This window comes from Zootoca vivipara, chromosome 13, assembly GCF_963506605.1.
Source record: "Zootoca vivipara chromosome 13, rZooViv1.1, whole genome shotgun sequence".
NCBI classification, from domain to species: Eukaryota; Metazoa; Chordata; class Lepidosauria; order Squamata; family Lacertidae; genus Zootoca; species Zootoca vivipara.
Genome location: NC_083288.1, coordinates 30,469,374 through 30,611,955, shown reverse-complemented (window position 1 = coordinate 30,611,955; position 142,582 = coordinate 30,469,374). Strand labels below are relative to the sequence as shown.

The window sequence follows — 142,582 nt, the reverse complement described above, 5'->3', positions numbered from 1 at the left end:
AATCATTCTTTTCCCTTCATCCAGGGAGTGATTATTTTCAACACCATTGTGGTTGCTTCAGGAAAAGGTATTTTTAAAAAGTAGTTTCTTGTAAACATTTCATAATTCTGAATCATATTGCCAGTTCAATAGACAATCTTTAATACAACCTGCATATCTTTCACTTTTATTTTTGTGATTTGACCTTTGTTATTATTTTAATTTGTTGATTTTTATGGTTTGGGTTGTGAGACACCTTTTGTGGGCTTTGCCTAAAATGTAACAAAAATGGTGTAAATAAATAAATAAATGCATTGAGAGTAAAATTCACTATTACTGGTGATTTTTTTTTTTCATATTATTGGTCAAATTGCACATCTCTCTGTAGTTTCTCTAAATCCCTGGGACATGCCATTGGTATTATATACATAGAGTAGCTGCCTATATAAAGTATATTAGGGTGGCCTGCCAAGGATTCTACTTCACAAAATCCACTCAATATTTTTCTTGGTGTGCATTTTCGAACCATGTAAAGGCAGACCTCAGCCAAAATTAACTACTGTACATTGTTTACAATAGAAGTGTTGAGTAAATGCTTAAAACTCTCCCTTTGAAATTAATTGTAGTTAAAATGCTTGAAATAACACCTTGAAGTGTTAATTACCTAAATTCAAATTGGTTAACAACCTTTCAGGGTTTTTAAAATTTTAAATGTGAAAACAATTTACGTCAAGTTGGTGTACCCATTTAAAAGAGCAAATTGTGTTGCAGAAAAACCAAACAAAAACCATGGAGAGTTAGCTGAGACCTATCTCATTCTTTTTAATTTCTGTCTTTCAGGCATGAATTTGTCATCTGTTTCTTCCTGGATTCCTGATATTGTGAAGCTGAATGTTGGGAAATGGCTACCCCTTGCAAGTGTGGTGCAGTATTTAAAATCTAAAGGTAACTTAGATTAGAACCAAGTCAAACTTTCTTAGAAAATGTTTTTGGGTGGGTGGGGATATCTTTATTTCTCACATCTCTACAAGAAAAACACAACCTTGGACAGTTTTCTACAAATGCAGTAAAACAAATGCTGCAGTAATGAAGTTGTCTCTGAGAATCAGTGGTGGAAAATGCCATTTTCTGGTCCTCTATATCTGGCATAGCTGTCAAGTTTTCCTTTTTCTCGTGAGGAAGCCTATTCAGCATAAGGGAATTTCCCTTTCAAAAAGGGAAAACTTGACAGCTATGATATCTGGTATTCAATGTAATGCCCTCCAGATCTTGTTGGAATTAGCTCTCGACACTCCCAGCCAGCAGTCCTCACTTATAGCCATAATAACATTAACTTTAAAGCCAATTTTATCCATAAGCAATTTTTGAGTAGCTATATCCTCACAGAAAAGCAGAGGGAAAAAATGTTTCTGGGCGAGTTAACTCTTTGTTTAATTTCCAAGCAAAGGGTGTGCTGGTTTCTCTTTAAGGTTTCCAGACTCAAAAGAGAGCAGGGCAATTAAAGGCACAGAAGTCCTATCCTCTATTGAGTCTGGCAACCCTAGGGGTGGATCAGGCACCCCCAAACTTCAGCCTTTATACCCCGCACATCTTTCTGGGTTGCCCCAGTCACTCTCAGCAGCTTCCAACATATATAAAAACATAATAAAACATTAAAAAATAATACTTTCCTATACAGAATTGCCTTCCGATGGCTCAGGGGCTGGATAACTACTCCACACCCTCCAGCATTTCTCCAATGAAAACAGGGACATCCTAAGGACATTCTTGGATCAAATCGGAAACCGTGACGGCTTCTCTAAATCAGGGACACACCTGGAAAAATGGAGGCACTTGGAGGGTCTGTGATTCTAGACAGAGGGTGTTGTCTTCAAAGCTACACCAACTCCTCCCATAGCTTCAGGACAACTGCATGGGGGTTGGAAGAGATTGTCTGAGATGTGAAAGCCTCCTAAAAAGCAAGCTTGAGAAAAATCGGGGTTGGGGGGGGGGGAATTGTGGAAGTTTTGCTCAGGCCTTTCTCATCCCCCACCCCTTTCTGTTTTTCAGGCATTTTTTCGTGCATTCGTGACTCTGTGGAAAGTCTCGTGGGTAATTTAAATATATGATTGTGTAGCATTTTCATCTAACGCTCCTTGGGTGTTTTTGTCTGGCTGCAATGTATGCTTGAATGCAACAAAGGCTCTTACCTGCCTGGGCAAAGAGATATGGGTGTTGGGCATACTCAGGGGCTTAGCTGCCAAGTCTCCCGTATTCCCCGGGAAACCCCCGCTTTTTCAGCCGTTTCCCGCTGGCAGCCCAGATTTTAAAAAAACCCCGTAAATCCCCCGGATTCTTACTGGCCTGGGGAGGCTCCTTCTGCACATATCTGGAGTCTCTGGACATGCACAGAAGCAATTTCTGGTGCGGCGGCCATTTTGGAAATGGGCAGAGCATGCGTCAAAGCGACTTCCAGTGCTGCTCTGCTCAGTTCCAAAATGGCCGCAGTGTGACGTCCGGCGCGGCGGCCATTTTGGAAATGGGCAGAGTATGCATAGAAGCAACTTCCGGTGTCGCTCTGCCAAGTTCCAAAATGGCCGCTGTTGTGTATTGAGTCAAAGGATTTTATATCTGTATTATTATTGTCTGTATTTGCATTAGGATAAAGTAACTGCCTTTTGGTTCCAGAGGGTACAGCTACTATTGGTTCATTTAAGCTGCTGTATTTGGATCCTCTGTCTTATTGGTTCCCTCCAAAAGGCAGCACTGTGATTGCCTGATATTGTTCCCTCCAAAATGTATCCCTTCCTAGCCAGTCCCCTGTCCCTATAAATGTAGCCTTCCTGCCCTCACAGTCAGTCTTGTTCACTTTAATAAAGAGCTGTTACTAGAGAACTGTCTCCAGCATGTTTTGTCAAGAGAGCTGAAATCACAAACCCCACGTCACAACAGCCGCAGCGCGACTTCCGGTTCCGCGCAGCTGCCGATCCCGGATTTTTCAGTCTGGAAGTTGGCACCTATGCTCAGGGGTGCCAACTTGAATAAAATATTGGGGGGGGGCACAAGTAAGCCCTGACCCACATAATCGATCACATGGCATGCCACACACACACTATTTGAATGGCAATGCCCATCAACCAGGATGTGGGGTTTGGCCCTCTCAAATATTTTATTGAGGACCTCAGCCTCTAGGAGTTGGCTCCTGTGGGTGTACTAGAAACCTCTGGTTTTTGTGTAGATGAGATGTAGCTTGCTGCACATATGTAAGATTAAAATCTCTTGCTGTGCCTGTTATAACCTCTGGCCCTGGATACCACTGGCCAAGGATTCAGTTGCCAAGAATTGCAGCTCTTGGGTTCAAAAAGGTTCCCCAAACCTGATCTGTTAAGTAGAAAAACTGGCAATATATGCACACCATCCATTCTTAGTGTTGCCATATCTTGAAGAACAGATAAGAGGACAGCCCAAGCCACCTGAGCCCAAATACCCCAAACATTTCCTTTAAAATGCAAAAATTTGCCCAGACGGGCATGTTGACCCCCCCCCCCCAAAAAGGGAAGATGGCCAGGTTTTCCTGGACGTATGGGAACTCTGCCCTCTCTTATGATGTTATTGGGATGGAATTCCTCACATTAAAGGGCCTACTGAAGTGAGTAGTGAAATAGGGCAAGTTAGTACACAATATTTATTCCATAAAATGGGATTGCTGGTTTCCCTCAAGCTGTATTTTAGAAGAAGCTGCAGCGATCTTCTCTGATGCTATATTGCACACAAATAGACTCATGTCAGCAGACTATTTGTGAGCAGAATGATTTGTGTGACTTGTAATCGGGGCCTGGTGAGATTCACAATAGGAACCATCCTTTGTTTCATTTTCATGCTGTTTACAGTTTTAATCTTTTCATTTGCAGGTATAATCTATTTTTCATTTTTTCCTGATAAAAAGTCAGAAATTGGTAAGTGTTGGGAAAGACTCTGAATCAAAAGCAGAGGCACTGTATGTACTTTTTTTGTTTCTTTGTTTGTTACACAAGAAAATCTTTAATAAAAACTAATTTTTAAAAAGCTGAAAGATTTAAAACAATACATCCAATAAAAATATTAATTCACTTATTCTAAGTTGGTACTGTAGTAAAATACTTCACAGCTACTTGATCCCAACTTTCTGTTAGAAAATATATCACAAACTTTTAGTTTTCTTGTGGTTAATTTATTATATTTTTACATTTACACTGGGAAGTGTTCTTGAGCGTATGTTCATTTCCTTGAATAAAAAGTTAACTTCACTGACAATTGGCCCTGCTTCTTCATGCTGACCGGCATCTGTTCCCATATGCATGTTGGGGTTAAAAGCAGGTCCTGGGTCTTTTACTGGTTACTTTTTTATTGCTTTAGATAGTCCAAAACTGGAATGACCTATGGAACTCGCTGAATCACCTGGGAGACCCTGAATCCAGGGGAAGGGGGGCTGATTTAGTTTTAAGTGTTTAAATGTTATTATGTTAGAAAAATTAATATTTAAATTCATGGAAAGTTTTTGGTAATAGATTTTAGGCTAAGGGGAGAAATAAAAGACAGAGGATGGGAAAATAATTTTTGATTTGGATTAATTGATTCATTATTGGTGGAGGATAGTGGACGTTTTTCAGAATAGAATAGTTGAGAGATAATGATAAAATGTGTTAGAATGATTTAAGATACAAAATGAAAATTACTTTTAAAATGGACCCAGTGTGGGGTGGAATTGAGGAAGTCAACAATGTTAAGTAAAAAAAATGTAAGAATTGTTATGTTTTTCTTTTTCATGTTTTCTTTTTGTTTCTTTTTGTGATTTTATTTTTGTGAATATTGGAAAATGAATAAAATGAATAAAAATTATTGGGGGGGGGGGAGCAGGTCCTGGGTCTATAAAGGTTGATGATACCCCAGTTGAGAATACTAAGTTCAGCTGATGTATGTTGCACATGTATGGGTGGGTATTTGCTAATAAAATACCTGCTTAAAATTACAACACTGAATCTAGAACTTCATGTTGAAAACATCACATAGAACCAGGAATGAAATACATTGTGTGGCAGTACTAAATTATATTTGAGGGCCCGGCATCCTTCATGTCTCTCACAAAAGGCAGCTAAGAAAAGGGAGAGGGGAGGAGTTTGAGTACAGCAAGAATGGAAGAACAGTGGATGGCAGAATTTTGAGTAGAGGAAGCAGGGATGGAGGGACGCTGACAGAAAAATGGTTATTCTTAACAACAGCACAGGTCTGAGTAGAGCAAGCAGGCTGAAACAGTGAGAGGGCAGTGGTGATTTTAAATAATGGCAGAGTAGGAATTTGAGCCACACACTGATTCTAGTTTTATTTTGAAATGTTTACTACATGTATAATCCATATCTTTTTTCCTTTGCAGATGAATTAAAGAGAAAAATAGGTCAGTATTCTAACACCCTTTAACTATCAGTTGATTCTATATTGCAACATATTCTAGTAGGTTTTTGTGCTAACAGAAAGCACTTCCTTTACACAAAGAAGTTTTTCAGTGTTCCACCACCAAATTTCTGATTTTGGAAGGGGTGGTGAATAATACTTCATTTTAATGTGTCATCTTTATATTATATCTTTTCTTTTTCAGAACAACTAAAGGCAGAACAAGGTAATTCTTATGTAACATTTTACACTAACAGGGAGGAAATGCATGTTCTTGAAAAAATAGTATATTATCAAACAGAATATGGAAGAGAAGAGGATAGAGAGGTAGCTATAGCAGAGCACAAACTTCCTTAGGTGAGGGAGTGATTCTTTATCAAGATCTACTAGGATGAGTAGGGTTAGGATCCAATGGATCTCTGGCTGACCTGATAGGTTCCTGGCACAACTGGGCTATACTGGCATAACTCCCCATTCTTGGCTCAGCTGGCATTCCCCCACCCCACCCCATCCCAACTCAGCCAGGACCCAGCAATGAGCAAAATGTAATATACTAGGGTAAAGTGTGCATAGAATATGCATATTTGTGTGGAAATAACATATGAGATTGCTTGTGGAAATGTGTACATCGGGAAAAATTGCATTGTGTGTGTCAAGAGAAATGCACGAACAATGCTCATGAATTTTCATGAGGACTTTTCATTTGGGAATGTGGAGAACTGAGCCTTAAGATTGGAAAAAGAAGAAACCAAAGTGGACAGATTAACCAATCCCTGTTTGTTGCTATCTTTCCTTCTGATAGCTGCCCTTAGGTGTTGATATTCAAAATATGATCATAGCTTGGCAATTAGCAATTTTCCCTTACTGCCAGGAAATCCAACATATTCCTTGTTGAAAACAAAATCATGCCTGGAACATAGGTGTAATGTTATTCATGCCTTTGGGTCTTTTGTTAATATATTGCAGGTAAAGGGGGGAGAATGGGATGCAGGTGGCACTGTGGGTACCGCTACAGTGGGAAGGTAAACGGCATTTCCGTGCGCTGCTCTGGTTCACCAGAAGTGGCTTAGTCATGCTGGCCACATGACCTGGAAGCTGTATGCCGGCTCCCTCGGGCAATAACACGAGAAGAGCGCCGCAACCCCAGAGTCGGTCACGACTGGACCTAATGGTCAGGGATCCCTTTACCTTTACTTAAAGGGGGGGGAGAACCCATTTGAGAGCAGGGTATAGGGATCCTTTCTCATGAAGAATTCTGGATACATGTGACTTTGGTGGCGGGGATTGAATGTAAGGACTGCTTCTATTGAATTTTACCTTGCTTTGATCCCTTATGATACTGGTGCCAGAATGAGAATGGATCCATTCATGTTTCCACAATTGAAGAAGCAGCATCTCATTAGAGACCTCCTAACTCATTCTGCATTGCCCGTGTGCAGAGAACTGACATGACTTGAATATTTGTGTGGACTTCTTGTGCCAGCATTCCCAATGGTTGTGTGACTAGGGCTGCCTGTATCATTATTGCCCATGAAACTTCTTTGTCCATTCCTTTGTTCACAGAATTTGCAGATGTCTATTCCTACAGAGGTGAGAATAACAAATGGTTGGAAATACTAATTAGCAAAATGATAAGCGATTAAAATCAATACTGGGGTTTGCAGTGGGAGTGGAGCAACCACTTCCACAGGGCCGGCGCCTCCACTTAACAAACTAGGTCATTGCCTAGGGTGCCGAAATGGAGGGGGCGCTGTCGAGCCTGCCTGCCGCCTGCCGCCTGCCGCCTGCCGCCTGCCCGCACTGCCGCCAGCGCCGCCCTCACAGCGCACTTCCCTGGGCAAAGAGACCCGCGTCCAGGGTGGCGGATCTCTTTGCCCGGGGAAGTGCACTGAGCCTCTGGTTGCCGTCGCAGCGGCGCTGTGAGGGGGCAAAGCGACGGCCAGAGGCGGCCGGAGGCTCAGCGCACCTCCCTGGGCAAAGAGACCGGTGGCGGCAGCGCTGTGACATTGCTGACGCCATGGGTCTCTTTGCCCGGGGAAGTGCGCTGAGCTCTGGCGGCAGCCAGAGGCTCAGCGCACTTCCCCGGGCACAGAGATCCGCGTCCATGGCGGCGGGTCTCTTTGCGTGGGGAAGTGCGCTGAGCGTCCGGTCTTCGCCGCCACCTCGCCCCCTCACAGCGCTGCTGCCGCCGCCACAGCCAAGCTCAGGGAGGAGGATGAGGCGACGTTGGGTACGAGCGGCGGCGGCAGCGGCAGATGCTGCGAGGGAGCATCCCGCCTTCGCCTCTCCATGGCTTCCTCGCTTGGGCAGCTCGTCCCGCAGCAGCTGTGAGGAAGCAGGCAGGAGGAGGAGGGGGAGGGGGAGGAGAAGGAGAGGATCAATTGTTTTTTATTTTATTTTTGTTTTTTCTACTTTTTTATTTTTTCCTATTTTTATTTTTTCTATTTTCTATTTTTCTTCTTCGATTTTTTCCATTTTCTATTTTTTCTATTTTATTTTTTATTAATTGGGGGGAGGGGCAGAAGGTGATCTCGCCTAGGGAGAACAAAAAGAATAAATGAGTATGCAAAAGCTAGTTTTAATGCTTTTTGTTTTGTTATAAAAGATGTGACCAATGTAACACTTTTGCAACCTGAAGAATGTGTTTGTAACTTAGATAAGTGTTTTCTCTAAAAAATACCTTTTTAAGGCCATCTGAGGCAATATACATTTTTTTTAAAAAAAATTACAGGCAAACCAGGCAGACACTGAAGGTAATCTATAATTTACATTATCTGCTCTCTAAAGCAAAATGTGACTCTAACTCTGTTTTACAAAAAAACAAAACAAAAACCCTGTTCCAGTATTGAACAGAAGTTATGTTGCAAAGGACAAAAAGACTGGTTTTCTGCTGAATAATAAGTTCATAAATAAAATCACTAAGAAATGATAGTTTGTAGTATGTTTGCCATGCAGAGAATGAGAGGTATGTATCAAGAAAATTTTGCTGAGGGTTGTAACAGAATCCCATTGGCACAGGAATTGGATGAATTACTCTTTTGAAAATATATTTAACAAAAAGTACATACCTCTTGACTGTATTTTAAAAAACCCTCTAATGGGTTTACAAAAATATTTGCAGCAGTTTTTGAAACAAGCTTACTTTAATCCCTTTAGATAGAAATTTGTATGGTTCATCATACACTACACTAGCATGTAACTACAAATGTGTGGGTGACCCACAAGGGGGCAATGGTGTCCTAAAAAGTAACACAAAGCTACCCTCAAGTGTGTGCGTTTTGAATTAAGCCCTTTTTGTTGCATTGCAGCGGATGTGATCTTGGATCTCAAGACAGCTCACCCCAATCTGAAAGTGACTAAAGATAGGCAAAAGTGTTCCAAATACAGGATATTTTTTTCTAAGGTTGCTGACTGGAAGAAGAGGTTCCAGTCAAAACACGGATTTTCATAAGGGAAACATTACTGGGAGGTAGAGATGGGTCAGAAGAAAACTTGGGACTTGGGAGTTTCCTTTGCAAACATTTTGGGAAAAGGGAGGATCACCCTGTCTCCTGAGAATGGCTACTGGGTCATAGGATGTGATGATGGGGGAAATTACTGGGCTCAGACAAAGCCATGGACCCGCCTGAAAGTGAATGGAAAGCTTACAAAATTAGGAATATTCCTAGATATGCATGATCAATTCTTGTCCTTTTATGATGTTTCCAGTAAAAGGAGATTGCACGTTTACCAAAAGACCTGGTGATGGGAAGCTTTATCCCTCCTCTACAGGCTCTACAACTACAAAACAAGATGAACAGGCACTGAAAATTGCAGTATTTGAAACGAAAGATGATGGTGGGGAAATGAAAAACAAAAAAAACAACCCTTGGCTGTCTTAGAATCAATGAAGGGCATGTCTTTAATTTAACCAGGTTGGTTTTTCTGCTCTTTAGATATTAATACCTTTTAGGCTACTTAGATATTTGACTCTATCCCAGGGGTTGCCAGTGTGGTGCCTATGGACACATATATGCCTGCAGAGTCATTCCCTGGAATATGCAGAGTTTGCTTCTCTGTTCCTCTGCTCCCCATTGAAATTAGGCTTGGGGAAAACTATTCTATTGGTGGGCAATAGAAGAAGATACAGAGTGTGCTTGGTGGGGTGCCCAACACTTTCTCAAGTTTGCAAATGTGCCCCAAAATGATTTGAGCATGCCTGCAATCTATTCCATTGTGTATTTTAATGTTGAGCCACCCTGATACCCTCTCTTATAGAAATATTGATGATAAAGAAATATACTAAATAAGGGTTTTAGTATTGTCCGTAACTAACCATTTGTGATAAACAAATATCCTTGATTTTAACCCAGACGAACCAATTAAAACAGGGATATTCCTACATCTAATTTCCAGAACTATGTATTTGTAAGAGTTTGTTGATTATTCATAGTTGCTATTCCATTCCATTTTATTTATTTCTTCAAATGTTCTAGGAAAGAATAATGCAAACATTGTTCTTAAAGATTCATTTTGATTTGATTTGCTCTCAGCATGCTCTTTCCCCATAATATTTTATGCAGTGAAGCCTCCAATATGTTCCCAGCCTCAGCTGAGCCAGGTTGACCAAGTTACACCACCTGAGCCCATGTTGGGGGGCTGATTGTTGGTTGAGTAAGGATTTAGCTGGGCATCCTGGAAGATCTTGTCATAGGATTGTCCCCTTAGTTGAATGCAAGAATCTTTTTTTTAATGCTTGTTTACACTTTCATTACAAATGCAAACAATATTGCAAAGAAGTATTACAGTTTGAGCTGCTAGAATGAAGTAGGAACTCTATTTAAAAAAGAGGAAAAATATATAATAAGAACTCCTGGGCAGGGGCATCATGGAGAGGGGGGCAGGGAGCCAGAGTGCAGACGCACAATTTTGAAGGGCTGCAAACTAGGTCTCTGTGAATCCTCTGTAGCCTGCTCCTTCCTGGGTGCACATCTTTAGAAGCCTTGCATTCAAGAGCAGAAGAAGGGGGGAAACAGAGGTTGTCAGGTTGTTCCAGAAGCAGTTCTGGAACCCTGTGGAACTAGAATAATCTAGGTCAGCTAATATAAAAAGCAGGTGCATTCATCATCTCCTACTGCAAATATATAAAAGCCTGAGAGTGGAAGTTGTGTGTTGGAAGGCTATTCTGCAACTTTGGTCCACTCTAAGTGTTGCAGAATGCCCACAAGCATCAGTGAACATTTTTCTTTACTAAGTGATCTCTTTTGTTCAGTTCTGGTCCCAGGGCAATAACGACTAACTGGTCTTGAAAAGAAAAAGAAAATGGCTTCAAGGGCAGAAGAAGTAAAAACAGAGGTCATCAAATTGTCCCAGAAGCAATTCGGGAACCCTGTGGATCTAGATTAATCTATGTCAGCTAATTTAAAAAGCAGGTGCATTCATCATCTTCTACTGCAAATGTGCAGAAGCCTGAGAGTGGAAGTCATGTTGGAAGGTTACTCTGCAGATTTGGTCCACTCTAAGGGTTGCAGAATGCCCACAAGCATCAGTGAACATTTCTCTTTACTAAGTGATCTCTTTTGTTCAGTTCTGGTCTCAGCACAATAATGTAACATTTAGGGAAGAAGATGCAACCCAGCAGTCCAGCACTGGAGGCTAAGATGGAGAAGATCTCCACAGCTACCATGTATTTCCCTTTGGTGCTCAGATAGGTAGGAAAAAAGGATAACCAAACACTGCAAAACACAAGCATGCTAAAAGTGATTAGCTTGGCTTCGTTGAAACTGTCAGGTAATTTTCTAGCCTGGAAAGCTACAGTGAAGCTCACAATAGCCAGGAAGCCCATGTAACCCAGGACACAATAGAACATAGTCACAGACCCCTCATTACATTCAAGTACAATTTCTTCAGTCACTGAGTTCATGTCAATATCTGGAAATGGAGGGTTAATTGCCAGCCATACGGTACAAATAATTCCTTGAACAAGAGAGCAGAGAAGAACAATGGAATTGGCCACCTTTTTCCCTACCCATTTCCTCATGCTACTTCCTGGCTTGGTGGCCATGAAAGCCAGAACCACCATAATGGTTTTTGCTAGCACAGAAGAGACAGCTGCTGAGAAGACCATGCCAAATGCAACTTGACGGAGGAGGCACAACACCTTCACAGGATGGCCAATAAACAGCAAAGCACAAGGGAAGCAGAGCAGGAGGGAGATAAGGAGGGTGTAGGTGAGGCTCCGGTTGTTGGCTTTGACAATAGGAGTGTCGCGGTGCATTATAAAGGCTCCTAGCACTAGAGCAGTGATCAAGGAAAATAAAAGTGCAAAGATGGCTAAACTCATCCCCAGAGGGTCCTTATAAGACAAGAAGGTTATCAGCTTTGGAATGCACTGATTCTTTTCCTTGTTTGGATAATGATCTTTTGGGCAAATTGTGCAAGAATCTGCATCTGAAAAAAAGATGAAAAGCTTTTTCAGAAGTTGCTTTTTGCAGTTGAAGCCATTCCTTCTATTTCTACAAACAATCAGGTTTAGGAATAGCATCCCCCCATTTTAAAATCAAATCGTGCTGTTGCCTTCCCTTTAAGAAGACAAAAGTGTGTGTATGTTGATGCATAACTTTCAAGATGAGTGAATAAAAGTACTAACATATCACTTGGCACCAATGGTATTCTAAGGCAAGCTTTCCCTTAATACTTACTAATGTTCTAGCTAGGCTGAATTTAACAGGTAACAGGGAGAAACTGAAACATTTGCACTAGCTTCCAGGATGAGATATCTCTGCCACATGATTCAATGGAAGTAATAGTACCACTCTATCCTGCCTCAGTCAGATGTGGAGTGCTGTGTCCAGTTCTGGGCACCACAATTTAAGAAGCATATTGACAAGCTGAGATGTGTGCAGATGAGGGCAACAAAGGTGATCAATGGGCTGGAAACCAAGCCTTATGAGGAATGGTTGAGGAAGTTGGGTATGTTTAGCCTGGAGAAGGGGAGACTGAGAGCAGATACGGCAGCCATCTTCAAGTATCTAAAGGGCTGTCACATGGAAGATGAGGCAAGCTTGTTTTCTCCTGCTCTGTAGGGTGGGACCCAAACCACAGGGTTTCAAGTTACAAGAAAGGATTTTCTGACTCAACATCTGGAAGAACTTTCTGGTGGTAAGAGCTGTTTGATAGTGGAACAGACTCCCTCAGAAGATGATGGGCTCTCTTCCCTTGGAGGTTGCTAGGCAGAGACTGGATGGCCGTCTGTCATGGGTGCTTTACTTGAGATTCCCCCACTGTAGGTGGCAGGGGTACCAGCTCCTGGGGACTGTGCCCTTTTTGGTCCCAGGCTGGGCTCCCCCCAAAGTCCAATAAGTGTGGAGGTGAAATACGGAATCAAGCATAGCATGGCTCCAATGACCAGCCCCTTCCCCACTTCCTCCTGATGTGGAGTGGAAGGAGGGCCAGTGGTGGTGCCAGGAGGAAGCGGAGGCAGCAATGACTGCTATCACCAACTACAAAGTGCTTTAACTAAGAGGCCCTTTGTGCCATTATTGCCATACTCTTGACACAATGATGCAGAACGCTAGATTACTGTAGGTGCTGCGTATTCTACCTTTTTTGTGAGAAATCTTCCCATTTGGACATTGAATACAATCATAGCAGCAAAATGGCTCCCCCTCCTTTTTCTTCTTCTGGTAACCAGGTTGACAGTTGTCGTTACAGAGCGAAAGGGGCAACACCTATTCAGGAAATGTGAATAATTCACATTGAGAATATATATTTATCAAATAGCACTATCCTCATAGTATTATCCTTGGATTCTGTCAAATTAGTGCAGGTGCTCATGAGGTGTTGAGCAGTGGCAGTCAGGATGGTCGGTTGGTCTCTGTACCTTCTGTGCTGGTAGCATTCTTGGTTTCATTAACATATAATAAACAAAAAAAAAATACTGGGATAAAGACTGTAGAAACATCCTATTAAGAATGCTACAAACAGTTGTTTCTTCTATCCCTCCCTCCTTTTATTTTATGGCAGCTAAAGGCTATAGTGTTGTCTCACCTGGTTAAAACGTCTAGGCCACACAATGGTGTCTTCATCAATGCTCAACTGTTTGCCAGGAGGAGCCCAAGGATCCATTCTTCCAATTTTCATTCTAACAAATGATTTATTGGGGAAAGTTATCAGATTTGTAATATCAAACCCCATTGTCAATTCTCCATTCTCATTCAAGTGCACGATTTCTCCTGCACTGTTGTTAAATGAGATGCTCCTCAGAATAGGGTGGAGCTAGGTGGAATGGAAAAATAAATCCGTGTTAGAATTGTATTACTATCCAAGATATTTCCTCTACACTTGCATCCCATCCCATTCACTTAGATTTGTAGATGAATATTTGTTGATAGGGTCAAATACACCCCATGTTGTTAAAGCATGCTGTGAATCACACATCCCCTGCTCAACCCTTCTCCTTTCTTCGGATTTTCCTCCCTGCAGCATCTTCACTGCCTGCCCTTAATGCAAAAATAATAGCTGAAGCTATTTCCATGTTGTCCCTTGTTAAACTGCATTCAAAGTGTTTAACTTATTATATATACTTGCAGTGTCTGTATGTTAAAGTGTATATTCTTGGGAAAGTATTAACTTGAAATTAACTTTTAATTATGTTTCAAATTGCATATTAATTGTGTTCTGCTTTTAAATTATAGTTTTAACTGTTTCATTTTGGTTTGGGAGACAGCCAGAGAATGCCTGCTTCAGGAGGTGATTTTACTGCGGTTAATAAATTAACCCACTTATCCAGCTGTAAGCTCCACTGAATTTAATAGGCATGATTAGAAATGCAGCCTAGGGTAGCCACCACACCCAATAGAACTGGCTTGTTTATGTTGCTACCTTCCCATGACCAGCTATTCTGTGCTGAGTCAAGTAATACAACTGAGTCTTGTTTCCTTTAATGACTTCCAGGAGTCTCCTCTTCCACATCTGATATTCACAACCCTGGGACATACGGTGTCCATGAATAGTCAAAGATCACCCAGAGAGGTTTGGATAAGTGGTGATTTTAGACTCCTAAACCCTAGTCCATTTCATATTCCTCTACATTCTGGAAAGAAGCCGTAGAAGTGAATAAATTGGGGGGGGATCTATTTCCATAGGGCTGAAAGTTTTGGAGTGAACTTGTTAACAGTTTTGTATGTCACGCTTGACACTAAACAGTTCACAGGAGCCAGTCCTATCTGGATGAGATCTCCATGAAATTTAGTGATGCTTACTTCTGTGTAAATTTATGTTTATTGTGATATCAATCCACACTAGAAAATGTGACAGTAGGGATCCCTTCTAAAACAAGATTAGACACTTTTCAGTTTAGTTGGCACTAAGTACTTATACACAGGATGCGGGTGGTGCTGTGGTCTAAGCCACAGAGCCTACGCATTGCCGATCAGAAGGTTGGCGGTTTGAATCCCCGTGACGGGGTGAGCTCCCATTGCTTGCTCCCAGCTCCTGCCAACCTAGCAGTTTGAAAGCACGTCAAAGTGCAAGTAGATAAATAGGGACCGCCACAGCGGGAAGGTAGTGCTCTGGCAGGAAGGTAAATGGTGTTTCCGTGTGCTGCTCTGGTTCGCCAGAAGCGGCTTTGTCATGCTGGCCACATGACCCGGAAGCTCCCTTGGCCAGTAAAGCGAGATGAGCGCCACAACCCCAGAGTCGTTCGCGACTGGACCTAACAGTCAGGGGTCCCTTTACCTTTACCTTTAAGTACTTATACAACAGCAAAGCTTTGATGTCCACACCTTTGTAGTGGAGGATGTGACAAAAACAGAACAACTTGGCCTTGCCCATGTGACCTATGTGTTCCCACTCATTTGACCTTATTGACTCCATCTACATGACCTCACACCAGGTCCAGGTACAAACAGCTGCCACTCATTATATATAAATATTATTATATTTATACCTATAAAGGCCAATTAATACAGGATGGTACTTTTAGTTATATTTGCAATCAGGTGCTCTGGACGGACCAATATTTCTGTGACCAAGAGCTACCATGTAAATTTCAGAGCAAACAATTTATGGAAATGTTATACATATCTCTTTCAGTTCCACAGAGAGAATGAGGGGAGAAAATTGTAAAACCATAAAATGTTGTATTGCAATATTCAGGAAAGGGTCATAGATGTCCAAATGTCAAATTATACAATTAAATTAAATATATTTGAGGTGTGATATGAAAGTACTTCAGAGCACATGATTTTGACACATACAGGCTTCACCAACTGATGACCTCCAATTGTTTTAGAATACAATTCCCATAATTTCTGACCATCAGCCTTCCAGACTGAAAGTGATGGGAGTCATGGTATACACATCTGGAATACATCAGATTGGTGAAGGCTGCATTAAGATATTGTGCTCTCATGGTGAAGGCAGAATGCTGTGAAAACTACCTTCCATGGCTGCATATTTTTATGCTGTAACTTGCTTCTTCCCACCGTGACTTTGGATTTGGATGAGTACATGGCGTGTACCGAATTTGCCAGAGCCTGTACAGCATTGTAGATACTGTAGCTATGGCCAGTCATGCTCATTTCAAAGAAAGGTCCAGGAAGATTCTGCAGCCTCTCTTCTCCAGTACAAGTGTCCACATCATCTCCATTTAAATTGGAATTTAGAAATGAACAGCCGAATGCTTGCTCCCAGAATGGTCGGATGAAGCCATCTCCCTTCATCAAATGAGGGTTTAATTTACGAAGAAAATTTTGGAATCCTGGCACCTCATGTGAGTGGGCTGTGAAGGCTAAAGCACCATGGAAGGCTTCTATATCCCAGTCCTTGTGCATGGACATGGCTACAAGGTCCATTTGGGCTACCATAATCCACACTTTACCAAACGATTTCCCATTCTCAGATTCTCCTTCATGTAGCAGTCCTCTCAATGTTATCATGGTCAAAGCTTCTCCATAGACAACAATAATGTTGGCTTTACTTTTTATAACTTCTGAAAATATTTTGTTCCACTTTTCTTGCAAATTTAAGAAGTCACCCAAAAAGGTTTTTATGGGAATTTTTTCAGCGAATGCAGCACAGATTCTGTTCTGAGAAAGTATTGGTAGTAGGTTGCTCAAAAATGTTTCTCCAGTTTCCTCAATCATCATCATTAGACCCACCCAAATCCATTTGAAATGCAGAAGTAGCTGGACAATTGCCTTGTACTGGTGTATTTCATTTGGAGCCATCAGATACAAAGACAGTGAATGAGATTGATCCTTCAGAATGGGGACAAGATTACCGTAGGTGAACTAAAAGGGGGAAAATTCAGGAAGTTGTTTTACAAATTGATTTGGAATCCTGTAGGGCTGGGTTGGTGGTGTGTGTGCATGTGTGTATTTATAGATACTGAACATTCTGTTTAAAATGATGTGAGTTGCTTGTGAAGAGTACTCAGAAACTTCACCCGATGTAAAATTCTCCTTTGCACCTTAAGTTGCAGATAGAGAGACATGAATATTTAATTAAAATTTGCAATATTTTATACTTCTCAAAAGAAATATTATAATAATTTACAAAAGGAAGAATAAAATACACACCGAGAACATTTAAAAGCCAAAAACCTCTTAACTGATAAAAGCTAGCAAGGAAAGAACAGTTGGAGCTGACTGGGCCAAAAAGGTGATTAATGTCTCCTTCTAAGAGGAGTTGGATCCTTCCTCCTCAAGAAAGACAAATAGTTTTGAGAACTCAGTGTACCAAGAGTTTGTTATACCTGTGGAAACTTATAGATGTCCAAGATGGCAGCCAAATGGTAAGAGGTGTCAGAACCCAGTCCTATGACTCCTATGAGGTTGTTCTCGACGTCACAGTTATAATTAGGGACAAATCTGTACTGTGTGGAGAAAAATTCCATTGCAATGTGGTAGCTCCGCTTCTGGCTGAAGTAGCTCTCAGGGATGTGGAATCCAAAGGAAGCATTAGGTAAAATCTTGGGATTTCCATTAATCTCATTTACAGCAAATATAAAGGCCAGGACATGCTGGTAATTCTTTGTCACAACGCTGGAAAAAAACTTAGATAATAAGTCACCAGGAAATGTAACAGAAATAAAGTTGTTTAGTAGCTGTCCTGCTTCATTAATAGCATGTAAATTAGTTGATAGACTGCTGAGAGCGTTGCAAACTTGCAGAACCACACAAAGCCTCAATATGTAGAAAGTGATAGTCCATACAGTCATACCTCAGGTTGCGAACGGTGTGGGTTGCGCGTTTTCGGGTTGTGGATCGCGCCGAACCCAGAAATACCAGAACGAGTTACTTCCAGGTTTCAGCACTCGCGCATGTGCAGAAACACAAAATGACGTCATGCGCCTGCGCAGAAGTGCCGAATCGCATCACGTCCGTGCGCAGATGTCGCGCTGCAGGTTGCGAACGTGCCTCCCACATGGATCATGTTCGCAACCCGAGGTTCCACTGTATATATTATTACACCCTGATCCTGAGGCAATGTATCTGGCATTGTGGAATTAGAGGATTTCAAATGATTTAAAAGTCATTGTAGAATGATCAAACTATACGTGAGATTGAACGAATCATGTGTAGTTGCATGGATTTAAAAAAAAAACGATTAATAGCACCTTCTGAATACCCTATAAGCCCCTCCAGTGTTTATTGATAAACATTCACATGTGTGCTAACAATTCCTTTAAGGCTGCAGTTGAAAACCTTTGTCATAATACAGAAAAACAAAAGATCCTTACATGGGAAAGCTAGTATCAGGAGTAGGGTATTCAGTGAAGGAATGAGATTCCAAAAATATTAGCATCAGAGAGGCGGCCCCACCAATTATGAGATCGCCTGACTTATAATACTTATGAGGTGTATAGATGGGGTCATGAACAATGCATCTATCAGCATGCTCCTGGAACTCACTGTGGGGTATCTGCAACAGCATTAGAAACATCTCCAGCAACACTGTCCCAATTATGGTCATCCGCCTCTCAGTGCAGATGCCAGATTTTTCGCCTTCTTTCATAACAACAGGTATGTATAGCAGTCTGTCTTGAAAAGAAGCAGCCTCTGCTGATGCAATATTTGGAGTCTGAATCCTCTGTCTACATACATATACCAGAAAGTTATGTAGAACTGGAGTATGCTGGAGCCTGGGTCCTTAGCTCCAGTTCTGGACACCAAGCAGGGTTTTTAAAAACATAGCTTGGCCTTTGTTAGTGTTTTGTTAGGATTCACATTCTGGGAACCAGGAGGTGGCTTGGTCAAAAGGAGAAAAATATGGCACATCTCAGAGACTTTAATGACAATCACAACGTATGCAATTGAGAATGTCAAAACCTGTAATTAGCCTCCCCCAAGGAACCAGGCACTTGGTGACATTATGTCTAACATACTTGCTGGAGAAAGAAAACAGGTTGGCCAAAACAAGCAGAACTTTTCCTGTGTTCCTAAGGATAGCTGAATTTCTGCTACTTTCTTGTCATGGTTGGGCAAGGAGATTCCACAATATGTTCAGGGGAGGCTTGTGACTTACCTTAATGTAATGGTGGGAAACTGGATCTGTCCAGTGAAATAGACCCTCACCCCTGAAAGCCAACTTTTGTACTGGGCCATCCATATGTCCCTCCCCTGACATCATAACAATAGGTAACATGTTATGTTAATAACTTCAAAGGGTCCGCTGAAAACAGCTTCATAGGCACTCAAAAATGAGTGCTGACAAGCCACCTTGACTGCACTGATTTCCCCCAACTAATTAATGTTCAGGGGGGATATTTAAATGCTTTTATTGGCAAAGCTCTACTTATTTTAAGAACATCTGTGTATAGTTGTCAGACTGCTTAGGCAGCAATCGTAACCCCGTTTACCTGAGAGTAAGAAGTCAGTAAAACTTCTTAATTCAATAAGACTTACTTCTAAGTGGACATTGTTTGGATTTCACTCTGATTCTTTTAAGTGATTGTGCAATAAATAGAGAACCATGCAAAGAAGGGATGTTGCTCCAGTGGCTGCTATTTATTATTTTGACAATTTATATACCACTTAATTACAACTGTCTCTAAGCAGTACATAGGAGACTCTGCATAATGTACCCTTGTTGATCTGGCTGACCTTTGACCTCCATCATTGCTGCTCCTGGAAATAGTGTGTGACGGCAGGGCTGACTGCTGCCTTACTGCCCATTTCAATCTAAGCTTTGGTCATGTGACCATGTGACCTCATACATGATTGATCACATGCCGGCAGTTTGTATTAAAAGTAAGGTCTAATTAAAATCCTCCCTTAGTGCTGCTGTATGTTCCTGGGATTTCAAAGGCGGAATTGTCATCCAGAGGGAACTCCAGAAAACTGGAGCTTTGTCCTGGATCTTAGGCAAGCCAAATGAAAAATCGCAGGTTTTTTGGCTCAATAATTTTGGGCTCTTCCTACTTACGGTACTTTTAGAAATATGACAACCCTCCCCACCCTCCTTCTGACTAGGGCCACCCCCAGCCCCCCTGGCCAGTTTAGTCATGAAATTTTGCTTTATCTGAAAATGGTACAAAACCAGGCTTCTAAACACAAGTGCAATACAATACACACCACTCTGTAGCCCCCACAGAAGGAAGCACAAAAAAGTTGTAGTGTTTTTGTCACCTGTGGAAATTTCAAGAGGTTACCTGCCTTTTAGCGTTCCAATTCACATATCAAGGATCATTGTGTAAGTTCTGCATTGCCACAACCCCACCTGCCCAATGTGCAGAGTAACACATTCAAATATCAGATTCAAATCCCAGCTTTTCCTTAGAGCCCACATGGTCACCTTCAGCCAATTAGAGACTCTCAGCCCCAGTGGTGTAGTAATATGGGGGCGGGGGGCGCGCTGCCCCGGGCAGCAGGCTGGGTGGGGGGCAGCAGGCTGGACAGGGCTGACCACCTCTGACGGCCGCTGCCACGCGATGTGGCCGCCGCCATGGAGGAGAAGCCCCAACACAAACAAGACTGCCTCACTCCGTGGCTTGCTCGCATGGTTTGCTGCGGTGCCGCAACGCATGCCTCCTGTGCATGCATGTGCTGCACACTGCAACGCATGTGTCGTGACACATGATGCATGCGCACGACGACACCCCGCCCCCCCCGGCGGGGTGCCTTCGTGTTTGCCACCCCGGGCAGCCAGGCGGCTAGCTACGCCTCTGCTCGGCCCAACCTACATAGCTCACAGTATTGTTCTCACAGTGGCAAACCAAATGCCCACAAGCAGGATCTGAGCATAGGACAGAACCTTTCAGTGCTCACAGAATTGGATCTAGAGTAGTGAAAGTTGCACTCTGCTTATGTAAGACGCTTTTCTATCCCCTTCCACATTGTAGCAATCTATGCCTTGAAAGTGGCACAGTGAGATGCAGTAGTAACAGGAGTTGGTACAAATTGAATGAGGCACAGCCCATACAAGTTGGCCCCGTCCATATTTCTCTCCTTCCCTCTTTTTCCTATTGCCAGGATAGCAGTGGTCATTGCACACAGAAACAGGCAGCACATTTATGGGATAAGCAATTAGAGTTTAAGTGCTCTTCACTTTCCACCTACTTCAAATATGTGAGTTGGCCCACCTCCCTCCACCCCACTCTTGCAAGCCGTTTCCACCACCTCTGTTTTGTTGGGGGGGGGGCTTAATGTATACAGCCAGGAGTCCCCTCTAATGCATTTCTAGTTGTATCAGTCATGTCAATGGATTTAGTAGCCTGCATGAATAGAGAAGGCTCCCTGCTGCACCGAGCCACCAAAATATGTCGTAGAACAGGCATCCCCAAACTGCGGCCCTCCAGATGTTTTGGCCTACAACTCCCATGATCCCTAGCTAACAGGACCAGTGGTCGGGGAAGATGGGAATTGTAGTCAAAAACATCTGGAGGGCCGAAGTTTGGGGATGCCTGTCGTAGAAAGCCATTGAGAGCACATTGGGGGATTGGAGTCAATAGACTTCTTTCCACTACACCCACCGAATGATTCCATTCATGGGATTAAACAACAGAAAAGGGCCCAAGTGTCTTGAAAACTACCATTCTGAAAATAGTGATCTATTGAAATTGAAAGGAACTTGCGACAAACTCTACAAACCAGCAAAAACAATATTTATGTAGACAGGAAAAATATGTCTCATAACTCATCGAAGTCTTTTTCAGCCAGGGATGATCCATCCCATTCTGTTCTTTACCTATAGGATATCTTTATATGCAGAAGCAGCAGGAAAGTTACAGAATACTTTTTGACCTAAAATAGTGTCGACTGCCAACAGGATTTTTTAAAATCTGAATTATTTTGGGGGACTAAATTTGGGGGAACAAGGTGAGAGGTAGCCTGCCTTTCCAAATGTCCTATTCCTTGATTATGCACTCATTGGGAGATAATCTGTGCCAATTTGCAAAAAATTCTACCCAGTCCCTTCAGAAGATGACTGGCCAAACCTACAGTTGGGGTTGAGAGAGGGAGGCTGCCTACTGCAAATTCACATGGAGGAAGTTTTGGAGGAAGAGCAGGCTTCTAAAGCCAAGTCCCTCACCCCTACTTCCCTATTGGCTGTGGGGTGTTCACCTCATTACCCATATGCTGGGAAAAGAGCTCCTCAGTTTATTAATTTTAGCTTTGACCATGCTTTCCAACTAGTGTAGCCATTAAGTCTGTTGTTTCCAAGTGTCAACTACATGCCTTTTTAAAAATTAAAGCTGTGTTAGCTACCATACCTTGAAAGAAAAACTGTTTCTAGTAGTACAATAGTGTATGGCAATTGGAATGGTGATTTATTAGCAAAAAAACACAACGGGAGATCAAACTAGCCTTTTGCAGCTAACGAAGCTGTAAACCTTCACTTATGCTGCTCTCTTGGTTCCTCCTTTTTTTATGGCTGGATGTATGACCAAGCAGGTCTTCTCACATCCGAAGCCACTTCACTGTCTCTGTACACGATACAGCCACCAAAACGTGTGAGTCCACAACATTAGAATCCAAAACATAAGACTCAGTCCATAACCTAAGAGTTTTTTCTGCACTGGTCCAGTAAAACGCTTCTGCTGCGCAGACCAGAAACAGTTCTCTTTGCAGAGCATTGATCAAGCACAGCGGCTGGATTCTTGTTGTGGTAAAAGCCTTGTAGCTTTGCCAGTAACAACCACAGAAGCCCAATTTTCGAAGACAGTTTTATTGCAGACAGATAACAGAAACACCTTTCAGACATGGCTGCTCCACACCCCACAGGCAAACAAAACAAACACTCTATATATACTGAGCATCTTAACAACTTAACGACTTAACAACTTAAATCACGTGACCTTGCTACTTTGCCATCGTCTTAGGTTTAAAGTCTTAACAGTTTCCAAGTGTCAACTACTTGCCTTTTTAAAAATTAGAGCTGTGTTAGCTACAATATCTTGAAAGAAAAACTGTTTCTAGTAATACAGTAGTGTATGGCAATTGGAATGGTGATTTATTAAATCATCACATCTCAAAAAAGGATGTCATCTCTTATTGGGTCCAGTTGATTCGTTTCATCAAATACACTATTTCAAAGCAACACATGGGCAAAATTGTCCAAACCATGAGATACAGAGGAAAAAAGAATAGGCACTTTTTTTAATTCAGTTTCATCCCAGGTCAATAACGACTAACTAGTCTTGAAAAGAAAAAGAAATTGGCTTCAAGGGCAGAAGAGGAAAAACAGAGGTCATCAAATTGTCCCAGAAGCAATTCGGGAACCCTGTGGAACTAGATTAATCTATGTCAGCTAATTTAAAAAGCAGGTGCATTCATCATCTCCTACTGCAAATGTGCAGAAGCCTGAGAGTGGAAGTCATGTTGGAAGGTTACTCTGCAGCTTTGGTCCACTCTAAGGGTTGCAGAATGCCCACAAGCATCAGTGAACATTTCTCTTTACTAAGTGATCTCTTTTGTTTAGTTCTGGCCTCAGAAAAATAATGTAACATTTAGGGAAGAAGATGCAACCCAGCAGTCCAGCACTGGAGGCTAAGATGGAGAAGATCTCCACAGCTACCATGTATTTCCCTTTGGTGCTCAGGTAGGTGGGAAGAAAGGATAACCAAACACTGCAAAACACAAGCATGCTAAAAGTGATTAGTTTGGCTTCGTTGAAACTGTCAGGTAATTTTCTAGCCTGGAAAGCTACAGTGAAGCTCACAATAGCCAGGAAGCCCATGTAACCCAGGACACAATAGAACATAGTCACAGACCCCTCATTACATTCAAGTACAATTTCTTCAGTCACTGAGTTCATGTCAATATCTGGAAATGGAGGGTTAATTGCCAGCCATACGGTACAAATAATTCCTTGAACAAGAGAGCAGAGAAGAACAATGGAATTGGCCACCTTTTTCCCTACCCATTTCCTCATGCTACTTCCTGGCTTGGTGGCCATGAAAGCCAGAACCACCGTAATAGTTTTTGCTAACACAGAAGAGACAGCCACTGAGAAGACCATGCCAAATGCAACTTGACGGAGGAGGCACAACACCTTCACAGGACGGCCAATAAAGAGCAAAGCACAAGGGAAGCAGAGCAGGAGGGAGATGAGGAGGGTGTAGGTGAGGCTCCGGTTGTTGGCTTTGACAATAGGAGTGTCGCGGTGCATTATAAAGGCTCCTAGCACTAGAGCAGTGATCAAGGAAAATAAAAGTGCAAAGATGGCTAAACTCATCCCCAAAGGGTCCTTATACGACAAGACGGTTATCAACTTTGGAATGCACTGATTCCTTTCTTTGTTTGGATAATGATCTTTTGGGCACAATGAGCAAAATTCTGCATCTGAAAAAAGGTCAATAACTTTTTCAGAAGTTGTTTTTTGCAGCTTCAGCATAGCACCCCCCTTTCTAAAATCAGTTCATGATGTTGTCTTCCTTTAAGACGTGTGTGTGTGTGTGTGTTAATGCACAACTTTCAAGGTAAGCTCTGCACCCAGCTCCCCCCCCAAAAAAAATTCTGACATGACACATGCAACATTGGCCCCCACAGTCACCCTCGCAACCTGGTGGCTCTGGCAGGTGGTGGGACTAAATGACCCCTGGGGTCCTTTCCAGCTCTACAATTCTATTATTATATGACTGGTTACTGGTTCACAGTGTCGGAGAAGCGCTACAGAACTTACTCTAAAATATTCCCTCAGCTTGAATTGTGTGGAAAAGACATGGGTTGCAGAAAAAGATACCACTCATTTATATCGTCAAATGCAGGGTGTGTGGCTTCGATCCTGTTTATCTGGTCTAAACTATAAAAAACTTTCCAATTTATTTAAGACATGGGTGAGGCAACTTGCATTCTCTGCCTGTATTGCAGCAACAGTAACCATTTTCCTGAGCCAGTACCATGGTCCTTCTGCATGCCCTGACATTGCCTTCCCTTTCTCAAGTTTACTGGTCTCCACCTTAATTCAGTCATTTCCTTCCTATGGTGGGGAACATCTCCATGGATTCAAAGAACTACTTTGCTTTAAGAAAGGCGCCTATTATTCATTTCTTTGGTTCCAAGGTGAAAAGTGCCCATAACTACTGTTTTGAGTTGGTTCATATCAGGATTGTTTCCAGGAATACTAGGTAAAGAATTTGGAAATATGGCCCAGTAATGACTATTATTGTAGGAAACGGGTGGCGCTGTGGGTTAAACCACAGAGCCTAGGGCTTGCCGATCAGAAGGTCAGCGGTTCGAATCCCTGCAATGGGGTGAGCTCCCGTTGTTTGGTCCCTACTCCTGCCAACCTAGCAGTTCAAAAGCACGTCAAGTGCAAGTACCCATACCTCAGTTTAAGTATGCCTCAGTTTGAATATTTTCAGTTTAAGTACTTCACGGACCTGTCTGGAACGGATTAATCCACTTTCCATTACTTTCAATGGGAAAGTTCGCTTCAGGTTAAGTACGCTTCAGGTTAAGTACAGACTTCCAGAACCAATTGTTTGTAAACTGAGGTAGCACTGTAGATAAATAGGTACCGCTCCAGTGGGAAGGTAAACGGTGTTTCCATGCGCTGCTCTGGTTCGCTAGAAGCGGCTTTGTCATGCTGGCCACATGACCCAGAAGCTGTACGCCGGCTCCCTCAGCCAATAAAGCGAGATGAGCGCCACAACCCCAGAGTCGGTCATGACTGGACATAATGGTCAGGGGTCCCTTTACCTTTACCTTTTACCTAATGACTATTATCACCACCTACAAATGACTTGAACTAAGAAGACCTTTGTGCCATTGTTACCATACTCTTAATTTGATGTGCCCAATGGTGCAGAATGCTAGACTACTCCAGGTACTAAATATGCTACCTTTCTCATGAGACATCTTCCCTTTTGGACATGGAGCACAATCATAGCAGCAAAATGGCTCCCCCTCCTTTTTCTTCTTCTGGTAACCAGGTTGGCAGATGTCGTTACAGAGTGAAAGGGGCATCACCTACTCAGGAAAGGTGAATAATTAGCATTGAGAATATATATTGATAAAACCACATGATAACATCACTATCCCCACAGTATCCTTGGATTTTGTCATATTAGTGCAGGTGCTCATGAGGTGTTGAGCATGTCTTGAGCTGGGATGGCCAGTTGTTGTCTCTCTCAATATCTGGACAATATCTGGACACTATATACACAACATTCACAATGCTCATTCTTCTGCAGGTGAACAAGCTATCTGAAAGGCTTGCTCTTCAGATTCTATTCATCTTAAAGATACAGTCATATGGGGTGTGCGCACAAAGTGGGCTGCAGAATAGAAGAGAGGAGGAGTCATGGAAATATGTGATGGGGGAGTTGATAAAAGAAAGGAGGAGGGTGGAGAAAAAGGAAAGAAGGTGAAAATGGGGGGTTAAAGTGAGTTGCAAAAAAGGAGAAAGGAGTTGAATGGGGATGAATATGAATGCTGGTGCATGAAGGGGTCTGAAAAATAACATAGTGGCTGCACAATTGGGCAGAAGGTGAAATAGGTAGTTAGTGGTCACAACGTGTGGGGTGGAGTTGCAGCAGGTTACCATGGGTGTGCCATGCTTGCACAAAGGAGGGGAGATGAGGCATGGGGTGCAAAGCAGAACGGCAGAACAGAAGAGAGAAGTGCCATTAGAAAGGGAGATGAAAGGTGGAAAGTGAGCTTTGTAGTTGCATGGGGTGGGAAAAGGTCTCTTGAATATTTCATATGATAACACAGAGAACTGAACAGCCATGCTAAGTCCACAAAGTATAATATGATTACTTAAAAAGTAATAGATTTCATCGATATAATCTTGCGTATGATTTATAACAAGTAAAATATTCTTTCATTCTTTTGAGAAGGATCTGCCAGGTGGTCTCACTCTTTTTCTTGGTCATTGTCAAAATACTGTAGGAACAAAGGCAGTATCAGGATCTGAATAAAGGCTCCCAATAAGAACACTCTACTGGACGAATGGAAACAAAAATGAAGTGTCTTTGCTTTTTGTGCGTGTCTCAAAATTACTGATAAAATATGTGGAATATTCAAACACAGCATTAGTTAAAACACATTATCATTGTTATAATTTTCTATATCTTTTTAAAAAAACTGTACAGAGAAATATTTATATTTTCAGCAGGAAAAGTGGAATGTCCTATACACACTCCATTCATCACAGTGGGACTTCTTTGCAAGGAAATATGTCCCTTTACCTTTTTACTGTATGCTGTAAATATACCAATATATACATACTGGGATAAAGCCTATAGAAACATTCGATTAAGGATGCTACAAATGATTGTTTCTCCTCTCCTTCCCTCCTTTTATTATATGGAAGCTAAAGACAATAGTGATGTCCCACCTGGTTAAAACTTCTAGGCCACACAATAGCGTCTTCATCAATGCTCAAATGTTTGCCAGGAGGAGCCCAAGGATTTGTCCTTCCAACCTTCATTCTAACAAATGACTTATTGGAAAAAGTAATCAGATTTGTAATATCAACCCCCATTGTCAATTCTCCATTCTCACTGAAGTGCACGGTTTCTCCTGCACTGTTGTTAAATGAGATGCTCCTCAGATTAGGGTGGAGCTAGGTGGAAAGGAAAAATAATTCAATGTTGGGATTGCATTAACATCCCAAAAAATTCCTTTACCCTTGTATCCCATCCCATTCACTTAGATTTGTGGGTGGATATTTGTTGATATGGTCAAATTCACCCTGTGTAAATCACACGTGCATTTTTAAATTTGTGACTAAAGTTCCCCAGAATTCTCTTCCCTTAGAAGGAAAGCAAGCGCTTCTAACACCTTTGATATTTGTTGGAAAAAATTCTCTTCTACCATGCCTTCCCAAGATTTCTGCGCTTTTTAATTTTTAAATGTTTTCATGATATTTTCTTATCTTTATTATGTGGGGAAATGATGCTCCACTCATAATATTATTTTGTTGTTGATATTTTGATATTTTGCAATATTCTGGAAAGGGTAATAGATTTTGAAGTTTAAATGAGAGAAATTCCATTGGTTTCTGGTGTCCAAATGTCAATTTCAAATTACACAATTAAATTCAATAGCATTGAGACTTCGTGCGGAATGGCTACAGAGCACATGCTTTTGACACATACAGCCTTCTTCAACTGATGACCTCCAAATTTTTTAGACGGCAATTCCCATTATTTCTGACCATAAGCCCTGCAGACTGAAAGTGATGAGAGTCGTGGTATACACATCTGAAAGACATCAGATTTGGGGAGGCTGCATTAAGATATTGTGCTCTCATGGTGAAGGCAGAATGCTGTGAAAACTACCTTCCATGGCTGCATATTTTTATGCTGTAACTTGCTTCTTCCCACCGTGACTTTGGATTTGGATGAGTACATTGCATGTACCGAATTTGCCAGAGCCTGTACAGCATTGTAGATACTGTAGCTATGGCCAGTCATGCTCATTTCAAAGAAGGGTCCAGGAAGATTCTGCAGCCTCTCTTCTCCAGTACAAGTGTCCACATCATCTCCATTTAAATAGGAATTTAGAAATGAACAGCCAAATGCTTGCTCCCAGAATGGTCGGACGAAGCCATCTTCCTTCAACAAATGAGGGTTTAATTTATGAAGAAAATTTTGGAATCCTGGCACCTCATGTGAGTGGGCTGTGAAGGCTAAGGCGCCATCGAAGGCTTCTATATCCCAGTCCTTGTGCATGGACAGGGCTACAAGGTCCATCTGGGCTACCATAATCCACACTTTACCAAATGATTTCCCATGCTCAGATTCTCCTTCATGTAGCAGTCCTCTCAATGTTATCATGGTCAAAGTTTCTCCATAGACAACAATAGTGTTGGCTTTACTTGTTGTAACATCTGCAAATATTTTGTTCCACTTTTCTTGCAAATTTAAGAAGTCACCGAAAAAGGCATTTATGGGAATTTTCTCAGTGAAGGCAGCACAGATGTTGTTCTGAGAAAGTATTGGTAGTAGATTGCTCAAAAATAATTCTCCAGTTTTGTCATTCATCATCATTAGACCCACCCAAATCCATTTGAAATGCAGAAGTAGCTGGACAATTGCCTTGTACTGATGGATTTCATTTGGAGCCATTCGATACAAAGACAGTGAATGAGATTGATCTTTCATGGGGACAAAATCACCGTAGGTGAACTAAAATGGGGAAACATTCAGGAAGTTGTTTTACAAATTTAATTTGTAACCCTATAGGTGTGCTTGTGTGATTTTATGAAAAACTGAACATTCTGTTTAAAATTAATATAAGATGTGAGTTGCTTGTGAAGACTGCTCAGAGACTTCACCCAATGTAAAATGCACCGCTATACTTTAAGGTGCAGATTTAAGGAGTCGTGGATATTTTATTTATTTATTTATATTTATTAATATTCTATGCTGCTCAAAATAAGTATTAAATTGATTTAAAGAAGGAAGAATGAAATACGCATCAAGAAAATTTAAAAGCAAAAGCAGATCATTTTCTCAGCCAGAACTCAGTTCCAGCTCCGCTAACACCATTGCCATTATAAGAGAGCAAGGGAAGTGTTCGTGGTGAGTTCTGGCACCTCTTTTTCTAGAAAAACAGCACTGGTTTCAGCCCTGAGAAACTTATACTTGGTATCTTACACCGCTAAAATTATCTAAGATTTATCATAAACATGACAATAAATGTTGGAAATGTAAAAAAACAAGAAGGAACCTTTTACCATATGTGGTGGACTTGCCCCCAAGTAAGAGACTTCTGAGAAAAGATTTATAATGAATTGAAAAAAAGTGTTGAAAAACACCTTTGTTAAGAAACCAGAAGCCTTCTTACTTGGGATAGTTAGAGAGGAAATACCTAAGAAAGATGTTACATTTTTTCTGTATGCCACAACAGCAGCAAGAATATTATTAGCGAAGAACTGGAAGAATGAAGAATTACCAACGATAGGTGAATGGCAGAAGAAGATGATAGAATTTATGGAACTGGCAGAGCTGACCAGGAGACTCCGAGGCCAGAGAGAGGAAGCGGTGGAAGAAGATTGGAAAAAATTCAAAGTGTTTTTAAGAAATAAACATATCATTGAAAAGAATTAATAGAAGTTTAGGAGGTACAGGGAGGTTGTAGAAATAATTTTTTTTAGTTAAATATTGATATGGAGGCATAGTTATAAATAAGCAGTATGTGTGAGATTTTGTGTTATGATACAAGATAAGTTTAGAAAAAGAATAGTTATAAGGTAAACAAGGTATAAGAATAAGATTTAGAAATTACTACAGAGGATTTACAATGTAACACAGTTGAAAGGGACATGAGGAAGTCACAGTTATTAGAACTGATACAAGTTGAAGTCTTGAAATTTTTCTTTTTCTTTTTTTGTCTTTTGTATTTTTTGTATTTTGTCTATTTTTCTGTCTTTGCTACAAAATAATAAATATATTTGGGGGGAGAGAAACTTATACTTTATCCATTCACAGTTACATTACTACTTAAAAAATGATTTATGAAACTTTTCTAACTGCCCTCCTTTACATCCAGAATTTTTTGAATACTGGCTAATATTTCAATGTTTGTGCTGCATTTGTTTTAATGGAATATACATCTGCACAAGCAACCACACGACACACTCCCAGAAAGGCAATGGGAAGACAAATAATTTGTCCCAGTTGTAAAAACCTGTGGAAATTTGTAGATGTCCAAGATGGCAGCCAAATGGTGGGATGTCTCAGCGCCTAGTCCTCCTATGACTCCGATTAGGTTGTTCTGGACATCACAGGTATAATTGGGGACAAATCTGTACTGTGTAGAAAACAACTTCAATGCAACATAGTAGTTCCGCTTCTGACTGAAGTAGCTCTCAATGATGTGGAATCCCAAAGAAACATTAGGTAATGTCTTGGGATTTTCATTAATCTCATTTACAGCAAATACCAAGGACAGGACCTGCTGGTAATTCTTTGTCACAACACTGGAAAATAAAGTTAGATGCTATGTCACCAGGAAATTTAGTAAAAAGTAAAGTGGCTTGGTAACTTCATGCTTCGTCAATAACACAGTCGTACCTTGATTCTCGGATGGCTTAATCGCAAACCCGGAAGGAAGTGTTCTGGTTTTTCCGAATGTTTTTCCAAAGCCGAACATCCGAAGCAGCTTCTGCAACCAATCAGAAGCTGCGTCTCGGTTTCTGAATGGTTTTGGGAGTCAAACGGAATCCCAGAATGGCTTAAGTTTGAGAACCAAGGTACCACTGTATATGAATTAGTTGATAGACTGCTGAGAGCATTGCAAATTTGCAGGGCCACATAGAACTGCAATATATAGAAAGTCATAGTCTGTATACATTATTACACCCTAATCCTGAGGCATTATATTGGGCATTGTGGGATTAGAAGACATCAGTTTAAAAGTCATTTTAGAATGATCAAACTATATGTGAGATTCAACAAATCATTTGTAGTTGAATGGATCTTTTAAAAATGATTAATAGTGCCCTCTGAAATACACTGTATGTGCATCAGCCCCTCCAGTGTCTATTGATAAACATTCACATGTGTGCCAACAATTCCTTTAAGGCTGCAGATAGTTTAGCCTCAGATGACAACCTTTGTCATAATACAGAAAAACAAAAGATCCTTACATGGGAAAGCTAGTATCAAGAGTAGGGTATTCAGTGAAGGAAAATGGATCAAAAAACAGGAGCATCTGAGAGACAGCCCCACCAATTATGAGATCGCCTGACTTATAATACTTTTGAGGAGTATAGAAGGGGTCATGGATGGCACATCTTGCAGCATGCTCCTGGAACTCATTGTGAGGTATATGCAACAGCATTAGAAACATCTCCAGCAACACTGTCCCAATTATGGTCATCCCCCTCTCAGTGCAGATGCCAGATTTTCCGCCTTCTTTCATAACAATAGGTATGTATAGCAGTCTGTCTTGAAAAGCAGCAGCCTCTGCTGATGCAATATTTGGAGTCTGAATCCTCTATCTACATACATATACTAGAAAGCTATATGGAATTGGAGTGTGCTGGAGCCTGGGTCCTTAGCTCCAGTTGTGAACACCAAGCAGGGTTTTTTAAACCATAGCTTGGCCTTTGTTAGTGTGTTGTTATGATTCAGATTCTGGAAACCAGGAGGTGGCTGTTCAAAAGGAGAAAAATATGGCACATCTCAGAGACCTTAATGACAATCACAATGTATGCAATTGAGAATGGCAATACATGTAATTAGCCTCCCCCAAGGAACCAGGCACTTGGTGACATTATGTCTAACATACTTGCTGGAGAAAGCAAACAGGTTGGCCAAAACAACCGCAACCTTCCCTGTGTTCCTAAAGGCAGCTAAATTTCTGCTATTTTCTTGTCATGGTTGGGCAGGGAGATTCCACAAACTGTTCAGAAGGTTTAACTTAATGTAATGGTGGAAAACTGAATCCAGCCAATGAAATAGACATTCACCCTTGTAGGGCAACTTTGACAGGGGCCACCCACATGTCCATCAGCTGACATCATAACAATAGCAGCAACAAACAGACAACACGGTAATGTTAGCAAAACTATGAAAAGGTAAACAACCGTGAAGTGCAAATATTTAAATGTATATGCACCAAGAACCTTCACATATACAAAAAAGATTCAAAAATGTGTACAAAATTTCATGCTTGAAGTCTTAAAGGTCCAGTATAAAGTACAATCAACAAGTCCAATAATAAAGTGCTACAATGTATCATGCGTTCTTATCTCTTCCGACAGGCGGCTAGCTTCTTCCCCGTTTCACAGGAATGGTTTCCTCAGGGGGCGGACTCCTTCTTAGGTAATAAATTTGTATAAAGAGAATTGTGAGCTTCGGTAATCTTGTTAAGCTTTTACACATGAACTTTAGGTGAGTAATTTTAAACATTTCTATACAATGTTTTAAAGAAATGTACAGTATAGGTATTTATGGTGCATCATATAAATTTATACAAATTTACTACCTAAGAAGGAGTCCGCCCCCTGAGGAAACCATTCTTGTGAAACGGGGAAGAAGCTAGCCATCCGTCGGAAGAGATAAGAATGCATGATACATTGTAGCACTTTATTATTGGACTTGATTGTCGGACTTGATTATTGCACTTTATACTGGACCTTTAAGACTTTGAGCATGAAATTTTGTACACATTTGTGAATCTTTTTGTATATGTGAAGGTTGTTGGTGCATATACATTTAAATATTTGCACTTCACAGTTGTTTACCTTTTCATTGTTTTGACATTATAACAATAACATGTGTCATCTTCAAAGGGTCCACTGAAAACAGAGCTTCATGGGAGCTGAAAAATGGGTACCTGACTGTACTCATTTCCCAAACTAATGAATGTTTTTATTGGGGGGGGGTCTTTAAAACAGCATACAGGGGGGAGGTTCAAAAAGTAACTACATGGTGCTTAGAGAATAACTTGCACCTAAATATTAGTAAGACAAAGGAGATGGTGTTGGACTTCTGGAGGAAGAGGGGGAACATGCCCCATTGTATATCAGGGGGAGCTGTGTGGAGAGAGTCTCCTCCTTTAAATTCCTGGGAGATATTGGTGGCGGGTGATAGGGGGAAATATAAGAAATGAGTTAAAATTGATTGTAAATGTACAGTTGTATTAATGAAATGGATTTTGTAATAATGGAAATATGTCAATAAATTTTTAATATTTTTTTTAAAAAAGAAGTCGACTTCCGGTAGCAGGAAATAACAAATCTGGCAGCCACTAGTAACATTCAAGACAAAGGTCTTAGAACACTCCCAGACTGCTAGAATTAAAAGGGAGAGGGAGTAAAGCAAAGTAAAGTGAAACAGACTTTGATCGCTGTCTACAATAGGGCTGCCAAATTAGGAAAGACACGCGAACAAAATGCCTTTGCGGCCAAACTAGACATGACATTGCACACATAATTTTCCCTTTATGGTGTTATATTTATAAGGGGGAGGGCTAGGGCCTGTGCTTCTGCTGCTTTCCAATGCCACCTAACCCTCACTAACCCCCACACCCCACTGCCAACCCCAACTCCCTTCCTTTACACTTCACACAAACCTCCATATCCTCACAGCTCCTTCAAGTTCCCTCATATTTGCACAGCACTTCTGTGTGTCTCCAGATCCTGCCTTATTCCACCCTCTGCTCTTAAAACCTCCCTTCTCATTCCCTCCCCTCCCCTCCCCAGACCTCATGCAAACCCAGGACTGTGGCTCAGTACTACAAATCCTCCAAGGCAGACTGTTTCATGACAGCTATACATTTTTATGTATATAGGAAGAAATGGCAGCTATACAGGGACGACCCAGATAAGACAGGGATCGTTGCCAGACAGAGGGTCTTTAAAAACAAAAAAAATCTAGAGGAGCAGGGCTACCTAGGAACTATGTTGGGGACCCCAGACTTAAGTACAAACCCAGATCCTCCAGAGGAAGAGGTTTTCAGGGCCACAAACAATAGTACACATGCATCTGCTTTCTAGTTTTGCGCTGCATGAGAAAGTGTCCCTTCTCCAGAAGTTATGAAAGCTGAGGCTTGCTCAATGTTTCAGAGAACCATCCATTCCGTTCAGGGGGAAACATTGCTGATAGTGCAAAGTAAATTGAGGTCTTGTGTCAAAGATGGAACTTTCATTTATGAAAAGAGAAGTAGACGTGACATTCGTCATTGAGTTTGCCTTTATTGAGATGTTACTGGGTTTGTTTGTATTTCTTTAAAAAAACAGTCAAAGGAACACAAATGCAACTAGGCAAGTAGGCAAGGATTCTTCCTGCTTTGAAATGGTATGGACCCCTTTGGGGCAGTAGGTTTTTAAGCCAGTCTTGCTTACCACTTGCTTTCCACAGTTAGGGAATTCAATATACAGAGAGATTCATAAGAAACTGAGTTTATTTTTAAACCTTTGGAATAATTAATTTGATTATTCATTACTCTAATTTGATGTCCATCCATATGTTGCTATCTCATTTAGGGAGCTGTCCTATGTTCCCCTTGAGGATAGCTGAGGGGCCCTAGGACACTGTAGACTTGCCTTGCCATGGGCGGTCAATGGGTGCAACTACTTGTTAATCACACAGGCATCTTCATGGCCCTGGTGGTACCTTTCATGATCTGTGGTGCACATTCTAGCTGAGCTTCTAATATACGTATAATTAAGAATTCCCAAGAATTTTCGAGAGACTTGGTTCTCTTGATTTGCTTTAATCCAATCACTTATTTGAGGTGAATTTCCCTTTTCTGGAGTGGATTACCCATTTGCCTATATATTGAATTAGATAGCACTTTTGTCTTCATTCCTAATTGCTTCAACAACACATCTTGCACCAGGTCCTGGGTATTACTTAAAACTAAGCCCAGCGTCACCACTGCTCAGATTAACTGTTCTAGGGCATAGTTCTTTAGGGAATTTAGAACTGGTATGTCTTTGTTGTGACTGGAACACATGGGTAGCCAGTTTATGTGAGAGTAATTGTAGTCATTCTGTCAAAGAAATAAACAACTATCGGACTTTTAGAAGACATCTGAAGGTAGCCCTGTTTAGGGAAGTTTTAATGTTTGAAGTTTTATTCTGGGTGGGGTATAAATAATAAATTTATTATTATGATTATTACTACTACTACTACTAATAATAATAATAATAATAATGCATTTGCTTTCTTGGATGCCTCATTTATTTCTTTTTTCATTTCCATTTCACACTGACCATTTTGGTCATGGAGATGATAACACATATCCGGTACTAAATTACTTTTGGGGCCCAGTGCCACTACTACCCACAACAATTCTGTGCAGGAATCTGCCCTTTGGGGATTTTTAGCTTGTTGGACTCTGTCCTCTGTGACATGCAGAACAACATCACCTGCCCTTCCTGTAGAGCTTGTGTCCAGAGATAAGCCTGTCCCAGTGGTTCTCTCCAGCTTTCCTTCAAACTTACATCAAAAGTGCCTGAATGCTGTTGCTGTCAGAGCATGTTTGTGGTGATACAGAATCGGTATCAGCTATGTTGACTGCAACCCTTGATTTAGGGTTGTATGTTAAGATGCGGACAAATTTGGATTCAGTAGGCTGAAAAACATTTAAAAACTCAAGCTAACAAATTCCACTCAGCCTCAAATCTTGGGAAATAATCTGTCTACATGTCTTTCTGCCAGGGTAAACAAAAAGCAATTATTTGTTCAGAATTAGGAAATTTCTCACTTCCTGTCCCATCCCCATACAAATCTTTTCTTTTCTTTTCCACTGAAAAAAGATACTTGTCTACATTGCATTTTTAGCTGAAATTTGCACAATACTCTGTGAACAGCTTAGGATATGTCTGTTCCTAGCTGATTTCCTGTTTTGTATAGAACTACTAAATGCCATACAGATCTTAGGTTGACCCAAACTTAAGTCATGATGAGGAAGCACTATATTCAATAATTGCAGATTCATCATAATCCACTCTTAAGGGAACAATAATTGCAAAGTCAGGAACATCTAGTGCATTAAAAAAAATACATGTCACTGGTTAGACACATTTGTCAAATATATATATCCGTGAAATATACTGCAGAAAGTAACATACTAGCAGGCATTATCTGATGTTTCTGAGTTTTGCTGTTTGGTGCCTACTGATTTTACTTTATTTGTTTTTTTCTGGAGTTTTAGCATTTCAACAGTGCAGGAGTGGAGGGCTGTTTCCTGGTCCTGTTGGTGTGAATAGGAATGTGTTTCTCTCATTCTGTAAGAGATTGAACTGGGTGTTTCCTGCAACTAAAGCATACATCTTTGATAGAGTTGCAAGTTAGGCAGATAACTGAAATGCCATGGACAATAGTATACTGTAACTTCAGCAAAGCATTTGACTATGTCTCCCATGAGTCTCCTCCTTGAGCGTCTTTGCCTGGCTGGAATGGGTCCTTAAATTCCAGTTCATACTGTGAGAGAAGAAGGGCAAACTGTTGACTAGGATTGGGCTTTGCCAAAGCATTTGCACACGTCCCTTTCATGTGATAGTTGAGAGAACCAGCTTCCTCCTGTTGGGCAATTCCCTCTGCCATGTTTGTGCATGATTTGAAAGTTAGAGTTGTTGTTTTTTGACTTGCTTCTGCAAACAAATGCCTCGATCGCCAAGAGTTCCCTGTTTGATCACACCGCTTCAAAAATGTCAACATGTTCGTGTTTAAAGCACTTTGGCTGGCACTGAGTTCTCTCATCATCCCATAAGCTATGGATACAAAGGAAGAAGAAGAAGAAGAAGAAGAAGAAGAAGAAGAAGAAGAAGAAGAAGAAGAAGAAGAAGAAGAGTAGTTTGGATTTGATATCCTGCTTTATCACTACCCTAAGGAGTCTCAAAGCGGTTAACATTCTTCTTTCCCTTCCTCCCCCACAACAAACACTCTGTGAGGTGAGTGGGGCTGAGAGACTTCAGAGAAGTGTGACTAGCCCAAGGTCACCCAGCAGCTGCATGTGGAGGAGCGGAGATGCGAACCCGGTTACCCAGATTACGAGTCTACCGCTCTTAACCACTACACCACACTTTTTCTGAGGAAGGTCTCACTGGTCAATGAATGTGTGCATGAATGAGTAAGTGAATGAATTAACAGCTGCTTGTGTTTTGGTCCCCCTCAAGCAGATGAACTAATTCACCCCTTCATTCCTTATGCATTTACTTTTCTGTAATTTTATCTTTTTTTATTAAAATATCATGATGTGGATATACAGTGGTACCTCGGTTTAAGAACAGCCCTGTTTATGAACTATTCGGTTTACGAACTCCGCAAAACCGGAAGTAGTGTCCCGGTTTGCGAACTTTACCTCAGTCTAAGAACGGAATCCGAACGGTGGAAGAGAACCGGCAGCAGGAAGCCTCATTAGGGAAAGCGCACCTTGGTTTAAGAATGGTTTCGGTTTAAGAATGGACTTCCGGAACAGATTAAGTTCATAAACCAAGGTACCACACATGCTGGTGGTGTTGATAAATGTATATTCTGCCTTTCTACAAGGACAGGAGGCAGCTTACACAACATCAACACAATCAATCTGAAGAAGTGTACATGCACACAAAAGCTCATACCAATGACAACCTTAGTTGGTCTCTAAGGTGCTACTGGAAGGAATTTTTTAAATTTTGTTTCAACATCAACGCAGTACATGCAAAAATAAAAATATACCCTAAAAAGAAAGCAAACAAGTAAAACCAAAAAGAGTTAAAAAGAAGCAATGAAAAGCAAGCGTTTTAAAAGCAGATCACACAACTGACTATTAGAAATCATAGGACTGTATTGTCCTCCCCTCCTTTGGCTCACGTTTTATCCTTCAAAATATGCAAGCAAATAGTTTGCTTCAATATCACAGCAATCTACATTCATTTTGCATTGCACTACATCCAATATTTAAAAAGTGGTGCTCACCCTCCAAAGAAGAAAAGGAAGAGAACACCCTCTATCAACCTAATTTGTGTGGGAGAAGGAGTATGCTGTTCTTTAAGATACACACTAGTGTTTTACAAGAGATATGCAAATGAAATGTAATCAGCTGGTGTGCCTGAAAGAAATGGTTCAGGCTGTAGTTTTCTCTTCCTAGCTCCCCCAGAAGCAAGTAATAAGGGATGGGGATAAATTGATTTAAGTTTTCATTCGAATCTGAATCTATCAAATTTGCACTTTCTGAAACAACATGAGAACCAAAAACACAAACGTCCTTCAAAATTCACCTATACTGTATGTGAATTTTGTGATGCATTCTCCCATCAGTTTTTACAAAAATGCAACTCTTAGGAGAAAGTGTGCAGACAAAGTGAAAATAACATTAAAAATGCATTATATGAGTTGAAATTACTTTACAAAAATATGTGCATCAATCAGAACAGCATACAAACATGTGTTTATGAGGAGAAATTCACACAAAAATGCTGAATAGTTTTCATGAGGCTTTAACAACAATAAAAATAGATTGCAGATTGCTGCAGAAATGTGGAGAGCTGAATTTAAGGCTGGAAAAACAAGAAACAGAGAGGTGAAAATAACAGATCCTTCTATCCATGGTCAGGGGGCATACTGGAGTTGGCAGTCAGCAGGACCAAGAGCCAAAAGCCAGTAGGGAGATCCCTTTTGTTGCTCTCCTTCCCTCTCTGTCTGTCTGTCTGCCACCACTTCCCCTCTTTTCCCCATCCTCTCTCTTCCTAAGCAACCAGCACAGGGAGCACTTGGCTTCTGAGCAGGTTGCCAAGAAATGGACTTCACTTTCTTAGTGCCCCACATGGAAATGTAGTTGGTTGGTGGTTCTCCACACTTTTCCTAGAAAACCCCACTGGGTCTCCTAAGTTTCAAAGACAGCACAACTTGTAGTGGAGATGACTGAAGGTTATTGAGTGAATGAATGGGTGAGTAAGGAACAGGAAGCATCTTGGTCCATTGGTCCATCCAGCTCAGTGTTATCTACACTAACTGGCAGAAGTTCTCCAGGGTTTCAGACACAGGCCTTTCCCACCCCAGCCTGAAGATGCTACAGCTTGATCCTCGGATCTTCTTACAAAGCAAATGATCTTCCACCGCTGAGCTGCAGTCTTAATATGGAGCAATACTAACTGAATAAGGACCATCACAACTCCTCATTCTCTGGATATTGCTATATATTGATTCCTCATTCCTCAAAGTATGGCACGTGTTATTTCCTAGAGAGAGAAAGGCACCCTTCAGAAGCTCAGAGGCACCTGTGACATTCCTTCACATATTCCATAAAGGATCCCTGACACTAGCAACGGGGCTGAGACTTGACTCAAACAAAGCCCCAACAATACACTCAGGGTTCAGCTATAAAGAGCCTTGAGAAAAATTAGCCATTTGAGGGAACTGAAAGTTGTTTAACAATGTCGAAATGGTAAAAACAGCAGTGTCAGCTGTCAGCCAAGTTACACTGGATTATGCTCCTCCCTCTCAGTTTTCACTAGCCCCTTCCGAGCATTTTGCCTCCCAACCTTTGCCCGTGGCATTGACCTGTGTGTGCATCTCATCAGGACAAGCTGCAGCCCAAACGTTTGGGATCTGAGTACTCCATTCAAGTGAAAAACCTCCTCTCACCTAGTTGAGTCCCTAGGACCTATGGCTGCCTGCACTCTCCCCTTTTCGGGGAACTCTCTAGGAAGATGGCTGGGACAGGTGGTGATGGTTCTTATTCTCTTGGTATCTCTTTGGGGTGAGTTGAGCCTTCTCGTCTCTTTTAAGTTGCATATTAGCAAATGGGTGCCGGCAACTCTTTCTGTCACTGCTGTTGTTCCACCATCAGTGCCTACAGAATCCCACTGCTTGGTTGTTAAAGATCCCACTAGAGCAGCAGTGGCTAGAAGATGGTTGCAAGGGGAATGATGACCCACTGGACTAATTCTGGTGGACCATATGGTGCCTGCTGGTTGCTGGAGCTCTTGGAAAGAAAGATGAAGTAGGTAGCTTTTTGTCTGATTCAGCAAACCTGATAGGGTGAGAAGAAGTTGGATTGTGGTCTACTTTTGGCTGGTCTGGTGTCTGATAGTTACAGGGGTTCTTGCAAAGAATGTTTGACTTGATAAATGAAGCTTTTTTGTACTTAAGCACAAATCAATATTCTGGATTCAGGAGCGCTTAGTTATACCCAGCTATTAAGAGATCTTGAGTATATAACCTGGCTTTTTGCAAGTCAGCCCTCTCCAGGTTTAGTCTTGATCTTATTTCAGGATAAGTGAAAAACAAACTGATGGGTATCTGATCATGTGCAGCGTGCACCACTAATTAACTTTCTCTCCTGTAGGATTCAGATAGAGCCTTCATTAAGTGCTGCTGCTAGAAATTGAAAACTAGAACATGTTCATTTTATCTCCAGTTGTTATAGAAAGGGAGACTGTAGATTAGTATGAGGAAAAGTAACTTGTGCAAGTCGTTCATAGGGTGGCTACATGTCCTTACAGATGACATTCTTTTCTTTGAAGAGCTGCCAGAAGACAGCTCTTGATCTAAAGGTGCCCTCTATCTAAACAGTCACCCAATGCAAGTTTGGTTTGAAATTAAAGAACCATAGGAAAGCAGCATTTAGTATCTGAACAGAGTGCTTTAATTGTGCAGATCAATTTTCCCAGCCTAAACCAACCGATTTCTCAATCCAAACGATTTCTCAATCCAACCAGAAACATTATCAGAGAAAACATTTCCCAAATTAGGATTTGGTTGACAGATGACAACGTTTACTAGTGAAACAAATATTCAGGTTTCCAATTTTATTTGCACATTGCTTGGAGAGTTCTAGATCAAGAGGTTTACAAATTTTCTAAATAAATCAATTTTCTAACCTGAATTTGCTAGTATGTGATTGAATCCCACTCCAAAACAGTAGCATGTCCTTATTGTGTAGGGCAGGTTTTCAAATCTTTAAGCCTGGCTTTTACAGACAATTAACAAAACAGGGTCTACTTGAGAAACAATGAAAAATTCACAGTAGCCTGCAGTCTGCAATGGATGCAATTAAAGTTAGTAATCTCCTAAACCCATATTCACCCAACTCATCACTTTTAGCTTCTTTCCTCTTCCAGTTGTCAAGTGACCAAATTCCAAACACTTTCATTTCATGCTCTTCTCAATCCCTACCCACTTAAACTAACATTTCCTGCTCCAAGCAATCTCCTCCTCACTCTACTCCAAATAACATCCTCTTCAAATATCCCCAATGTATTTGAGAAATATGCTCCTCAAATGTCTTTTTAACATACTTATTGTGTGCTTGCATTTATTTTGCCAAAGGTTTGGTTTTTTTTTGTCATTTTCTGAGATTTAGCCTCTCAATCAATCAATCAATCAATCATTTATTGTGTTTGACTAAAAGCCATTGCAAATTCAATTACAGATCCAGCAAGTCAATTGAAACCTGTTAAAAGAAATCCAGAGATATCCTGGTGAAACTCGGAAAATTAGAATATTGTCAAAAAGTGCATTTATTTGCAGTAATGCAACTTATTATTTTTCTTTTAATTTTTACAAATGCTATCTTTTGGAAATTCCACAGTAATAAAACAAATACTAGTTACAATAATACAAAAATAAACAAAAATAAACATTGCTATTACATTTCATTAATTAGTACATTCCATTTATAATTGAACCACCTAACGACAATTATAATTACAACAAATAAAGGCTTGACATATTTTGCTTTGTATGTCATGCAGCTATTTCATATATTGGTTTCACCTTTTAAGTTGCATTACTGAAATAAATGCAGTTTTCGACGATATTCTAATTTTCCGAGTTTCACAACAAGTCAAATTAATGAATCGCCTGCACATTCTACAGCATTGTCTTTTTCCCAGGCACATTATGAGAGCAGCATAATAACCAGACTGTAGAACGGTAATGGGATAAAATCAGGCCATTTCTTTATTGACAGCAGCAGGCAAGGCAAGGGTTGGCATGGCATTGGGTCCCAGGATCAGTTCACGATTCCACAAGCCCCATGTTGATGGAATGGATCCTCTGGGTTTGGGTCACTCCAAACCTGTACAATGGGAGTCATCCAGTGTTGAGTCTTGCCATGGTGCAAGTCAAGCAAGAAAGTTCTCACTGGCGGACCAGGGTGCAGATTCCAATACCAAACCCACGCTTGGGTTTGCCATGGTCAATGCTCCCCTCAGATCCCTTATGGAGGTCCCCCTATACAGTGTTGATCCTGAGCAATGCCATTTCTGCCCTCAGACAAACAATGTTCTTCTGCCTAACAAAGAAAAACCATAATTTCACTGAGGGTAAGGTGAAAAAAACAACCCCAACCAAGTGCCAATCAGAGAAAAAAAAGTTCCTTTCTGGCCCTGTCAACCAGAGACTCAGAATTGCTCAGTGAAGGCTCTAACCTGAGGGTGGGCAGATGGGAAGCTCTAAAAACAAAATGGCTGTGAGCTCCAGCAGAAGCAGCCTTATATATGCTTTTCCCTTCCCTCTTCAGCAAGGGCTCATGGGACAGCTTTTTCCCATGAGCCCATCACACAGAGAAGATACTGGTCAAAACCTTGCCCAATGGAGTATATAATGGGCAAGATTTTCTACCTCACTTACCCCACAAATGCAAAGTCTTAAATGGATTTAGCCTCTTCCCAGACCAACCATCTGTGTCTGGTCAAGCCTTCTGACAAATCAATGTTCCAGACATTGGCAAACTATGTCTCACATGGTAAAGCATCAGAAGACTTCCAGTAATGGGCTATAACAAATCTGTCAGCCGCTAGTAACATTTAGACTGGGTTTCTGGGACACTTGCTGGGATAGAAATAAGGAACACCACACCATCAGAATGGAATCAGATCAGGCCACAACTTTATTGACTACAGATAAAAAGGTCTAGCATAGGCAATGGGTAACCATTTACTTCTGGCCAGCCTGCCACAAATGACATCAAGGGGAAACCCAGCTGCAGGGATTGCTATGACTTAACATCAAATAGTAGGATCCCCACAGGAGAGCACTGTGGCCCAGGCCCCCGACTGGACATATGGACAGAAGCAACTCCTTCCCAGATCCCTTTAATGGGATAGCCTTGTTCATGTGGGGGAGGCAGAAGCTACAACCTCCTCTCCATCCAAGACTAAGGTCGCCCAATGCCTAAACCACCAAAGTTGTGACGAATGCTATGAGGTAGGCAAAACCCTTCAGACCAGTGCAAATTTGTCTGATGGGCGAATTCAAACCCGACCCTGAATACCATTGCCATAGCAAGGCCAAAGCTGTTAGGAAAGTATTGTTGGGTTGGTTGATTCAACGAGGAGAACCAGGTGTCAGGACGAGGCACCTTAAATCTCCAGGGAGCAGACCTGAGGGAAACCTAACTGCTCTGTCAGGACATGTGGAAAGGATCTAGGAGTTTTGGTAGACCACAAACTTGACATGAGTCAACAGTGTGATGCAGCTGCTAAAAAAGCCAATGCAATTCTGGGCTGCATCAATAGGAGTATAGCATCTAGATCAAGGGAAGTAATAATACTACTGTATTCTGCTCTGGTCAGACCTCACCTGGAGTACTGTGTCCAGTTCTGGGCACCACAGTTCAAGAAGAATACTGACAAGCTGGAACGTGTCCAGAAGAGGGCAACCAAAATGGTCAAAGGCCTGGAAACGATGCCTTATGAGGAACGGCTTAGGGAGCTGGGTATGTTTAGCCTGGAGAAGAGAAGGTTAAGGGGTGAAATGATAGCCATGTTCAAATATATAAAAGGATGTCATATAGAGAAGGGAGAAATGTTGTTTTCTGCTGCTCCAGAGAAGTGGACACGGAGCAATGGATTCAAACTACAAGAAAGAAGATTCCACCTAAACATTAGGAAGAACTTCCTGACAGTAAGAGCTGTTCGGCAGTGGAATTTGCTACCAAGTAGTGTGGTGGAGTCTCCTTCTTTGGAGGTCTTTAAGCAGAGGCTTGACAGGCATATGTCAAGAATGCTTTGATGGTGTTTCCTGCTTGGCAGGGGGTTGGACTGGATGGCCCTTGTGGTCTTGTCCAACTCTATGATTCTATGATTCTTTGATTCTATGACATCCCCCAAGGGCAGTCATACAGGGAGGACCCAGATAAGACCGGGGTCATTGCCAGAGGGAGGGTTTTTAAAAAAACAAAACAATCTGGAGGAAGAGGGCTACCCAGGACCTATGTTGAGGACTCCAAACTTAAAGGTACAAATCCAGATCCTCCAGAGGAAGAGGTTCTCAGGGCCAGAAACAATTATACACCTGCAGCTGCTTTCTAACAGGGAGTGGAAGGCTTCAGGGGTGTAGAGAAGAGCAATCAACTCTTGTCCCCTTATGCAAGGTGGGGAAGAGGGAGCTCACCATTGCACTAAAGCTTTCTGGGTTTGCTACTAGTTGTTAGCAGGGTTTCAGAGCAAGGTCTCTCATAGATCATATCAGCCAGTGAGATATGCTCATCTTTTTCTAGTTTCGCGCTGCATGAGAAAGTGTCCTTTGTCCAGAGGTTATGAAATCTGAGGCTTGCTCAATGTTTCAGAGAACCATCTATTTTGTTCGAAAAGGAACAATGCTGATAGTGCAAAGTTTTTTGAGATGTTGCTGGGTTTGTTTGTCATCAACATCAAAAAAACTTTGCATTTGTGTTCCTATGACTATATATATATATAGTCATAGGAACATAAATGCAAGTTGGTAAGAATTATTCCTACTTTGAAACGGTATGGGCCCATTTGGGCAGTAAACTTATAAACCAATCTTGCTTACCGCAGAAGAGGTTAGGAAATTCAATATGCAGAGAGGTTCCTAAGGAACTGAGTTTATTTTCAAACCTTTGGAATAATTAATTTGATTGCTCATTATTCTAATTTGATGTCTATCCATGTGTTGCTATCTCATTTAGGGAGCTGTCCTTTGTTCCGTTGAAGGATAGCTGGGGTCCCGTAGGACAGTATGGACTTGCCTTGCCATGGGTAGGCAGTGGCCAGAGGCCTTCTCAGGGTGGTGGAGTAAATCTCTGTTGGTGCTTTTCTATGCATGTAGAATCAGAAATGGGAGCAGGACAGAAGAGGCCATGAATCTGCCTTCCCTTTTTCCAGACTGGCCCCAGACAGGTTGTGAAAAGATGTCTGACCTAGAGCCATTGCTGTGAAATCCCTCCAATTGTCATCAGTGGCAGGAATTTTTGAGAATGGATGGAAAAGAGTAAAGGCTGCCTCCTCACACACCACCTGACCTAGCTGGTATGAGCCATTGCAACTCTGGATGTTGTGGTGGTCCTGCAGTAATTTTTCCCCCCAACCAGGAAGCTGTTTGGATTGCTCTGCCCATTGATCAACCTATTGGGGGGGGGAACCTCCCTGATTTTCCTTGCTTAAACTCTGCATTATTTTCAAGATGTCTGTCTTTTGCCAGTATTTATCCATAGCATCCTCATATTTGTCATCTTTCAATATTTTAAAGCTAGAGAGTTTGAAAGATCAAGAAGTAGGCAGACAATTGAAGGAAAGAACTCAACCAAAGAGTAAAACTTAGTTGACTACCACCCCATGCCTTTGCAGATTTTTTTGTTGCAGTTTGGACTATATACAGTATATGTGACTGGCAGAGGCACATATTGGCTAAAACCCATTAGAGTACAGTGGTACCTCGGTTTTCGAACGTCTCTGCTGACAAACATTTCAGAACTCGGACGCCGTAAACCCAGAAGTAGATGCTTCAGTTTTCGAACACTTTTCAGAAGTCCAACATGCCACATGGCTTCCATATTGAGTTTTCCATAAGAAAATTATTCTGGGAGTAAATGCTTTGGTTTTTGAACGTTTTGGAACTTGAACGGTCTTCCGGAACAGATTATGTTCAAAAACTGAGGTACCACTGCAAGCCAAGGCAGCCTGAGGGAAGCCTGTCATAACCACTGCTGGGAGGCAAGCTGAGGAGAAGACAGAAAAAATAAGAGGGAAGGTGGTTCCACCACCACCATGGAAGGGGGCTAGGCAGGCAGGAATTCACCTGTGAGGGGTGAGAGCAAGTGAGCAGGTGGGTGAGCTGAGGCAGCCTCTGGGGAACTTGCTGTAGCTGCTGCTGCATTGGGAGCTAAGATGACGGTAGGGTCAGAAAGGCATCAGGAAGGGGGCTAGGCAGGCAGCAATTCTCTTGGATAAAAATACCTCTGCTGCACAGAAAATGCTTCCCAAGATGGGCATCACCTGTTCCCCCCTCCATAGCACTTCAATTATATATCATCTTTTATATACACGTGTGTGTGTGTGTGTGTGTGTGTGTGTGTGTGTGTGCAAATTGGACTTCAGAATAGAAGCAAAAGAGAGTGAGAGAGAGAGATAAGTGGAAAGTTAAGTTGTCTCTCTCTCTTTCTGTGTGTGTGTGTGTGTGTGAGAGAGAGAGAGAGAGAGAGAGAGAGAGAGAGAGAGAGAGAGAGAGAGAGGTGTGTATTTGTGAATGAGAGAAAAGAGGGGGGGTATGTATGCATGCATGTTTGTCTGAGAAGGAGGAAGAGATGTGGTGTGTGTGTGTGTGTGTGTGTGTGTGTGTGTGTAAGAGCGCTAGAACGTCAAGGGGAAGTAGTGTACCAAGAGAGAATTCCTTGAATACAGGAAGGAAAGTTGGGTGTACCATGTTAGATTGGCACAAAGTAGTCAAATGATTCATGATAGCAGGAAGCAGGGGAGAAGTGGGGTGTACCAAGGTTACAAAATCACAGTGGGAAGGGCTAGTGGGTCTGTACCAAATAGGAATTTGGCTGGGGGAAGGGGTTCCCAAGTAGGGAAATAAGAAGAAGTGGTATACCGATTGTGAATCACCAGTAAGGGAGGGAGGGGGAGGGGAAGCTGTCTGCGGACAAACGCTGGCTCCCTCGGCCTATAGAGCGAGATGAGCGCCGCAACCCCAAAGTCGGACACGACTGGACCTGATGGTGTGGGGCCCCTTTACCTTTACCTTTTACTGGAAAAGTAGATACAGTAATGGCATAGTGTGGACAAATGCCAAATGTTTATGTTCTGTGCTTTGGAGACGAATACTGTGACCTCTGCTGATGTCAGAGTGTAACTGTCAAAGTTCGAAGCCTTGTGCTGTTAATATGTTGCAAGCTTCTTTAGCAGCAGTTGCTTGTTGACAGTTTATCATCGAAGGTGGGGGCAGAGCGAGAATCTTGGGTCAGGTAGAATTAATTTTGATTGGTCTGGGAAACAACAGACTCCGATTAGTTTTGGTCCATGAACACAGGACAGTTAACTGTCCATTGGAAGAAATGGTGTCAGTTGAGAAAGTCAGTTGATGAGGGATTTGGGAGGTGAAAATCAGAGAAAACTGAGTTGGATATCTGAGGCCTGAGTATTAAGCTATTATTCCCTGGTGCCAAAATTTCTTTTTTATTATTATTATTTATTATTATTATTATTATTGAATTTCATTTATTAAAAGACTGAGAAAAGAAGAAAGGAAAAAAGCGAGTGAATGAAAATTTTTTGTTACAGTACCATCCTTTAATATACAGATGTGCATATTCTTATTATCCTAGTACACATACGGTATAATTATCAATAACTCAGTATATTCTTCCATAGTACTAGTTACAGGTAGGTATATTCTGTGTAAACTCATTCTGAATATATATTCTGTGTAAACTTATTCTAAATGTCATTGTATTTATCCAAAGAAAGCCTGCGTCTATAAGTTGTCAATATATGAATCGTGCAGAAACTTCACTTTGTTGGTGAAAGTCAGCTAAAGTCAGCTAAGTTAAGACCATTTCATTTTCCTGATGTTTCCTTGCCTAATAATTTTCATGTAATGTGTGATCAAAGCTGCTTCTGCAAACCCAGCAGAAGTTCTATGTTCGTTGCTGCCAGGAAAAAAAAAGTCCATTTGCAACCCTCTTAACCCCAAAAAATCATGGAATGAAATTTGGGGCCGTATTCTGAGCACACAGTTCTTTCCCACCAATTTCAGGGGTGAATTGCAGAGAAACAGAAGCACACATGTGTCACACGCCACCCACTGGTGAGAATGAAATTTAGTGCAACATGGTATACCGATCAAAAAGACATCAGTCCACAATGCAACAGGAAATGCAGTGTAAAAGGAATGTTGTAGAATGGGACAGAAGCACTAGCATTATAACCAGGGAAACTAATGGAATAATCCTCAGGTCTGAATGCTGAGAGACAGACAGACAGACAAACAGACAGACAGACAGACAGACAGACAGACAGACAGACAGACAGACAGACAGACAAGCTCAGCTAGGTTAAAAGAAAGAGAGATATAAACAATAAATCAATCAATCAAATCATTGCTATTCATCTCATTGCGTAGTAACACTCCTCCTGCCAGCCAACTGCTCGCTACTGCTACAACACCTTATTTATTTTGAAACAGTGGGGAAGGTGTGACTAACTGAAGGGAAATATATTTTGGAGCACAATCTGGATCATTTGACTGGGAAATAAAAATTAAAGTAAAAGTTGAAGTGAAGTCAATTTAAAATTAATTAAAATGGCTAATCCACTTTCTGAAACTTGTGTACCTAGGTGGTAGAGCTTGGAGTTCACCTCCTGAAGAACCAGCCCAAGCTGAGATCAGGTTGGTGAATGGTTCGAGTCGCTGCAGTGGGAGAGTCGAGGTGCTCCATAATGGAGAGTGGGGCACTGTTTGTGATGACAGCTGGGGCATCGAGGAAGCCAGAGTAGTATGTCGGCAACTGGGCTGTGCAGCTGCAATATCAGCCCACCGTGAAGCATATTTTGGCAGAGGAGTTGGTCGCATCTGGCTAGATGAACTCAGATGCACAGGGACAGAATCAGGCCTCAGTCAATGCCCAGCAAGGGCTTGGGGAGACAATGACTGCCATCACGGAGAAGATGCTGGCGTTATTTGCTCAGGTAGGTTATTCAGCAAGGTAAATACATGTCCTTGATCAGATGTGCATCCCTACATGCCCATGGAAGTGTGAATTTCAAAATTTGTGTTCTAGAGTCACAGCACTCATGGGGATGCTGCAGTGAAATGCCGGATAGCAATCAAATGCAGAGTCCAATCTGGGTAAAAAAGTAGAATTGCATTTATTGTTACAAAAGCAAAATGCGGTTAATGAGTGTGATTAAAATGAAAGGTGCCTGAGACCTTTCTCATCATGCAGCTATAGGGATAGGATGCATGGTCTGTACCCCCCTGAGCACAGGCACCATCTTTGATTTAAACCATGTATTTTGTAATCTAGACGTATATTTTGCCTTGAATCAAGTCTGCAGCTTTATGTAAGTAAACAATCATTTTATATTGTTACATTACAGACTTCTGTGTTGCTATTTTATTTATAGAGGGATAAATAAAGGGGAAGATCCAGTCCCCAAAGGCATCCTGGATAAATATTAGAAAGCTGCACAGCTTTGTCCCAAGTGTCCATGTTAATGCTGCAAAGGGTGGTGTGTGTGTGTGTGTGTGTGTATGTAACACATGAAGCCATTGACTCCACCTCACCCCCTTAGTCATAAGGTGGTGAGGATGGTTACCTTTTTTGCCTTCAAAATGTAAACACTTTCCCACTTCCTCTTTCAGCTCTATGTGCTTTTCAAGGTTCAGATTAATTCTAATGAGTCTCATTTTTACCCAGACCCCTTGGGCAGTGAGGTTTGCATGCATTCTCTCTCTCTCTCTTTCTCTTTCTCTTTCTCTCTAACTCTTATGAGAGGGCTCTGATCTGGGGAGGGTGGAAATAAGTGATTGGGGTGGGGGAGTCACACCCACAGCATTTATTCAATATAACAAATTTGCCATGGACCTAGAAAGGTTGATAACCCTTGAGTTACTTCATGGAGGGGATATGTCAGTCAGGGATGGTTAAAAATGGCAGATAGAAACCAAACAACAGTGTCCACTGGTGATGCTATGTCTCTAGAACTCTGGGAACACACCAAAGAAAATGGATTCCATCAGCACTCCGTGTTCAACATGCACAAGGAATCTGATGGGCTACTGACAAAGGTGAAATACTGAAAGGATCATTGGTTTTGCTGAGAAGGTGAATTATTATGTTTGCATGTGATTTAAAATGTTGCTGTCAGTTTAAAAAAAACAAAAAAAAAACTCCAGACCTTAAAGGCCTGCTACTTTAGTGTTTTCCTTTTTCCCTTTTCTCTCTAAACAGAGGTGAGACTGGTGGGTGGTTCGTCTTCATGTACTGGCAGGGTCGAGTTGCTTCATAACCAAAGATGGGGAACAGTGTGTGACAATGGATGGGACTTAGCTGATGCCCATGTTGTGTGCCGCGAAGTGGGTTGTGGAGCTGCTCTAAAAGCAACACTTGCAGCTAAATTTGGACAGGGATCTGGCCCCATCTGGATGGATCAAGTGAATTGTACAGGGGATGAAGACAGTCTAAGGAAATGTCCGCCAAAAACGTTGACAGAACACACCTGTGCCCATAGCAAGGATGCTGGTGTGGAGTGTGAAGGTAATAATCTATGGACTTGTACAACTAAGGAACTATGAAAATTAAAAATAATAATCACATACTCTGCCCCCCAGCCTGTAGAATATATATTTCAGCTACTCATTTAACCATGGGAAAGTAGTGCCTAGTCTAGAACTAGTGGCCAAATGACATATAAGCTTAACAGCATCATTCTTCCAAAGTTTCCTATTAATTCTGTCATAGAAAAAAACAAACATGTTTTTAAAGCTATGAATTGGTTTACTTACAAACCTTCCTTAGGTCACTCTCATGTGCTTTTTCATAAAGCAGTCAGATAGCTTGCACAGGCAGTAAAATGTAGCTTGGTTACAAAATGGCAAAAGCTCCTAAACTATTGGCATAGGGAAATGCTAATTTCGGACTCCATTTTGGTCTGAAACAAAAGAGGCTGGTGAAAGCCATGTGGCTAAGCTAGAGCAATCAGCTCATATGTCCTCACACACCAAAAACACAGGTAGACTGAAGGAAACAAAGACTTAATTGTCCATTTTATCCCAAGGTGAGGGGAAGTGACATAGCTAAGTCTGGCTTTAACTTCTTTGTGCATTAATTAGACTTAAGCATTTGGTTATATGAGGCTGGTTATTCCGCACTCATTACAGGCTTGCTCCTCAAATCTAAATGGGTACCAGAATGAAGGGCAAAGGGTGGCTGGCCTATCTTAATTAGCTTTTTACACTTGCTGATTCCAGGAAATTCGTTTCTATTACACCCCTTAATTCACACAGGCCTGGCTTAACACTCCAAGCATTGATTAAATGCCAACATATACCAGATCCAGGAATTTAGGGAAATACAGTACTCACAAACTCTGGCACCCACAAACTCATAACACAGTGCATATCTGTAGGCATCCCACAGAATCAAAATAAGATTGTGGTAGTAGCAGAGGACAGGGAATTAGTTATGCATGAAACTAACTCAAAAAAGTTTGTCCATTATTTCTCAATGTTTTCCTCCTCCTCAGAACCCCCTGAGCTCAGATTAATGAATGGCCCCAATCACTGTTCTGGGAGAGTTGAGATCCTGCACGATAAACTCTGGGGGACCATATGTGATGACGAATGGGACTTTGATGACGCTGCGGTCGTGTGTAGTTATCTCGGCTGTGGAACTCCTATATCAGCCCCACGAGGTTCTCGTTTTGGAGCAGGAACTGGTCCCATCTGGCTGGATGGTGTTAACTGTACAGGGTCAGAGACTGCCATCAGCAAATGCCAAGCAAAAGACTGGGGAGTACATGATTGCACCCATACAGAAGATGCCGGTGTTGTATGCGCAGGTAAGGCACACTTCCCCCCCCCCCCAATCAGAAATGAAGCAAAAAGCATGGGAGGTTATTATTGTTCAACTATTTTGTATTAGTGGATAACCCTGGCCAATAAGAGTCCAACAAGTCTGTACTTCACAGAATGGGATCATAGAGTGGGGAGAGGGTCTCTTGTAAATCATCTAATCCAAACCTATGCTTACTTCCCCCCACCCCAAGGTATTTCAGTGATATTCTCCACCTATTCTTGTGACAGGGTGCTCAAGGAATTCTTTGCGGGATTACTCTTTTGGTGTTTTAACTCTTTTTGTCCCACCAGAGCTCCGCCTAGTAGATGGCACAAGTCGCTGCTCAGGGCGGGTCGAGGTGTATCACAACAAGCAGTGGGGAACAATTTGTGGTTCTGATTGGGATATGAATGATGCCCACGTCGTGTGCAGGGAACTGGACTGTGGACAACCTGTAACGGTGTCAGGCAGCGCACAGTTTGGCCAGGGATCTGGTACCATCTGGCTAGACAGAGTTAACTGCACAGGAAAAGAAGCAGCTCTGAGTGAATGCCAAAAAAGACCCTGGGGAGAGCATACCTGCGACCACAGAAGGGATGCAAGTGTGGAGTGCTCAGGTAATTTTGTACTATCTGATGTAATCCGTCAAAGCAGTGCAAGTCCTAGAGAACAAGTTCAAATCCATTCTTCATTACAGTCAGGTACTCTACCAAGCCAAATTATCTAGATGAAAGCTCTGAAGGAAGTAGGTTGTGGCCTTAAAAATGGCAGAAGTGTTTGGCAATCACCCTGAAAGACAATGTGAGTACAGTCATACCTCAGTTTAAGTACACCTCGGTTTGAGTACTTTCAGTTTAAGTACTCCATGGACTGTCTGGAACGGATTAATCCACTTTCCATTATTTTCAATGGGAAAGTTCGCTTCAGGTTAAGTACGCTTCAGGTTAAGTACAGATTTCCAGAACCAATTACACTCATACTTTGGGTTAAGTACGCTTCAGGTTGAGTACTCTGCAGACCTGTCTGGAACGGATTAATCCACTTTCCATTACTTTCAATGGGAAAGTTCGCTTCAGGATAAGTACAGACTTCCGGGACCAATTGTGTACTTAAACCGAGGTACCACTGTATTTAAAACAGTGCCAGTTCCACCAAAAGCAACCGCAAACTTCAGCTTCTTTCCACCTTCCTACCAGCCAGTGGCAAGGACTAGCTAGACTGAAACTTCCATAATTGTTTTCTTCAGTCTTTGCCCTAGAAGGGGTGCCTGGGAGAACAATAGCTCCTAGCAGCAAGCCATTAAAAACCATCAACACTCCAGCATCTTCTAGTCTTCAGTGTCGACTGAAGACTTTTCTTTTGAGCCACTAGCAAAATGAAAGCCTTAAAATGTAGCACACTTCAAGTCGAGGGTGGGGAACTTTCAATGTGTGGGCTTAACTGGGTCTGCTAGGTCTCCCCAACCATGCCCACATGTCCTACACCTGATTTCATATCTGACATCAGGTGCCACGTAGGTTCAACACAACCTGGTTCAGTTGAAATAGTGTTTCAGAACCCTATAGAAAGTGCTCTTCATGGGTTGTCACAATTATTATTATCAATTAAATCTGTTGGTCACTTTTTCTTGCCCAAGGCAACTCAAAGCAACTTACAACCAAACAACACCGCCACCCCCCATTCATTAAAGCCAAGGTTGGAATACATTTAAGATATCCCACCCACTTCTAAACGACCACAGATAGTTTGAGGCCAAAGGCTAAGTTATAGAGGAAAGTTTTTGGCCTTGATGATGATGATACAACAACAATAATTTTGATTATTTATACACCGCCTATCTGGCTGCGTTACCCAGCCACTCTGAGTAGCTTCCAACACCTATAAAAACATAATAAAATATCAAACATTAAAAGCTTCCTGATGCAGGGCTGCCTTCAGGTGTCTTCTAAATGTTGTGTAGTTCTTTATCTCCTTGACATCTGATGGAGGGTGTTACACATGGTAGGCGCCACTACCGAGAAGGCCCTCTGCCTCGTTCCCTGTAACTTCACTGATCGCAGTGAGGGAACTACCAGAAAGCCCTCGGAGCTGAATATCAGTGTCCAGGCTGAACGATGTGGGTGGAGATGCTCCTTCAGGTATACAGGGCCAAAGCCGCTTAGGGCTTTAAAGGTCAGCACCAACACATTGAATTGTGCTCAGAAATGTACTGGGAGCCAGTGTAGATATATAATGATGGTGCTAGGAGAGCCTTCCACAAGACTGCCAAGGTCTTCACAAAGTCCAGTGATCAGCTGATTGTCAGGACTTGCAAAGGAAAGACCCTTGCAAAGCCCTCTGCAAGTCCTAGTGATTAGCTGATTGTTGGTGCGTTTCCCATCTGTCAAACTTAGACTCAGTGGCGGAGCTTCATGCTCCGGCACTGGGGGGCGGAGAGCAGGTGGGGTGGGGCTGGCATGCATACCGGGGTGTGGTGCAGCACCCGCAGGGGCGTGGTGTGTGTCCTGGGGGTGTGGCACACCGCCTGTGAGGGCATGGCGCCCAGCATGGGCCGGGGGGCAGCCACAATGGCACCCCACCAGGATCGCACTGCTGGGGGTGGTGCACTCCCTCCACACTCCTCTTCCTCCGCCAGTGCTTAGACTGCAGGGGATGGGGGAAATAATGAGCTGGACAACCAACCAGATACAAGTCCCTTTTGCTAACAGCTGATAAAGCATCTGCAGTGAACAGAACGTTCCATATATTCACAACCCTTTAAGAAGTCACATGTTATATGAAGATATAACAGCTTGCCTAAGGCTACCACTTAGCTACTACACATAAGTCTGGGGAAAATCAGCCAATCTTTTCCAGTTGAGCCTAGACATCAGCTGTTTGAACCACTATTTGTCCTTTTGGAGACAAATAATAGGGTTTCAGATTTCCAGAAGCCAACCAGCCAAGCTAAAGACACAGTTGTAAAGGAGAGAACCTCTTGTTCACATAGTTACAGAGATGACCAGAGCCATGTACTGCACCTGCATTGCTTTCACAATGATCAGTTACACACTGGGTGGATTGCCGCAAATGGGAACAAAGGCAAGGGAGGTTGGGGAACTGGAAGGTGGAAAAAAATAACCATGCCTTTGACTGTTTCAGACCCCAATGAGATCAGACTGGTGAATGGTACAAGTCGCTGTGCTGGGAGAGTTGAGGTGCTCCACAACCAGCAGTGGGGGACAGTGTGTGATGATGGCTGGGATCTGAACAGTGCCCAAGTTGTGTGCAAGGAACTTGGCTGTGGAGTAGCCTTGGGGGCTCCCCGGGGAGCTCAGTTTGGAAGAGGTGAAGGCAACATCTGGCTGGATGATGTCAAATGTAAAGGGACAGAAGCTGCCCTCAGAGACTGCCGCCTCAAAGCCTGGGGAGAACATAATTGCAACCATGGAGAAGATGCTGGTGCTGTGTGCTCAGGTAATGGGGAGACCTCTAGGGAGAGCCATACCATGGCCTTAGAAAGTGGCTAAAAGTGGAAGGAGCTGTTTTGTCAACAGTGGGTTTCTCCAGAGCTCTACTACTGATAATATTATAGAAGAAGAACAATCTTCAATGGATCTTTTCCCTTTCTTTCCTTTCCCCTTTCTTTCTTCTTGCCTTCCTTCCTGTCCACATCCCTCATTAGATAGGCTCAACAGGGCACCTTGCTAATTTCATCCACCCCTTTAAACTTCATCTATTTATTTATATTTTTATGGATACATACACACTCTATTTTCTGAGCACATGTTCCACAGAAGAAGTTCACAACTTAAGTAAACAAGCTCGCTATTTCAGCACTCCAGAAATCAGCTAACTTCTTGTTCATGTTTCTTTGTTCCCTGTTTTATATTCAACAGCTACACAGGAAGTTGTCCAGTTTCCAAGCAAGGAAGAGGAGAACTCTGTCTGAGACATAACCAAATGATAGATTAAAATTAGGGGTGGATAATCTTTTTTTCTCTCAGGGCTATATTCCCATGGGAATAACCTGCCAGGGTTTGCATGCAGCAGTAGGTAGAACCAAAATGGGCCGGGTTTTAGAACACTGTAGGATTGCATAACTGTCCTTCTCTTCCCCCACTAACTCTCTTCTCTTCTCTTCTCTTCTCTTCTCTTCTCTTCTCTTCTCCTCTCTTCTCCTCTCTCTCTCTCTCTCTCTCTCTGCCTCTGTTCCACCCCATATCTATGGGCTGAGTTAAATTAGGCCAAGAACCACAAGTTCCCCACCCCTGCAATAAATGCATGGTCATATTGTAGCAGGGACCCAAAGGGCCACAATTTAGGTGATGATATAAATCCCTATAAATCTTGGAATATGCTTATATTAGAAGAGTTATGGTAACCTGATGCTTTAAAGAAACTGATGATTCAGCAAGAAGCCGTCTCTAGTGGGATAGAAGGTCAGTTAATACGCAAATCACAAAGATACAGCTCACAAGCTAAGAGCATAATTTGATACATGGTATACGTAACACAGGTTCCTAACACGCTACTAACACAATGGTGATCATGGTGAGAATCAAGGGTTTGGTAGCAATGCTTATTGCACATGCGTACTAAATTACAATGAAGTAATGATGCATTTGATTAGTTAATATTGAAATCCTTTGTTTGAAATGTTATAAAACCCCTGCCCGACCTTTGGGCGGGGTTGCAGTTTTGCGAAAAGATTCGACTTTAACCTTATTGCTTTGCAATAAACAGAATGGACTCCTAACTCCTCTTGTCTCTGAGTTTTATTGGCCTCACTCAGAAGATAAGCCATTCTTTTGGCTTGCAACAATATTTCTTTAAAACAGAGGAGGACTAGAACCAGCTGTGGAAGGCCAATCCAGATTAGGGCTGTCTGAGGGGGTTTCAACTCTTTCCTCCATTGTGTTTTCCTTATGAAAATTCCCTCTCCACTCTCAACCTGATGTTCACCTTGGGAGGGTGTAAATGGCCATTTCTGAGGCAAACACCAGCATTCGTTGAGGGAAATGGCATGGGGAACAGCTTCTCCTCATGGGAAGAAAAATGACTTGATGCATTCATGCCCTTTGTGAGAAGAGGCGCAGCCTCCTTAGCTATTAGACTTAATGTCATGTGACAAAGACACATGGGAGCAGGGACAGCAAGGCAGGCTGTAACTGTCAAGTCCCAACTGCCAAAGTGTAACTGCCAACTGCCATTCTAGGCTTGACTCTCTCTGTTCCAGTTTGTGTAACCTGACAGTCATGAACATCTTTACCTCTGTGTTTCTGTAACTGAGCCTATGTTTCTGAAACTATATTTTATGAAGAACAATGTTTTAATAAAGCTTTCATTATTTAAAGAAAGAACTCTGCTAAAATAATTACCGCTGCGCGTCACATAAGATGTTCAACAACCTTGCCAATAATGTCTTGGCTTAATGAGTGGTGTCCTTCAATGTTTCATTTCCCGTCAGAACTCAGGCTGGTGAATGGCTCAAGTCGTTGCTCAGGAAGAGTGGAGATCTTCCACGACCATCAGTGGGGCACTGTGTGTGATGATCGCTGGGGCCTTAAGCAGGCTGAGGTCATCTGCAAAGAGTTGGGCTGTGGCGTCGCTTTGAAAGCTCGTACAAAAGCTGCATTTGGACGGGGAACAGGGCCCATCTGGTTGGATGATGTGAACTGTCAAGGAACAGAAACAGCCCTCAGTCAGTGCCCAGCAAGCCCTTGGGGGATCAATAACTGCAATCATGGAGAAGATGCTGGTGTTGAGTGTGCAGGTAAATTATATTCTGTTCTTAATGGTTTGGAACATACATGTTCCTATTACATAAACCTGCGTCCCTTTTGCATGAAACTTTGGAGACCTTGCACTGCAGGCCATTGTCTTCCAGGCTCGTGTTGGCTGGGAAGCAGGACCAAGTCTTCTTCTTTGCCTAGACTGTGTCTAGTGGAGAAGGAATAGCAGGGAAACATGGCTCTAGCACTTTAGAGCAGGAGCGATGAGCACCAGGGAAACTGAAATTCTTTCTTTGATCTGGCGACTGAATGATAACTAGGCTTTCAAGTTTTACAATGGTTTGTACTGTATTTGCATAGAGGAAGACTGAAAATGAGGTAAATAAGCAAAGGATACTTTTTTTCGCTTTGAAGGAATTTGTCCTTCATGCTGCCTTGTTTAAATGGTAACCCTTCTTTGCAACATTCTTTGCATTTCTAATTTAAAGCTAAAAGTTGTTAAAACTTAACTCATTTTACAAGTTGAACCTATGTAATTAGAAGTGAGCATTACTGAGCTCAAGGGAGCCTATTTGTAGGTAACTATACATAGGGGTAACATCATGTCATATGGCAAATCAGGAATGTGATTCCAAATTTCCGCAGCCGAATTCCAGCTTAACTGCTACACCATCCACTGCCAGCTTCCTATTTTATGACCATCTGCTGGCTCTCATAAGCTGGGTATTGTGCTATATACTGCTGATCTATCTCCCTCTTAAGTTTGAGAAATTCCCCGAAGGGCATTTGCAGGATATAATCAACAGGGACAGGAAAGGAGAACACTGTGTACACCATCTGTGCTTAAATAACTCCACTGGTCACCAATATGTCACCAGGCCACATTTAAAGTCTTGGTGTTAGTATAGAAAGCCCAGAACTAGGATCAGCTTACCTCTGCGAGCATCTTGCCTTGTATATCCCAGATACTTCAGTCCTTGGAAGAGGTACTCATAGTAGTGCCATAAGTTCTCATGGTTCATCTTATGTCTACTAAGAGCAGGGTCTTTAGTGTGAAGGCACCAGTCCTTTGAAATGTGCTTCCAGTGAACATCAGGTAAGCTCCTCTAGTTTTTGCATTTAGGAATCTGCTTAAAACTCATCTGTTCACCCAAGCTCTCCTTGAGGGGTGATCAGCCATGTTGTTGTTGTTGTTGATGATGATGATAATTTATTATTTATACCCTGCCCATCTGGCTGGGTTTCCCCAGCCACTCTGGGAGGCTTCCAACAGAAAAATGAAATAAAATAATCTAAAGGTAAAGGGGCCCCTGACCATCAGGTCCAGTCATGTCCGACTCCGAGGTTGCAGCGCTCATCTCGCTCTATAGGCCGAGGGAGCCGGCGTTTGTCTGCAGACAGCTTCCGGGTCATGTGGCCAGCATGACAAAGCTACTGGCGAACCAGAGCAGCGCACGGAATCACCGTTTACCTTCCCGCCGGAGCGGTCCCTATTTATCTACTTGCACTTTGATGTGCTTTCGAACTGCTAGGTGGGCAGGAGCTGGGACCGAGCAACGGGTGCTCACCCCATTGCAGGGATTCGAACCGCTGACCTTCTGATCAGCAAGCACTAGACTCTGTGGTTTAACCCACAGCACCACCTGGGTCTTGCTGTTAGTATAGAAAGCCCAGAACCACCTAGATTATTTAAAATAATCTATTAAACATTAAAAGCCTCCCTAAACAGGGCTGCCTTCAGATGCCTTCTAAAAACCTGGTAGTTGTTTTTCTCTTTGACATCTGATGAGAGGGCGTTCCACAGGGCGGGCGCCACCACCGAGAAGGCCCTCTGTCTGGTTCCCTGCAACTTGGCTTCTCGCAACAAGGGAACTGCCAGAAGGCCCTCGGTACTGGACCTCAGTGTCCGGGCAGAACGATGGGGGTGGAGATGCTCCTTCAGGTATACTGGAATGAGGCCATCTAGGCTTTAAAGGTCAGCACCAACACTTTGAACTGTGCTCAGAAACGTACTGGGAGCCAATGTAGATCTTTCAAGACCGGTGTTGTGTGGTTTCAGCGGCCGCTCCCAGTCACCAGTCTAGCTGCCGCATTCTGGATTAGTTGTAGTTTCCGGGTCACCTTCAAAGGTAGCCCCACGTAGAGCGCATTGAAGTAGTCCAAGCAGGAGATAACCAGAGCATGCACCACTCTGGCGAGACAGTCTGCAGGCAGGTAGGGTCTCAGCCTGCGTACCAGATGGAGCTGATAGACAGCTGCCCTGGACACAGAATTGACATGCGCCTCCCTGGACAGCTGTGAGTCCAGAATGACTCCCAGGCTGCGCACCTGGTCCTTCAGGGACACAGTTACCCCATTCAGGACCAGGGAATCCTCCATACCTGCCCGCCTCCTGTCCCCCACAAACAGTACTTCTGTCTTGTCAGGATTCAACCTCAATCTGTTAGCCGCCATCCATCCTCCAATGGATCAATTCTGATCTACTGATGGGTAATGTGTTTTGTACTTGTCTAAAATGTACTTTTATTGATACTTAATGCTGTTTACCACCATGGTGGTTTCCCTTCCCTCTAATGTGGGCAGCATAGAAATTTTGCAAATAAATAAAAAGAACTAAATGTATTTATTGGCAAACACAGTTTTTGGCAAAACCTTCATTTGTCAGAATAATGGATAGCACTGGTCTCAGTCCAGATGACATTAGGTATAACCAATACTAGCATGAGTAAAAATGAAACATCATCTTTCTTGGGACTCTTGGGACCAATATCTGTGGCTTTGTGTTTCCATGTTATAACTTTTACCATTCCAGATCCGGTGGAGATGAGGCTGGTCAATGGCAGTCATCGGTGTTCTGGGAGGGTGGAAGTGTTTCATCTCAACCAATATGGAACTGTGTGCGATGACAGCTGGGACCTAAATGAAGCCGTCGTTGTGTGTAGGTACCTTGATTGTGGATCAGCCATAGCTGCCCCCCGTGGAGCTCAATTTGGGCGAGGAGTCGATCCCATCTGGTTGGATGATGTCGAATGTACAGGAACAGAAACTTCTCTCACTGCTTGCAAGGCCAAGCCTTTGGGAACCAATGACTGTAACCACGGAGAAGATGCTGGTGTTGTATGTTCAGGTAATCTGCTCTGGTGCAATATCCTACACAAAAAGGAGGCAGTGACAAGGCAAGCGGGTCATTCCTAGCTCCATAAATCCTCTCAATGATTCCTGATCTTCACAGCAATCCCTGATTTGAGCCATTCTTTTAAAATACCAAACCATTGTCCCACATCTTCCTTACAAAGTCTCCTCCTGGTGATGGTGGCTCCTTGCTTGAGACAGGGAGATTATCTGACTCATCTGCCATGAACCGGACTTAATTTTTGCATGCCACCCTTTTTCACAAACAAGAGGTATTTGATTGCATGTTTTTATTACACATACCAGCAGCAGAGTACTAATACAGGTCTGAGCTCATAGTGGCAGCAGAGTAATGCAGTTTGACATCTACAAAGTGAAACAGGATGAACTGACAAATCTGTTATTTGTTTCCCCTACAATCTGAAGCTGACTGCATGTTCATGATGAAGAACCATCATCAGATCGTGTTGGTTTCTGCCAGCTGTTTAGCACAGCCAGGATGAAAAGGGAAACAATTCATCCAAGTCCTGACATTGTTTTTTTTAGAGCCACTTGGAGTTGTTCTCTGTGGAGTTAATCATTTAACCCTCCTGTTTTATTCTTAGACTAGCTGTACCCGGCCACGCGTTGCTGTGGCTTAATCTGTTAAATGGAAAACAGAAAGCACAGGAGATATAGATATGCCGTCCAAGGGGCCCTGGCTGCGGGCGCCATCGTGGGGAAGCCGGCGGCAAGCTTCCCATTGGCGCAGCAGCTGGGGCCTTGGACAGCAGCGCTGCGCAGCCGCTTCGGCTGAGCAGGCAGAGGCAGAGGCGGACCACAGCTGGCAGCATTCCTGGCCATCAGGCCCCCCCCTCCAGCTGCCCGCCGCGCCTGGCCCTGCCTGGTGGAGTGCGAGTCCGGCATCGCCGTCGTCAGTCCTGCCCGGTGCAGGTGAGAAGCAGAAGACACGCCATGGCAGTGTCAGGAGTATATTTAGTATAGTGTGTGTTCCTTTTACGTCCACCAGAGGGCGCTGTTTTTGGGGAAGCCTGTTTTTACCTGTCACAGGTATGACATCTATATAATATAGGTATAGAAAAACATATAAAAACATGTGTGTATTTGAATGCAAATTGTGTCAAAATTTCAAAGCAATTGGTGAAGAACTTTCAGAGATTTAAGATTTTGAACAAAAAACATTTACATTTTTATTTATATAGATGATCTCAGACTAGTAAATGGTACAAATCGCTGCAGTGGGAGAGTCGAGTTCCGGCCACCCCACAGTGATCAGTGGGGAACCGTTTGTGACCGTACATGGGATTTGCAAGATGCTGAAGTCATCTGCAGGCAACTGGGCTGTGGAAAGGCTTCAGCAGCCCCAGGCGGAGCTCATTTCGGACGTGGATCAGGATCCATCTGGTTGGATAATGTGAACTGTAAAGGCACAGAAAGTGCCATCCAAGAGTGCAGCACAAATACCCAGGGGAACAATAACTGTAATCATGACCAAGACGCAGGAGTTGTTTGTTCAGGTAACCTGCTATGGCCACCTTGTTGTTTCCAAAATGAGAGTTGGGAATGACATGAAGAGATGGGGGGGGGGGGAATTCTCTGTTGGATGTGATGGAGGAGCAGAGGGACTATTTGAACAAGGCACTTTGACTTCCTCTCCCCCCCCCCAATTTGTTTTGTATCAAAGTTCTTAAAATTCTTGTCAGTGTCTCTCAAGGACACCAGCTCTTGGGGGCTGAGGTGCTTTGCCCTCCCCCCATCTTTTTTTAGGGGGTGGGCCCCCCTCAATATTCAGAGGACCCCCACATACAATGCCAGGACATCATGCAATGTCATGCACACAACTTTAGGACACCACATTGCTTGGGAATATTTTTCAGCCTGAGAGGCACAATCCCTTCTGCATAGATTATAGTTTCTACACATGCCTCGCTACTCTTCCTCTATCTAGGTAAACAAGAACTCCAAGACATGTTGCAGTCAGGCAAAAACAGTCCTTTCTATTTGGGGCTTCTCTGGGAGGAAACACAGCTTATAAATTTAACAAAATGAACAAAAAGGCTTTATATTTGCATATACTGGTACACAGATGAGGATGCAAGTAAAAACTAGCAATCAAACTAAAACATAGATCTTGCAATAAGCCTGTTGTAGTCTGCACTTGACCTGAATCAGAACTCACCTACCACTGGTGCTGTTTGACAATTTATGGACAGCATGAATTTATAAACACAATATAGAAAACGACAAATAAATGAGTAGCCATTAAGTATATTTTTGTTATGTCAGTATAATGTCTGTTTCAGAGCCTGTTTTATTTTTTAATCTATTGTGTAAAAAGTGAAATTCAACACAGACACCCTTTCATATTTGGAGGGATGAGCAGAGGCCCAAAATAATAACTTATTTAGTTTGTGCATAAATCTTGCATTGTGGCCTGTGGAGATGGGGTGTGACCCATGGATAATTCTGAGGCCCAGATATAGAGATTTGGAGACTTCTGGTCTTGCAGGGAGAATGTCACAAAGAGACGTGTTAAGATGTGGAGTGAAAGGTGCACAATTTCAGCTTGCCTAAGGTCAGACTGCAGACTTGGGACAGCAGCCATGTCTTTTCCCCTCCTGCTTTGAAATTGCTTTCATTGAGCTTCTTGCTTCCCTTGTTTTTTCCTTGGTCATGAGATTCTTGGTTTTCCCAGTTGAAGAAGTAATGGGCCTGCATTTCCTGTGTTTTAATTTTCAGAGCTTGGCAATTGCTGCAGATAAACACTTATGCTCACAGTCCCCCATCCCTTGTGTGGATGGGGAAACTTTCAGCCACATCCTTACACTTGTCTTGGTTTTTGTTCATATTGGATTCTCTATAGAGTCATCCACCATCAATGTGGTTAACATCAGACTAGAAGATGGCCCAAACTCCTGTTCTGGGAGAGTTGAAGTCATGCACCAGCAGCAGTGGGGAACTGTGTGTGATGACGGGTGGGGCCTTCCGGATGCCAGCGTTGTGTGTAAGCAGCTGGGATGCGGCATTGCTTTGGAAGCCCTACACGGGGCACACTTTGGACGAGGCCCTGGCCCTGTCTGGCTGGATGATGTGAACTGTACAGGCACGGAAACATCCCTGAGAGACTGCCGGGGACGTTCTGTAGGAGAACATGACTGCGATCACTCGGAGGATGCTAGCGTGGTGTGCTCAGGTAACTCTTTCAGGGCATATAGCACACATGTTGTTGTCGTTTAGTCGTGTCTGACTCTTCGTGACCCCATGGACCATAGCACGCCAGGCACTCCTGTCTTCCACTGCCTCCCGCAGTTTGGTCAAACTCATGTTCGTAGCTTCAAGAACACTGTCCAACCATCTCATCCTCTGTTGTCCCCTTCTCCTAGTGCCCTCAATCTTTCCCAACATCAGGGTCTTTTCCAAGGAGTCTTCTCTTCTCATGAGGTGGCCAAAGTATTGGAGCCTCAGCTTCAGGATCTGTCCTTCCAGTGAGCACTCAGGGCTGATTTCCTTCAGAATGGATAGGTTTGATCTTTTTGCAGTCCATGGGACTCTCATAGCACACTTATAAATCCTTAATTTGGAATGAATCTCCAACTTTAAAGAAACAAAATAAAAACACCTTCAGAAAGCTGCAATTGTGAGCAAAATATTATCATTTAGTTTAGCGATTTATAAAAGTATATCCATACTGCCATATCATAAAATATCAGGGTGGTGTGCAAACGATTAAATATAAAACAGGAGGAGGAAATTCTGTAGTGACCAATGCAACATTTGTAAGCTTCTTTACATAATAGCTCATATTTTGGCTAATATTATTCAAACTCTAATTAACATTCAACTTTTTGTGTAAACTGGACTGATCTTCTCTAAAGCATAATCAGTAAGTTTAAATGTGTTTTTTTTCTAAAATTGTGTTTAAAAGAAGATCTGACCAACATAACAGTTTTGCAAACTCAAAAAATTATCTGTAACTTAGACAAATTTTCAAAGTGCTGAAATGGCATTGAAGTGGGTGCCAGGGAAGCCTTTCTGGGCAGACTGCATCACCTCAGCAGGGAACAACCTGTGACTTCTTCCTCTTTCTTCCTCCAGGCCCTATGCAAGTGCGATTGGCTAATGGCCCCCATTCCTGTGAAGGGCGAGTGGAACTGAATCAAAATGGCACTTGGGTCTCTGTTGGTGACTCTGGATGGGGTCTTAAAGAAGCCAAGGTGATATGCCGGCAACTGGGTTGTGGTGAAGCATTGTCGGCACCGACGGGAAACCAATATGGCAACGGTGTTGGCCCAGCCTTTCTGAATGAAGTGCAATGTACTGGAGAAGAAACATTAGTCACTGAATGCTATGCCGCCCCCACAGGCCCCCATAAGTGCATCTGTAACTCCTACGCTGGAGCAGTGTGCAAGGGACATGCAGGTACTTCTGTGATCCAGCCCATTCTTAAGGAACACTTTAAGGGGTTTAGAGGAGCAAATCTGACATTTCTTCCTTCACAGCCTCTTCTACAGCCGTTGCAGTGATCCTGAGTCTCTTGGCTGCTGCTCTGCTCATAGGTGCTGCTGCTCTGCTCTACCTGAGGAAAAGGAGAGGGAAATCAATTTGGGTTAACCCTTTAGCTGGGAGAGGAGGTAAGAATGTGCCAACCAATTTTCCAGCCTAGCCCACCTGATTGGCAATCCCAGGGCTAGTCTGCACTGATGTTTTTGCAGAAGGGAACCTGTGCAATTCCCACCTGATAACCATCTCCTGCCCTGAATAGCTCACCTCTTCCAGGTTTTGTTTCACTTTCAGTTCACAAGTTATAAAATAGTGTTTCTGGAGTATACCCCAAATGCTGCATACAAGAACAAGAATTCTGCATTATATACATTTATTTAAATTCAGTACAGTTGTACCTTGGAAGCCAAACGCCTTGGCTCCCAAACAAATCAGCTCCTGAATGATCAAAACCCGGAAGTGAGTGTTCCAGTTTTCAAATGCTTTTCAGAAGCCGAATGTCCGGCTGTAGTTCCTGTGGTTCCAATAAGAAGAGAGTGCAAGGATCTGTTGCTGGAGTATAATGGGATGTTGGAGTCTTGAGATCACTAGTCTGGGAGTTCAATCAATTCACTTTTTTGTGTTGTTGCAGAAGCATTTATGGAAAACATCACTGTTGGATCGGATATGGTCAATGGCATTCGAGAGATGTATACCCGGGGAAGAGAGCAAATTGCATCTGAAGGTGACTCTGATGGTGACACCATCCACCTGGTGAAAAATACTTCTGACTCAGCCACAGACGACGCGAACTGAGAGACAGAGAGCAGGCAATGGTTCAGATGCTTGTGAGAGATAAGTTTCATTCTGGAAGATTGGTTCTTCCTTCTGCCATCCCCTTGCAGAAAGACATACACTTTCCACCAGCTCTTGTGCCATCACCACAAATGTTCAGAGACTTGGTGTGTTTTGCTGTGTTCCCTAGGAATATTCAGATATCCTGATTTCTGGGAGTAAGGGACATTAGGAAGGGACAGAAGACAACAAACTAGAAGACCTTAGAAATATCAATGGTGCCAAAGCTGGGTGGGGTGGGGTGGGGAGGTTGTAGAAAGTTTGTTTCAAAACTTTGCCTTTCTTGTCATTAACCTTGCTGTAACCATTATAGCACATACCGATCGCATAGTAAATAGTAAGACCCAGGAACTGTGCCTTCTGCTGCTATTCCAACGCATTTGCAAGAATTGTTTCAGTACAATTTTCCTATTGGGAAAGGGGTCAGATTCTGACAAGTGTCTCTACAACATGAAAAGTGAGGTGATACAGTCCTTGCATGAGGACTGTACCACTTTGTTGATCATACGCCTTAATTGCCATTTCCTCCCACCATCCAAGTGCTAACCAGAACCAACCCTGCTTAGCTTCCGTGTTTTTATGGGGCAGCACAGCCTCAATTTCCTTGCTTTAATCTAACCCATAGTAAATTGGCCAGTTGTTCAATGAGGAAAACTGTTCAGTTGCATGTGCTGTTCCAGATGAGTTGAATTATGGATTTGCCTGTTTATTAAACATTGATACTAGACTAAAAAGTTTGTCTTGTAGCATGACCCTAAGCACGTCTACTCAGAAGTAAACTGCAATCAACACAAGTAGGATTGCCGCCTTAACAGGGAAAAGCAAAAATGGGACAATCCCAATTCTCAAGAACCCAGGACGGTTGTGAACATAATCATTCTTCCAGCTATACCAAGAAGAGGAGCAACAATTGTGCTCCTATATTGCAATTAATGTTGACCACTGTAGACTGTGTTCAGACACTGTTTCAGCAGTGATCATCTAACCAGGGAATGCAGGGAGCAAAGCATGTAGCAATTAAGTTTTTCAATGTTAAAGATTATATAAAACGTATATTGTCAATTCGCAAATTATCCACCCACAAGAAAATCAACTAGCGGATTAGTAGTTATGTTTAGAAATTCACTAAATGGTTGGAAATCGAAAAAGCAAGGTTTTGTTGCCACATCGCCTTGTGAGGCAGAATTTTCTGCATTATCAGAAGCGTGTAACAAAGTCACATGGTACATCCAGGTATTACATGATTTGGGATATAAAGTAAGACAGCCTGTGACAATCTATGAGGATAATCAAGCTTGTATCGCAATCGCTAATTCAGGGTATGAGCTTTCGTGTGCATGCACACACTTCTTCAGAACACGGCTACCTACCTGTAACTAGATCTATAGGACACACTTATTCATTCATAATCGGTTTGCATAATCGGTTTACATAGTCATCCCCACTCCTGGTTTAATATACCTTGTCATAAACCAGAGGGGTGCTTGTGTGTTTCTTGTTTTCTCTCCAGCTGAACTTTCTGTCTCTCCCCATTGCAGATGCCACCACACAGAATCCCCAGCCTTCTTACTGGAATTCAGATTGCCTCCATATATGTATTTATATTTCAATCCAAGGGAGTAGGTTAGAGGAGGAGAAGCAGCAGAAGCAGGAAAGTGCCTGGGCAAACACCAATTCCCCCTTCCCTGTTTACTGTGCCTCTCTAGGGGTCACCTTTCCTTCTCCCTTGTTTTTTTAACCCTTGGAGTTGCTCGGCTCTGGAGACAAAGCAAGGTGTGGCAGGGTCGCCAAGAGCTGCTTGGCCTGGCCAACTTTTTTTGACAGAGGCATGAAGCGGCAACAACAGGCAGAAATGCAACTGGTGCAGCGCAACAAATGCAGAGTTGTGGCAAGGGAGGCTGAGTGTGGCTACTCTCCCCATACTTCCTAGGGATATTTATGAATCAAGTGAGTTCAAATCCACGTTGGTGAATATTAGCACAGAACAGGGAGGGATTCCGGATTAGCTGATGCAGAGTTTGCATATACAGTGGTACCTCTACTTACGAATAACTCTACTTACGAATGTTTCTACTTACGAATGGAGCTCCGTCCGCCATCTTGGATGCGGTTTAGATAGGATTTTTTCTACTTATGAATTTTTAGATAGGGTTGCTTCTACTTACGATTTTTTTCTCCCAATACATTCCTATGGGATTCAACTTACAAATTTTTTCGACTTACAAATGTGTGTTCGGAACGCATTAAATTTGTAAGTAGAGATACCACTGTATGATGTAGCACGTGGGTGAGGCTAATACATAATCAGAGACTTCCCATAACACAACTTTTCTTTTTTAATAACTACACAGAATTCTCTCTGGAATCATTGGTGCCGAGGGTAGTTCATTCTGCATTCATAAAACCAGTGCTTTCTTTCCTTAAAAAAAATGTTTAGGGGTATTCTAATTTTGACTGAAGAAAATCACCATTTTATACTTCAAATCGGGAAGAATAAATACAGTAAATTGGACAAAAGTAGATTCACAAAATGTTTAGGGGTATGTGTACACCCCCCCCCCCAAGAAAAAAGCACTTTGCAATACAGTAATTAAACTGACCAAATCACTGTTTCACACATAAACATTATTAGGCAAGAATGGGTGGTTGGGAGGGCAGGAGAATTTTTTCCCACCTATTATCAGATGATCAAGATTACCTTTTAAAAGAAACAAAAAACTATTGAAAAGCTAGCGGAGCAATAGCATGCAGCAACCAGCAGGTGGCAGCCATCATTTTCAGTCCTAGATCCTCCTTAAATAAAATGGGAGTTGGGGTGAAATGCTATTTTAAGCAACCACATCTCCTTTCTATCTGTCCCAAGGCACAGCACCCTGCCCAGGAAGTATTGACACCTCCCAGTATCCCAGGGATTCAGTATTCTCTCAGTGCCTGCAAGGAAGGATCATAAGAAAGGGAGGAGCAGAGAGGGGCTTGCTTTGGAGGTGGCCACTGGCTGCTCCGTTAGGGTTGCCAGGCTCAATAGAGGACAGGACTTCTGTGCCTTTAATTGCCCTGCTCTCTTTTGAGACTGGAAACCTTAAAGAGAAACCAGCAGACCAGGTTTCCAGACTCAAAAAGAGAGCAGAGCAAATTAAAGGCACAGAAGTCCTGTCCTCTATTGAGTCTGGCAACCCTATGCTCCGCGTCCATCAAGACCAACTCACCCTGCCTTCAAATTATTTGCCTGACTAGCACAAAGGCCTGTGGTGGTAGGTATTTAGTAGCAGCAGGGTGCTGAGGACATTTCACATCTTCCTTCTAGGGAATATATGGACAATTAACCTTGCCAGTACTGGATGTCTTTTTAAGTTAATTTACTCAGGCTGGTTCTCTGCAATAGCACCAGGGTGAGAATGAGACTACATTGTGTGCAACCATGAGTAAAGAACTTTACAGTGGGAGAGCAAGCGACCTTCAGCCTCTCTGCTTGGAGCTAGTGGGCTCCCAGGATATCACGAAGGACATGCCACATGACATCTCCAATGTACAACAGGGGAAATGTAGGCAGAGGTAAAAGTAGAGCAATGCTGAATCTTAAAATAAAGTAAGACACAATCTTTGTATGTTAAGTAGGCGAGCTTATGCAAGCACGGACAATCTGAGGGTGAGGGAATGGACTGAGAAGCATCACTTTTAAAGGAGACTGCTAAAATATAAACAAACCATGTTTTGTATTGAAATGCAGTCAGATATTGAACAGGCCACAATCGGTAGGGATTTCACAGAATTTTGACACTCGGTGGCCTGTTAGCTTAATGAAACTAAATATGGGATTGGTGTTTGTGCCCAAGTTGTGAGGCACTCATTTGAAGCAAGTGTTGTATTTTAATTCTGGATCAAGCCAGGAGAAGAAAAATAAATAAAATAATAACAAAGAGAGAGATTCCGGATTTGAATCGGTAGGCTCCAAAACTAGCAAAACTCTTTACATATGTCAATTCTACAGGCAACCTTCCTAGGGACTGGGAGCAAAGTACTGTGGTCCCGATCTTTAAGAAACGGGAGAAAATCTAATCTGGCCACTTATCACCCAGTTTATTAGACATTATATCCAAGCTCTATGTTTGTTACTTATTGGAAAAGTCTGAGAATTGAGCAGAGCCGAACAATATCATTGGGGATCAATAAGCATGCTTTTGTCAGGGGAAGTCAACCATAGAACGATGCTTTGTCTTAAACTATTAAAGACAGAAATATACAGGTGCCCTCAAATATCTATATGCTGTCTTTGTCGATATGACCTCAGTCTTTGATAGAATCAACAGAGAGATGTCTAAAATTATGGAGGCTGGGGATGAATAGGTGACCATTGACCTTAAGATCCTGTACACCAGAAACACAGTGCAAGTTAAGAGTAGGCAGAGATTACCTGGGGCGAACGTTTGAAACCAATAAAAACACTTCAACAATTCAAAGATGTCTTCATTATGTGACCACTGTAGTTGGTGCTGCTTGGTACTGTGGCATCGCCTGGGAACCACAAAGTAACGATCCTCTGTGTTTCAGGCTTCCGGTTTGCCTGCACCTCTCAGCCATTCTGTCCCTCACGACACTAGCAGTGTATTTATTTAAACTACTGTTATTCTACACTTCAGGCAAAAGGGGATCCCAAAGCGGCTTGTAATAATCAAGTATAAGATGGTCCCTGGTAAAAGATGTGGCACAAAAGGAACAAGGATTTTGAGGGAGGAGGAAAAAAGTAAACTTGAAGACTAGATCTTAGCTTCAAAGGTCTCGTAAAAGTTCCTTCCACCAAGGAGGGGCACAGCAAGTTCCCTGCAGCTGCTCCTTTTCTGACCAATGGATGTGGCCAGGTTGGTCCCCTCTCGCTGTGTGGTTCTTCCTGGAAAGATGAGGTCACAACTCCCCCCCCCAGTGGCACATAGACCCCTGGCAGAGGCCAGAGTGCCTTGCCCACTTCTGTGCTGCCCGGTCTCTAGCTCAAACTCTGCTGCCTGCCTTCACAGCTCAAGATCACAGCTCCCATCTCCACAAATTCTCTCTCAAGAATCCCGCAACTCTTCTTCCTTCTGTTCAGTTTCCTGCTGTCAAGTCCAACTGCCACTCTCCAGTTTTAACTGACAACATTCCAGTCTCCTTGACAATGGTTGCCTAGAGCAATTCATGGTCTTCTGTTCTCTCCAGGAACATCTGCCCCCATGGTCTTAGTCACCAGCTTAAGTGTGCACAGGATGCCTAGTTTAGCACACACAGTCACACAATGCATTTAAAACACATTTAAAGAACATGACTGACTCCAGCTGTATAACTAAACATTGATTTATTGCTATTTCATTATTTACAAAGCAAATCTAAAAGCTGCCAATGGTTTATTTAAATCAGAGGATCCCAAGGTATCTAGGGTGTGTCAAGGTTATAAAAAGTTTGAAGTCTTTAAACAACTCCTAACATTAATCAAGGGCTTCAGTCTCCGAAATGAAGAGCAGTGATTCCCTAGATTGTGGAACATGTCCAATTCATACAGGACACGGAAATGCTTTGTAGACTTGATCACATGTATGTGCACGTGCTTCAGTTTGGGCAGAAGTACATATGAGATCCATAGGTGAAGAGTGTGTGTGTGTGTGTGTGTGTGTGTGAGAGAGAGAGAGAGAGAGAGAGAGAGAGAGAGATGGGGGAAGCTACTGACAAATCAGTTTCAGAATATGCAGGCCAGAGCCCCAGATCACACCTAATGCTGCTAATTCAATGAGCCCCACTGTGCAGATGGCATGAGCCATGTGAACATGGCAGGACTTTTAAACAGAATCTCCCAGACATCACTGCCGATGTTGTTTCTGACACCTTCGCTTCTGTGGCATCATGGGAAAGATGCCATTATCATTAAGCGATGGCTGGTTGGTGGATGTATGGATCTTGGCATATAGATCTCTGGATAGAAGTCATTTACCCTGGTCCTGCAATGGGATTCAGGCATGCAAATAAATTGCTATGTATGGCTCTCCTTAGATTTGCTAAAGTGTGTTTGGGTGGTAGGGGAGAGTAAGGAGCCACATCCAGTACAATGTGGCTGTGCAGTGTTCCTATCCCACAAATGCACAGCTACACAAAATAGTCACCTTTGACAATGCTGAACAACGGTTGAAGAAATCTAGGTGCTCCTGTCCCCCAACAGAGCTTACGTTACTCACTTATTTCATACAGAGAAAAGGTAGGTGACCTCTTTTATTATGCTTTTTATTTGTGACTATCTGTGTGTAAAAAGACACATCAAGTTTAAATACTAGACTTGACAATTCCCAAAGATTTTGGGCCATTAACAGCAACCTCCATGTTGTTCCCTCTGCTCCTACATACTCATCCAGGCTAACTTCTACTGCAATCCAAGACACATTTACCCAGGACTAAGGCCCATGGACCTCAATGGGATGCGCTGCCGAGTAGACATGTAGAAGACTACTCTAAGGTTTAGGGACTATTCTTCATCAAAAATGTAATGGACAGAATAATCTTTCCACCCAAAATAAAATATATACATACTCACAATAACTGCTGTGTCATTTTGAACTAAAAATGACTATATAGAACTAATAAAAGAAAAAGTAACATTAATGGGAAGAGGTTCACCTGCCCCTCTCGCAAATGCTGCTCTGCTTTCAACAATGGCCAAACCCACACGGGAAACATAATGGCAAGAGTCATCTACTGACTATTTGCAGCACCTGGAAAAGCAGATCTCCTGCTGCCTTTGAACACAGGAGGTTTCCTACAGGTCCAGCTATGCAATGAGAAACCCAGTCTGAAGAACATTTGTGGGCAGGCCCTTAATCTCTATATTTCACAGAGATTTTGTTTAAAAAGCAGAGAAGCATGACGACACAGATCAGCCATGAGAGGACTTCCCCAGAGTCCTCCCTGCTTGAGCTCCATCCTGGGAAACGTTAGGCCAGTACAGTACATGGAGCAAATTCCCATTTGCCTTAGCTGCATGGTCAGCAACGTCCTCCGAACAAGCCTTGCAGGCAGAGCCAGCGACTTCTTCTGGACCAGAGTCCAGCTGACAGGCTGGAAATCGGAAGAAAGCAAGGAACTGGCCTTTGAATTACGTTTCCGGTCACTGCAGAGCGAAGGAATCTTTCCCGAATGCCCTGGTGAGTCTGTCGCAGTAGCCAAATCACTGGGGGCAAGGAAAAAGCAGATTATTCACACCTGAGCTAGGTTGTCCCCAAACAAAGTCAAGCTATGTCCTTGAGAGGGGTCAGGCATGGAAGAGGAATGAGACCTATCAGCATACCCAGAAGAAACCTCAGCACAACACCTCTAGCATTTCCCTCCCTTTGTAAGGCTGAAAGGAGTCAGGAGCTGGGAGAACATGCTCAGCCTGGTTCCTTCTAAGCTATTGACACATCTTTCTTTTCTTTATCTGGAACGTCTACCTTCTCTTCAGTCTCGCTTGCTTTCAGTTTGCTCTTTGCCTGCGACTCTGTGGATCCCAGAGGCTTGCTTTTCTCGGCTGCTTTCTCCTTTGTGTGGATCCTCTGGTGCGTCACCAGAGCACTCTTCTGCCGGAACCTTCTCCCGCACTCGAGGCAGCGGTATGGCCGCTCCCCAGTGTGGATCCTGCGGTGTATCAGAAGATCCGAGAACCTGGTGAACCGCCTCTCGCACTCGTCGCAGGGGAAGGGCTTCTCTCCCGTGTGAATTTTCTGGTGCCTGGTGAGGTCCGACGGGTAGCTGAACCTTCTCCCACACACGCCGCAGCAAAAGGGCTTCTCTCCGGAATGCGTTCGCTGGTGAGAGATGAGGTTGGAGCGCTGGATGAACCGCTTCCCGCATTCCGCGCAGGAAAACGGCTTCTCTCCTGTGTGGATCCTCTTGTGTATCTTCAGCGTGGAGGAGGAAACAAACCTCTTCCCGCATTCCAGGCAGATGTAGGGCTTCTGCCCCGTGTGGATGCGTTCGTGGACCTTGAGTGCCGACTGGTGGCTGAAGCACTGCTGGCAGTGAGAGCAGCGGTAGGGCTGCTCCCCGGAGTGGACTCTTTGGTGACTAACCAGAGAGGCCCGCTGGGCAAAGGATGCTCCACACTCAGTGCAGATGTGTGGCTTTTCCCCCGTGTGAATCCTCTGGTGTCGGGTCAGGTGAGACAGCTGGCTGAATCTTGTTCCGCACTCCATGCAGCGAAAGGGCTTTGCACCGGTGTGGATGTTCTCGTGCTTAGCCAGGTCAGATGGACGTGCAAAGCATTTGCCACAGTCGATACAGATGTGGGATTTCTCCTTCCTAGGAATCAGCCCGGAAGTAGAACGTGTTCCCTCTTCCTTGGGCCCTTGATGAAATGGACCACCAGCTCTGTTTGTATTCTTGGCACCTGTAAGATTGGGGAGGGAGGGGAGATAAATCCTGAAGTCATCTGTGGGTTGCTCAATGCACTCATGTGACTAACATTTATAGATGAAAAACCATGTGCATTAACTATGTCATCAGCACAACTCATTCTGCTTCTGGCCAAGGCTGTGTGTATGCTGCAGTTCTGTCTGAGAACAGAAGAAATGCAGAAGAGTGTGGCTGTAGGCATGTACGGAATTCAAATTTGCCAACACTCAGCTTTCTTTTGTTCTAAAACAAGTTTCTAGTCCTTATGACTGTGAAAATATGCTTGTAGGTAGATGGACAAAGCGCATTTTTCCGACCAATGTATGTTTTAAGCAGCCAGAGAGGTGGCTGAATAAGATGCCCAGTGTCTTCAGAGCAAGGCTTTCACTTCCCTGCACAGATCATTGCCCCCTCCCTAAACCACAATAAATTATTGTAATATGTTGTGATAATTTACGTAAGTTATACATACAACACCAATAAACTATTCATGGTACAAGCTTTCATGGTACAAGCTTTCAAGGTACTATTCAAGGTACAGATTTTAATTTTTTTTAGCGTGCCATACCAACAGCTCAGTTTATAGCACTCTTGCAGAGTAAACAGAATGATAGACCTGGAAGAGACCTACAGTAAACAGCCATCCAAACAGCATAGCCCTCCATAAAATCTCTCCCCCCTTCCCTGCAACAGAAACCTAAATAAAACCTGAGGGGGGGAAATCAACCTACAGAACAAATAAGTTCACATGATTTGTGTAAGTAAGCCAGGCTACATGCTGAAGCAAAAGTCTTACCCCAAAAAACCAGAGAGTAAGCCAAGTCCATCCACTGCATATTCTAGAGAAATGTTAGCTGAGACAATCCCATGAGCTCCTAACATCAGCTGTAACCGCCCTGGTGCTTACTTTCCAATAAGCAGATGACTGAGGCTCAAACTGCACGTGTTAATTACAGCATCGCCACAGAACAGGAGTGGGGAATCTGTGGCCCTTCAAATGTCATTAGACTCCAACTCCCATCAGTCCCAGCCAACAGGGCCAATGACCAGGGAGGATTGACTCCTTACAACAGCTCTGGAATCTTTTATCTTTTTTGCTAAAACAGATAGACACAGCTGATCCTTCTAGAATGTAGCGTTTGCCACTAAATTCTAGAATTTCAAACCACTCCTTTGAATACTTTCCAACTCATCTAAATTCCTCCTTGAACTATGGCACTCAAATTGGGCATGGACGTTAAGCTGTAGCCTTAAGCTGGGCTGTGTTCGCAACAGCACAAGTGCAAGACGTACCTAATAAGCTGGTCTTCCCATTATCCTGCTGTCGGGCCTCCTTAGCAAGATGCCTCTGTCTGGCATCAGACACAGTCCGCTGGCCTTCGGAGAGATTCGTGGCTGTCTCCCGGAACGAACCAGAGTCCTGAAACAACAAAGAAAGTTGACACTTAAGGCCCTACCTGCCCCCCACCAACAAAAACATAATGGTTAACAAAATGAAGCAATGTTAAGGCAAAAACCAGAGGGTGAAAGCTCTGCCGAGCAGCCGCATTGCAAGACTTGACCGGCTTGCAATTCAACTCAACCCACCTGTGGTTCACTCTGCAAACTCTCCTGCTGCCTCAGAAGGAATCCTTCGGCCAGGGCCACCGCCTGGGCACAAGACTCGGGTCCGCGTTCTCGGACCCGGTTCTGGATTTCCTTCGGCAGGACAGTCAGAAACTGCTCCAGGATCAGCAGCTCCAGGATCTGCTCCTTCGTGCGGCTCTCCGGTTCCAACCAGCAATGGCAGAGTTCCCGTAAGCGACTGCAGGCCTCGCGAGGCCCCTCCGCCTCCCGGTAGCAGAACTGGCGGAAGCGCTGGCGCTGCGTCTCGGCAACACTGGAGCTGCCTCGCAGGGCAGCTGCTTTCACCTTCCCGTGGTCCCCTCTGTCTCTGGCATTCAGGCTGCTCAAGGCCTGCTGGGCTTCGGCGCTGAGAGTGGGCATGAGGCGGCTCATCCCTTCTCTAGACCACTGGCAGGCACCCACCACACGGTCAAAGGTGGCCAAGTCATCCCACGAAGTCAAGTCCGGCAGCTGTGGCGTTCCCCACCCAGAAGAGGAATACTGGACTGTTTTCAAGTACTCTTGCCACTGGGCTTCCAAGCGCTGGGGTATCCCTTCCTGCCGCGGCGTTGCCCATCGGGACAGATCCCGGGGGGTACCAGACTGGACTGGAAAAGCACCTCTTCCTGATCTCCCAGATACTTCTCCTGGCTCGGCGCCTGCTCGAGTTTGTTCCTCCATTTCCACAAGGTGTTGCCCACAGTTTAGCTCCTCATAGGTAGGTCCACACCTGCCCCCTCGTCTTCCTAGGGTTGGTGTTCTCTCAATTCAAGTGCTGAAGCCTGGTAAAAGGATAGATCAGCACCTGGGCGTACGTAACACCTCCGGCCACTTAACACCTGCCACTGTGGGGACTGGATACAGAGGCTTTCTCATGCAGCCCAGCAGTCATGGCTAACTGAAAGAAACCAGCTGAACCTGCACCCAACAGGTTTCCCATCCAAGCAGCTTGGTGTTGTTCCTGAGGGAAGACAAAGGAAATTAGCCAAAGCTAGATTTTGGCCATGGAAAAACAACATACCAGCCCATTGGTAAGCAACTGAATTATAATCAGCCAAGCTTATCGGAACTAAATTGGCTCCAATTACATTAAGAAACATAAAGAATGACATGAAAACACAACAGTGGTTGCTGGTAATTTCAACTAAAACACTGGAAACAGAGTTTAGATGGGCAAGGAAGGGGTAGAGCATAGTATACAGTAGTGTTTTTTCAAATGTTTTATCTTGAGGCCACAGACTCTCCATGGATTTGTCTGCCAAGGATTCTGGAGAATGTTATTGGTTGGACTAGCCTGCTTGCCCACAGCTATGGCAAAGCCGACTGGGCTTATTGTTGCTCAGTGGAATTCACCACCATGTGCAGAACCCTTATTCCCCTGCTCTGTGCTTTCCGCAAGGAAAAGCCGCCTTTCAAGAAAGCTTGTCCGCCATCACTGATCTCAGACAGAAACCTCAGTAAGCTCTCAAGAACCCCGAAGATGCCTTGCAACATTTGAAAACTGCTGAGTTTGCGCGACTTCCAGCCATTCTTCACACCACTCCTGCCCACAATCCCCCAGAAACCAAATTTACATGAAGTGTTCCCCTTCAGTAAGACAATACAGATCTATTTTTGCCAGGGTGGGGGTGGGGAGAGGGATTTTAAGAGCAAGTCTTTTTGTTGTTGTTAAAATTCCTATATGGAAAGCTTTCTTTCATTTATTTTCTTAAAAAAATCTTTTAGCCATATTTGGGCCTTGGACTCAATATCTAAAAGATCTGGAAAGCGCCGCACCAATTGGCCAACTCTTTTGATAAAGCAGAATCCTAATTGCAAATATAAGATTGCATTTGTGGGAGCCTCCAGAAAAATAATTATGATACAGCATCTTGTACTACAAGCAAAGGTGGGCATGGGAAATATAGAGCGGGGAGGGCCCAGGATATTTCAGGGGTATTTTTCCACTAACGCTTTATTTGAAACTGCGGCCTCAGAACATGGCTGGCTGCTGCAGGGAGAAGAGAGCCTCTTCGGAAAGAAAACAGAGATGTTGTTGTGCGGGGTCCAGAGAGGGATAAGCCGAGCTCTTAATCGGCTCAGGAGTTAAACACATTCTGCAGAGAATCAGCATCCACAGCGCTTGCTTGCCCTTCCCCCACAGGCCTTGATTCGCTGGGGGTCTCTTAATCCCCCACCCCACCCCTTAAATCCTCAGATGCTAACAGAATGGAAAGGCTAGCTAGAGCTCCTGCTAAAGTCTGCATTTTTCTCCAGGGTCTCTCTCTTTTTCTCATTCTCTCCCCCTCTCTCATCTGCTGCTCTTGTCCATCTTGACAAGAAGGTGGAGGTGAAACTGCATTCAAGAACTAAAAGCAGGGGGGGGGTTGAAAATCGGTGAATAGACACACACAAACGCAAGTCCTTTAGGAAAGCTACAAATTCCTTAATTATGCTGCATGTACAAAATCCACATTGATTAATCCACACCACATCCTGATCCCATGCTCACAATCATTAACTTGGATTACAAAACCTTCATCAACCCACATTGGAGGGATGGCAGCATTCCAGTCCTTTCACCCCTGATTCTACCACACCTTTCTCACAAGGAACTCTGAAGTCCTGGCTCCAAGTATTCCCTATCCCACCCCACCTCACCTCCCAATCCTCTAGTTTTTCTCAGAGTGGGTATAAACCCAGAATCTCAGCCTCAATGCCTCCACCCCTCTGCCCAAACACTCTGTTGCCACATGAAGTCATGCCACTGCATTCTCTTAATTAATATGAACTAAATGCTAAAACTCCTTTGCCCCCATACAAATGTAGATGGGGAATCCCCACTTTACACACAAGCCTGGATTGGAAGGGTGGTACAGAAAGCCACTCTTTAAGCACTCCTATTATGGGTAGAATAAGGAGGCTAAAGGATCTTGAGGGGCAAGAAATCTAAAGAGAACTGTCACAGTCCCCAGCACACAAAAAAGAAAGAATCCTAAGGCGGGATGTGAAGGCTCCCCCACAGGTCTCTCTCAAAGTGGAACCTGGCTTGATCTTTTAAAGCTGCAAGCTTTCGAAAGGAGAGGAATAGTGGGTTAAAAAATGGGAGACAGAAAGTTAGGGAACAACGTTGCTTCTGAGCTCTGGGTTCAAATCCAACCATGGAACCCCCATGTGCCCTAGGGGGCAATTCACAGGCTTGCCTCTTCAGCACTTTCTCTCCTCTTCGGAGAAAACTGAGCACTACTTCTTCACTTAGCTGAGGATAACGGATGTAGGAGGGGACTCAGATGTAGGGAGGGGGGCCAGGAGAATCTGGGTTCAAATCCCTGTTTAGCCAGGAAACTCACAGGGTAGCCTTGGGCCAGCCACTACGTCTTAAACCTACATCATAGGACACAAAGTCATTACAGTACCTCGGATAAAATAACGGTTTCTGTGCCATCGTTTCTGAGCCATCGTATACTTTGCACAGAAATCATTGCAAATTTGGACTGCAGCTCTCCAGCCGGTCGGATCTCACTCGGAGCCAACCCCACAAAGGTATTTTGGGAACAGGCGCACACCCTGCGAAAAGCTCCCTTCCCCCTCTCCCGTTTTGCTTCCCCACCTGCCTTGCAGGCTCCTCCAGATGTTTTTCCCTTTCCTCCTCGGCAGCTGGATCTTGCCTGCGCCCTGCTCGGACGGCTCCAGGCTCCTCGCCCCAGCCAGCGCTCTCGGCTCGGCGCTTCTCCTCCGCCCAGCCCCACGGCACAAAGCCCCGCTGCGGAAGATCTGCAGCCCTGCAGAGGCAAATCCCCCCTTATTAAAATTCAAATCCCAAGTTTTTGATCCTGGGAAGGGGAGGAGCAGGAAGGTGCCCTCGGCTAATGCATCCCCCCTCTACTCCGGCCGGGTTTCCTGAGCCTCTCTAGGGCGGACAGCGCACGCTCGGCTTAACCCTTGGCGTTGCGCAGACCTCGGCTGGCTCCGCAGAAGGAGAAAGGAGACTAGGAGGATAATTTTTTAAAAACAAAACAAAACACGGGAGTCGTTTCCTTGCAAGGTGCGAAAATAGCTCAGCTGGATAGAGCTTGGTGTTGATAGCGCCAAGGTTGCAGCTACATATTCCTGCATTGCAGGGGGCTGACGTAGATGATCCTTGGGGGTCCAAACGCTTACAGATCTATGAAACAGCCTCCCGCGTCAAGACTCCGCAGGGAAGCGAGATTCGTATCAGAGGCTGTTCTCACGTGAGCGACACAAGCCATCAAGTGATGTGAAGCGGAAGCGTGCAAAGGGGAGCAGGTGGTTGGATGGCAACTTCTATCATCGCTTACTGGTGGCCACGCTGGCTGGGAGCTGGGAGTATCAAACGGTACCTTGGAAGAAAGGTCACAGGTTCCCTGCCCTAAGGAAAAGATGCAAGATTGAAAATTGCATTGCCACATCTTCCAGGGTGGTGTCCTGCTCTCCAAATAGAACTTTTGTCAGAAAGGAAGGAAGGAAGGAATTCAACAGGAGCAACCTTTGCCCAAAGGCTCAGTATTGGAAAAGTTGGCTCAGGCTGCCTACCCATCATGTAGCAGTAGACATAGCTGCAGAACATCAGTCAAGGGAGGAAAAAATGCAAACTTTGCTTTTATATGACAGGCAACTTCAAAGTGTGCAGTTGCACACTACCTATGCTCAGGTCCCAATCCTAAACATACACATTAGACTAGACTGGAGCATAAGTCCCATTGAACTCGGAGTTTACTTCTTGGGCTTCCACTGCCAGACAACAAAAGGAAAACACCAACATCCTTGCAAACCTCCCAAATGAATCTTAATGAAATATTGGTCTTGAAATAGAACATTTCTCTCCTCCCCCTCCCCCCCCCCGCCTTTGTTTATTTTTTAGGTCAGGTATTGGAGGGGGAATATTGAGTTGGGAGTGAATGGGAAAGAGGGATCTTTGAAAATGACAGCAGAAGGAGGAACTAGTTTCCGTGTGGTTAATCATTATTTGTGACAATTCAATAAGATAAAATAAAAAGTTATAAAAACCAATAAACTGGCCTTTTCAAAAAGTCTCTAACTCCCAATATTTAACACTCTCATTTTTACCGAGTGAGATTCAAATTGGTTGAGCTGTACCTGATAACTTTTCACATTGATTTCAGTAGGATCCGAAGTGCAACTAACCTGGCTTGGATCCAGCCTGTTGAGTTGGTCTTGACAAGATAAGAGCGCTGGTGGATCACAGCAAAGGTTGCTCTAGTCTAGCATCCTGCCTCCCAAAGTGTCCAGCCAGATGCATCTAGAAATATCCAATGCCCTGTGCCCCCCCCCCCCCCGCGCAGTTGACCGTTGAGACCAACTGTCTTTGAACATGGGAGATTCCACTCAGCTATCATCCCTAACAGTCACTAACTGGCAAATCCTCTGAAGATTTGTCCAAACCTTTTATAAATGTGTCTATACTTGTGGCTACGTTTTGTGTAATTGTGAGGAAGTACTTACTTTTGCGTGACCTGAATGTATCCCAATTCATCTCTCTGAACCCCATGTTCTGAGATTATGAGAGGGGAAGAAAACAGTTTTTCAATCCATTTTCTTTTTTCACCATGTAGAATTTCAGAAAGTTCTATTATGCTTCCCTATCACTCCTTTTGTTTTTATTTTAAAAATGAATTTTCATTGGTTTCCAACTAAGGTGGGGGGGGAACCCTTCAAGCTTTAACATCCTCTTCTTGGGAGGATATTCCTACCCTGCAATCATTTGTTGCCCTTTACTACATTATTTTCTCCCTTTTGCCAGCTCTACATTATCCTGTTTTTAGGTTGGGTGACCAGAACTGTATGTAGTACTGTATTCCAAACATGACCACATCCTGCAAGTTAGCTCACTAGTCAGTACAACCTTGTAGGCAGCCCATAATTTGTTTCCATTTTACAGATCGAAGACAGAAGCTGAGAGTGGACTTGCATAGAGGCCAGGCCAGGGGTTTGTTCGAGTAGTCAAAGCTATTAAGGCAATGGGGGAAAGGGGAACATCTTCCATAAGCCTGTGCAATTTTACTTAAGAGTAAGCCCTACTGAAGTCAGGGTAGTCTCCTTCCTGATCCTCATAGGATCGCATTGTAAGCGTCCCTGGTGGCATTCTCGAGATCGGTTTTTATGCGGTCTGCGTCATCAATTAGTCACTCTTTTGAGCACTAAAAGAGACAATGTTGACAAAAAGGATTGTGCGATCTGGTCTAAAAAAAAAATGGGCACATCCACTGCCTTCTTAACTTGGTGTCTCTGAGCCTGCAGCAAGGAGTTTCTCCTAGACCAGATTATGAAGGGTTAAATAGGTTGGTCTTTCTGGGTCCTAGAGCCCTTCCATATCGTTTAGAGACAGGGGGAAGGAATAAGGTACGGAGCTTCCTCTCTCACACACACAGTTTTTTTTCTCTTCTTCTTCCCAGCAGCAGCAAAAGCAGCAGATCGAGACAGTAGAAGCCCCCAAGCTGGGCAAAGCAGCGGAGGTGAGTCGATGGGAATTCTGCATCCGGAGGACTGCAATTTGCGAGATATCTGGAAGTTGCAGGCATTTGCTTTATTTGACTGACAGGGAAGATGTGGCTTCTGCTATAAGGCAGGGTGGAGCGATGATCATCAGCTCAAAACATGGGATGCAAATCCACATGAGGTACCAATAATCCTTCAACAAATCTTGGAGCTATTTTATGAAGTGTTTTGCAGTCTTTAGCTTGTTCTTTGTCACAACAGCCTTGTGAAATAAGAGTATACTTGTTCCCATTTTGCAGATGAGGATAACTGAGGATGTGTTTAGTCCCTTCAATGCCCAACAGTGCTTTCTAATGCATAAAACAGCCTTCCCTAATCAGAATAGTGCAGACAGAGATTTTGTATCAAGTACTGTGATGTTCACCTGTGGGTTGTAAGCCATTAACTAATAATAATGATAATATTCATTCATTCATTCCCCCAGCCACTCTTGGCGGCTCCCAACTGATTAAAAACAGAATAAAACATCATATGCATGACTACTGAGAAGCAAGCCTCACTGAGTTCAGTGAGACTTATTCCAGGTTAGTGTTTATAGGATTGCACCTAAGAGATGCTCATGCATGTGTGTTAGCCCACCTTGAGACTGAGATATGGTTTGTACTTTATTGTCTGCACAAACAATTGCTTGTGTGAATGGTCCACTTGCAATGAGCAGTGGGAGAAGAGAAGACTTTGCTGAGTTCCAAGCAAGTTGTCACTGGTTATCTTTGTAGTTGTGTGCTCTGCTGCCCCATTCTAAAATGGAGATTAGGGTACCAGATGCAGATCCAGAATCCTGAGGATCGGCTGTGAAGATAGATCTGAAAGTATGTGAACAATGGCTGAAGATGTGCAGAAGTCAGAATGAAAGGTGAGCAAGATTAAGGCCTGAGTGCCTTAAATAGCTCTTTGCCACCTGCTCACACCAGAATAGCACAAGCAAAAATAAATAACCAAAGATAAAATAAAATTGCACTGGTTCCAGAAACCTGCATTTCTTTATGAATCCTGCTTATTTCAAATCAGTGTTTGAAATGTAGGGTCTCTCAGTAATCTGTGTCTTCTCTCTAAGATTTTACCAACCATTCTGATTTCTCCCTCAAACATCTCCCCAGGCTCTTGCAGTGTTTAATCCCTCCTAATTCTAGTCCCTGTGTGATGTTTTTGCTCTTTCCAGACACCACTGCCTTCCATTTACCTCAGAGCAATGGCACTGATTTTTCAACATTCCGTTCCTAGCCCTTATTCTGTGACATCACAGCAGCTCAGCCAATGGCTAGGAGCGAGGCATGAAGTCAGTGGATAGTTGTGCGCTCACTATATGTCTAAATGTCTATATACTATATGTCAAAAGTTCTCTTTCTCTCTCTTCACAGGTTATTAGCGCCTTAGATGGGAATTTTGCTGTGCTCTTGATGGAAGTAGCACTGTTGATGATAAGCCCTGTTCTGTTGAGCACCGTCCTGCCAATTTTGGCAAGGGAGTTGAGAGCAGCATCAAGGCCAAGGCCAAGGAGACAAAATGGCTGCAATCAAAGGGAAGCAATAACGCCACAGCTCTAAACGCCTTTGAGAGCAACCCAGAGGGAAGAATGGAGGAGCCAAACCCAGGACATCCTGAACTGGGGGGAGGGGTAGGCAAGTCTCCTCGGGCTGTCCAGGCTGGGGCAATCAGCGAATTTCTAAGGTGGGCCACACCACACCATGGTAGGGTTGAGAGACAGGAGGGAATGCACCCTCATGGAGAAGCCCAGTGGCAAGAAATCCTCAAAACGGTACAGTCCTCTCACTCAGGTTGGGCAACTTCTCAGCTGCCAGAGTTGCCGCCTTGGGATGACCTGTCTACATTCGAGCGGGTAGTCGATGCCTGCCAGTGGCCACGAGGAGAAGGCGTGGCCAAACTCGTGCCGAATCTCACTGGAGAAGCACAGCAGGCCTTCAACAGCCTAGAAACCCGAGAAAGAGGAGACTACGGGAAGGTGAAAGTTGCCATCCTGCGGGAGGACTTTCCAAACGTGGAGGCCCAACGCCAGCACTTCCGCCAGTTCCGCTACCAGCAGACCGAGGGGCCCCGGGAAGCCTGCAGCCGGTTGCGGGAGTTGTGCCACCGCTGGCTGGAGCCGGAGAGCCGGACGAAGGAGCAGATCCTGGAGCTGCTTATCCTGGAGCAGTTCTTGACGATTCTGCCGAAGGAAATCCAGATTCGAGTCCGAGAGCGCGGGCCGGAGACCTGTGCCCAGGCGGTGGCCCTGGCAGAGGGTTTCCTTCTGAGGCAGCAGGAGGGGGGGAAACGGGGGCAACAGGTGAGGTCATTTATTCATGGTGGTCTTAAAGGGATGGGGGTGGGAGGACCGAATTGGAATTCTTCAGGTTGTTGAGTTTTAAGGAAGCACTGCTTCCTTAAAACTTTGACACATGTCAGTCATGCAACTATACTGTCATAGGACCTGCAGGCGGGTGGTTTCGCCTCCTGTCAAAGTTGGCCTGCAGTAGTAGGGGACATAATGATTTGGTCCACTGGGCACTATCACCTATGGCAGGGTCAGCAAACTTTTTCAGCAGGGGGCTGGTCCACTGTCCCTCAGACCTTGTGGGGGGGCAGACTTTTTTTTGGGGGGGGGATGAATTCCTATGCCCCACAAATAACCCAGAGATGCATTTTCAATAAACAGACACATTCTACTCATGTAAAAACACGCTGATTCCCGGACCGTCCGCAGGCCAGATTTAGAAGGCGATTGGGCCATATCGGGGCCCTAGGCCTTAGTTTGCCTACCCATGACCTATGAGAGTTATGCCCTCTCACCTGGAAGGCCTGTCCCCTAACTTGACTTGGCTTGCCGTGGTTAACTTGCAGCAGCGTTCAAAATTCACAACTTGTGACCAAGTGAAGATGCCTGGGCACCAGGATGGCACCTCCACCATCTGGAGGTGTTTGCCTGCAGATCCTTGGATATTGACTAGCAACATATCCTGTAGAATTATATCCGTTATATTTTACCTGCACAGCCAGAATGAATTTCGGGGACCAAAAAGTCACATTGAATAATACAACTTTCGAGCCATCTGGCCCAAGAATGACAACCAGGCATTCTGATTTTGCATTCTGCTTTGTAACTCTGGCTTAAGGAGCCATATGGTGCCTGGGTTTCTAACACTGCCTGGCAGTGAGTAAAATGCACCCTGTACATACTTGGAGGCATATTATAAGGCTGAGCCCCAACACTGACAACAGATGGCTGATCTAATCACAGAATATACTTCGGATAGAGGGGTCATTTTTCTTGCTGCAGCAGCTGAGAGCAATGCTGCTTCCTTGTTTTTATGGCCAAAGTTTTCAAACTATGGTCTGCATTCAAGCTGCATTCAGGTGGTCTGCAGAAAGTCTGTGGAACAGAGAACAGTATATGTACTTAGCTCTGCACTTGACTGATGTTTTTTTCTAATGATGGCGATTAAGACCATTTTCACCTGGACTGGATTATCAGACTAATTAATCCCTAATTTAGGGCCCATTATTTCCATAGTTCAGTGTGGTGCAATCTATAATCCCCCTAACAATTTACCAGTTTAAAAGGGCTCTTCTCTGTTGCCAGGCCACCGTCAAGTCCAAACATAGAAGCAGGATAAATACTGGAGCTACCCTGAGTCTTAAAGCAGACCAAACTTTACACCTAACATCACAGAATTTGTTCACACAGAAAAGCAAGACTGTGGTTGTTGTCATATATATGGTATGTGTGGGGTTTGATTTGTAGGACAAAGGTTTATTAAGTGGTCCATTAAGACACTCTGCCATTTTTGAGTGGGGGGTGGGGTTGGGAAGAAGAAAAAAGATACTTAAGAACTTCTGTCCTATGGAACAATCCTGAAGCTATAGAGAAGAGAACTTTGCAGTTTCTTAGCAACAGTCTACACCAGTTAGGGAAGTGCATCTATAGTTGCCCAGCCACCACTCACCTGCTTTCTCCCAAGCCTTGAAAAGCCTTTTGTTCTGGTCTGTTGTGAGAAGGCAGCAGCAACGAGATCCAGCAGGGATCTCTACAGAACTTCATGAAGAAGTTTATGAAGTTGGCTAAGGGAGGGAAAGCTGTGGCTCTGCAGGTGTTGTTGGACTCCAGTTCTCATCATCTGTAGCCAGCAAGGGTCAAGGATGCTGGGAGTTCCTCCCCACTTCTGATCTGGACAGTGGCCAGAACAAGGCAGAAAAGGGATTTCTGCCTGCCTGGCTTGGAATAAGCTTCAAATGGTTGTGGCAGGCTTCACTTTTGTGTGGTTGCAAGTTTATTGCTTCTCACAATGGATAAACCAGGCATCCCCCAACTTCGTCCCTCCAATTCCCATCTTCCCCAACCACTAGTCCTGTTAGCTAGGAATCATGGGAGTTGTAGGCCAAAACATCTGGAGGGCCACAGTGTGGGGATTCCTGGGATAAACGCTCAACACCACCATTCCATATTTGTTTCTCTCTTGATACCATGGAGGCTATCAGCCCGTGTAGGCCCAATATTCCTTCTTCACTTCCAGTGTGATTGTTGCTGCTGTTACAGGTATCGGGAACAGCCCAAGAAGGGCCTGCAAATTGCTCTGAAGCTCATCGGCCTCTGGTCAGCACCAGGCAAAGGCAAACCTACAAGGAAGTCAGGCAGCAGGACAATGGGAATGCCAGCTCTCCCGGTAAGGAACCACACCATTCCCTACATTATTTCCCCTCTAGTCTTCATTTTGCTAAGGGTATGTTTGTCTGAATGTGGCCCATGCTCGTTATTGGCTATCAATATGATGGAAAGAGTGGTGACAGTTCATTTGCAGGTGTTCTTGTAGGAAACTGATTATGTTTGACCCATTCTGTGGTGGGAGCCACCACAGAAAAGGCCCATTCTCGTCTTGCCACCCTACAGACCTCTCATGGAGGAAGCGTACGAAAAAGGCCCTCAGATGATGATTGCAGGGTCCCGATTGGTACTTACCTACCCAACACACCAGACTATGCATCTGGATTGGCATGGAGGTGGGGGAAGATCAGTGAAAGAAAAACTCTGCATTTAAGGGCAAACCACATGCTTAACATAATGCAGTTGGACCCATATGTGGTGAACTGATGCTTGTGGCTAAAATATGAGCTGGGAATCACTCTGTGCAAGTTGTGTTGTGGTCTGTCAATCTAAACTTGATTTAAGTCTAGTTACATGCAGGAATTTTTGAATGTAAGATTTTTTAGATGTTGAATAATATGTCAACATTTTGCATCGTAGCATCTTGATTACGGTGCAGAATTCTTTGGAGTACGTAATTTTTTCGTTAGGGTTCAACACAGAGCGTGTATGTGTGTGTCTACCTAGTCACGACATCATATCTGGCTCTTCTTTCCCACTCAATAGGTGCCAAGTTTTTGGGAAGAGCTGGACAGTATTTCCAGTGTCCGGACTGTGGGAAAAGGTTTAGGGGAGAGGAGGAACTCCGAGCTCACGGCGGCATCCACAGGAAGGACCGACCTCATGCCTGTGCTCAGTGTGGGAAAAGATTCACCCGCCCGTCGGGCCTAGCCAAACATTTGAAAACTCATTCAGGGGAGAAACCTTACCACTGTGCTCAGTGCCCAAAAAGCTTCATTCAGATGTCACACCTCACCAGACACCAGAGAATCCATACTGGGGAGAAACCCCACCCCTGTGCCGAATGTGGGAAGCGCTTCAACTGCCCATCGGACTTGGCCAAGCACCAGCACATCCACACGGGTGAGAAACCCTTCCGCTGTGCCGAGTGTGGGGCAAGGTTTAACCAGTTCTCGCATCTCACAAGACACCAGAGAATTCACACAGGAGAGAAGCCCCATGCCTGTACAGAGTGTGGCGAAACCTTTAGCCAGCGAGCGCATCTTATCAGCCACCAGAGAATCCACACGGGAGAGAGGCCCTACCGCTGCACCTACTGCCAAAAATGTTTTAGTCACCTCTCGGCTCTTACAGTACACAAGAGAATCCACATGGGACAAAGACCTTACGGCTGCCCTGAATGTGGGAAAAGATTCATCGCTTCATCTGCTCTAACCAGGCACCAGAGGACCCACTCAGAAGAAAGGCCCCACACCTGTGATGAGTGTGGCAGGAGGTTCAACCAGCTCTCTCATCTCCACAGGCACCGACGGACCCATTCAGGTGAGAGGCCCCACAGCTGTGCAGAGTGCGGGAAAAGATTCAACCAGCTCTCGTCTCTCACCAGACACCAGAAAATCCACACAGGGGAGAAGCCTTTTCCCTGTGACGAGTGTGAGAGGAGGTTCGTTCGGCTGGCCGACCTCATCATTCACCAGAGAATCCACACGGGAGAGAAGCCGTACCGCTGCACCGAATGTGGGAGGAGGTTCCGGCAGAGACAAACGCTTGTTAAGCACCAGAGACTTCATCCAATAGTGAATTCATAATCTGTTAACATGAAGCAAAGCAAAGCCTTTCCTGCTTTGGGGTTTATATCCAAGCAATTGATAGTATAAAACTGGAATTATGTTTTTTTTATAAAAAGAAAGAAAGAAAGAAATACGAGGGAAGACATTTAATTCCAGCATCCCAGTTTCCCCTGTTACTTTATCTACTGCCTCTCTCTGTTCCTCCCAAGGAAACGGATGCAATAGTTTACAAAGCCTTGTTAAAAGAGGATCTTCCGGTAGAATTTCCCCCCAGACACAAAATAAATTAAAATTAAAAAGACAGGCATGCATGCAGACACACAAACAAACATGCATGCTGGAAACGGAAGCTGTTGGATTCGGAAGCTGCCTTCTGCAGTGTTCCAGCGTCGTGCAGACATTTGGATGAAATCCACAATATGTTATAGGGATGGTGAAGATACTTTAGTGTTGGGGAGAACGGATTTCTCCTTAAAGAATTGGAAATATAGAGATCAAAGGGGTTGAATGATCTGAGCCGACTTTCAGCATAGGTTTTCTGGTACTAAGATGAGCATCTTCTTTTGTTAGCGCTGTTTTGTCCCTCAACCATCCCCCCTCGCCTTCTTAATACCGTATGAGGAATGCCACACCATCTCAATTGCTGCTCTGCTGTTGATTTAAGGCAAATCTTTTCCTCCAGCTTTGATGGAACTTCTGATTTTATTTATGTATTCCTTTGAATGTAACAAAGGGCCTTACAGACTAAATCAACAACTCTTGGGTGGCTCATTATCATTCCCACTTTTCCAGATGAAAGGGCTAAAATAGACAAACCCTCATGCCCAAGGCCATAGAAGGAATCCATGGTGGATCTGGAATTTGAATCGGGACACTCCAAAAGGTGGCTGGCTCTCTGCATATACTACATTGTACCAGCTCACATTCCCTCCCTCCCTCCCTATTTTCTCATCACACTCTTGGCAGAAGGAAACAAGAGGAGGAAACAGAGATATGGCACCTTCACAGAATTGTGATCTTATGTAAATTCATGTGGTTCCTGTTTTCCAGATAAGAAACTCTTCCTGAGACAGAATGGTCCAAGGTCTCCCATTGAGGCATGGCAGAGTCAGAGCTCAAGAACAGGTCATGCTTGCTTTCTCGATCTTCATAGGTTTTAGCTTGGAGAGGTCAGAATAGAATTAAGGTATTCTCCAAGCTGTTAGTATTTTGCAGGAGGGGTTCAAGTGCGTATTAAATATTTACTTGTTTGTGCATCCCCTGCAAAAAACAAAACAAAAAAACCAACCCCATAGACTGTTTGCATTTAGGAAGGTGATGGGGAAATGCACTGAAAAGAGTAGTATGAACAAATGATGAATGGGAAGGTGTATACCTGCTATGAAAGCAAATCAGGATGAATTCCGGATGAGTGCTCATTGTCGTATAACCACCCTGCAAACCAATCAAAATGAATGCTGAATAAAGATTGGTCATAGTCTTACCTCCCTGTAAGCCTTGTGGAAGCAAATCATGATGAATAAACATGTCATCTGGAGGAGCCCCCATATTTATTTTGTGTGTGTGCCATTACTGCAGCACCTGCCTTCTGCAGTCTTTCTCAATGAGAGTCTTTCCTCTTAAAGACAGATACTTGGAACTCTCTTGTGCTGTAAAAGCCAAGTTTGGAGGGGGAATCACAACCGACAGGCCTTTTTCTCTTCTCAAGCAGCATGTGATTTTCAAGAAAGCACCCTGGTCTGAAGAATGAACAATTCTGCCACTTGCTGAACATGACCATGTAAGCCAGTGGTAGCCAATGTTGTGCCCCCCAGATGCCAACTCATCCCTGGCCATGTTGGATGGGGCTGATGGGAGCTGGAAGGCACCATGTTGGTTACCCAAGTACTTATATTTCAACTCTTGTTGGGTTTAGTCCTTGACTCCAATGCTTGAGTAGCGCTCTAAATCTGGAGGCTGAATAGGAGCCTTCAGGTGTACCAAACACATGTTCTGTCACTGTTCTTCCTTGTTCTCTCTCAGCCTCCATCCTGCCCTCATATTTATCTCCAAGGCTAGAATGGAACCTGTTTTGTGATGGTGGAGAGGGAAGCAATGTTGAAAGGAAAGCCATGGACCTCATCCCTGCTTTTTATTGACCGTCCTGGGCCTCAGATAAAGATATGCTTGGAAAATCCAGTCCACTGGTAGCCTTCCATGTTGTGGCTGCATCTATAAAAACTTGTGGGTGAATATGGAACATGGTGAGAATGGAATTTGGCCATTTGGTTGAGATAGGAGGCTAGGAGCCATGATGAGAAACTGTTTGTTTGTTTTTCCCCCTTTCTAGCCTTGTGGCTTCCCATTGATTCCATGGAGACTGGTGCAATGACTGCAAAAGGCAATGCAAATATAAGTTGTGCCAACCAGATCATCATTTCATAGATGCAGGAAGGGATGGTCCTGCCCCCCCCCCCCAGTACTGCCTTGATCTCATATTGCAACTCCTGCATTCCGTTTTTGCAAATTCCTTCTTTTACACATAAGCTCCAATGGAGCATTGCAAAGATAAGAAATGATCCACAGTGCAAATCCTATGAGGACAAAGTATGTTTAGATTGGAGGGGGGTGGGAAATCAAGTGTTTCAGAGGAAGGTTATTTGAGGCAGACCATGATAGGCATCCTTTGCTTGCCCTCAGCATCTGCTCTGATCCAGCTTCCAGGCCAGAGGATGGGGTTTCCAGATGTGCTTGGGCATTATGCCTGTTAAAAATTATTAGTGGAAGTATGGGCTGGTTCTGAGCTTGTGTACCTTCTTTCAGATGAGCTGATGCCTTGGTCTGAAACAGTTCTCATGCAAGTGTGTGTGCAAAGTTATCCATAACAATGCTTTGGAAGCAGCTAGGAAAGAAAGAAGGGAATATCACTTTGCTGTTCTAGGGTTTGATGTGAGGGAAAGATGCAGGCCAAGCTGAAATACAGAATGAGGCAGGGTTGAATTGCCTAGCAATTATGTGAAATCTAAACAATACATCATGGAAAATACTGCGAACAGTTAAGTATCTTTGTTAGGGGTGACACAAAAAACAGCTTGCTGCATTTCTGTGCTATGATTTTATTAAAGTACAACTTTCCTGATGATGAGGATTCCTTTTGTGGTGGCTCTCTTCATCCCTATTTACACGCGTGTGCAAGGAAAAGCAAAACTTCACACCCAACCACCAATGAAGGAAGCATTTCTCATGTTTCTGTGTGTGTGTTTTCCACCTCACAGCACCAAGACAGGAGTGCCAACTCTGAAGGTATTGTCCATGTACCCAATTGTTCTTATTGGCAACGGGCAAGCGCCTGCACTTGTCACAAAGAAAGTGATGTGGCAAAGAATTTAACTATCTCTAAAAATGGACTAGATATTTCAGTACTTGCCGGCCAGTTTTTGCCAAATTCTGCTTCCATCGCCCACTATTTTGTGACAGGCTCTGCCCCTATAACACCATTTTGTGTCCATTAATTTTCAGCCACCTTAAGTGGCAGGGGGCTAGGAAGGTAGAAAGTTTGAGAATCCTTATTATTATAAGAGCACACCCTACTTCAATATAAATTACACCGTGGTAGACCCTAACTTTCTCCCTTGGCTCTGAAGGAGTGACACCTGTTTTCTGCCCTGCTCATGCCAGTTCTTCTTTGCCATCAAATCTGGCAGATAGGGATGACACCAGCGTTACATAGAAATGTGTCGCTTGCCACACTGAATATGCAAAGTCCATTTTATAGCTCTAAAATGTGACTTCTCATTTAAATGAGTTGGGAGGGTGCATATTTGGAGACAGCCCTTGAAACCCCACACAAAATAATGATTTCCAAATGCCATATTCACTACAGGAAGAAGCTATATCAGGGTTCTCCTCCTTGGATTACAACTCATTTTAAATGAGGAACAGTGCTTAGGGTGTTTCCTTGACATTAAAAAATCTGGACATGCATAAATATAGGATCCTCCTCCCCTTAAGTTTGCGATTTGACAGCAACAATCACAGGTAACAATGGTTCTCAAAGTGAATAATTCACAGTGGGATCAGGTGTTAAATATGGTTGTGTTATCGCCCCGATTCTATATACCGGCATTATTTTCATCGTCATGATCCTACACTTTGTTGAAGAGAAATGTCCCACTGGAGTAGAAATCATATATTGAACAGATGGAAAGCTCTTTAATCTGAGTAGGCTGAAGACAAAGAGTAAGGTTACTCTAACTTCCATCATAGAGCTTCAGTATACTGATGACAACCTAGTGTGTGCACACTCAGTGGATGACCTCCAAACCATCCTAAATATCGTTTCAGAAGCTTACAAAAAGCTTGGCCTGTCGCTCAACATCCAAAAAACCAAAGTCCTGCACCAACAAGCACAAAACAACCCCTCTGCAGCGTCACAAATCCAACTCAATGGTGTAACATTGAAAAGTGTTGATCATTTCTCCTACCTGGGCAGTTATCTTTCCACAAGGGCTGACATTGATGCCGAAATCCAGCATCGCCTGAGCTCTGAGTGCAGGTTTCTCCTGATTGAAGTGCAGAGTGTTTGAGGGTCAGGACATTCGCAGGGAAAACTCCTAAATGCTTGTTTACAAAGCTATTGTACTACCAACCTTACTGTATGCTTGTGAAATGTGAACCACTTACAAATGCCATCTCCAACTCCTCGAAAGATTCCATCAACAGTGTCTCCAAAAAATTTTACACATCACTTGGGAAGACAGGTGAACTAATATCAGTGTACTGGAAGAAGCAAAGATCACCAGTGTCCAAGCAATTATTCTTCAACATCAACTTCGTTGGACTGGTCATGTTGTGCGGATGCCTGATGATTGTCTTCCAAAGCAACTACTCTATTCCGAACTTAAAAATGGAAAGCGTAATGCTGGTGGTCAACAAAAGAGGTTTAAATACTGTCTCAAGGCAAATCTTTACAAATGTAGTATAAACACTGGCAATTGGGAGACACTGGCCTGTGAGAGCTCCAATTTGAGAACAGCCTTTCAAAGGAGTCATGGGCTTTGAAGACGCTCAAACTCAGGACAAAAGGGAGAAACGAGCTAAAAGGAAGGCACGCTTGCCAAACCCTCACCACGATCATCTCCCACCTGGAAACCTATGTCCCAACTGTGGAAGGACATGTGGAGTCAGAATTGGCCTCCCTCCACAGTCACTTACGGACTCACTGTTAAGACCAGGCATCCCCAAACTGTGGCCCTCCAGATGTTTTGGCCTACAACTCCCATGATCCCTAGCTAGCAGGACCAGTGGTCAGGGAAGATGGGAATTGTAGTCCAAAACATGTGGAGGGCCAAAGTTTGGGGATGCCTAGTAAAGACCGTGTTCATGGAAGACAAACTTACTCGGCTACAAGTGGTCGCTGAAGAAGAAGAGATTTTAAGTACTGTATCCTGTGAAAAAAGGCAACAGGAAGCTGCAATTCTGTGCTCACTGACTTGAAAGTAAGATTAATTAAATTATGTCGGACTCACGTCTGAGGAAATATAAGCAGGACTAAGCTATACAGCAGGTGAATTTTCCTTTAAACCCCACTTTAGGAAATGGCTGTAGTTCTCTGAATTGCCAGCTGGGGGAGCCACAGACCTGGTACATAGCACGTGTGTGAGTACAGTACAGTAATTTTGTTTTTCCTTTTGGTGCATCTGACAGTTGCAGCAGCTGCCTAGTCAGTTTCTTAGGTGGTGCAACAGTTGCATATTGTGGATTTCAGACCCTTCAAAGATCAAAGCTGACTTGTTGCATAGTTGGCCAAGAATGTGTGAAGCACTTGTTGTTGTTGTTGTTGTTGCTGCTGCTGCTGCTGCCTTGGTGGCATTCAGGAGAATTTTAGCAAACCCATTGTTGTTGTTGTTGTTGTTTAGTCGTTTAGTCGTGTCCGACTCTTCGTGACCCCATGGACCATAGCACGCCAGGCACTCCTGTCTTGCACTGCCTCCCGCAGTTTGGTCAAACTCATGTTCGTAGCTTCGAGAACACTGTCCAACCATCTTGTCCTCTGTCGTCCCCTTCTCCTAGTGCCCTCAATCTTTCCCAACATCAGGGTCTTTTCCAAGGATTCTTCTCTTCTCATGAGGTGGCCAAAGTATTGGAGCCTCAGCTTCACGATCTGTCCTTCCAGGGAGCACTCAGGGCTGATTTCCTTAAGAATGGATAGGTTTGATCTTCTTGCAGTCCATGGGACTCTCAAGAGTCTCCTCCAGCACCATAATTCAAAAGCATCAATTCTTCGACGATCAGCCTTCTTTATGGTCCAGCTCTCACTTCCATACATCACTACTGGGAAAACCATAGCTTTAACTATACGGACCTTTGTCGGCAAAGTGATGTCTCTGCTTTTTAAGATGCTGTCTAGGTTTGTCATTGCTTTTCTCCCAAGAAGCAGGCGTCTTTTAATTTCGTGACTGCTGTCACCATCTGCAGTGACCAAGGAGCCCAAGAAAGTAAAATCTCTCACTGCCTCCGTTTCTTCCCCTTCTATTTGCCAGGAGGTGATGGGACCAGTGGCCATGATCTTGGTTTTTTTGATGTTGAGCTTCAGACCATATTTTGCGCTCTCCTCTTTCACCCTCATTAAAAGGTTCTTTAATTCCTCCTCGCTTTCTGCCATCAAGGTTGTGTCATCTGCATATCTGAGGTTGTTGATATTTCTTCCGGCAATCTTAATTCCGGCTTGGGATTCATCTAGTCCAGCCTTTCGCATGATGAATTCTGCATATAAGTTAAATAAGCAGGGAGACAATATACAACCTTGTCGTACTCCTTTCCCAATTTTGAACCAATCAGTTGTTCCATATCCAGTTCTAACTGTAGCTTCTTGTCCCACATAGAGATTTCTCAGGAGACAGATGAGGTGATCAGGCACTCCCATTTCTTTAAGAACTTGCCATAGTTTGCTGTGGTCGACACAGTCAAAGGCTTTTGCATAGTCAATGAAGCAGAAGTAGACGTTTTTCTGGAACTCTCTAGCTTTCTCCATAATCCAGCGCATGTTTGCTATTTGGTCTCTGGTTCCTCTGCCCTTTCGAAATCCAGCTTGCACTTCTGGGAGTTCTCGGTCCACATACTGCCTAAGCCTGCCTTGTAGAATTTTAAGCATAACCTTGCTAGCGTGTGAAATGAGCGCAATTGTGCGGTAGTTGGAGCATTCTTTGGCACTCCCCTTCTTTGGAATTGGGATGTAGACTGATCTTCTCCAATCCTCTGGCCATTGCTGAGTTTTCCAAACTTGCTGGCATATTGGGTGTAGCACCTTAACAGCATCATCTTTTAAAATTTTAAATAGTTCAGCTGGAATATCATCACTTCCACTGGCCTTGTTATTAGCAATGCTTTCTAAGGCCCATTTGACTTCACTCTCCAAGATGTCTGGCTCAAGGTCAGCAACCACACTACCTGGGGTGTATGAGACCTCCATATCTTTCTGGTATAATTCCTCTGTGTATTCTTGCCACCTCTTCTTGATGTCTTCTGCTTCTGTTAGGTCCTTACCACTTTTGTCCTTGATTATGGTAATCTTTGTACGAAATGTTCCTTTCATATCTCCAATTTTCTTGAACAGATCTCTGGTTTTCCCCATTCTATTGTTTTCCTCTATTTCTTTGCATTGCTCATTTAAGAAGACCCTCCTGTCTCTCCTTGCTGTTTTTTGGAAATCTGCATTCAGTTTCCTGTATCTTTCCTTATCTCCCTTGCATTTTGCTTGCCTCCTCTCCTCCGCTATTTGTAAGGCCTCGTTGGATAGCCATTTTGCTTTCTTGCATTTCCTTTTCCTTGGGATGGTTTTCGTTGCTGCCTCCTGTATAATGTTACGAGCCTCCATCCATAGTTCTTCAGGCACTCTGTCCACCAAATCTAAATCCTTAAACCTGTTCCTCACTTCCACTGTGTATTCATAAGGGATTTGATTCAGATTGTATCTTACTGGCCCAGTGGTTTTTCCTACTTTCTTCAGTTTAAGCTGGAATTTTGCTATAAGAAGCTGATGATCTGAGTTACAGTCAGCTCCAGGTCTTGTTTTTGCTGACTGTATAGAGCTTCTCCATCTTTGGCTGCAGAGAATATAATCAATCTGATTTCGATGCTGCCCATTTGGTGATATCCATGTGTAGAGTCGTCTCTTGTGTTGTTGGAAGAGAGTGTTTGTGATGACCAGCTTGTTCTCTTGACAGAACTCTACCGTGTTTCTCATATTATAAGACATGTCTTATATTTATTTTTTCCTCAAAAAAACACACTATGGCTTATTTTCAAGGGATGTCTTATTTTTTTCCTCCTCCTCCTGCCACGGCTGGCATTGCTGCTGCACCTATCACTATGTCTTATTTTCGGGGTATGGCTTATATTCCTCGAATGCTTAAAAATCCTGCTATGGCTTATTTTATGGGGATGCCTTAAAATATGAGAAACAGGGTATTAGCCTTTGCCCTGCTTCATTTTGAACTCCAAGGCCAAACTTGCCAGTTGTTCCTTTTATCTCTTGATTCCCTACTTTAGCATTCCAATCCCCTGTAATGAGAAGAACATCCTTCTTTGGTGTCATTTCTAGAAGTTGTTGTAGGTCTTCATAGAATTGGTCAATTTCACTTTCTTCAGCACCGGTAGTTGGTGCATAAACTTGGATTACTGTGATGTTAAAAGGTCTGCCTTGGATTCGTATCGAGATCATTCTGTCATTTTTGAGATTGCATCCCATTACAGCTTTTGCCACTCTTTTGTTGACTATGAGGGCCACTCCATTTCTGCTACAGGATTCTTGCCCACAGTAGTAGATATGATAGTCACCCGAACTGAATTCGCCCATTCCCTTCCATTTTAGTTCACTGATGCCCAGGATGTCGATATTTATTCTTGTCATCTCATTTTTGACCACATCCAGCTTACCTCCACTCATGGTTCTTACATTCCAGGTTCCTATGCAATATTTTTCTTTACAGCATCGGACTTTCCTTTCGCTTCCAGGCATATCCGCAACTGAGCATCCTTTCGGCTTTGGCCCAGCCGCTTCATCAGCTCTGAATCTACTTGTACTTGTCCTCCGCTCTTCCTCAGTAGCATGTTGGACGCCTTCCGACCTGAGGGGCTCATCTTCCAGCGTCATAACTTTTATATGCCTGTTGTCTTTGTCCATGGAGTTTTCTTGGCAGGGATACTGGAGTGGCTTGCCAGTTCCTTCTCCAGGTGGATCACGTTTAGTCAAAACTCTCCACTATGACCTGTCCATCTTGGGTGGCCCTGCATGGCATAGCTCATAGCTTCTCTGAGTTATTCAAGCCCCTTCGCCACGACAAGGCATTGATCCATGAAGGGGAGCAAACCCATTATGATTTACATTTATAACCTGCTTTTTGACCATCTTGAAAGCTCCTAAGAAGGGAGAGAGAAACGGGAAAGCAAGTATGATGTGGGCAATAGCAATAGGACTTAGGAGAAATCTGTGTTCAAATTCCTTTACTGTTGTAATGTCCAGTCGCCACTTTTCAGCATAATAAATTTACCTCACAGGTTTCTTGTGAGGATAGAAATGGGAAAGGGGGAGACCACATACACCTAAGAACCTTTTTCTAGAAATATTGCTTGAGGGAAAGTTGAGATGGGAATCTAGGAAATAAAAACAGGACATTAATTCTGGATCCTAAAGTAAATTAAGTGTAATTATTACACAGTAAGGAAATAATTAATTTTTTCAGCTTTGGTAGGTTCAGTGTGCTTGTATAGCTAATGTATGCATACAAAGTCATAGCTTCAGCCTCCTAAAAGAGCCAATGAGGGTTCTTGCAGACTTCCCATAGGCCTCTCTGATAACCAGATGCCTGACTAGATAAGTTTTTAATGTTATTACCGTGTTCCTAATGACAGGTCTCCTTTAGAAGCTTGCTTCACTTTATGTTATCCATGTTTTTGCATACGTAAGCGCTATCTAACAGTGGTTTCATTTTCAATACAGTCAAGCACTAATGATGCTTTAGTGTTTTCCTAGAAATGCTACAAGCACTCACATTCCAGTAATACAACAATACTGTGAGGTCTGCCAGTATTATTCATCCCAATAGTGGCACATGAGGGGGGCCTGAGAATCTGAGGCAGGCATCCCCAAACAGTGGCCCTCCAGATGTTTTGGCCTACAACTCCCATGATTCCTAGCTAACAGGACCAGTGGTCAGGGATGATGGGAATTGTAGTCCAAAACATCTGGAGGGCCACTGTTTGGGGGTGCCTGGTCTGAGGCCTGTCTGAGGCCACACAGCAAGTTCTGGTTGACCTGAAATCCAAACTGGGATCTCATGCTCTGAATAAACATTGCTAGAAACAGAGGCTAGAACACATTGTGAACACAGAGGTGGTTGTAGCAAAATATTATTATTATTATTATTATTAACAACAACCCACAGCATGCCACATAAAGTCACTGGTTTATCTTGATCTATACATGACGCTAAAACTCCAGCTCAAAATACCAGCTGAGTGTTGATCCCCTCATTACTGTGCCAGGATAATGACCAACAGAAAGCACCCTTGCCAAGGTAAACAGCGCCCAAGTCTGCAGCTGTTGCCTGGAGGTTCATTAGGCAGGAACGTGCCACCCGCCAGCTGGATGGGCTCCAGGGGAGCAAGACTGGCGGTTAAGGAGGATCAGTCATGGAATGGAACAATGGACATCATAATGGGTCCGGTTCCTGACCCACCCTGGACCCCAAGGGATGGAAGCTGCATGAGCCATCTGTGGCTATGGCAACGGAACAATCTTGACTCTAAAGGAGCAAACGTGTTTATAGGGAGGGGGTTGTCATGGCTCCAGGCCCCAGAGATGACTGGCCTGGATAGTTCACAGGTCGGTGACCAACCTGGGTGAGCTTATGTAACCCACATCGAACAAAGATGGCGGAGGTGAGGCAATGTTATTCAAACCAAGTTATAAACCTCCTCATTCATTAGGCCCGGTGGTATCAAGCTGGGAGGTTTCTGACAAGGCGCAGCCCGAAGCTCAGGAAAGTCTTCAATTCGGTTGTGAAGACGTTTTACCCTGCCCACCAAGACGCTTCGTCAAATAACAGAAAAGAACACTATTTCCAATACTTTGGGCAAAGACACTTCATCTTTAAAAACATACACATTGGATTGTGATGTGGCAGACCGCTTTCTTTTTTCGGTGTCTTGCTTGTTCACATGTAAAGTGGTGCCAGGAAGGGGGGGGAGGGTGAGTCCTACTTTTCTAGATAAAGGTTCTGGAACTCACCATTAACACCTGCCTCACCTGAGAGGTGTCGGAACTGAGTCCCAGCAAGCTCGAGCTGGAAAAAAAAGCCTGCATGTGGGAGAGAGGAGCTAAAATTCTCTCTTCCTGCATCTTACCTTTCCACTGGTGGTTGGTTGTTCCATTGGTTGGCTGTTTCAGGCACTTTGCTCCCTTTCCCACCTCCAATAACTGAAGAAAGGGAGAAAATGCTTGGAATGACTGGCTGTGAGGTGCTAAGATGCAAGAGGGGAAAAGGTTTAGTGTGCGAAGGGCTGATGCTCAGCCTGCAGGATGTTTGTTGGACTAGCTCCCATCATCCCTCCTGACCACTGGCCATATTCACTTGGTCTGATGGGACGTGGAGCCCAACGACATATAGAGGGCCCTGGTTCAATGGATTTCTCCTCCAAGCTTTTCCTGTAAAAACAGCAGCAGCATCAACAGACTTGATATGTGAATGATGTCCCTTTCATGCGTCATTTTACATACTGAAGTTGGCACTGGAGGGGTAAAATTTCCCATTCCCTCTTGAATCTGCCCCCTGAAGAAACTGTTGTACTTTCCTTCCATTAGTTTCCTTAACACCATTACTTTATGGATGGGGGGGGGGGAGTGCTCTATCGATGGTAATACTTCACTTACTCCAAATTGCCTTGTGAGGGGTGGGACGTTCTTCGAATGCTCGTAAGCCAGTCCTGCTGCATTGCATATGAGGGAGCTTTTTCTCAGCAGGGCTCTGGACTTCTGCCCCCAAATCCTGCCCCGACAGCACATCTGACAAGCCCCACAAAGGAGGAGAAGTTACTTGCCTTTTTCTAGCATTATGCCCCAGACAGGCAATAGTGCCTGCTGAAAAAGCTCAGCTCTGCACACCAGGATAACTTTCCCTCCGCTCCTCTCTTTGCCCCCTTCTCTCCAAGAGCACTAAAGAATTTCAGCGAGTGACTCTCTATGGAAACCCAGACCAAACAAACAGCGCGCTGCCCACCTGCCTGTATAAGCCCCCCCCCCAGCCCTTCCCCAGGGGGAGATCATTGCGTTTGTACATCAGTAAGCCACCACTGGCAAAGGGCAAGCCACACGCTAGGCAAAGGCTGCCAAGGAATAAGCAAAGGTCAGGACAAAAATCTGTTCAGGGAAAATACACTTATCAGCAGGCCCTTTTGCAGAAGGCTTCCTGTTGATGCACATCAGGTAAACAGATCTGGTGAGAAGGGGTACTCAATTCTAAGCTTTCAGGGTCTATCAAAATTGCTGAACAGTGGCTGTGTACTCACCAAAGTGTTGATGTACACATCAGTCAGCAAACATTTTCAGCAGGGGGCTGGTCCACTGTCCCTCAGACCTTGTGGGGGGCCAGACTATTTTTTTTTGGAGGGGGGAATGAACAAATTACTATGCCCCACAAATAACTCAGAGATGCATTTTAAGTAAAAGCCCACATTCTACTCATGTAAAAACATGCTGATTCCCGGACCGTCCATGGGCTGGATTTAGAAGGCGATTGGGCGAACCGGCCCCCGGGCCTTAGTTTACCTACCCATGGTCACATGGATCTGATTTTTCTGCATGAGCTTTTGTGCATGTTCATCTACACATGACTGCTTTCAGTTGAACACTATCTCCATGTTTCCCATCCACCACAGGAGCCAACTCCCAGGGGCCAAGGGGCCTTTGGCTTCCCTAATGAAATATTTGAGGGGGCTGGTCCCCCCAGAGTTGATGGGCATTGTCATTCAAATGGTTGTGCATGCACTGTGTCTTGTGATCAATTACCGGTATGCAGGATGCGGCATACCTGGTCCTTCTCCCAATATTTATTCAAGTTGGCACTCCTGCCATCCACGCTAGTAGGTAGCTCTTGATGGGATATATTTGTGCAGATATATTGTGTGAAAAAGCAACTGTATAGTTGCCCTATAACATCACAAGCCTTATTCTTCATTACGCAAAGTAGCCCTTACTACTGTCTAGGTTTTTGTATAGCCTGGTATTTGATGGGCAATGGCTATTCCAAACTTCTGGAATGTGTAACACCCAGATGACTTGGGTGGAGCTGGAAAGGGACACTTTGGGCAATTTGAATTTAGCCAGGGGAAAACAGCATTGCTAAAAAGTACTTGGCTGTCAAAAACAGGCTTCTGGGTATGGCACTGATGCTTACTTGGGGCCGGCGTTGCCAGCCTCTGTAACTGCTTTCTTATTTATTTTATATACCACTTATATGCTCAAATGCCAGTAAGTGGTTTACAACTATAAACATAATTAAAATGCACAAGAACATTAAAACATATTGCTTGCCTATTCAGCCTGTGAGGAAATAGATATTGCAGTATGTTGTCCTCCAGTGGAAACTATCCTTGTTCAAGCTGCCTTAGAACTTCCCATGCCTTGCGGAAGTGAGAAATGTGAAGCAATTGCGTAATGTTTTTGGTATATAATATTGGTATATATTCATATACCAAATATATAATATATATAATATATAATATTTGGTATATAATTAATATAATATAACATAATATAGTTATAAACCATCAACTCAGAAAAAATATCAAGGTAGTATATAAAATACTAGGTAGTATATAAAATCATAAAATACAGAATGACGAACACCGAATCAAATTACGTGCAGGTCTTGCTTTCTGAATGCTTGCTATGTGAAAATTCAATTATCCAAACACAAGGAATTAGTACCCAAACCTTACCATACACACCACCAATTCAGATATCCGAACAGCTGATTCCCTTACTTGTTTGTGATTTGCTGGTCAGTGGCAGCCATTTTCAGGCTTAAACCAGGCAGGGAGGAAGTGGGGAGAGAGACCAGACAAATCAGGGAGCAGGAGAGATTGGACAAATCAGCTTTCCCTTTGTCTCTCATTTGATGGTTGGCTGCAGCTGTTTCAGGAAGAAACCATGGAGGGAGGGAGGAGGTATATTGGACAAATACAGTAGAAATGTTCCCATAGGAAAGAATGGAAATTGTCAGCTTGTTAAGCAAAACGTTTGCCTGATGAACAATTTCCTGGGAATGCATTGTGCTTGGAAAGTGGGACCCGTGTGTCAATAATATGAAACAGAAATGGGCAGATCAGGATTCTTTTGATGATCCTTAGGTGTTTCTGATTCACAAACAATTGGTGATAGCAAGCCGTTTTGTCTTCCTCCTTGTGCCTCAATATTATAAAAATGTAAGAATGTATTTCTGAAGCCCCCACTGGATGATTTGTAGTGTCACACCACACCCCTGGATTTGCACAAAGTCCGGGAGGGATAGAGGAGCAAAAATGAAGGCAGGTTGTACTAGTGGCCATGGCATGGGAGCAGGAAGGGATGGAAACAGAGAGGGGGGAAATGGTGGTTTGAAACAATGGCAGAGGTTTGACTAAAGTGGGAGTGGAGCAACACCGAGCACCTTTAAACAACAGGAGTTTGAATAAAGCAGGAGGAAATGGCAATACTAAATGGCAGAGGCTTGAGTAGAGCAAGCAAGGGTAATACTGAGGCAAGGAGGTGGCAGTTTAAAACAAGGTTTGAGCAAGAAGGGAGTTGGGGAACTCTGTTGTGTTAAGTTTTTTGGTGTTAGTTTTTAAGCCTCAGTGTCTCTCCATCGCTGCTTTTCTTAATCTTTTGCATTATTTAAGTACAGTGAGATTGAGGGAGGGGCCCCCAAATTGGTAAGACTGGGAAAAATGAACTTATAGAAGCCTGTAGCTCTAAGAAAATGCCAAGAAAAAGCTTAGAAACTGCCGAAAAAGCTTTTGTTATGCAAGCGCCCTTTCCCACAGGAAGAGAAGCTAACTTTTTTATCACATTTTTATACACATAGGTTCAACAAAGCACAATAAATTTTGCTATAAAAATATAACACAATGTTTCTATATGGAGGCCATATAAAAGGTAAATGTACCCCTGACCATTAGGTCCAATCGCAGACGACTCTGGGGTTGCGGCGCTCATCTCGCTCTATAGGCCGAGGGAGCTGGTGTTTGTCCGCAGACAGCTTCCGGGTCATGTGGCCAGCATGACTAACCACTTCTGGCGAACCAGAGCAGCGCACGGAAATGTTGTTTACCTTCATAGCTGCCAAGTTATCCCTTTTTTACAGGGATTTTCCCTTATGCTGAATAGGCTTCCTCGCGAGAAAAGGGAAAACTTGGCAGCTATGTTTACCTTCCCACCAGAGCGGTACCTATTTATCTACTTGGCCATATAGATGACAGCCGGTGCCTATGCTAAGCTTGCACAAACGCACTAACATGAAATGTATCCAACAAGTAGAATGAGGTAATGGGAAAATGTTTCTATGCATATGATTGGAGAAAATTGAAATGTTTTCTGTAAAAACTTATAAATATCACACACACCCCAGGCCAAGGAGTCACGGTTGCAGCTGGTTTGAAACAATGGCAGTCGGAACAGTTGGAACGATCTGACTGTAACCTAGTGCTTGGAAAGTAATAAATCAATGGACTCTTTCTTTATCTCCTCCTGGCTCCTGAGTTTATTGGCCTCAGACCTAGGAGTTTTTAATAGCCTTTGAGGGCTTGCAACAATATGAAAGAGACCCTTAAAGATTGGAAGGCTGTTTTAAATTTCTACCTCTTCTATTCCACAGTTCTCAAATATTCCATAGTAAAGGTAAAGGTAAAGTGACCCCTGACCATTAGGTCCAGTCGTGACCGACTCTGGGGTTGCGCTTATCTCGCATTATTGGCCGAGGGAGCCGGCGTACAGCTTCCAGGTCATGTGGCCAGCATGTCTAAGCCACTTCTGGCGAACCAGAGCAGCACACAGAAACGCCGTTTACCTTCCCGTCGGAGCAATACCTATTTATCTACTTGCACATAGTACTATCCCATAATCATATATTTCACTCCTGGTATCATGTGTTGTCTTCCAGCTTCAGTGTAGTAATTTAGAACAGATACCTTTTCTAACTGAATAAGCTAACCGACAGGCATAGCTACCAAGTTATCCCTTTTTTACAGGGATTTTCCCTTATGCTGAATAGGCTTCCTCGCGAGAAAAGGGAAAACTTGGCAGCTATGCCGACAGGATTGCTCTTAAGATTCTATTCATTCTATTCTAATCATCTTAAAGATGCAGTGACTTATATCAGCATGGGGTGGGATGCCCAAAGGGAGTTGCAGAATATGAGAGAGGAGGAGGCATGGAAACTGAGGGTGGTCTGTGCGCAAGGGAGACTTGAAAAAAGGAGGAAGAGCTAGGGAAAGGGGGTGAAGGTAATTGGGTGTGCGTGAGTCTGTGTGCATGCGCACAAATGGGACTGCACAACTCTGGAAGGTGTGGAAAGAGAGATCTCTATGTGCAAGGGAGAGTTGAAGCAAGTAAGGAGGGTCAAGAGAAAAAATAAGGAATGAGGGTGCAAAGCAGGTTGCAAAAAAGAATGGAGCAGGATGCATGTGATTGGGTTTGAAGATGAAAGCAGGGGCATGAAGGGGTCTGCAGTGAAGGTGGCTTCATAAATAGGTGGAAGAGAAAAGGGTGTTTAGTAGTTGCAATGGGTGGGAAGAGGAAGATGCAGGGTGGTTTTTGTGCAGGGGGGGTTGCACAAAAGGAAGAAGGGAGGAAGCATGGACATGGAGGTGAAGGGGAAAATGGGTACAAAGTGGGGCTGCTGAATTGAAAAGCAGATTTGGAAATGGGGTTGGGCAAGTGAAAAGTAAGGGAAGCTCTAGGGGTTTGGTGTGGGAGGAATGACGGGGGTTAGTGAGCAGAGTGAGCTGGTACACCCTAGTAAGTTATATATTATCTCTCAGGCTTAGTGCTTGTCACCAATAATTATTACTTGGTTTGATGTGCTCTGGAATGGGTTGTAGGTTGAGGCTGGGGCTGGGGCAGTGACCAGCTGCCTGGCAGGTTATGAAAAGATGGATCTCTAAGGGCACAGTGGCCTTTCTTCTCTGGCCTGATACACTTTGTCTCATCAAAGCTCAGCCACCCACCGGGCCTTTGAAGAGTGAGAAGAGAGAAGCACTTCTTTCCAGGAACATCTGGGATACATAGACATATGCGTAGAAGCAGCTGGGCAAGCATAGGTAAAAATAACCTTGTTAAGTGGCTGCTAATCCTTCCCCATGGAACTGCCTGGACTCCAGAGCCCTGACCTTTTGGGGCAGGGAAGAGATGAGAGGGGGTGGCTTGGCCTCCTTCCCTATTTGTGCGACTGGACTGAACCAGATGGGAAGTGGCTGCTATAAAAGGCTCCATGAGGATCTCCACGTGGCAGGTCCCAAACAGACAGACAGACAGCAAGTCAGTCAACAAAACACTCTGAAACAAGGAAGCACAAGTGCCCCAGCGCCATTGTGGCAGGTAAGCATTTGTCTTGGAGGCCTGGCAGGTAGGTAAGCCTAAAGGTTTTAGAGTGCTCTTTGCAATTCCTGTAACTGTAATTCAGGTGCAAAACTGACAGGCTAGGAAGTGCATTTGACTTTGTGTAATCAGAAGCATGTTCCACTGAATTCAAGACTTACTCTTATGCATGGGATTGCAACCTACGTGTATTTCCCTTGCTTTATACCCTGCACCAAGGGAGGAAGACCTATAGAGCCACTTGCAGAAAAATGTATTTTTATGGGCAGTGCTATTTTTTCTAGAAAATGAGGTGCTGGAACTCACCATGAATGCCTCCCTTGTTCTCTTATAATGACAACAGCATCCACTTGAAAGGTGTTGAAACTGAATTCTGGTGGATTCCAGCTGCAGAAGAAAAAAAGCCCTGATTATAGGAATGCTTTTGTGTTGTGTGGAGCTAAAACATCCTTAAGCTATTCCCCACCCCTGCCATCCCAGTCCTCACAGTTTCGTCTAATGTAAGAGGACTGAAACACAGCTGCCTGTTAATCACACTCTCTGCCCCCTAAGTGTTTTCCCCAGATCCCAAATATGTGAGCATTGGTTGTGGTTGCTCTGTGCACTCTGCACACTGTTAGAGATGCTCCTCTCTTTACACTCTCCAAGTCTGAACTCCAGCATCATAAAACTTTTTGCAATCATCCCCCATCTGGCACAGGACTCTGCATTGAGTGTCTCCTTTTGTGACCTGGTCCACCAGTTGGGCAGCATCTGGCTGCCCTTCGGAGGCAGCTGATACACAGCCCAATACCTGGGGTGTCTGGTTATGTAAACACTCTGGTGTCATCATTTCTGATTCCGTGCCAGAAAACGGAATCATTGCTCTCACATGGCAATACATGCTGTTTCGTAATGACCAAGGCGTAGCAGGAGCAAGGAAGTGTGGGGAGGGAAAACATGTCATGTTGGGTAACAAATGACCCCACTTTCTGTAGGAAGGAAGGGACCATCTGCAGTAGTGAGATAACATAATTATGGTTGCCTTGCGCTGTCTGAACCTATGAAGGTGAATGGGCAATTGTGAAGTCTTTATAGTATTGCAGGCCTTTTCCCCTGTGTCCAGTATGGTCCAGTCTCATGAGAGTTTTGCACAGTCTGTTTTATTGAAATGGCAATTCCTAGACCTACTGTTTATTTCGGAAGGCACAGGAACATTGCCTCTCCAAGTATTTCTTTCTCATTGGGCCTTCTGCCTTCTATGCAGAAAGGGTGACCCCTGTCCCAATTCCTGCTATGCATTTTAGTCACCTGGCACCCACCAAAAAAAGTGTACATGCAGGAGGGTACATTGGCAGTTGGTCAAGGGTCTTTTTGCATTCACCCCAAGTCTCTTTTGTCTCTCCTACTGAACAGCCATGAAGCTAGTCTCTGGTGACATCGCAAAACGACTTGAAGAGATGGTGTTGTTGACTTCTCAGAACCTGCCCCAGGTGGAGGTGGCTACGAGTTACACTGTCCTCCGAGAGCTTGGCAGTGGCTCCTATGGGCATGTGTTGATGGCAGTCCACCAACGCCAAGGTAGGTCAGAACCCAAGAGGATGGAGAGGCGGAGAAGGCTACAAAACAGATCACTGAACCTATGAGAGAACTTAGGTGTAAGATATGTGTCTAAATCAGTCCAGGCTATTCTACCTGAAGGAAGGGGCCGAGAAGTTTCTTCTAGATTGTTGGTGAAGTGGCCGTTAGAAAGTGTCAGTTGAATAGATTTCTGGGGTGAGAGTGGAGAGTCCATCTAAAGAGAGCTAACAGAATCCTTTCTGAGGAGAACGTAACTCATCCGTTCCCAGCTCTGGGAAGCTTGCATTCTACTCTGAAGAAATGTAGATCTGTTGGTCTCCTGACAAAGAAGAAATACCAACAACTTTTTTTTTTTTGGCTAGCCTACACAACACAAGGAAATGTACGTGCCACTTCAATTTTTGGAGAAAATAGGGGATGTTGTTATACCTGCAGAATGGTGAACGTAGTCTCCTATAATCTTTGAATTGTTATTCTCTCCATTATTGTTTCAAGGGTGATTTTCAAGTATTGGGATGGACCCTAACTAAACTATGTAGTTGCAATTATACTCTAATCCTGTACAGTACTTGCTTACATCATTGGGATTTATTTTTGGTACTGAGTGGACATATATAGGATTGCTCTGTAGATCCTTCTAAAATCAATGGGAAATGAAGTCATGGTTGATTTGTCTGGTTGAAATAAGTTATATTGGATCTAAAGCAGCATCATTTAAATTGATAGCATGTTATTGTTTTGCTGAAAAGAATTGTATTCGCTTTTGCACCACAAGAGCAAAATGTGAGACTAGCTTGTTGACGTGGAATGTCCTTGGAGGGCACTCAAGCCCTTTATATTTTCTCCTCTCTTTCAGGGGCCAAGGGTCTCTTGGCTGCCTCCAGATTGCCACTGTTTTGTGGGAGGGATCCAAGCACATTTTATAAATTTAGTTCGGCACATTTAAGTAGACTGAAGCACTCTGTTGCCCTAGTACAATAAATCCACTTTAAATAAGAAACAGACTTTTTGCCACTATGAAAGTGGCAGGGAAGAACATTGGAAAGTGTGGAATAAAAGAACAATTGATGGGAAGACTGATAAGGACTCCATAAGCAAATCAAGATGAATGCAGAATAATTGCCCATTGTCCTATAACCGCCCTGCAAACAAATCAGCACAAATGCTTAATACATAAAGATCAGACATAGTCTAACCTCCGTGTAAGCTTTTGTCAGCAAATCAGGATGAATGTTTAATAAATTGGTCATCTGGAGGAACCCCTTATCTTCTCTCTTGCAGGAACACCCATGGCACTGAAATTTGTACGCAAGAAGGCTACAGAATTGTTAGATTTCGTGAATGAATACTGCATTGCGCTGACTTTGGGGGCCCATCCCTGTATTGCCACTGCCCTTGGGATTGCATTCCAGACCCCCAAACACTACGTCTTTGCACAGGAGTTGGCATTGGCCAGTGACCTCTTCTCGCTCATGGTGCCACAGGTAACAAACCCACCAGGCATGGACACAGACCACTTATGCCTTCTGTAGTTAGCAACTCCCCACCACATTCCATGCTATTCGAAAAGATATGGTGGGAGAGAAAGATGTGAGAGAATAGTTTCTTTGCTTGTTTGCTCCTTTCCCCCCTACTCCCAAGTCATTTCAAATCGTGGAATAGTACCAGGCTGGTTTTCACTGCCAGGACCACCTGTAGTAATAAGATTGCCTATGAGTTGCAGCTGATTACTCTGTTGGTTAAATCTGCCTATAGGTCAAAACAATATTTCTTTTTTATTTTTATTTAAGGTTTTCTTGGTTTACAAAGATATGTGCAATGTCGTACTAATCAATATAGCTAACCTGATTCAAAACAATATTTCTGAAGAGAGAAGCATGCAGTCTTTAGTTTTCAGCAGAAAACATCTTTTAAGAAGAGGCATTCCTCCTGCATGAGAAGGGACAATGCCTCTTCGAAGATGGTACTCACCATATGTAGTTTTTAATAAACACTTATAATTTTTGCATTTTTTTAAAAAAAGTCTTCTGCTTGTTTAATCAAGTGGGCTTTTTAGTCCAACGTACAGTTGCGCTTTCTAACTACTCTTCATGCTTGAGAAATTAGAAACATATTTTAAAAGCTTCCCTGCATGCTGTCTTTTCTATGTGATACCAAACGCAATACTTAAAACACATGATCACAGAAACACAAGATACAGCCAGCCCTACGAGTGCATAGGCACCATTTTCTTCCTCATCGGCTCCTTTTCAAGTTGCTTTCTGGAAAGCTGCCTGAGAGCGAGTGCTTAAAAAGACTAGATAGAGGGCATCCACTCATCTTGACTTAGGCAACTGAGCTGAATAGAAGTTGTGAATGCAAAGGGAATCAATCATGAACCTCGAAAGAGGACCCCAAGCATATAGCTGCCCTAAGATTTCCCACAATATAATCTCTCCCTGCTTGAGCACACCAGAGAATGGGGTTGGGCAATATATCAATATATCATCCAAAACTGGTTTGAAGCCCATATCGTGGTATTAGTTTCATAATTTTTGACCTGAAAATATATTGTGAATCCTGATGTGTGTTTGTGTGCTATGCAAAAATCATAATGTGGGAAAACTCATGCCAGCCAATGCTTCTACAGACATTTCTGATATATCACGATGTTGAAAACCAGGTATCCCCCAGCCCTACTGTTCATCTATACATAGTTTCATCCTTATTTCAGACATTGTGCTATATCGGTATATCATGATGTTTAGATGGTGTTGAAAACCAGTTAGCGCCCAGCCCTACCAGAGAACCGAGGAATGGAGCCTGGAGATGTTTCTCTCTACCTTCGGAGAGTTTGTGTGGCTGCCCAAGTGACTTTCAGCTCTCCCTTTCATCCTCCAGGTTGGTGTGCCTGAGCAGCGGGTCAAGCGCTGCGCCCTGCAGCTTGCCAGTGCCCTCGAGTACATGGAAACGAAGGGGCTGGTGCACCGCGACGTCAAGCCAGAGAACGTGCTGCTGTGTGACCCCGAGTGCCGCCGCATCAAGCTAACCGACTTTGGGCTGAGCTGCCCACGAGGCCGGACCATTGAGGCTTTGCCAGAGAGCCTGCCATACACGGCCCCAGAGTTGAGCGCGCTGGGTCCCAAAGCTCGTTTGGAGGCCCAGCCCAGCCTCGACACGTGGTCCCTGGGAGTGCTGCTCTTCTGCGTGCTAACCGGCTACTTCCCCTGGCTCACAGCTGTACCCGCCGACCGGTACTACCGCAGCTTTGTCTGCTGGCATCGCAGTCCCCGCTTTTCCCCGCGCCCACCCCATTGGGGGCGTTTTACTCCCCAGGCATTGGAGATGCTGCGGGGACTGTTGATGCCCGACGCGGCTCAGCGTAGCCCAGCCAAGGAGGTGATGAATTATATCAAAGTGCCTTGGTTGCTCCCAGAGGCCCAGAGCTGGGTTCGGCCTAGCAGAGATCTTCTTGGCACCAGCCGGCGCTGCTAATAATCTAGGCCATATGTGTGAAGCAGGGAGGGGTGGCACCAATCCCAAACCTAGCCTTAGCCATTGAGGGACCAAAGATACCACACACATCACCAAACCAAGATACCTCATTGTTCCTAAGGACAAACAGAAAGCACAGTCAAGCTAGGGAAACTGGGGGGGGGGGGACTGTTATCCTCAGAAAACAGAGCAAGCTGCCAGCAGGGCAGGGCAGGAGAAACTTTAGGGAATCATTCCTCTCCCACATATGTGATTTCATCTTAGGAGGGTCACTCTCCAGTCCCGATTCTGGATCAGAGATTCAAAAGACTTGATTTCAGTCCCTCCTGGGTCAAAAACTGGCTACTTCATTGAATGGAAAGGAACCATATAGACTTACATCTAAAAGGCAACGAAACCTTGGTGTCTGTCACTCACCCCGAATTAAGACGAAATGGGGGGTGGGATAAAATTATGTTTGACTAGATTTGGAATGAGGGGCCAACAACAATGGTCAGATTTACGAGACTTCTGTATGGTTGTCAATCAGGGTGACCACAAAGTCTGCTGATGTGAAAGTGGACATTGCTGAGCGGTTAATGCTGCTCTTTGCGCTCTTTCCAGCCACCATGGATGGACTGTCTCTTGACAAGTCCTATCCAATGGAGAGAGAGAGTGATGCAGAAGAGATGTAAGGAGCAATTTGATCTTTGACTGGCAGAGTCACCAAGGAGATGATTTGGAGGTCTAGAATTGATGTTGCTGTGGATCTAGCAATGTTTTGCTGGAAGCCGCCCAGAGTGGCTGGGGCAACACAGTCAGATGGGTGGCATATAATTAAGAGCCTTAGTATTAGTAGTAGTGTTGCCTGCCTATAGGCTTGTTTATATGCTGCTGTAATACCCATTCAACTTGTACATTTGTAAATAAAGAGATTATAATATGAAAACATTGTATATAGTCGGTGCTCTCATTTTGAAAAGAAACACATCCTGTAATGCAACCTGCAATGGTGAACTCCAGCTGCTTTGCACTACAAGTTCCATGAGTCTCAGCCAGCACAGCCTTACTGGCTAGGGCTGATGGGAGCTGTAGTCAGCGGCATGGCGAGCTGCCGTGACACCTGGGGCGGCAAATTGCCATGCACCCGGGGGGGGGGGGGAGGCACGGCGTCACTATGTAATGATGCTACGCATGCGTCGTTACGCGGCAGGGTATCGCCGCCGCCCCACGGCTCCAAAGCCGTGCGCCTCCAGCTCCAAACTCCAGGTAAAAAGCCCACGCTGCGCATGTGTGTTACGTAGCAGGGTATCTCTGCCCCCCCCCCCGGTGACTCCAAAGCCGCGCGCCTTCAGCCCCAGGTAGAAAGCCCTGGAGTTTGGAGCTGTAGGCACACAGCTTTTGAGGTGCGGGGCGGCGGCAATACCCCGCCACGTAACAACGCATGCGTAGCATCATTACGTAGCGATACCCCACCACGTAACAACGCATGTGCAGCATCGCGCTGCGCATGCGTCGTTATGTGACGGGGAATCGCTGCCCCCCAGTGACTCCAAAGCCGCACGCCTCCAACTCCAAAATCCAAAAGCCGCTTGGCGGGACAGGGGGTGCCACTTGGCACTCCCACCCCTGCGACTCCCAAGCCGAGCCTCCAGCCTCCTGGTAAAAAGTCCGCTCGGCGCGGTGCGGACTTTTTACCAGGAGGCTGGAGGCTCGGCTTGGGAGTCGTGGGGGTGGGAGTGCCAAATGGCACCCCCCCCCAAGAGTGGAACCCAGGGCGGACCACCCCCATCACCCCCCCATTGCGACACCCCTGGTTGTAGTCCAAAACATCTGATGGGCACCAGGCTGGGAAAAGCTGCTGTAATAGTTGACTCTGACTTCCCATTGCTTGGGAACTGGGGAGCGCAGAATGATATTGCTTTCAGTTAGAAACTGACAGCCAAAGATATGATGGGTACATTTGAATCAATACACGCCATCGATAGGTGTGCTCCCCAGCCTGGGCAACTGGCTTCTGCATTGCTTCAGGGCAGACATTTCCTAAGATAGTCTTAATGATACCCATGCTCACCAATGCCAATCACCATGCAGGGCGAGCCCTTGCCAACATGGCTGCTCTTCTGAGAGCGGGCTTATGGGGGATGCGCTCTTGCTCTGCACCCCGTAGGCTTCCTGGCTTCTTGAGTCATGTGTCGCATGAGGCTCCATAGGCTTCGAAACACGAACATCCAAAAGCAGCTGTAACCGGAAACGATTAACAAGCGGCCAATTTGGCCTGGCCCCGGCGTCCTCTCACGCACCTGCTAAATATAACCCACAGCTGACGACAGACACAGCGGGTGGGTGGGAGAAAAATACTCTCACCCCACCCTATGCTTCCTCTTTGTTGATTCTCTAAAGGAGAGAGTGCTCACATTTGGGGTCACAAGGGTTTGAGGAAGATTGCACAGCCCTTTCAAACAACCACCCATTACAAATACATTTTGTTTTTTGTATATAATTCTTGTTAAATTTTCTGTTTTACAATTTAAAATACTAATTTCTACATCCTTAAGATATCAATGACTTCCCTTCTCTTTCCATGGTTCATTTTACATATCATAAATACCTGCATATTTTACCAAAAAAAGCCTATACCATTCAGTATTCCATTATTGCAGCCATTTACACTGTTGAATTTATCTTAATGCTGCCAGCATTTTCAGCCGTACACAATTGTTTCCCATATATTCAATAAACGTTTTCCAATCTTCTCTAAACATATGTTCTTCTTGTTCTCGTATTCTATATGTTAGGTCTGCAAGTTGCCATTCTTCTTTGGTTGGGACCTCACTTTACAAATAAGTGCAGGCATCCCCAAACTGCGGCCCTCCAGATGTTTCGGCCTACAACTCCCATGATCCCTAGCTAACAGGACCAGTGGTCGGGAAAGATGGGAATTGTAGTCCAAAACATCTGGAGGGCCGAAGTTTGGGGATGCTTGAATAAGTGTCTTTTTCCGTGTATAAGACAATATTTTTTCCTTTGAAATAATAGGCAAAAATTGTGGGTCATCTTATACACGGATAGCAGCGGGGAGACAGGCAATTGGTGCCAGCAGCCAGCAGGAGATTGGCAGCAGCGGTTGGGTGTGTGATTAGTTGCTGTGGCAAGGCCTGCTGACGACTGGCTGCTGCTCCGGCAATAGGGCAGGCTATTTGCAGCAGCGGCAAGGCGTGCATGCAATTGGCTGTTGTTGCTTTGTGTGTGCAGGTGGGCTTTTGGCAGTAGTCTTATACATGGGGGTATGTTATACAGGGGAAAACACAGTACATTTTGGATGCTAACATTCCACAAGAACTTGTTGTTTTTTGTAAAAAAGGTATTATTTAATATAAAGTGTATATATTCATTTTGCTGAATTTAACTGGCTACTTTTGCAATTAATCAAACACTTGTAAAAACAGGCCAATATTTTGATTAATCCACATAAATACAGGTAGTACCCATTCACATTGGGTGTTGTGCAAATAAATATCCCAGGGTGGGGAAAGTGATGACTTTCTCTATGCCCCATCCCCATGGGCCGTTCATTGCCAGTGTCACTGTGTCTCCTTCAGCTGCTCTAAAATATATTCTTTGCAAACTCCGGCTGGCAGACACTGGAGAGAAGAGTGACATGAGGGAGTCATAAAACTGTCAGCCCCAGAAGTGAATTATTGGAACTGGCAGGGCAGGAAGAGTTATGTTCAAAACATAGTAAACTAAGTAAAGCTGACCATAGTAAACTAAGTAAAGAGCTGGAGCTTTTCTTGGATGCAGCAGAGCACACTGTCTGCACCAAGGAGGAGACAGGGGATCTCCCTGAGGAGGAGGTCAGTTCCCCAACACAGCAGCCAGATGTATGGAGGAACGTGACTCATAGAAGTAGAAGGCCCAGGGATCGCTCTGAGTGCTTAGAATTACACAACCGTTTTGAAGTGCTCATGGAAGACGAGGAACAGACTCCACCTGAGGATCTCTCCCTCATCACAGTTGATGAGGAATATGAAGACGAGCAACCAAGTCAGTCCTCTGGAAATATGCAGGTAACCTTGGAAGGGACAGCACATAGAAGAATCCCAACCAAGCCTATGAAGAGGCGTGTAGTGGTGATTGGGGATTCCCTACTGAGGGGTACAGAAGCAGTGATCTGTGGGCCTGACAAGATGTCTCGAGAGGTGTGCTGTCTACCTGGGGCCAAGATCAAAGATGTAACAGAACGGCTGCAAGGAATCATAAAACCCACCGACAAATACCCCTTCCTTTTGGTGCATGTGGGAACCAATGACACTGCAAGCCATAGCTTACAGAAGATCAAAAATGATTATGAGGCTCTGGGCAGGAAGTTGAAGCAATTAGATGCACAAATTGTCATCTCTTCTGTCCTCCCAGTTGAATGACATGGCCCAGGGAGAGAGGGAAAAATAGGGGAAGTGAACAACTGGCTTCGCAAATGGTGCAAACAGGAACGGTTTGGATTCCTAGATCACGGTCTGCAGTTTCTTGAAGATGGACTTCTGGCAAGTGATGGACTGCACCTCACAAAAGTTGGGAGGAATGTTTTTGCCACAAAACTCAAAAACCTCATCAGGAGGGCTTTAAACTGACTTATGTGGGGGAGGGAGACAGTGGTCCTGAAGGTAGGAGTCTATCAAATGCTGAAGATGATCATCCAAATGTCAAGGACCAAATGGAGCAAGCAGCATGCAGACCTAGTGGTGGGACGAAAATATCCTTAAATAAGAGACATGGGGGAATGATCAACGGTCTTCAATGTCTGTATACTAATGCACAGAGCATGGGAAATAAACAAGATGAACTTGAGCTCTTGGTACAGCAAACTAAATATGACATAATAGGCATCACTGAAACCTGGTGGGATGAGTCTCATGACTGGAATGTAGTAATAGAGGGATACAATCTATTTAAGAGAAATAGACCAAACAGGAAAGGAGGAGGAGTAGCTTTATATGTTAGGGATATGTATACCTGTGAAGAGATCCAGGATTTAAAACTTCAAAGCCAAATTGAGAGTATCTGGGTCAAAATTAAGGGAGAGAAAAACAACAGTGATCTCATTGTGGGAGTTTACTATAGATCCCCAAGCCAAACTGAGGACACAGATGATGCCTTCCTGGAACAGATGGCCAAGCATTCCAAAGGAAGTGAGATAGTAGTAATGGGGGATTTCAACTATCCTGATATTCGTTGGATGTCAAACTCAGCCAAGAGCATAAGGTCGAACAGATTCCTCACTGGCCTTGCAGACAACTTCATTGTCCAGAAAGTGGGAGAAGCAACAAGAGGATCAGCCATTTTAGATCTGGTCCTAACCAATAGTGATGACTTGGTTAGTGGGGTAGAAGTGGCAGGATCATTAGGTGGGAGTGACCATGCTCTTCTGGAGTTTATTATCCAGCAGAAAGGAGCAACCAAGCATACTAAGGTCCAAATTCTAGACTTTAAGAAAGCCGACTTCAGAAAACTTAGGGAAACGCTGGGTGAAATCCCATGGACAGTAATACTAAAAGGGAAGGGAGTTCATGATGGTTGGGAGTTTGTTAAAAGGGAGATATTAAAAGCACAACTTCAGGCAATACCAATGAGACGGAAACATGGAAGGTGCCTAAAGAAGCCAGGCTGGCTATCTAAAGAACTTTTGACTGAGTTAAGATTTAAAAGGGATATGTACAAAAAATGGAAAAGGGGGGAAATCTCCAGAGAGGAATTCAAACATATAGCCAGCACGTGTAGAGACAAAGTCAGAAAAGCTAAAGCACAGAATGAACTCAGGCTTGCCAGAGAGGTTAAAAGCAACAAAAAGGGCTTTTATGGGTATGTCCGTAGCAAAAGGAAAAACAAGGAAACAGTGGGGTCACTCAGAGGAGAAGATGGTGAAATGCAAACAGGGGACAGAGAAAGGGCAGAACTCCTCAATGCCTTCTTTGCCTCAGTCTTCTCCAAGAAAGAAAACAACGCCCGACCTGAAGAATATGGAGCAGATGATTCAGCAGGGGAAACACAGCCCAGAATAAGTAAGGAGGTAGTACAAGAATACTTGGCTAGTTTAGATGTATTCAAGTCTCCAGGGCCAGATGAACTACATCCAAGAGTATTAAAAGAACTGGCAGAGGTGATTTCAGAACCACTGGCAATAATCTTTGAAAATTCCTGGAGAACAGGCGAAGTTCCAGCAGACTGGAGGAGGGCAAATGTTGTCCCTATTTTCAAAAAGGGGGAAAGAGAGGCCCCAAACAATTACCGCCCAGTCAGCCTGACATCAATACCAGGAAAGATTCTAGAGCAGATCATTAAGCAAACAGTCTGTGAGCACCTAGAAAGAAACTCTGTGATCACTAAAAGTCAGCATGGGTTCCTGAAAAATAAGTCATGTCAGACTAATCTGATCTCATTTTTTGACAGAATTACAAGCCTGGTAGATGAAGGGAACGCTGTGGATGTAGCCTATCTTGATTTCAGCAAGGCCTTTGACAAGGTGCCCCATGATATTCTTGTAAAGAAGCTGGTAAAATGTGGGCTAGACAATGCTACCATTCAGTGGATTTGTAGCTGGATTACTGACCGAACCCAAAGGGTGCTCATCAATGGCTCCTCCTCATCCTGGAGAGTAGTGACTAGTGGGGTGCCACAGGGTTCTGTCTTGGGCCCAGTCCTGTTCAACATCTTTATCAATGACTTGGATGATGGGCTTGAGGGAATCCTGAGCAAGTTTGCAGATGACACCAAGTTGGGAGGGGTGGCTAACACCCCAGAGGACAGGATCACACTTCAGAATGACCTTAACAGATTAGACAACTGGGCCAAAGCAAACAAGATGAATTTTAACAAGGAGAAATGTAAAGTACTACACTTGGGCAAAAAAAATGAAAGGCACAAATACAGGATGGGAGACACCTGGCTTGAGAGCAGTACATGTGAAAAGGATCTAGGAGTTTTGGTTGACCACAAACTTGACATGAGTCAGCAGTGTGATGCAGCAGCTAAAAAAGCCAATGCAATTCTGCGCTGCATCAATAGGAGTATAGCATCTAGATCAAGGGAAGTAATAGTACCACTGTATTCTGCTCTGGTCAGACCTCACCTGGAGTATTGTGTCCAGTTCTGGGCACCACAGTTCAAGAAGGATACTGATAAGCTGGAACGTGTCCAGAAGAGGGCAACCAAAATGGTCAAAGGCCTGGAAACGATGCCTTATGAGGAACGGCTTAGGGAGCTGGGTATGTTTAGCCTGGAGAAGAGAAGGTTAAGGGGTGATATGATAACCATGTTCAAATATATAAAAGGATGTCATATAAAGGAGGGAGAAAGGTTGTTTTCTGCTGCTCCAGAGAAGCGGACACGGAGCAACGGATTCAAACTACAAGAAAGAAAATTCCACCTAAACATTAGGAAGAACTTCCTGACAGTAAGAGCTGTTCGGCAGTGGAATTTGCTGCCAAGGAGTGTGGTGGAGTCTCCTTCTTTGGAGGTCTTTAAGCAGAGGCTTGACAGCCATCTGTCAGGAATGCTTTGATGGTGTTTCCTGCTTGGCAGGGGGTTGGACTGGATGGCCCTTGTGGTCTCTTCCAACTCTATGATTCTATGATTCTATGATTCTATGACCAGCTGCTGGCTGGTTTTAAATGTACCCGGATAATTTTTGTTCTGCAACCAGGGTGATGGAGGTGTCCCCGCCCTTGGGCTCACACTAAACTCAGCTTCAGTTTAAAATGGAGTAACACACACCAATAATGTATGGCTTTAGAAAAAGTGTCAGATCAGTGGGATCATAGGTCTTCATTTAGAACTTATTTTTTGCCCCTCTCTTTCCAGGCAAAGGTCCATGCTTAAAAGCTCGAGTCCAAGTGTCTGTCCCTCCCCTCTGCAAGCTTTTCCTGCTGAAAGCTGCTCTTTAGCACTCAACTGGAGCAAATGTTAATTTGGGCTTTCCACAAATTGCTATGTGATCCAACTGAGCTTTAAAAAGCAGGTTTTCATAGGGAAAGTTCTAGTGCAAAAAAGGGAGGGAGCACTTGGACATGGAGATTTAAAACGTGGACTGTGGCTGGAAAGAGTGAAGGAAATGTAAGTGTGAATAAGCCCTTAGTGGGGCAGGACTTACAAGTGTCCCAACCTAAGCTGAATTGGAGCATTTGCATCACCACAATTTTCTATTTTGTTTGTTTAAGGTTGTTATTTTTAAGAGACAGAGCAAATAGCTAAGGAAGACAGGCCTCCTGAACTGTTAATTGCTGTGTAGAAAATGAAATTTCAGTTTTTCCTTACAACTGAGTATCAACCTATTACCAAAATCTAAACAACCGTATTTGCATACTTCTATTTATATCATACTGGTATGTGTTATGGGCCAGGAGTCAGCTTCGCCAGTTGAACAAGCAGCCTGGAGGGGGAGAAGGCGGAGTGACTCCACCTGCAGCTGATCAGCCTTCAAGGGCCCAGGGGAGAAGGTACTGATGAGAACCAGCAAGCTTCAGCCTTCTTAAGCAGAGCTTCCAGCAGCAGTCAGAAGCTGTTAACAATGCTTGTAGTTCCTGGTCCTACCTTGCTGCTTCCTGCTTGTCTTGATCATCGAATTTCCTAACCCCTGGACCGTCTGACCACATGGATGGTTGTTTGCCTGACCCTAGGACTGCACCTTACTTTGGATGCTGGCTCTGCCCCCAGGCAAGTACGTCTCAGAGATTCTTCTGATTGGCTGGCCTCCCATTCCACTGTTTGGCTCAGCAATGAGACTATGACAATACACCACTTCTTGGATGCACAAGGGGCCCTCAATGCACCTGATGAGAAAGAAAATAAAATAATAAATAAAATGTGAAAATCAATAAAAAACAGCCACAGTTATGCAAGTTATTATACAGCAGCATAAAACAAATAATTCAGAACATAAAGCTATACTTAACATCTTTCTGGAGACTGGGATGAAACGGGTTAAATCAGATTGGACACCTGGGGAAGTATTATTATCTGACAGTAAAAGGCGAAAGATTTATACGATCTGAAGAGAAACCTCCCGTGGGCACATGAAATAAAACCTAACTATCTCGACTTTCTACTGAACCCTCAAGAAAGAAGGGCATTTTCGTTGGCCAGGTTCAACGCAAACCCATCGAATCTCCTGTGGGGAAGGTTCTCCGGCAGGGCGGAGGGTGAGAGGATCTGTCCGTGTCATGACCTCCAGGAGGAAAGCCTTCTACATATGGTTCTTCATTGCAAACTTTACAACGACCTTTGTCAACAATTCCTGGACCGGCTCTGCATCCCCAGTAAGGGACCAGAGCGGGAAATCTTACAATTCCTATTGTTGGGGAAGGACCAGGTGCTCACCAGAACGGTGGCTCATTATCTTCATTTGCTATTTTCTCGTCGTTATATTCTGCAGTCGTCTGAATTATTAGAAGCCCCAGTGTCGTGAAAGCGGATAGCGGAATACTCCCTTCTCTCTCTTAGCACAGCGTCTGCCACAGTGATAGTATTAATCTGATATTGTTTTGCTTGTGTGTTTGTTTGATGCCAATAAAGGTTGATTATTATTATTATCTGACAAGAGAGAACACTTGATTACTTTCAGGTAGAAGTTTATTGTGGAATCGAGGCTGCTATATCCCATGAGTGGCAATTTATTTGGTGAACAACAGTTTTGTAATATGTTGAATAATTCTGAAATACTTCCAGTGGAGGCAATGATTTAAAATGCAAAACAGTGTAGAGGAAATACCAGGCCACTTGTAAAAATACCAGAGTCTTTTAAAAAGCATTTTTTAACAGTCCGGGTTTTGGAAGGTTTCATTAACATGCAGAGGATCTCTCTCTCTTGCAAAATGCTTATTTGATCTAGTAAACACCATCCATAACAGCTTGGCAAATTTTCTAAAGTTTCATCAAGATACAGCTGTTTTGTGTAATGGCAAGTGAATCATAAGAAAGCGAATTCCTAAGGAGTGAGATCAACATTAAAATTTCAGAGAACTGGCAAGTCTGTTTATTTGCACATCACCTTCATGGTATAGCAAACCATAATTGCTAACACCCAGATTCACAAACACCACCAATTTAGCAATGCTGCTGACGCAGGAGCTCTCCCCATCGTGCATCAAAATTTGGACAACTCTTGACAGGGGCGTAGCCAGGATCAAAACTAGGGGGGGGGGGCAAGCCATGGTCGTTCAGGGGCGGGGCCAAGGCACAGAAGGGGAGGGGCCACAAAGTGGGTGGGGCTAAAGGGCCAACGGGCCTGATGACATCGTGGCGGTGGCAGCAGCGGCCACCTTGTGCTTCTGGGGCTGGTAGCGTTGGCGGCTACCCTGCTTGGCTGGAGAGGACGGGAGGTCGGGCAGGCGAGAGGGGGTGGCAGGGCGGGCGAGGGCGAGGCAAGACACGGCCGCAGCCACGACGGCTCCGAGGCGTTGCTGCATATCAGCATAATATTTCAACCATGGTTCAAGCCCCACCTTAGGAAAAAATCCTGCATTGCAGGGGGTTGGACTAGATGACCCTTGTGGTCCCTTCCGACTACAATTCTATGATTCTATTGATATATTACCATAGCATATGCATCATTCTGCTTTCTTGAATTGTCCTACTCCTAGGCATAGCATCCAACTCCTAGAGGCCTAGGTGCCCCCCCCCAATTACTGGTAAATACCGTATTTGAAAGAGTCATCCCCCCATGTTGATGGGCTTTCTATGTGGGGTTTATCTGCCCCCCCCCGTATTTTATTAAGGATGGAAGAGGGAGGGAAGGAAGGAAGAAATAGAGAGAGAGATAACTCATATTTGTGGGTGTCTCTGGATGACGCTGTGATGCTGGAACTCTGCAGCAAGAGGACAGGAGGGTCGGGCAGGCGAGAGGGGGGTGGAAGGGCGGGCGAGGGCGGGGCAAGGCATGGCCACAGCCACGACGGCTCCGAGGCGTTGCTGCATATCAGCATAATATTTCAACCATGGTTCAAGCCCCACCTTAGGAAAAAAATCCTGCATTGCAGGGGGTTGGACTAGATGACCCTTGTGGTCCCTTCCGACTACAATTCTATGATTCTATTGATATATTACCATAGCATATGCATCAATCTGTTTTCTTGAATTATCCTAGGCATAGCAGCCAACTCCTAGAGGCCTAGGTGCCCCCACCCCCAATTACTGGTAAATACCGTATTTGAGAGAGTCATCCCCCCATGTTGATGGGCTTTCTATGTGGGGCTTATCTGCCCCCCCGTATTTTATTAAGGATGGAAGAGGGAGGGAAGGAAGGAAGAAATAGAGAGAGATAACTCATATTTGTGGGTGTCTCTGGATGACGCTGTGATGCTGGAACTCTGCAGCAAGAGGACAGGAGGGTCGGGCAGGCGAGAGGGGGTGGAAGGGCGGGAGAGGGCGGGGCAAGGCATGGCCGCAGCCACGACGGCTCCGAGGCGTTGCTGCATATCAGCATAATATTTCAACCATGGTTCAAGCCCCACCTTAGGAAAAAAATCCTGCATTGCAGCGGGTTGGACTAGATGACCCTTGTGGTCCCTTCCGACTACAATTCTACGATTCTATTGATATATTACCATACCATATGCATCGTTCTGCTTTCTTGAATTGCCCTACTCCTAGGCATAGCAGCCAACTCCTAGAGGCCTAGGTGCCCCTCTCCCCCCCCCCAATTACTGGTAAATACCGTATTTGAAAGAGTCATCCCCCCATGTTGATGGGCTTTCTATGTGGGGCTTATCTGCCCCCCCCCGTATTTTATTAAAGATGGAAGAGGGAGGGAAGGAAGGAAGAAATAGAGAGAGGGATAACTCATATTTGTGGGTGCCTCTGGGTGACGCTGGGATGCTGGAACTCTGCATGTACAGGAGCCTTGTAAGCAGCTTTCTCTCTGCTTGATTTACAGCAGGCACGTCCAACAGGTAGATTGTGATCTACCAGTAGATCACTGGATGTCTGTGGTAGATCACTGGTAGGTCACTGGCACCCCTAAAAAAAGCTCACCCAAAATTTTCCTCCTCCCTCAAAAAAGTTGAACTATGACCTGAAGCCCTAAACAAAAATGGACCTCCCTCCCTCCTAAAAGAAGCTCAACAAGTTTGACCTAAACCCCAAAAAACAGGGCTTCCCTTCCTTTAAAAAAAACTCAACAGCTTTGACCTGAACCCCCCAAAAGGGGGTAGATCACCCCCAGTTTTAAACTCTGAGTAGATCAGAGTCTCTTGGGAGGTGGCCACCCCTGATTTACAGTATACAGATGCAGGAGGAGGGGCAGACTGGAACACCAATGCTTTTTATAAACATCACTGTGTCTGTCAAAGCTACAGCCCCCCCCTTTCTTATTCACTTCTTTTTAGCCTTGCAGAGCCACCTTAGTCAAATTGAATCCCCTGAGTCTGCACCCTCATTAAATCGCCAATAGAACTCTTAATGCTCCTGAATGCTCATTAACAGCTCCCACTTAAGAACAATAGGGTGAAATGGTCAGCTATCGAATCTTGCCTGGGGATATATGCTCCATTGTCTTAACTGCTTAACTACTGGTAGCCACTTTGCTTTATTTATTTGATGTGTTTTTGTTACTGCTGTGTGTCCCCCCCCCCCCCCAGCAAGCGGAGACTTAGCTGCTCTTGCTAAAGCAAAGCCCTTTCCACTTCAGTTTTTGGAGGGGAAAAGTGCTGGTTATGGTCTGTAAAATACATTAATTTTTTTGCTTCTAGGGGGGGGGGCAGCTGCCCCCTCCTGCCCCCCCTGCCTACGCCCATGACTCTTGAGATTATCAGCACTGTATAGCTGAAAATTATGGCTTGCCAGGGAGACCTGCACTATGAGATGCATGGGACCACTCCATTAGCACCCTTGTAAAGGAGTGCCATTTTTTGGAGTCAAAAGATCACAATTTTGTTGGAGAGTACTGAAAGTGCTTTGGTGTGTTAATCTTCCTGACCTTTAAGACAGATCATGGGGAGTTCTAATCCTCTGCCCGCTCCTTTAAAAGGCTCTTGGAAACTGATAGTTCAGGTGTGAAGATCAGAAGAGTGATTATCTTAATTGCAGGACTGCAAGCACCTGTTCCTAGAAGGAACTACTTCTTCAATAAACAGATTCTGATTCGTAGAAGTAATGGTCTAAGCTTTCAGTGACCAATAAACTGTAAATTCTTATATTGAGGTACCAGATTTAGCTTATAAACAAAAGTTGGCAATCCTACACAGCTGCCTAGGAAGCAGTCTCACCATTCGCTGTATTTGTTGTAGAAACGAGAGGACACATGATTTGGTATGATGTTTTGTAAAGGTTGTAGGAAGAGCTGAATTCTGGAACTGATTTACAGTTCTCACCTTCTGTTACTGTTCTACCTGAAACTTTCCATATTTGATGATTTCTTGCATGTCACCAACATTTGACAGGTCAGTTGCCTTAACTGACTGGTCAAATACCAAATACAGCTCAGAGAAGAGGGTGATGGGAAAGATAGAAAAGGAAACAAAATATTTTGGTTAATTGCTGAAGTTGCTTAGAATAGGAAGGCTCCTCTGCTAAACTTCATCTTCTCCTGGACTCTGAGCCTGGTACTTGCATGGCAGGGTAATGTGTTGCTGCAATCAGACAAAACTATTGTGTGGAACTGATGCTGCCCATTGTATGCCTTTTGACCACCAACTCTTGGTCAAGGAGGAACAGGGGTGTGGGTGGGGGCAGGACTGAGGAAACCCTTGATTCAAAACTCCAACAAACTGAAATTAGTGTTTTGCTAGTTGGTCTTACCTTGGACAACAAATGTCAGTGGAGGCCCTTCGGTTTCGATATAGCAATGTGCCACAGCAGAGGGAGGTCAGGTAGTGAGAAAAAGGCAGGTGAGTGAAGAATAGGAGATGTGTTCTGTTATACTCTTATTGCTCAGCTGCAAGCAGAGTGAATCAACATTGTATTATTATAAAGTTGTACATCCAAAGACGACTTCTATAGACGCTGGGCAAAACAGCTAATGCTGCTGAAGACAGTTGCTGGCTGGCTTGCTGTAACACTGTGGCGCTGATGTCATCCTCCCAGTAATCCCTCTCCATTGTGACATCACAATATAGTCACATGTCCATGCCATCACAAACTGTGAGCACATGATTGGCTTATCATGCCTGTTAACAATTATCAGCATACAAAGTGTGTCAAAGGCTTTTCTGAATACTCGAGTGTCCTGCAGTATTAGCAGCAATTAGACTGTGCCAGCCAATTCAGCAGCTGATGCACAGCTTTACAGAGGACATGCTAGACGTGAAGACGTCCATTCCCTCTCACCAAAACCTCCACACATTATCACTAATTTTCCAACACAGGATTGTTCTTGGCTCAGTAGGAGCCTGAGCTCAAGTATCCCAGTGCGTCAGAGGCCCAAGAGAGTCTCCTAACAATACCTCTCTAGAATTTGCAGGATGTTGTACAGAGAACCATTACAGTCTCAGTTTCAATTTGAGGCACAGCTTATTCCCAGAATGTCATGGATGTCAGGGCTTAGTCCTTCAACACAGGATTCCATAATAAAGGAAAGAGTGCCTCTGTGCATGTTCAAAAGGGACACATACATAGGGACCAAGGGCTTCTTAAGCTTCCAGTTCTTTCCCCGCCCCCTTCAGAATTTTTTAACGATGTTGTTGCCTCACCTCTGCCACATCGTGATGTGTTTATTCTCAGCCAGTTTACAAGGACCCAACCCTTTCTTTATATACAGAAAACTGGCTGTCCTTTCAAGAAATGGTCATCAATCAGGGGTAAATAAAGATGAAACAGGAGGGCTGAGGGAAGGGCATCCTTGGTCAGCTCCCATGGCCCCAGATCCCTAGCAAGGACTTCTGCTAAAGCTTACCCCAGGCCCTACATTATACCCCCCCCCCCCGTGCTTGGTTCAGGTTTGGGCTGCTGGGGCGTTCTTCCATTTATGACGTCTCAGAGTGAGAGTACATCAGAGGGCATTGTGGGAACCTTAAACAGAAAAAAGACCCAGAAGGTTACTGCTACTTGAAGCACTGCAGCCTACCCCTGTAAGCAGAGGAATTACCAGAGTGCTTAGTACACATTCAAACTTGGTACCAGCTCCATTGTAAAATATATACCATAAAAACATAGTCTTATACACGAAAAAGTATGGTATAAGGATCCATTCCTCGGTCAGATGTTTTTGCATTGTTGCAATGCTGGAAGGAAAGTGCTGGATGGAGGTTGTTCTGTCAATGGATTTGTAATTTGTGATTTCATGGTGCTTTGTGAGGTTGGGAACACTGAAATAATTACAGTATGCAGTTTTAAGAGGATCTGTTTTACTGGATCTGACACAAGTGTCCCCGAGTGCCTAGCACTCCACTCTATCCCTCCTGTGATACCCCACTTTATCTTTCATCCTCCACATAACTTTTTCTCCCCGCAAGCTCTCACATTTCTCCCTTTCTTCCTTCTCTCTAGGTTGTTCTGCTATCTATTCAGATGCAATCCCACTTGCATCCCCTTGTAGCTCTGTGGTGGATTGACTCACTATACCCAGTGCCCACAAAGCACTTCTAATTCTGCTTCTGTCACCAGTCCAGGCACTTCTTCCTATCTCTGATTTACATCCCTGGCCTTGTCCAGAGCGGCTGCGACAGGAGTTGGCAGTACTAGAACACCATGCAGTAAATCATATGCAGAAACCTAGATTTGTCAGACCTTGTTCAATGTCTTTCTGCCCTTCACCACTCCTTCTCCCCTGCCAGAATTTATATAAGCTTCATACCTTCCAACTAGCCCACTTTGATGAGATGCTACCCAATTTTAGGACAGTTCCTCTAGCTTTGACATTGCACAAGGCATTGCAGTTTTCAAATTCTCTGGAGTTTGTTGGTAGATATTCAGGTAAACTGCCTAGCTCCTAAGTTTGTTAGATTGGCACACACTGTTAAAGGCTACTCAGGGTCTTTTGTCGAGTAATTCAAATAAGCCTTGTAGACCCCAAGCTTCTTGCAAAACCTCTGGTTCACTGCGAACAAATTAAGTAAGCATGACAGATTTTGGTACATAGCAGCTCTACATTTTGTAGTCAGTACAGATGGTCTTTACTGCTTCACTAAACTGGAGCTACTGTATCACTTCAACCCAAATGCTACTTAGCAGATCATTTGACAGCTTGTTATGCAATACATGCTTAGATTAGGATTTTTGGAGCGGGAGAACAAAAACATACAACCCAATCCTATGCAGATTGGGCTCATAGTCATGCCAAACTTGCATAGAACCAAGCTATAAAATTCAGTTGTAAAGCATAATAGTATGAGCATTAAAGGTAAAGGGACCCCTGACCATTAGGTCCAGTCGTGACCGACTCTGGGGTTGCGCGCTCATCTCGCATTATTGGCCGAGGGAGCCAGTGTATAGCTTCCAGGTCATGTGGCCAGCATGACAAAGCCGCTTCTGGCAAACCAGAGCAGCACATGGAAACACCATTTACCTTCCCGCTGTAGCGGTTCCTATTTATCTACTTGCATTTTGACGTGCTTTCGAACTGCTGGGTTGGCAGGAGCTGGGACCGAGCAATGGGAGCTCACCCCATCACAGGGATTCGAACCGCCGACCTTCTGATCAGCAAGCTCTAGGCTCAGTGGTTTAACCCACAGCGCCACCTGGGTCCCTATAAAATTCAGTTGTAAAGCATAATAGTATGAGCATTAAGAAGTATTAAATATAGCAAGGTGCAAACCCACATAATTTTTTTGCTAAATGTAAAGAGACAACCACTCCTTATCACTGCTACCACTACTACAGGGTCTGTGAATATTCTTTCTCTTTGCCAAGAGTAAAAATGATCACATTCTTTTATTCTGAATATAATAATCTGGGATATTTACCACTCCCTCCTCTTGACACAAGAGTTTAGAATGCCTACTTAGTACTTAAACATACACAGAAAGAGCAAGAAAAGTTTGTTCCTTGTAAACACTGTATGTCTGAGCTACCCAGGTTGCATGAACAAAAGGACAGCTATCTAATCAGAAAATGCACAGGTTGGTCTTTTTCTATTAGGAAAGAGAAAGGGACGCCTGACTTGCCTAGGCTGTCCAACGATGGATGTTGTGACTTCCCAGCTGGCAGTTCAGGAGAGCAGCCAAAGGACTGTTGTGTAACAGCGAAAGTGTTTGTGTAATCTTTCACCAACAGTGCTTGGAATCTGCTCTCGCACCTCGATTCGAATGCTGGACCCACTCCAGCGGGCTAACACAGTTCAAGCTGGCCCCCCAAATGCCATTCAGCTGTTGGGACATCTCAACAGGTCACCCAGGTCCTCTTTCCGTTGGCCTGCTGCAAAAGGACATTATGGTCATTTTGTTAGGGTTCCCTCCTCGGGTTAGAAGTGGGAGACTGTTGGTGTGAATGAATTTAAAGTTAAAGCATCAGAAGAGACCAGGGGCCATTGAATCTCATTCCCCCTACAGAAAGACAGCAATCCCTGCCCGTCCACACCAAGAGGGCCAATTTATGCATTACATATCACAGCAGGGAACAAGCTAAATTGTAGAAGGGCATTTACAGGGCAAAAAACTTGAAACAACACAATCCTAGCTGCTACTGTTGCTGGTATAAAAATATGATTTTGGTCATCAGGACTCATGCTCATGCAGGTTCTCGTCCCTGACATTATTATTTTTTTGTAGTTAACGCTAAGGAAGATTAAGTCAAAGCAGTGTTATTATCCGGATCACTGTCCTTACGATCACCTTGGCACCAGTTCACGTGTATCGACGTGCATCGACGTGCATCGACAGGCATTTCAAAGACTACATTGCCAGATGAACATTATTTCAGTTATTATTAACAGACTATAGTACTCACTTTGTTTATAGAGATTATGATGTTAGGAACATTATTCTAAACAATACATTGTGGTTTTGCACCATGCTTTGTTGTTTATGCTTTATGAATTTATGTATTTATGCCTTTATCATTCATTGGTCTATATGTTGCCTCTTTTGTCACAAGTCATAGGTACCGTATAAAAATACTAACAGAGGGTGAATATACCGTGTGGAGAAAGAGAGATGACTAACTTAGGTGCTACAGGCTGCTGGTTCCCCCCCCCCCCCAAATATTGCAGTTTCTATTGTCTATGAAACTCCTTTCACTTAAGAGATATTTGCCCCCCTCCCCATTTTCTTTGATATGGGTCTTAGAAACCTATATTCCCAGCCCACTTTTAATTAGAAAAGTTGGGGTGGTTTTTTAATCAGTTATTATATTGGGACTTGATTATGTTAGCTGGCTGTTACGTTTATTTTGTTTTTTAATGCTGCTGTGTTATTTTTGGGTTTTTAAAACATTTTTCATTTGCATGTGATTTTAATGATGAAGTTTACTTGTCATTGCTATATTTTCATTTGTAACTCCCTGATTCTGAACAGCTTTTGACACGGTTTTGAAAAAGCAGTTAAGATATGTATATAAAAGAAATATTGTGTTTCAAACCAGTGTTTTACATGGTTATCAAGACACTTTGTGGATTCTAATGGAGGGAATTAAAAAAAAAACCATTGGATTATATTTGCAAATTACCAAGAGTTGTTATCAATGCCTTTTTGAGACATGAAAGCAAATATAGCGTAGCTTACGCATGTAAAAAATGAACCTTGGAACAGGTCAAGCAAAACATTTTATTGGATTGTTCTAGGAAGAAACAAGCTAAACTCATGAACTGCATTGGTGCCTTTTGACAAGAACAGAAAGGATGCTCATTTTATGTAAAGTAGCCTACAGAGACCAAACTGCGGGAGGCAGTGGAAGACAGGAGTGCCTGGCGTGCTATGGTCCATGGGGGTCACGAAGAGTCAGACACGACTAAACGACTAAACAACAACAAAGCCTACAGAGATCCATGCAGGCTGTTATTACAAATAACTGTAGTAGTCCTTTCTTCCCAAATGAACAGATTTCCTACCAGGCTGCTCTCTAAGCCAGTGTTTCTCAACCTTTTTTGGGCCACGGCACACTTGTTCCGTGAAAAAATTCACGAGGCACACCACCATTAAAAAAGTTAAAAAATTTAACTCTGTGCCGCCCTATATTATTATTATGACTGTAAGAAACACTTGCCAAATATTGCTTTCCGGCGGGTTAGTGTGAGCTTTGGGAAAGAGGAGGAGAAATATTGCTTTCCGGCGGGTTTGTGTTGTTTATTGGTGGCCGCCAGGCACGTGACAGTGCAAATCGCCCTTCTCGTCGCCGCACGTCGCGGCACATCAGCCAGCGTCTCGCGGCACACTAGTGTGCCACGGAACAGTGGTTGAGAAACGCTGCTCTAAGCAGCCAATAATCTGCAATTGCACTTTTCCTAATCATCCTTTCAACCAGAGAGGGAGTGAGCAGGATCTCCTTTAGTTGTGGCAGACTTAATGCATACAACTTAATGCTGCCCCCAGGTGGATACAGGATAGCTGTACCATTTATTTTCTTAAATAAGAGATAACACACCTGTCTTTTAATAAGGGGAGAAAGGATGAGAATGGAACAGTGCAGCAGTGGTATGACTCGTGTTCTACACAACTTCACAAAGGCAATTTAACTTTTGTAGCAGATTCAGACTTGAACTTGATACAATCGTCTTATTTGGCATATTTCTGGGAACTTTGGGGCTAAAGAGCAGGCTGTATATATATATGCCGTGTGTGAGAGAGAGAGTTCAAAGAGAAAAATTCTTCACGTTGCTGTTTCTCCCATTCCTCAGCTGTCAGTGATAAATTCTCCTTTCTATACCCCACCCCAGACTGTCAGCAAGCCCCATTCAATTCAGTAGGAGTTACTTCTCAGTATACATGGCTAGGATGGTACTGTTAATTGCTACCCCCGATACTCTGGGTAGAAGCAAGTTGATAAACAAATATATTAATTTTCCATTATTTCATTTAATACCTGCGAAGGTATGATATCATTATAAGCCGTGATGTCACTGTTCACTAAGGCCACATGGAAGCAAGAGCTGGTCAACAACTTAAATTACCTGAGCTTCCTATTCTCACTATAATACATATAATAAATATATATAAAATGGTGTTATCGGGCTCACAACAGCGAGGTCACGAAGTTATTTGTAAGGCCTTGAAAGCGCTCGTGATAAACGCCACTGCCACCTTTCCTGCGGCAGAGAGCTTTCCCCCAACCGCTTCTCGAACACGTGGTGCGGGAACAACATGGCGACCGGCAGCGTCTCCACCACACACAACAGCCTACAACTCCCGAGATGCTTTGCGTGGCCAATGGCAGCGGCGCAAAGGGGTGAGGCTGGCTGCCCTCGCGGACGGTTAGTGTGAGCGAGTTAAAGGTTGGGTGTCTCGCACCGCCGGCCGTTGGGAGGGTGGAGCGACAGCCCCTCCCCCTCCCCCCAGCCCCGCTGCACCCCTCTTATCCAGATCCTATTGAGACGAAGTGCGCGGGAAGGAAAAAAATAAAGACCGGTCAGGTGAGGAAACAAACCGGAGGCAGAGAAAGAAAGGGAGAAAAGATGTCGCGAGGCCGAACGGCAACGAAGGGGGAGGGGCGGCAGAGCTCGGTTCCTTAAAGGGGCAGTCCCGCATTTAAAGGGGAGTGTGCCACGGAGAGGTTTCCTCTATTTTTTTGTCTGCCGACAGAACAGTGCCTTATTCTGAGTGGCGGGTGGGTGGAGGACGCACGTGGGGAGAGCGCTTTTTAAGTAAAGGCGCGGGGGGTTGGCCGGAAGGAATCCCCTCCCCCAGCGTACGTAACGCTGGAAAGAAAGGGGAGGCCTTAAAGCACTCTGTTCATGGTCAGGAGAGTCATCTGACTCTGTGGCGCAGGTCGGGGAAGTGATGCAGGGTTAATCTCTCCCAGGCCTGGGCTCGGATATTTTAGTCCCCTATTCTTAAACTTTCGACACAAGAACACGAGCGGAATTCAAACACTTTAGCGGCTGCCTCCGGAAACTGTGCCCAATGCAGTCGTGGAGAACTGCGTGAAACAAGACAGCCTTAAAAATCCCCTGAAAAAACAACAACACTGAATTGTGTTCTAAATTGCGTGCGCTCTGTATTCTGTGTAGTCAGCATTTAATTTACCTCAGCCCAAACTACTTCCCTATGCAAGTGTGAGTTATTGCCAGTGTGGCCTTTGGACATGCATCTATACTGTTATTTCCATGTATAGATCAGGAACTAAAGCTCAGAGATTTTCATGGCATTCTACAGGGTAATTAAACTTTTCACATCTGATTTGCTCTCCTGATCCTAGTTCAAGCATGATGTCAGGCATCCATACTTGTTTATTTAAAATTATTTGTGTCTCACCTTTGTCTTCTCAGCAGACCTCCTGGGTAATTGACAGTAATTGACCCAGGTGGCGCTGTGGTTAAACCACTGAGCCTAGGGCTTGCTGATCAGAAGGTTGGCGGTTCGAATCCCTGTGACGGGGTGAGCTCCCGTTGCTTGGTCCCAGCTCCTGCCAACCTAGCAGTTTGAAAGCATGTCAAAATGCAAGTAGATAAATAGGAACCGCTACAGCGGGAAGGTAAACGGCGTTTCCATGTGCTGCTCTGGTTTGCCAGAAGCGGCTTTGTCATGCTGGCCACATGACCTGGAAGCTATACACCGGCTCCCTCGGCCAATAATGCGAGATGAGCGCGCAACCCCAGAGTCGGTCACGACTGGAGCTAATGGTCAGGGGTCCCTTTAATGACAAGGGTTGGTGGTGGAAAATGGCCACTAATCAGATTTAAATGGCAATGTTGTGACTGGTCCAACTGCTGCTGTTCAAAGTTTCCATGGTGACCATCAAGGAAAATACCGCCACCGCCCCCCATACACACAATGTGTACACTGAAGCAGTCAGGGCCAGGTAGCACCAGATGTTTTGGACCTTGGCAAGTGAGGCATCTTCTGGGCATGTGGACAGTCCACAACTGCTGACTCTTACTGCTAGCAGAAGGAAGATCCCTGGGGAGCAGGGGTGGGAAAAGAATGGTGATGATGATGATGATGGGAAGGTGTCTATTTTCCAGACTGTGGTCTAGGGTTTGGAAACCTGTAGCCCTCCAGATGCTGTTGAATTGCAACCTCAGTTATACTTGACCATTGGCTATGCTAACTTGGGCTTCTGGGAGGGCCACTGACTCACCTTCCTTGGCTCCAGAGGTTGTTATGTAATGGACTTTTTATGAGTTGAACACCAAGTAGGGACCTAACCCATGTGTGTGTTTTGGGCGGGGCGGGGGGAGTCAGCCTCCTAGGAAGAACATAATGTCATGGTAAAGATCATCCCATTCATCCTGAGAAGGAGCAGCTGTTCCATCGTGAGTTGTATTTTCTTCCCTCTCCCTTCCTTTTCTCTCTAGTATCATGTCTATTAGATTGTGAGGGTAGGACAAAGGACTGCCATTTTTAAAATACTGGTACAGTACTTAGCAAATTTTAATATTAATAAATACTCTCCTCAAAGGCTGCATTTTTTTAGTCAGGGCTGTTCAAACATTCACTTTCAAGTCATAAACCAAAAGGACTTCCTGTGCCTGTGAGCATCACTGAACGACCACTGCTTTTTAAAGGTGGCAGGTCCATTTGAGGTGATTTTACTCTCTCATTTCTAGCTAAGGGTGTATGTGTAAGAAACACCCCAGTAATTCCTGGAGTTTGTAAGGTAAGTGCTGGTTTGCTCAGCTAGCTCCCCATTTGAAAGTGAAGCAGTAAAGTTCCTATGCAGATTTTACTGTCTCAAGCACAAATGGAGAGGTGCCACAGCTCAGTGGTAGAGCACATGCTTTTACGTGCTGACTCTCCCAGTTTCAGTCTTTAAGCATCTCCTGTTTAATGATGGAAAAACTGTGTGGACAGTATCAAGCTAGATGGACCAATAGGATGATTCAGTATAGGAAAGCCTCTATAAATGAGGCTGGGTCTGTGACAGTTACAATAATGGTGTGCTCTCTTTCTCTATCTCTGTTTTTCTAGCAGGTGAACTCTGGTGCAATGGTGGGAGCTCAGCAGCTAGAAATGCAGGCAGCGGCAGTGCCAACAGTGGCCCCAGCAGGCGGAGGCCCCAGTGGCAGCAGTGGCGACCACCAATATGAGTGCCTGGAATGTGGCAAGGTATTCAAATGGTCATCACGGCTCATCCACCACCAGAGGACTCACACGGGCGAACGCCCTTACAAGTGCTCAGAGTGCCCAAAGGCCTTCAAGGGGTCCTCAGCCTTGCTGTACCACCAGCGCGGACATACAGGGGAGCGACCTTACAAGTGTGACAAGTGTGGCAAGGCATTCAAACGGTCGTCCTTGCTTCAGATCCACCAGAGTGTGCATACCGGCCTACGTGCCTTCAAGTGCGCTCAGTGCGGCCTGGCCTTTAAGTGGTCCTCACATTACCAGTACCATTTGCGCCAGCACACTGGCGAACGCCCCTACCCTTGCCCGGCGTGTGACAAGGCCTTCAAGAACTCTTCCAGCCTGCGGCGGCACCGCCATACACATACAGGCGAGCGGCCCTATGTCTGCCTCATCTGCAGCAAGGCCTTCACGCAGTCTACCAACCTGCGGCAGCATCAGCGGGTGCATACTGGAGAGAGGCCCTACCGATGCCAAGACTGTGGTAAGGCCTTCACCCACTCTTCCAACCTGGCGCTGCACTGCCGATCGGCACATGCTGCCCGCCCTGCCCACACCTGTGTTATCTGTGGCAAGGCTTTTGCATCGGACACCTATTTGCAGCGGCACTTGGAGTCTCATGGGGACATTGCGCCTCCAGCACAGCTCTTCTTGGAGGAACCAACCACCACTGTGGAGATGCTGTTTCGGTGTAGTGTCTGCCATCTCACCTTCCCCTTGCAGGAGCAGCTGCTGAGCCACCAGGAAGTACACTTGGCCCCAGCAGAGCCACTGCCTCTGCCGCCACCGCCACTACCAATGCAGGAGGAGGTGGCGGCTGTAGCATCCCCCCCACCCTCCCTAGCTTGCTCTGTGTGCAGTAAAACTTTCAAGAGTGCCGCGGGTTTAGCACGGCACCAACAGAGCCAGCACTCATCCGATCGCACCTACACCTGCATGGTGTGTGAACGCTCCTTCCCGACGCTGGCCAGCCTGTTGGGCCATCAGCGTTCGCATCCCCCGGCTGAACAACGGTTGGAGGAGGCAGAGGTGACATGCCCAGCACAGGCAGAGCCAGTGCCCGCAGCCACAGTGACGCCGCCCCCACCCCCTGAGCGCCCCTATGTGTGCGGAGAGTGCGGGAAGTCATTCAAGGGCTCCTCTGGGCTGCGTTACCACCTGCGCGACCACACGGGTGAGCGCCCCTACGCTTGTGGCGAGTGTGGCAAAGCCTTCAAGCGCTCCTCGCTGCTGCGCATCCACCAGCGGGTGCACACGGGCTTGCGTGCCTTCACTTGCTCCACCTGCGGGATGGCATTCAAATGGGCTTCCCATTATCAGTACCATTTGCGGCAGCATACCGGCGAACGCCCCTATGCTTGCCAAGATTGTGGCAAGGCCTTCAAGAACACCTCGTGCCTCCGGCGGCACCAGCAGTTGCACACCGGTGAGCGGCCCTTTGCCTGCCAGACCTGCGGAAAGTCCTTCACGCAAACATCCAACCTCCGGCAACATCAGCGGGTGCACACTGGCGAAAGGCCCTATTGTTGCCGGGACTGTGGCAAGGCCTTCACCCACTCCTCCAACCTGGCGCTGCACAGACGCACCCATTCGAGGGAGCGCCCCTTCCAATGCCCGGTTTGCTCCAAGGCCTTTGTCATGGCCTCTTACTTGCAGCGCCACTTCCGCACCCACAGCAGTGCTGAGGCGCCCAGCCGCCCCGCCGCCTCACCCGCCACCACTCAAGAGGTGCAAATCATGCCTAACTTGCAGGCCACTCTGAATGTGGAGTTAAGCGGCAGCCCAGCCCCTCCTGTTTCATCAAACACTCAGACTTTCCTGCTTGTGCAAACATCACAGGGCTTGCAACTTATCCCCAGCATACAGCAGCAGCCGCAGCCACCCCCACCCCAAAATTTACCCCCCAAACTTATCCTGCTGCCCAGTCCCCAGGTGCCCAGTACATCCACTGCTCCCACCAGCATTACCCTGTTGCCAGCTGCTCCTACCACCCCAGGCAAATCTGCCCTGGTCCGTCAAGGTAAGGCCAAGAAACCTGCGCCGTTGGCTCCCCCACCACCATCGGTGTCTGGCAGCCAGAATATCATTTTGATGCCCAGTACCACTGGGGCCAGCGTGCAGCCCCTCTCTAATGTGCAAATCCAGAGGACACCAGGGCTACAGACGAGCGGACAGAATGTTATTGTTCTCCAGAGCTTGCCAGAACAGCAGCTGGGCACAGTGCAGATCCAAACTGTGCCAGCTGCTCCACCAACAGGCACCATTCAGATTCAAACCCTGCCCCAGCCCCTCCAGAGCTTTCCCACTGCCCAGCCAGGTGGCACTTTGCAAATTCAGACCGTACCTGCTTCACAGCAACCTGGCACAATCCAGATCCAGGCCTTCCCACATCCTACACAGTCTGGCATTGTGCAGATTCAAAGCCTGCCCCTTCCCCAGAATACGGTCCAGATCCAAAGTTTGCCCACCTCCCAATCAGGAGGCACCGTGCAGATCCAGAGCCTGTCTAGTCCACAGACTGGCACAGTGCAAATTCAAACTCTTCCATCTTCCCAGAAGATGAACACTGTGCAATTCCAAGCTGTGCCATCCTCTGAGCAGGTAGGGACCCTACAGCTCCAAACTCTCCAGCCTTCCCAGCAAGTGGGCCCCATTCAGATCCAGACCTTGCCATCCGTGCAGCAAACCAGCCCTCTGCAGATCCACAGCCTGTCCCCCTCCAATCAGCCTTTGGCCAGCGTCGAAATCCAGAGCCTCTCGCCTTCCCAACAGCTGGATGGCACCATTCAGATCCAGGGGCTGGTTTCTTCTCAGGAAGGGCAACATCTTCAACCTTCAGAGGAGATGACTAGTGTTCAGCTTCAGACTTTGAGCCCACCACAGGAGATGAATGAGGTGGGGACTTCTCTGTCCAGCTCCCATGAGCTCTCTGAGGTGGACCTCCAACAGGGACCTGGTATGAAGGAGGAAAGCCAGGACCTAATTGTGGTGCAGAACTCTCCAGGAGAGGAGCTTCTGGGGCCAGGCGGGGAGGTGGAGAGCCTGGAAGGGGTACAAGACATGCACTTTGAAACTTTACAGACCGATGAGGGAGTTCAGAATGTGTTGGTGCTGAGAAGTGCAGGAGGAGAGCAGACCCGGTTGTGCGTGCAGGAGGTGGACAACATCCAGACAGTGCAAGAGCTGCCTGGCCTCCAGCTGCAAGGGCCTGAGGGTAGTGCCGGAACTGGGCAGAACCTCCTGATCATCCGTAGTGCCCAGGGAGAACAGACCCTCCAAGTGCTGGAGAGTGTGCCAACACTGCAGGTGAGCAGCCCAGACAGCACCCAACCTACTGGGGACAGCAACAGCGCCTCCCAAATGGTGCAACTTTTGCCGAGTCCAGTAACTCCACAAGGCCTGCCCTCCATTCAGATTGTGCAAACAGTACCCAACATGCAGCTTGTCCACACTTTCTGAGGATAGCTGTCCCCATGCCTGTGCTGGGGTACCGACTGAGACTCAGTTGTGCTCTCACTAGTGGCTGCTATAATGTAACTGTGTTTCCGGAGAGGATCCACCTGGGCAACTTCAAGACTCCTGGAGGTGGCTCAGCTTAGGTTCCTCAAGACAGTGACATGAAATGACAGCAGAGAGCTTAGCTCACGCCCATGCCTGCAGGTCCAAAGCATACCCTTGATTCCCTCACTTCCTGCTCACATGGGGGTTGCTGTTGCTTCTCGTGCCCTTGCAGTTACAATGACTCCACCACCATGTCCTTCCCCCAAACACTTTTATGACTTGTTTTGCATGTGAGAAAGGGATAGCCAGGCCAGTCCTTGATTCAATCCCTAACCCACCCATTTCCCTATCCTGTTTGAAATACATTGTTCCAGCAAGAACCAAATGTATGTGCAGTCTGATGGTTGGAAGACTGTGCAGCCAGAATTCCTGGGTTTTTTTCTCCACACTGGACAGAAAACATGGTTAGCGGATATCAACAGGACTGCTGGCTTCTCTCCATTTCCCTGCTGTGTTGCAATATTGGAGCTAAGTGCTGTGGAGCAGTGTGAGCTCTTTTTATGTATTAGAAAATGGGGGAAGTTCATGTTTTTGGGTCTTCCTTTGATATTGGGTGCTGCAGGAGGCTGCTTTGGCCTCTTTTTCCGGTTAAGCCCCTCTTATCTATTCTCCATTCCAGCCCCTCACCATGTGCAGAACCACATTTCTTCCCAAGTGTACCCCAGTTCCTGGTGCTAACAGACAAAAGGGTCATAGACTCTTTTGGTCTAGAAGAAAAATAAAAGACTGCTTCAAAGCATTTTTACTCCTTTCTGTGTATTGTGCAGAGGCTGGGTTCATCAATACATGTCATACTTCTTTTGTGCTTTTTAAGTCTGATTGGAGTTTCAGTAGCATTGCACAGTCCACAAAGGAAGTCAACTAAGAAGATAGGAAGTTGCCTTATACATAATGTATAGATCAGGGTTTCCCAAACGTGGATCTCCAGCTGTTTTTGGACTACAATTCCTATCATCCCTGACCATCAGTCATGCTTGCTAGGGATGATGGGAGTTGTAGTCCAAAACCAGCTAGAGACCCAAGTTTGGGAAACCCTGATGTAGATTGAACGGTAACAGCTCTCTAGCATTTCAGGCAAAGATCTTTTTCAGCCCTCTCTTGAGATATTGTGGCTTTGAACCTGAGTTCTTCTCCATACAAAGCATGTTATCTACAACTGAGCTGCAGCCCTGCAGCTTTAACAGGCTTGAGAGGTGCAAGATAAAAGGGTCCTGCTTAGAGGAAACTGTTCATGTTTTTCTCAAGTGGCTTCAGCATGCTGAATATTGAATTTTAAATTGAAAAGTGCTGGGACTCAAGCCTAAATGGGAACTTAAGCTTAGTGTTGAAAGTCAATAGAAATGAGGTCTCTGTACAAGATTTCTGGAAAATGCAACATGTTTGGTGAATTTCTTGGGGTTGGAGGTTCTGCAGTTTGAGGAATGATTGTGGTTGAGCTGAGAACCAAAGACCAAAATGGGCAGAGTTGAGACTTGTGGGATTTCCTGTGGGTTATTCCCCCCCCCCCGGTGGCTGAGCCAATTATGTGCTGTACATTGTAGCCCTACACTTGAATAACGTGTATATACAAGTACTACATCTGAGTTTAATCACAGATAGGCATTTCTAACATGAATCTCAATAACTGTCAAGGAGGGTTGCACAAAAACTTGGTCAAGGCAATGAAGTGATAGTCGTATTTTACAAGTGAGGGACACAGACAAACAGATATGGCAAAATAATTATTTTTAATTGCAGTTTTATTTGTTAGTATTATACTGTTGGGAGTTGGAAACTTGTTGACCTACAAGTCATTCAGAAAGCTGCCAGTAGATGATACTTCTGCCTGCAGAAGACACAAGCGAGAGGCTGTTGGAAAGAGATGAGGGAGCAGGGGCAGAAGTGAATAAAGTGAATAAACTGGTTACTTTGTCTCATTAACAGAGCTATTCAAATCTCATTAACAGAGCTATTCAAATATCTAGGCTGCCTTATGCAATGGCTTTCAAACTTCTCACATGATTCCTTTCCACATCTATATGCTATAGAGCTGTACATCTCAAGGGATCCCTGGACATATTCTAGGATCCCCACTCATTATCAGATAGTCATCATGGCACATTAAGCATAATCTACCTCTGTATAAACTGAAAGAGCACACACCCAAATGAAATGAAATGAAATTGGGTTTGTGTTGTCTGACAAACACAAAGGTAGCAGGGAAACCAGGTTTTTTCTGCCTGTCATGGAGATAACTGATAGGAAAATATTTATCTGCTTACCTTGTATGTTCTGGGTTGCTGTTAAAGGCACAGTAACAAGTGGGAAAGGTAACAAGCCAATGTCCAAAACTCTTGTGGCTGCATGCCCTGACAAGCTATATTTCAGCTGATTTGGTGTTGCTCTTTTGTTTCTAAATCTGGAAATCTTTAAATCAGAATTCTGGTATCTGATTAGTAGTTTCTGGCAGTTGAAGTTGTCATAGTGTGTGCACCACTTTAAAAAAATATATATGGGTGAAATGAGAAAAATTAGGCTTCTTGCTTGCTTGCCTTTCCTGCAGCTGTCCACAAAAGCTAAACAAGTGAAACCTGGCCGTGCTCTTTTTATTTATAGTTTGTTAGCAATCTTCCCTCTTAGTGTCTTACTCTATAAATTATATGATGCATTGCATTTTAGTACTTGGCAATTGACCATCTTGGGAGAGCCACTGGTTCCCCACCTCCAGCAGAGAACATGGGGAAGACACTTTTACAGGACGAAAAACTGAAAAGATGAAGAACCAACCCTCAGGGTCAGTGTAGGACAACACTCCTGTCTCATAGGAGATTTTTCCCCACTGTGATCATGTTCTTAAATACAGTGGTACCTTGGTTCTCAAACCTAATCTATTCCAGAAGTCCGTTCCAAAACCAAAGCGTTCCAATACCAAGGCACACTTTCCCATAGAAAGTAATGCAAGACTGATTAATCCGTTCCAGACTTTTAAAAACAACCCCTAAAACAGCAATTTAATATGAATTTTACTATCTAATGAGACAATTGATCCATAAAATGAAAGCAATAATCAATGTATTGTACTATAAGAGTATTTCAGATGATAAAAATTAAAATTACATGTTTTTCTTACCTGCACTGATGATGGTCATTGTTTGGATGGGGGGCTTTTATCCATTTCTACAGTCAATCAGTAGCTGAACTGGGTTCCATGCAGTCACAAAAACAAATTAACCGAAAAAGCCTCGAAAACAAAAACGCAAAATAAATAGCAAAAACAAAAGCGCCAAACTTAATCCGTTCCAGAAGTCCGTTTGACTTCCAAAATGTTCCAAAACCAAGGCACAGCTTATTGGTGCAGGCGCCCCGGAAACAATAGCCGACAACTGCATCAGACGTTTGGCTTCCGAAAAACGTTTGGAAAGTGGAACACTTACTTCCTGGTTTTTGGTGTTTGCGAGCCAAGGCATTTAAGAACCAAGGCGTTTGAGAACAAAGGTACCACTGTACTGCATGGCAGGATGTGAATGGCTCACAGATATGCTTAAGGTGAAGACAGACATAATTGTAATGCTGCCTTAGCCATTTCACACATTGCATTTTTTGCCAATGTGAACTGCTAGCTATCTGTTTTAATGCTTGTTTCTAGCCAGGCAAGGAGCTGTTAAAAGGACATATGCCCCATGTGAATTTGACAGCCACCTTGTGACGTTAAACAGTTTTTTTAAAAAGCAACATCCATATTTTGCAATGATGAACAAAATGGGTTACAAATGGCTTACTCACTGGGTCAATGCCAGTGTTACTGTTTTTAAATGCCAGCTTCTAAACTACTCAGAACTATTACGCTTCTTCAGACCAATATCCATTTCTTTTTTACATCCGCCAGCAGCCAGCTGGATGCAAAAAGGAAGCTGACAGGCAGAACAGAATGGCTATGAATCAAATTGGTGCACCTGCTTATCTCCAACAACAATGCTTAATTTCTTAATTAATTTTTACATTGAGAAAGCAGCACGTTAAAGGTTACTCTCAGCAATTCAATGCTTAAAATGTAATGAAATAAATTTTATTTTTGCCATCTTAACCATGAGCCCCGAACTCAATCCAAACAAACAGTCTGTGCAACTCTTTTTAAAAAAAGGGTTGAAAAACAAAACCCTTATGGACTTTTACACTTCCAGGTGGCTTCCAACTTCATGTCAA

The 142,582-nt window shown here is 44.3% G+C and overlaps 7 protein-coding genes across 14 annotated transcripts; 4 read left to right on the top strand and 3 right to left on the bottom strand.

The window, feature by feature from the left end:
- Window positions 1–10,909: 10,909 nt before the first annotated feature.
- Window positions 10,910–11,908, bottom strand: LOC118094687 (vomeronasal type-2 receptor 26-like). The gene has a single exon (XM_035135292.2). The coding sequence runs from the start codon at window positions 11,906–11,908 to the stop codon at window positions 10,910–10,912; it is 999 nt and encodes a 332-aa protein (XP_034991183.2).
- Window positions 11,909–23,247: 11,339 nt separating this feature from the next.
- Window positions 23,248–24,204, bottom strand: LOC118094690 (vomeronasal type-2 receptor 26-like). Its single transcript, XM_035135293.2, has one exon. It carries the CDS (start codon window positions 24,202–24,204, stop codon window positions 23,248–23,250), a length of 957 nt encoding a protein of 318 aa, XP_034991184.2.
- Window positions 24,205–39,740: 15,536 nt separating this feature from the next.
- LOC118095070 (deleted in malignant brain tumors 1 protein) lies at window positions 39,741–69,328 on the top strand. 2 transcript variants are annotated; one of them, XM_035135980.2, is made up of 13 exons: window positions 39,741–39,962; window positions 48,790–49,140; window positions 50,406–50,711; window positions 51,700–52,014; window positions 52,322–52,627; window positions 55,152–55,466; window positions 57,460–57,765; window positions 60,537–60,851; window positions 62,059–62,373; window positions 63,720–64,049; window positions 64,952–65,275; window positions 65,356–65,487; window positions 65,988–69,328. In XM_035135980.2, exons 1-13 carry the CDS (start codon window positions 39,869–39,871, stop codon window positions 66,149–66,151), a joined length of 3,573 nt encoding a protein of 1,190 aa, XP_034991871.1. In that variant the 5' UTR covers window positions 39,741–39,868; the 3' UTR covers window positions 66,152–69,328. The 2 variants fall into 2 exon arrangements, with proteins under 2 accessions (XP_034991871.1, XP_034991873.1); XM_035135982.2 differs by lacking the exons at window positions 39,741–39,962; window positions 48,790–49,140 and adding an exon at window positions 49,147–50,279.
- A 1,986-nt stretch (window positions 69,329–71,314) lies between these two features.
- On the bottom strand, window positions 71,315–80,145 carry LOC118095075 (zinc finger protein 397-like). Its single transcript, XM_035135999.2, has 4 exons — window positions 79,764–80,145; window positions 76,157–77,135; window positions 75,863–75,989; window positions 71,315–74,564 (listed from the first exon to the last, which is right to left on the bottom strand). The coding sequence occupies exons 2-4, from the start codon at window positions 76,853–76,855 to the stop codon at window positions 73,585–73,587; spliced, it is 1,806 nt and encodes a 601-aa protein (XP_034991890.1). The 5' UTR covers window positions 76,856–77,135; window positions 79,764–80,145; the 3' UTR covers window positions 71,315–73,584.
- A 2,089-nt stretch (window positions 80,146–82,234) lies between these two features.
- LOC118095073 (zinc finger protein 883-like) lies at window positions 82,235–94,439 on the top strand. 4 transcript variants are annotated; one of them, XM_060281548.1, is made up of 5 exons: window positions 82,235–82,811; window positions 84,049–84,974; window positions 87,222–87,348; window positions 88,053–88,409; window positions 90,128–94,439. In XM_060281548.1, the coding sequence occupies exons 2-5, from the start codon at window positions 84,264–84,266 to the stop codon at window positions 90,235–90,237; spliced, it is 1,305 nt and encodes a 434-aa protein (XP_060137531.1). In that variant the 5' UTR covers window positions 82,235–82,811; window positions 84,049–84,263; the 3' UTR covers window positions 90,238–94,439. The 4 variants fall into 4 exon arrangements, with proteins under 4 accessions (XP_060137531.1, XP_060137529.1, XP_034991885.1 ...); XM_060281546.1 differs by having other exon boundaries at window positions 82,235–82,647; window positions 88,053–90,238; XM_035135994.2 differs by having other exon boundaries at window positions 88,053–90,238.
- An 11,607-nt stretch (window positions 94,440–106,046) lies between these two features.
- LOC118095082 (serine/threonine-protein kinase SBK1) lies at window positions 106,047–112,854 on the top strand. The gene is made up of 4 exons (XM_035136029.2): window positions 106,047–106,688; window positions 108,084–108,248; window positions 109,530–109,732; window positions 111,129–112,854. The coding sequence occupies exons 2-4, from the start codon at window positions 108,086–108,088 to the stop codon at window positions 111,720–111,722; spliced, it is 960 nt and encodes a 319-aa protein (XP_034991920.1). The 5' UTR covers window positions 106,047–106,688; window positions 108,084–108,085; the 3' UTR covers window positions 111,723–112,854.
- A 19,140-nt stretch (window positions 112,855–131,994) lies between these two features.
- On the top strand, window positions 131,995–139,139 carry ZNF628 (zinc finger protein 628). Of its 4 annotated transcripts, none has more exons than XM_035135979.2 (2): window positions 131,995–132,189; window positions 134,690–139,139. In XM_035135979.2, the coding sequence occupies exon 2, from the start codon at window positions 134,705–134,707 to the stop codon at window positions 138,296–138,298; it is 3,594 nt and encodes a 1,197-aa protein (XP_034991870.2). In that variant the 5' UTR covers window positions 131,995–132,189; window positions 134,690–134,704; the 3' UTR covers window positions 138,299–139,139. The 4 variants fall into 4 exon arrangements, with proteins under 4 accessions (XP_034991870.2, XP_034991869.2, XP_034991868.2 ...); XM_035135978.2 differs by having other exon boundaries at window positions 134,687–139,139; XM_035135977.2 differs by having other exon boundaries at window positions 131,995–134,031.
- The last annotated feature ends 3,443 nt before the right edge of the window (window positions 139,140–142,582 follow it).

Excerpts from the sequence above, each read along its gene's own strand:
- LOC118094687 (XM_035135292.2), bottom strand. The coding sequence starts at position 11,908 with ATGCTATTCCTAAACCTGATTGTTTGTAGAAATAGAAGGAATGGCTTC.
- LOC118094690 (XM_035135293.2), bottom strand. The coding sequence starts at position 24,204 with ATGCTGAAGCTGCAAAAAACAACTTCTGAAAAAGTTATTGACCTTTTT.
- LOC118095070 (XM_035135980.2), top strand. The coding sequence starts at position 39,869 with ATGGCTGCCTGCACTCTCCCCTTTTCGGGGAACTCTCTAGGAAGATGG. Across the intron at positions 50,712-51,699 it reads TGCTGGTGTGGAGTGTGAAG|AACCCCCTGAGCTCAGATTA; the intron begins GTAATAATCTAT and ends CCTCCTCCTCAG. Across the intron at positions 52,015-52,321 it reads TGCCGGTGTTGTATGCGCAG|AGCTCCGCCTAGTAGATGGC; the intron begins GTAAGGCACACT and ends TTGTCCCACCAG.
- LOC118095075 (XM_035135999.2), bottom strand. The coding sequence starts at position 76,855 with ATGGAGGAACAAACTCGAGCAGGCGCCGAGCCAGGAGAAGTATCTGGG. Across the intron at positions 75,990-76,156 it reads GTTTGCAGAGTGAACCACAG|GACTCTGGTTCGTTCCGGGA; the intron begins GTGGGTTGAGTT and ends TTGTTGTTTCAG. Across the intron at positions 74,565-75,862 it reads TGGGAAGACCAGCTTATTAG|GTGCCAAGAATACAAACAGA; the intron begins GTACGTCTTGCA and ends CCAATCTTACAG.
- LOC118095073 (XM_060281546.1), top strand. The coding sequence starts at position 84,264 with ATGGAGGAGCCAAACCCAGGACATCCTGAACTGGGGGGAGGGGTAGGC. Across the intron at positions 84,975-87,221 it reads GGGGGAAACGGGGGCAACAG|GTATCGGGAACAGCCCAAGA; the intron begins GTGAGGTCATTT and ends CTGCTGTTACAG. Across the intron at positions 87,349-88,052 it reads TGGGAATGCCAGCTCTCCCG|GTGCCAAGTTTTTGGGAAGA; the intron begins GTAAGGAACCAC and ends CCCACTCAATAG.
- LOC118095082 (XM_035136029.2), top strand. The coding sequence starts at position 108,086 with ATGAAGCTAGTCTCTGGTGACATCGCAAAACGACTTGAAGAGATGGTG. Across the intron at positions 108,249-109,529 it reads GGCAGTCCACCAACGCCAAG|GAACACCCATGGCACTGAAA; the intron begins GTAGGTCAGAAC and ends TCTCTCTTGCAG. Across the intron at positions 109,733-111,128 it reads TCTCGCTCATGGTGCCACAG|GTTGGTGTGCCTGAGCAGCG; the intron begins GTAACAAACCCA and ends TTCATCCTCCAG.
- ZNF628 (XM_035135975.2), top strand. The coding sequence starts at position 133,984 with ATGGTAAAGATCATCCCATTCATCCTGAGAAGGAGCAGCTGTTCCATC. Across the intron at positions 134,032-134,686 it reads GAAGGAGCAGCTGTTCCATC|CAGGTGAACTCTGGTGCAAT; the intron begins GTGAGTTGTATT and ends CTGTTTTTCTAG.